This window comes from Panthera leo, chromosome C2, assembly GCF_018350215.1.
Source record: "Panthera leo isolate Ple1 chromosome C2, P.leo_Ple1_pat1.1, whole genome shotgun sequence".
NCBI classification, from domain to species: Eukaryota; Metazoa; Chordata; class Mammalia; order Carnivora; family Felidae; genus Panthera; species Panthera leo.
The window spans coordinates 50,391,867-50,536,045 of record NC_056687.1 but is presented as its reverse complement, the minus strand read 5'-3'; the positions used below and the strand labels follow the sequence as shown (position 1 = coordinate 50,536,045).

Genomic DNA, 144,179 nt, shown 5'->3' with positions numbered 1-144,179 from the left:
TGAACATCTAGCCTCCAGAACTGTGAGAGAATAAATTATTCTTTTAAGTCAGCCATATTTTGGTACTTTGTTATGGCATCCCTAGGAATCTGATACATACACTTTGGGGAAATTAACACTTTGTATTTTATGAAATACTTAATTTTGCATTTATCTGATTCTTACAAAAAACATCATAAGGAAGTATCATCATCATACAAAAGACAAAAACTATTGAGTTCAAATAATTTCAGTGATCTTCCTGAGAATCAAAACATGATTCTTCTGCCTTCAATTTCTAAATGGAATTAAAAAACAATATAAGCTCAGAGACATCCCCAGACATAGAAATTTTCCAGATAAACGCATGTGCATACTGGTTCCCCAGGTATGTATGATTGGTGAAGGGTGGCGTAAAAAGAAAAGAAAGTAGGTTCCATTAAAAAGAAAAAGTTGAGACAATTATCTCTATCATACTTCTTGTCCTTTTGTTAAGGAATAGCATGGACAATATTGCCACTATGTCTATAGTCAGCAAAATATAAAAGTATTTTTCATTAGGGATGCACTTTGGTGGCCTAAAATTTCATGTGTATGAGGTAGATTTTTTTAAATGTTTGTTTATTTTGAGAGAGAGAGAGAAAGAGCATGCATGTGGGGGAGGGGCAGAGAGAAAGGGAGAGAAAGAATCTCAAGGAGGCTCTATGCTGTCAGCGCACAGCCCAATGCAGAGTTCGAATGCATGAACCATGCGATTATGACGTGAGCCGAAACCAAGAGTCAGATGCTTAACTGACTGAGCCATCTAAGTACCCCTGAGGTAGATTATTATAGTTTCCATCAAAATTTCCCTAAAAATTATTCTGCTTATCTTAGAGATATTGACCTCCCAGTTTTCTTAGTGACATATCCTAAGATTTGTAAAGCCCATAGAGAATGTGTGGAGGAGGCTGAAGATAAAGAGAAATAAAAGGAGATGAAGGACTATAGGAATTCTATTATAGTGAAAATTTTGCTCTTTATTTTTATATACAATGTTGTCTTAAATCCAAACATGCCAAAACACTTAAGAAAACTCAACTTATAAAATTTCTGTTATTGAGGGAAAAGATAGTTCAGTGATTTATCTGAATTATTAAAACCCAAAACAGCAATAAACAGGTATAAAAATTCATATTCTGAAACTCATAGTCAGCTAGAAATCATTGAACCTTTCTACCAATGATAGATTTTTTTGCCAAGAAGCAGTAGAGCAGACAACTTTTTTGACAAGAACTACAAAGGTCTGAAATTTTATTCTACTTATAATCTAAGTTATCCTATTACTGTTTCGTGGATCCTGGCAGAAGCCACAACAGTACTGGCTGGAACACAAAGAATTTTATTACTCCTATCAAGAGCAATAGCCAGAAATTCTTTTGGTCTGTAGTGGCTCCAATGCCCCCTGTGACCCTCAGGGTAATGTAAACAGCCTGCACACTAGTCAACGCATTACTTGAAGGAACCCCTGAATCGGGAGAACTTACTTTTATAGTGAGAAAAGCAAGCCTGCTCTTTGGGGCATGTCTCCTACTCAGAGTCTCAAATTGAGAAATGATGAAGGTAAAGGGCAGTCAGGGCCTTGCATTCTTGACATACCCAGCAGGAACTGGTGAGGGCATTCAAGGCTCATAGGAGGTCAACTCTCTCAGCAATCCACCCCTCTGCCCTGTAAGTTCTCTGCAGAACTCAAATTTTCAACATGAGTAAAGCGCTCTGTCAATCACTGGTTAATCTAACCAACAGAAACTGGTGCAAAATTTGTTGTATTTGTCTCATGTAGTATCTCAGCTATAATCAACAGGACTTCAAGCATCAGGTCAAACTTTAGTATGGAATGACCTCAGTCATGCCCCTTAGGATACAAAATTAGCCACCTATGCATAAGTACAGTATTATTAGATACAGTATTATTATAGTCACAATGCTGTATGTTATATCCCTATGATTTATTTATTTTATAACTGGAAGTCTATACCTTTTGATCTCCTTTACTTGTTTCACCCCACCCCTACCCCCTGATTCTGGCAACCACCAATGAGTTCTCTGAATCTATTCATAGCAGATCAGATTCTATCTATCTGTCTATCTATCTATCTATCTATTTATTTATATTCCACATATATGTGAGTCTATATAATATTTGTCTTTGTCTTATTTCATTTAGCTTAATGCCCTCAGGTTCTGTCAATGTTGTCACAAATGTCAAGATTTCATTTAATTTTATGGCTGAGTAATATCTCATTGTATATATATACCACATTTTCATTATCCATTCATCTGTCCATGTACAGTTAGGTTATTTCATGTCTTGGCTATTGTGAATAAAGCTGCAATGAACGTGGGGTACATATATCTTTTTGAGTTAGTGATTTTTTTTTTTGGTAAATACCCAGAAATGTTATTACTGGATTATTATATGGTAGATCTATTTTTTAATTTTCTGAGAAACCTCCATACTGTTTTCCAAAATCATTTCACCAATTTACCTTTCTGCCAAGTGTTATCTTTTGTATGTGTGCAGTGTTTTTTTTATTATATAATTGCTATCCTAACAGATATGAGGTAATATCTCGCTGTGGTTTTGATTTCTTTGGTGATTGGTGATTTTGAGTGTTTTTTTTTTTTTTTTGTCCTATATACTTTGTCCATCTGTATGTTTTCTTTGGAAATTGTCTGTTCATTTTCTTTATCTTTTTTAAAATAAGGTTATTTGGGATGTTTTTGCATTAAAAATCTTCTATATTTTGGATAATAACCGCTAATCAAATGCATGGTTTGCAAATATTTCCTTCTATTCCATGTGTTGTCTTTTCATTTTGTTGTTTTTTTCTTTACTATGCAGAAAATTTTATTTTTATTTAGTCCCACTTGCCTAGTTTTGCTTTTATTATTTTGTGCTTTTGGTGTCATGTTCAAAAAAATCACTGCTAAGGCCACAGTCAAGCAGATTTTTCTTATTTTCTTCCCCTTATTTTCTTCTAGGAGTTTTACAGTTTAGTGTCTTATATTTAAGTTTTTAATAAATTTTTAGTTGATAAAATTTATATATATATATATATATATATATATATATATATATATATATATATATATATGTATGTACGGTATAAGGGTTCAAGTTCATTAATTTGCATGAGGGCATCCAGTTTTTCAATATCATTTTATTGAAGTGAGTATTCTTCCCCAATTTTATATTCTTCATACCCTTGTCAAAGATTAGCAGATTATAAATGTGTGGATTTATTTTAGTCTCTCTATTCTGCTCCATTGATCTAAATATCTTTTTTTATGCCAGTATTATACTAGTTTGTTTACTATAGCTTTATAGTATATTCTGAAATTAGGAAATGTGTTGCCTCCACTTCTGTTTTTGCTCAAAATGCTTTGGCTAGTTAGGGTCTTTCATGATTCCTTAATAATTTTAAGATTATTTTATTATTTCTATAAAAAATGCCATTTGGATTTTTATAGGGATTACATCAAATCTATAGATCAATTTGGGTTCTATGGGTTACTTTTAACAGTATTAAATCCGTAAAGTCAGGATATCTTTTCACTTATGTGTATATGCCCTAATTTCTTTCATAAATGCTTTATGGCTTTCACTGTAGAAGTCTTTCATCTCTTTGGTTAAGGTTATTCCTAAGTATTTTATCATATTTTAAGTATTTATTTTATGATGCCATTGTAACTGTGATTGTTTTATTAATTTCCTTTTCATATACTTCAGTGTTAGTATATAAAAATGCAACTTATTTATGTATTTAATTTTGTATCCTGAAAGTTTGCTAAGTTCATTTATTAGCCCTAACTGTGTGTGTGTGTGTGTGTGTGTGTGTGTGTGTGGTATTTAGGATTTTCTATATATTATCTTCTTTTTTTCTTCCTTTTAGACTGTCTGTAATCATTTATTACCTATGGTGGTGAGTCTGACTATGGGATTTTTCACCTATGTATTTTTCTAAGAATTGGTCTTAGTCTCTACCTTTATTCTCAGCTTTTACTGAACTCACCAAATTCTAATTCTTTGTTTTTTTAATTTTATTTATTTATTTTGAGAGAAACAGAGACAGAGTGAGTGGGGGAAGGGCAGAGAGAGAGGTAGAGAGAATCCCAAGCAGGATCCTTTGCACTGTCAGCACACAGCCCAAAGGGGCTCGAACTCACGAAACCATGAGACCATGACCTGACCCAAAACCAAGAGTTGGACACTTGACTGACTGAGCCACTCAGGTGCCCCTCCAAATTCTAATTCTAGTCTTGATTCTCAGTAAGTCTTTTAGCCCATGATTATATTCATGGCATTTCTCCATGGAATGCCACATCACCTCCAAATACAGGTTATCATTAACCATGCAAGTCAGCATTACCTCATTTAAGCATACTTCATAACTGCAACAGCCACCTAAATAACTATTGTAAAACTATTTTATTATGTTACCATCCTGTGCAAGAGTTTTTAATGACTCTCCATTATTTACATTGAGTCCAAGTTTTTGTATTGGTTTTGTTGAAACTTATTCCCATTAACAAATAGATACTTGGACTCAAGTTGAGCTGAATTGCTCATTTGTTCTGTGGGACAGGCTTTTTGCTTTAAAATTGAATTGGATAACACAAAATGACCTGCCAAGGTTTATTTTTCCTTATAGTTCTCATTTTATACAACATGTACACACACACACATTTATTTTTATTGTCTTTGTTAGGTAATTGTTAAAGGTATGACACATATAGGTCAGGAACAGATCTTATTCATGCACTTAGGCAGAAATATGCCTTTTACAGAAACTCCAGTTTGTCTAAAAAAACTATCTCTGACTTTTTCCAGCTGTGTATAATTTAGTGTCCTCCAGCAAGCCCTTGTGTACTATTCAACATACCACAAATGGGTTTAAATGTCACCTTTTTATATCAGAGATAATAAATTATTTGTATAGAGTTCTCATATAACATATCTGTAATTGTTTGAAATCTAAGTGATACAAATATATTTATTAACAAATGATATGCCATACCTATTACTGTTTTTAGTTATTCAATATATAGAACTTAGTAATAAAATTTATGTTAAAATTACATTTCAAACTTATTTCCCTTAGCTCTTAGTCATGCACAAACTTTTATTCTTTTTAGCTTTGTGGAATTGGAGAACTATGTTAGGAATATCATGGATTCAAGAAGGAAGGTAATATTTAACTTTACTTCCCTAGTCCCCAGTGCAGTTAACTTTAGCTGAGATTCTCATACAAGTACAATGAAGACCACATCTAATAACAGAAATTCCAAGCATCCCAGCCATATTGGCAGATATTTACATCTCATATTCAATTTTGGACATAAGTTCATATTCACCTGACTCACAACCAATGATCTGCTTCCAGTTTTAAGCATGTACTTGCCTGTCTGATTTTAATCTGGCATGAGCTTTCTGGATTTTATAATTGTCATCTCTCTTATGCTTGTAATCTAATCAGCCTGATTCAACATTCTTCTCTTCTACACCAAAATGAGGTATGGATCTGAATTGTATGGCTTGTTAATAAGAATATTGACTAAAAATAAATCGCTTTATGCTTTTTCTTTTGTTCAAAATTCCTATTTATAAAACCATTCCTGTAATAGTAACCGTAAGTTTTATTTTATCTTTTAAGTTTATTTATTTTGAGAGAGGGAGAGAAAGTGAAGGGGAGAGGGGCAGAGAGGGAGGGAGACCCAAGCAGGCTCTGCACTGTCAGCACGTAGCTTCATGTGGAGCTCAAACTTACAAACTGTGAGATGACGGCCTGAGCTGAAATCAAGAATCGGTTCTTAACTGACTAAGCCACACAGGCACCCCTTCAATTTCATTTTTAACCCATTTTTGCTTGATAAATGAGGATTAGTCATATTGCTAAATCTATTCACCTAACTAAAATGATCTTTCTCTCTGCCTATCCCATTCTTACAATCTCCAAAGCCGTTTTAAACCCATTAACTTCCCAAATAACTCCAGTTCCTACTGACCTCCCTATTGTAACCATCCAAAGCACTTATTAATTGTGCCATGAATCCTGGGCTTCTGTAGATGCCACATATTTCTTGGAAGTTTTGTGATGTTACACTCTGACTGAAATCTGTGTCTAGTCTCCTCTTCATACTTAAAGACAAGACACTGCTTTCACAAGGGGTGATATACCCACTTGAAAAAGAACATACCTAAGCTTCCTTACAGAAAAGGGTAGGCATATAACCAATATTGTGGCTCAGGTTATGTGATTAGAAGTTATTTAATGGGGCTTCCAACAAAGTTTCCTACTTTGGGCTGATTCAACCATCAATTTCCTTTTCCCTTTCATCTCCTTCTACTTGCAATGAGAGTGTGATGGCTTGAGTTTCATCTAATGCAAACATGAGGACACTGTGCAGAAAGACATATGCTATAGGTGGAGAAGCAGAGAGGTAGAAAGATTTGGGGACACCGTCATCATTGTAGGACCACTGCACCAGCCCTGATCTAACTACTTTTTGTCTTCATTTTGCATGAGAGAAAAATAAACACCAAAATTTTAATCAATTGCTAATATAGGTCTCTGTTACTAGCAAATAAATTCTTCACTGATTTCTACTCCATAAAAGAAAATATGGATTATAAATTCCACTACTTTATTCCATATTGCTTTATAAAGTTTGTTTAGAATTTATTGTCACCTAGGGAGTTAAGATGGTGGAGAAGCTTGGAGACCCTGAGCTTATCTTGTCCCTGAAATGCAACTAGATCAACACCAAACCATTTAACACCTAGGAAATTGATGAGGATTAATCCAACAATATGCATAACTTTAGCCACAGAAAGCTGGTACATGGTGTGGAGAGGTGTACTGGGAGAGAGAAAAGCCTTGAAGGGTGGGAGATGATTTTGTGGCAAGAGGACAGAGAAAGAGAAATGGGGAGAGTGTGGCACATTGGAATGATAAAAAAAAAAAAAAAAAAAAAAAAGCAGTCCTCCAAAAATAGCTGGAAAGAAAGAGAGACAAAGAGTGAAAATGCTGGCAGGGGACTGAACAAGAAATCTGTTCCCCCAAACCATTGACAGGAATAAAGGAGGGGGTTTCAATACCACCAGCATGCTATAAACTGTGGAGCACAGAATCTGAAGTTCCAGAGCTCAGTGCTTGGCAGTGCTCTGGTGAGGAAGCAGGAAAAATCCCTAAGATCAGGCAGCGGGGTCTGAGGGAGGATGAGACAGCGGGGTCTCCCTCCATTGCCACAGAGGGAGAAGTGGTTCCCCTTCTTGGGGTGCATTTGGTAGAGTCCATACAACCTTCCCCAGCCAAAGGTCCCAGAGGACAACATAGAGAAGCCATGTTTGCCGGTATTGGGATGAAGAAGCAAGAGTGCAGTAAAACCTGGCACCATCTGTGTGTTGTGATTTGACATAACCTGTGAACTTCTGGTGCTGCACAATTGCACGAAAGTTTTCTAGGACAAGCCAGCACCCAGGCATTGTTCAACAAGACCCTCCCCCAGAGAGTAGGTGTGGGTCCAAGCCACATGGGTCTCTGAAATGTGGGGTTTTAAAAACACAACCCCATCTGAGATTAAACTCTGGAGAGAGGTGCCATCTGGCGGGTGGACAGCTTGGACGTGGACAGGGTAGAGGAGGAGAGTGGACAGAGGCCTGAAACAAATGAGAGGTGCTTGATTGTGAGTCAAGGAGAGAGCAAAAGTTCCTGTGCCAGAGACTTGGGAGATGTGTGAAGGTGTTTCCACTTCTCCTGTGCATGCGAATGCCCACCGCACTGATCCACCCTACTAAGCTAAGCCATTACATCAAGCCCCGCCCAACTCAACCCTTCAAGCACATCTCCTAGAGGACCAGCAGAAGTGACTCCCCCTGCTTAGTGTACCAATGATACAGGGCTTCATAATTTCAGTTCTAGGGAAAAATGGATGTAACTTCATTTGGGTTTCAGTTTGCTGGATCATTTATTTGTCAAATTTCTTTGCTTCTGTTTTTGCTTAAATTTTTCTCTTTTTTCTTTCTTTTCTTTATCATTTTATTTTATTATATGTTTTTTTTTAATTTTTAAATTTTTTCCTTCCCTTTTTTTCTTTTCTTTCCCTTTCATTCTCTATTCTATCAAGCTTCTTTCAACAAGCAGACCAAAACATCTCTAGGATCTAGCTTCCTTTATTTGATTTTTGTTTTGTTTTTAATTTTTTAATTTTTCTTTATTATTGTATTAATTTTTTTCTTCCTCTGAAATGACAAAATGAAAGAATTCACCCCAAAATAAAGAACAGGCAGAAATAATTCCAGGGGCTTAATCAACACATATATAAGAAAGAGGTCTGAATTAGAATTTAAAACCACAATAATGAGAATACTACCTGGGGTTGAAAAAAGCATAGAACCCCTTGCTTTGGAGATAAAAGAAGTAAGACCTAGTCAGGACAAAACTAAAAATGCTATAGTTGAGATGCAATCTCAAAGATAAATTTATGGAGAATAATGAGGCAGGGGAAAAAAAGAGGGAAACAGGCAAAAGAACACAATAAAAAAAACTAAAAGAACTCAGTGACTTATTAAAAAGAAATAACATATGAATCATAGGAGTCCCAGCAGATGAAGAGAGAGGAAAAAGGAGCAGAAGGTTTATGTGAGCAAATTACAACAGAAAACTTTCCTAATCTGGGGAAGGACAGAGAGATCAAAATCCAAGAAGCACAGAGAACTTCCATCAGATTCAACAAAAACCAACCATCACCAAGGCATATCATAGTCAAATTCACAAAATACACAGACAATGAAAGAATTATGAAAGAAGCAAGGGGCAAAAAGTCCTTAACCTGTAAGGAAATAAAGATTAAAATCACAGCAAACCTATCCGCAGAAACTGGTCAGGCCAAAAAGGAGTGGCAGGATATATTCAACATGCTAAATCAGAAAGATATGCAGCCAAGAATTCTTTATCCATCAAGGATGTCATGCAAAATAGAAGGAGAGATAAAGAGTTTCCCAGAGAGACAAAGACTAAAAGACTTCATGACCACTAAACCAGCCCTGCAAGAAATTTTAAGGGGGACTCCGTGAGTGAAGCAAAGACAAAACAAAACAAAAAGACCAAAAGCAGTAAAGACTAGAAAGGACCAGAGAACACCACCAGAAGCACCAACTCTACAGGGAACACAATGGCAATATATTCATATCTTTCAGTACTCACTTCAAATGTCAATGGGCTAAACACCCCAATAAAAAATCATAGGGTATCAGAATGGATAAGAAAATAAAACCCATTTATATGCTGCTTACAAGAGACTCATTTTAGACCTTAATAGACCTGCAGATTGAAAGTAAGGGGAGGGAGAACCATCTATCATGCTAATGGTCATCAAAACAAAGCTGGAGTAACCATACATATGTCAGACAAACTAGATTTTGAAATAAAGACTGTAATGAGATGAAGAAGAGCTATAATGCATATATCATAATAAAGGGTTCTATCCACCAAGAAGATCTAACAATAGTAAATATTTATGCCTCCAACGTGAGAGCGCCCAAATATATAAATCAGTTAATCACAAATATAAAGAAACTCATTGATAATAATACCATAATAGTAGGAGACTTAAAAACCCCACTTACAATAATAGATCATGCAAGAACAAAATCATCAAGGAAACAATGGCTTTGGATGACACAATGGACTGAATGGACTTAACAGATCTATTCAGAACATTTCATCCTAAAGCAGTAGAATACACATTCTTTTTGAGTGGAACGTTCCGCAGAATAGATCGCATACTGGGCCACAAATCATCCCTCAACAAGTACAAAAAGATCAAGATCTCATACCTTGCATATTTTTGGACAACTGTATGAAACTCAAAATCAACCACAAGAAAAAAATTTCGAAAGACTGTGAATACTTGGAGTATAAGATCATCTACTGAAAAAGGAATGTATTAACCAAGAAATTAAAGAGGATATTAAAAAGTACATGTAAGCCAATGAAAATGAAAACACAACAGCCCAAATTTCTGAGATGCAGTATATATAGCAATCTAGGCCTTCCTAAAGAAGGAAGAAAGGTCTCAAATACACGACCTACCTTACACCTAAAAGAGCTTGAAAAAGAACAGCAAGTAAAGCCTAAAACCATCAGAAGAAGGGAAATAATAAAGATTAGAGCAGAAATCAATTATATATATATTATAATCCGAAATCAATTATATATATATATATATATATATGAACAGATCAGTGAAACCGGAAGCTGGTTCTTTGAAAGAATTAACAAAATTGATAAATCCCTAGCCAGACTGATCAAAAAGAAAAAGGAAAGGACTCAAATAAATAAAATCACGAATGAAAGAGGAGAGATCGGGGCACCTTGGTGGCTCAGTCGGTTGAGCGTCTGACTTCGGCTCAGGTCGTGATCTCACGGTCTGTGAGTTCGAACCCCATGTCAGGCTCTGTGCTGACAGCTCACAGCCTGGAGCCTACTTCGGATTCTGTGTCTCCCTCTCTCTCTGCCCCTCCCCTACTTATGCTCTATCTCTCTCTTTGTCAAAAATAAATAAGCATTTTAAAGAAATTTAAAAAAAAGAGGAGAGATCACAACCAATACCACAGAAATGCAAATAATAATAATATTATGAGCAATTATATGCCAACAAATTGGGCAATCTGGAAGAAATGAAAAAAGTCCTGAAATACATAGACTGCCAATGCTACCAAAGCTGAAACAGGAAGAAATAGAAAACTTGAACAGACCTGTAACCAGTAAAGAAATTGAATTAGTAATCAAAAACATCTCAACAAACAAGAGTCCAGGGCTGGGTGGCTTTCCAGGGGAATTCTAGCAAACATTTAAAGAAGAGTTAACACCTATTCTCTTGAAGATGTTCCAAACAACAGAAATGGAAGGAAAAATAGTACGTAGGTTCCTCAAAAAATTAAAAATAGAACTACTCTATAAACCAGCAATTGCACTACTGTGTATTTATCCAAAGGACACAGGAGTGCTGGTTTGAAGGGGCACATACACTCTAGTTTATAGCAGCACTATCGACAATAGCCAAATTATGGAAAGAGCCCAAATGTCCATTGACTGATGAAAGGATAAAGATGTGGTGTGTGTACACAAACACACACACACACACACACACACACACACACACACACACACACAATGGAATATTACTCACCAATCAAAAAGAATTAAATCTTGCCATTTGCAACAATGTGGATGGAAATGGAGGGTATTATGCTAAGTGAAATAAATCAGAGAAAGACAAATATCCTATGATTTAACTCGTGTGGAGTTTAAGACACAAAACAGATGAACATAAGGGAAGGAAAGCAAAAATAATATAAAAAACAGAGAAGGACACAAACCATGAGACTCTTAAATACAGAGAACAAACTGAGGGTTGCTGGTGGGGTGTTGGGGGGTGTTGGGCTGAATGGGTGAGAGGCATTAAGGAGGACACTTATTAGGATGAGTACTGGGTGTTATATGTAAATAATGAATCACTAAATTTTATTTCTGAAATCAATATTACACTATATATTAACTGGGATTTAAATTATAAATAAATAAATACATGCATACGTACGTACATACATACATACATACATCAATACATAAAGGAATTTATTGGTACGTAGCTTATAGTCTGACATTTACTTTGTGTATTCAATAATACTTGCATTGAAAATCAGAAAAGAAATATCTCTTCATTTTCAAATTCCAGAAATACATTAGAGAGACATATATTTCATTAGATGTATACCATTAGAAATATATCATTAGAGGGGCGCCTGGGTGGCGCAGTCGGTTAAGCGTCCGACTTCAGCCAGGTCACGATCTCGCGGTCCGTGAGTTCGAGCCCCGCGTCAGGCTCTGGGCTGATGGCTGGGAGCCTGGAGCCTGTTTCCGATTCTGTGTCTCCCTCTCTCTCTGCCCCTCCCCCGTTCATGCTCTGTCTCTCTCTGTCCCAAAAATAAATAAAAAACGTTGAAAAAAAAATTAAAAAAAAATATATCATTAGAGAGACAAAGATAGGAAGCAAAGGAGAATGGAAAAAGATTGAGTAAAAGAGGCTATGAAGCTTCATCAGCTGAAAATTCAACATGGGGAGATAAAAGTTACCAGTCTCAGGAGACCAGAATCTTTATATGGGATTAGAACAACTCATTTCCTCATTTTCCTGCTTTATAATGAGTTGGGGTACATTATCTCAGAGTAAATTTAGATCAAGAGAGTAGTGTTTTATAATTTATTATCTTAGATAATACACTATTTAGGTTTTTACCTAAAGTAAAAGTAAACTTTTACTAAAGTAAAAAAATGAACATTTTTTTCAGACAATGTCAGCAATATATCAAGCTGTTGGTGACATCCTCCATTTTCATATCCAAGAAATGAGAGAGTTAAGGCTATTCAGAAGACTTTTTTTTGTTGTTTGATTTGTTTTGTTTCTGAGATAAGGTACTATTTCCACCAGGCATATAAAATTTCCAGTAATTAAAAATTAAAAAAAAATTCTGTTTTTTAAGGTTATTTATTTATTTTTAGAGAAAGAGAATGAGAGCAGAGTAGGGGCAGAGATAAGCAGGGTCGTCATTGACAACAGAGCCTGATGCGGGGCTGGAGCTCACAAACCATGATTTCATGACCTGAGCCCAAATCAAAAGTCTGATGCTCAACCAACTGAGCCACCCAAGCTCCTCAAAATAAAAAACACTTTTTGAAGAAATTTCTCCAAATATTAAAAAGTCTCAGTAAGGAAACATGTATACATCACCTTGTTCATTTACTGCCCCCACCCCACACCGCCACCAGTGATTTCATGTTACATTTAAAGGGGAGGTTGGATTCAATTTGCCCTCTGTCAGCTATGACTCCTCTCAGTACAGTAGTTCCCTCTTATCCATAGTTTCGCTTTCCATGGTTTCAGTTACCTATGGTCAATTGCAGTCTGAAAATAGTAAATGGAGAATTCCAGACATCATTAACAAATTATGCACCATGCTGAGTAGTGTGATGAAATCTTGCACTCTCCTGCTCCATCCTGCCTGGGATGAGAACCAACCCTTTGTGCAGCATATCCATGTTGTGTGTGCTACCTGCCCATTAGTCACATTGTAGCCATCTCGATCATCAGATCGGCGATCTCAGTATCACAGTGCTTGTGTTACTTTATTTAATGGATTGAATAGGTGATGGGCATTAAGGAGTGCACTTGTGATGAACACCGGGGGATGTATGAAAGTGTTGAATCACTATATTATACACTTGAAACTATATTGTAATATTACACTGTATGTTAACTGACTGGAATTTAAATAAAAACTTTTTAAAAAGACAAAATAATCAAGCTCAATGCAAAATAAATAAATAAATAAATAAGCAAAGGCCCCATAGTACAGAAGTAGTGATGCTGGCCATTTGGATACACCTAAGAGAAGCAGTGAAATGCTTCCTTTAAGTGAAAAACTGAAAGATCTTGACTTAATACAGAAAAAAATTCCTATGCTGAGGTTGCTAAATTCTATGGTAAGAACAAATCTATCTGTGAAACTGTAATGAAAGAAAAAGAAATTTGTGCTAGTTTTATTGTGTTAATCTCTTATTGCACCTAATTTATAAATTAAACTTTATCATAGGTGTGTATATACAGTAAAAAACAGTGTATATGTAGGGTGCAGTACTGTCCACATTTTCAGGCATCCACTGGGAGTCTTGGAATATATCCTTCATGGACAAAGGATACTAGTGTAGTAACAGATTTCCTTTATGTATTATTATTATTATTATTATTATTATTATTATTATTATTTTAGAGAAAGTGCAAGTGGGGGAGAGGGGCAGTAGGGGCGTGGGCAGGGAAAGAATCCCAAGCAGCCTTCATGCTCAGCACAGAGCTAGATGAGGGGCTCAATCCCACAACCCTGGGATCCTGATCCAAGCCAAAATCGAAAGTCAGACGATCAACTGACTGAGCCACCCAGGTACCCCAGATTCCCTATTTTTAATTAGTCACGTTGCTATATGAAATAAAAGTCACTATTCTGCTTTCCTTCTGCTTTGTAACTAAGTGTGGCCATGAGATTAAATTCTTCCAGTAAAGCATAAACAGAAGTATAATGTGACAGTAAGGATTTTTTTTTCCCTGAAAAGAAAAACTCTCTCCTTTCTACTGCTTCATATAATGGCAGGTTCTAGCAACAGAGATGGAAGACACAGGCCAAAGAAGGCAGGACAGAGAGATGAAAGGAGGTTAGGTTAAAATATGTGAAGCCCACATCAATTGTGAGACACAGACCTCTGAATCTCTTTAATGCCAAGATTAAGTTGGAATCATGTTTAAGTCCTTTACCAAAGGTTTATATTTTGTATGTAGCCAAACTTAATTCCAATTGATACATTTCTTATATTCTTATATCTGTAGAGCACAGAATGTACATTTTCTGGATATCTGAGAGAGATTTTTACATCTAAAAGTGAACTTCTGTGATTATGTTAAACTCTAATTCATGGATTGATTTTATATTTGTAAAAGTACCTTCTTCCTTTTCTTTATAGTACTTATTTTTTATGAAGATGTTGCAAATTCATTTACATAACCACAGAAACATTTTACTAAATTAAGATATTAAACAGAGGTAGGAAATATTGTAAGTCCATCACTGAAACTATTATATTTAATCTATTCCTTTAAGCTTTTCAAAAGATTTAGAAATAGATTATTTGAGAGTATTGTCTCCCTTAAGACTTTATGAGCTTGGGATTTATGGAAACAGACGTTGCAAATAGTATCAAAAGAAATCTGGCACCGTTTGTCCAAGTCAGAGTAGAAAATGCAAGGCAGTAAAATAACTCCATTTCAGAACTTAAAGGCTATGACTTAAAAAGGCTATGGGAGACAGAAGAACGTTGCCAAATTGGTTGAAGCTTTATGCCCATCTAAAAATCCCTGGAAAATTTTTATTTCTAAATTACCCTTAGGGAGAAATTAGATCTGAAAATATACTGAATCTTTGAATGTGTGTCTGTATATGTTTGAAGGTATATGTTCCATTTACCAGATAGTGATATGAATTAATACTCATGATGAAAGCATCTAATTGTATGGATGTATTTTGGTGTATGTTTCTTTAAAATCTTATTGAAGATGTAGATCTTATAATAATTTAGGAGTGTTTAACTCATCATGTTTAATGTTTGTGAACTTTGCCACATAGACCATTAAAATAAGAAACTGATGTCTCCTAAGAACTATGTAACTAAAACTATATTTTAGATCATATAATTTAATTGTAACCATTTTATATAATTCTAAACACAGTATTTTGCTATTTGCTTAAGATCTCAGAATCAAAAATAGAAAGAACCAGAATTTAATCCATAGCCACATTCTTTCTATTCTATTGCAATAATTTTATAGTTTTAGTTTTTTGTTTTTTTTTTTTAGCAATTTAAAAGGATAATTTAATGATTGATTAACAGAGAATACTGATATCCCTTACTTGAATATCCCTACTGCTAAATAGCTATTGTGTTGGCTTCTAAGTCAAACAGACAAGTCAGCAACACTGATCTGGTAGAAACCTTGTACCCACTGCAGATGCAATTAACAATGGTTTAAAAAAAATCCGAAATCCTACAATCAACCTTTTAAGAGCTGAACTTGCAAACCTAAAAATATAAAGTGATGACAGTATTATCATAGACTGCTTAGAAACTTGAAAGAATTATTTTAAGTGTGAAGCCTAGTGTTTGTTTTGACAGAGCTGGAGAGCTGATAATTCCTTCTCACTAATCCATTTTTTCCCTAAACAAATCTATTTTTCTAAGAAATGATTCCCAATAAACCACAACGTTTAATTTAAAACATCAAAATAAGGTAACAACCAGAAAGAGAAATACATGGCCATATATTACTTATTATCCATTTACATTCCACAGTTCAGCCTTTAACAAACATTGGAGAACCCTGTCATTGCCTGAGGAGATTTTTTTTAAATGATAGATTCCTGCACCCTAATCTGAAAGATTCTGTTACAATAAGTTTGCTGTGTGACCCAAAGATATATGTACTTCACAGATACATCCAGAAAGTCTCATAAAAAATGATCTAGAGAACACGTTTTGAGAACTACTGAATCAGTCTGCATGTTCATTCAATTTGTGTCATAGTAGAGAAGCATGAAATTTTAGATCTAAATGAAATCAATGAGTATGAAAATCCTTAATTTAACAATGAAAAAACAACCTCCTTGAATGTTAGAAACTAAGTAGAATGTGTAGTTTCTGAGATTTTTCCCTACTTCAAGTAACAAATAAGTTTGTCATAATTTTATGAATGCTGGCAGAAGACATGATTTTTTTGGGTCAGACAGAAGATTTATTTACTCACTACCTAGCAAACAGCATGAGCTTCATGTTCATGCCAGTTGTTGTCCCCTCAGATCTCACAAGGATAACAAGGAGCACACAGGTAGATACTACACACTAGGAAACCCCAACGTTTTATAAAGAAGCTGCACAAGAACCTGCCCAGATCTTGCCCTGTAGGGAGATATTATTCTAAACATCAAATAAACCTGCCTTTTTCTGGAGGGAGACACTTTCCCTATCTTCCAAGGCCATTTACTCTACAAAAATCCTTGAGAAGTTGGTCTGGTCAAAAGCTTTCATTGTCTTAGCTTACAAGACATGCAGAAACCTGAGAGGCCCAATGGAGATATCTCTTAACAATGATTTTCCCCCCCATTTAAATTGTATATTATACAAGGTATAATCACAGGGATCCCACTACTCCATTTTATTCCCAGTGTGACTTATTCATTTCTGCCTCTACTAAAGTTGGATATGAAGATTTCTCACCATCCCCTCACTAGGTTCCCTGAACATTACAAGAGGTGTCCACACAGTGTAGCTCCACAACGAAAAGATAAACCACAATTATGCAGCAGCAGGCTGGGTAATTGTGACTTGCAATTCAATTTCTATGCAATCCTGGGCACTTCAATACGCAGCTCAACTTCTCTCCTTTTAGATAACTTCCCAAGATATGTTTGAAAGCTGTATTTAGTGAAATAAAGCCCTCTCTTCCTGACCTCCCCCACCCCCCCACCAAAGTTTTCATACCCATGGCAGCTTCTCTATCCCTTCATCAAAAGGAAAAGAAGATCCATTTACCTCACACACTATAGTTTCACCTTAGAAATGAAAGACTCTTAAACATAAGCTAGATTCTTAGAAAATTCTCTTCAACTTCTCTAAAACCAGGAGGCCTAAATCTCCTAACTACTACAGATCTATTTTCTTTTCTGACATCTACAACCACAAAGATATGGAAGAAAGCCCTTAATATTTACACCTTCCCATTAAAACTATCTAAATAGTGATATTCTGGCCCAGGTATTGTAACATTTTCATTTTTATTATTTGTTTGTTTTGGCTTGAGATGATAGGTCCAATCCAAACCCAAAATATTAGAAAGATGGTCTCAGAAAATGTTGGAAAGTTATTACCTAGTACTAAATATATTCTCACTTCTTACATCCATCATTCATCATCAAATCTTTTATTTCTTTACAGTTAGGATTATTACATATTGAGGACCTTCCTTCATCTGGGTCTGTTTGGTTGTGAGATTACATTTTATATTTAGAGCATACATGGTGAAAGGTACTATGTTAAGCAACATGGCGTTTATAAATATTTGACCTCAAAAAGGTTATCGCCTGTTGGACTAAAATTATTTTACACAAATAACTATAAGACAGAGTAAAAAGCGATGCCTCACTAGAGAGTGTATTAGGTTCCTGTTGTTGCTGTAACAAATCACTGCAATGTAAGGGCTTAAAACAACACACATTTATTCTCTAGTGGTTCTAGAAGTCAAAGATCTAAAACCAGCCTCACTGAGCTAAACTTAAGTTGCCTTCTCTCTGGAGGCTGTAGGGGAAAATTGCCTTTTTCAGTGTCTAGTGGGTGCCTCTAGTCTTTGTCTTGTGGTCTGTCCTAGCATTTGCATTATTCTAACTTCTGGCATTGTAATATCTCTTTTCTGCCTCTGGCTCTCCTGTTTCCATCCATTCCTTTATATGGATCCTTGTGATTCCATTGAGCTTCAACAGATAATCCAGAATACTTTACATTAATCACATCAGTCAAGTCTCTTTTGCCAGATGGAAAATATATTCACTGGTTATAAGGATTAGTATGTAGATCAATTTGGTGGACCATTATTGTACCTAACACAGAGAGAGAGAGAGATTTTTTAGTCACGAAGAATAAAAATCCTATAATTTTAAAAAGATGTGGTTTGATATCTGATAAAAATTTATTATTCTTATAAATGATGTAGCTAAATTATTTGTATGTCAGTTTTCCCCAAAAAATCCTATTCAAACTGAACCAGGCCATTCAGAAATACAAAGTGAGTAAGAGAGACATAGAGACAGAGAGAAACTCTGTATTTTCCTATATCCTCTCATGAAGATAAACTACTAATCCACTTAAAAATAGAGCTCTTTGAACATTTTTTAATACTCTAGAAATTTTCTGTTAATGAAACAGTAGTTGACCTTAAAGTTGTCCAATATAACAGCTTCTGAACTTGCTGACTGCTTATTGATTTCTTTAGCTCGTTTGCTAATATTCTGTTCACAAGTTCAATATCCAAAGCTTAAGTGTGATGACTACAGCCTATTCCAAAACTTGATAATAATTTCAAAGGGAGTAAGAAGCAGGTGAGCATTCTATCACAATATGGTAATGTTTTGACACTGCTGTCTGCCCTAAAGTCAAAAGACTGGAAAGAGCATACCCTTGAAGCTTCATTCTGATGTCACAATGTGATCCAAAGTAATCACAATGAATATTCATGTTTTCTGGTGTCTGAGATGCTGTCATGGTCCCATCAGTTATTAAACAATGACAACATGATGTTTTGATGATTGTGTTTTATTATCCCTACCAACTGTTATAGCATAGACTTGAGCATCTGAGGTCTATCTCCTAACTAAAGCTGATTTATTATTTTAACAACATTGTAAAATAATGTTTAATTAACAAAATAACAAGAAAATATAGCAAAAATGTAACAAGCATTAAAACCTTAAATGTTAATTTCTGCTCCCATAAAAACATAGTAATAGAGATGGGATTCCTCTATTGACCTGAATTAGCCAAAAAAACAGAAAAAAAATACGTAAACCAATTGTTTTTAAGAATCAGTCAATGAAGGACAGTAATCCCTGAGTAACATGAAAAAAAAATGAGTGACCACCAAGAGTATCTGAGCTTTACTCCACTGTGAGTAAACAGAGCACAATATAGAAGGAGCTATATAGATAAAGAACTGCAGAGATGTAGAAAAGGTCCTTTCTCAAGTATTCAACACAGTACTGAAAACATATCTGTGTGAGGAAACTACCTGAGGATGGGGGAAAAAAAAACACAAAGATTTAAAGTACATCCCTGATATGCTCTTACAAGGACAACAATAGTGCTTTCCTCCAAGGGGCACTGGAAAGCTTCATAATTCAAGGAAAATTGATTAGAGAAAACAGAAGGGTAATGTTTGAGTAGAGGGAAATAATTAGTCCCAATCTGAGAACTCACCCACTCCCTTTTAAGAAATATTAAAGCTGGAATAAAAGAATCAAACTATTTTCAAGAAACTGAACTTCAGCTCAAAATATTTATAGGAATATAAAATGTCCACTATTCTAAAAAGTAAAATTTATAATATATGGTATTCAATTTAAAAAATGTTACTAGATATGTGGAGACACAATCAATTGAAACAGACCCATAGGGTACAGAGTTGTTAGATTGAGCAAAGAAATTAAAATAGTTAAGGTAACTGTATCCCTTATGTTCAAAGATAAGTAGAGACATGAAAGATATAAAAAATTAAATTTCTAGAGATGAAACTAAAATATTATCCAAAAATATACTAGGTGGGATTAATAGCAGATTAGAAAGTACAGAAGAATTAGTGAAACTGAAGACATATTAATAAAATACCAAAGAAAGAAAAATGAGTAAGAGAAAAAGTAATAATGAGCAGAATATCAGTTACCAACAGGAAAACATTAAGTGAATGATTTTTTAAAGTTTTTAATGTTTATTTATTTTTGAGACAAAGAGAGACAGAGCATGAACAGGGGATGGGTAGTGAGAGAGGGAGACACAGAATCTGAAGCAGGGTCCAGGTTCTGAGCTGTCAGCACAGAGCACAACATGGGGCTAGAACCCACAAACCATGAGATCATGACCTGAGCTGAAGTTGGACACTTAATGGACTGAGCCACCCAGGTGCCCCATGCATAATCTACTTGTAATTGGAGTCTCCTAAGTAGAAAAGGGAAGGGGACAGAAAAAAAGGTATTTAAAGAAATAATTACTAATTTTTTTTCCAAATTTGACGAAAATCATAAATTCACAGACAGATGTTCATGTCAATATTCTCAAAACAAACATGAAGAAAACTCCACCAAAGCGTATCATAATCAAATTTTTTAAAACCAGAGGTGAAGAGAAAACCCATCTAGGCAGTTGGAAAAGGACACATTATGAACAAAGGAGCCCAAAACAAGAATAATACCAAGGGAGAAGAGAGTTGAACAACATCTTTAAAGTTCTGGATAAGCAAAAGCCTGTCAAAACAGAATTATTTACCAGGAAAAATTTCTTCAATAAAAAGGTAAATGAAAAATTTTCAACACCAACGATGAAAAAATTTATCACCATCAGACCCATAATACAAAGAAATTTAAGGAATATCCCTCAGGTAGAAAGAAAACAATGCCAGATGGAAATATGTATCTGTACAAAATAATGATGAGAACCAAAATTCATACCACACAAGTGAATATAATAAGATTTTTTGCTTATTTCTTTACATCTTATAAAATGCCCCTATATATTCAAATAACCCAGAGAAGTCAGGAAAAGGAATCAGAAAACAGAAAACAAAGATAACAAATAGAAAATAAAAGATGAAATGGCAAAGCCCTGATATATCAATATTATATTAAATGTAAATGTTTTAAATACATTAATTAAAGCAGAGATTGGCAGAGTCGATAAAATTAAAACATGATCCAACTATACTCAATTCAAATATACTGATATAGATAAGTTGAACATGAAAGAATGGAAAATTATATATCATGCAAATATGAACCAAATGAAAGCAAGGATAGCTACATGAATATCAGTTGAAATAGACTTTAGAGCAAAGCAATTATTAGAGACAAAAAGGGCTGTTTCAAAAAGATAAGTATCAATCAGCAAGAATACAGAGTAGGCCTAAATGTTTATACACCAAAGAACAGCTTCCAAATATGATAAAGGCTGATAGAAATGATAGAAGGGAGATAAATGTACAATTATAGAGACTTAAGCACTTTCTCTACAATTGATAAAACAACTAGACAGAAAATAAGGATATAGAAGGATTTAATAACACTATCAACAAACAGGATCTAATCTACATTTATAGAAAAGTTCACCCAACAACAGCAGAATATACATTATTTTCACATACCAAGATAGATCATATTCTAGTCATAAAACAACCTCCCCCACCAAATTCAAAAGAATCCAAATCACACTAAAAGTGGTGTCTGACCACAATGGAATCAAATTAGAAATTAGTAAGAGAAAATAACAGGAAAATCTCTAAGTACTTGGTAATTAAATATATTTGTAATAATAAATTATTAATAAATTAAAAAGGATTCAAGTCATGCCAAGTATATTCTCTGACACCTGATATTAAAATAGAAGTCAATAGGGGCACCTGGGTGGCTCAGTCCATTGAGCGTCCGACTTCGGCTCAGGTCATGATCTCACAGTCTGTGAGTTCGAGCCCCGCATTGGGTTCTGTGCTGGCAGCTCAGGGCCTGGAGCCTGCTTTCGATTCTGTGTCTCCCTCTCTCTCTGCCCCTCCCCTGCTCATGCTCTGTCTCTCTCTCTGTCAAAAATAAAGAAACATTAAAAAAAATTAAAAAAAAAAAAAAAAGAAGTCAATAGCATACAGAAAGAGAAAGAGATCTGGAACATAGCCAAATAAATGGAAATGAAATAGCACAATTCTAAATAACGTATGAGTCAAAGGAGACATCAAATGAGAATCAGGATATGTTTCTAATTACAAGAAAATAAAAACAAAATATATTAAAATTACTACCAAAGCAGTAGAGAATAATTTATTGTATTAAATGTCTGTGTTGGGATGGAAGAAATATCAGAAATCAGCTCTTCAATATCTTCATGGAGGAAAAAATGGCAAAAGGATGGAAGGGAGGAAGGAAGGATACAAGGAAGGATGGAAAGATACAAGGAAGGATGGAAGGATACAAGGAAGGATGGAAAGAAGGATGGAAGGAAGGATACAAGGAAGGATACAAGGAAGGATGGAAGGAAGGATACAAGGAAGGAAGGAAAGAAGGAAACTAGTACAGGAGCAAATAAAACTCAAAGTAGATAGACAAAAAAAAAGAAATGGAAACATCAGAGCAGAAATCAATGGCATAGAAAACAGAACACAGAGAAATCAATACAACTTTAGAAACATTTTCAAAGGATATAGAACTTTGAATTAAATACTTTTCCCAATAGTTTAAAAATGCCATCTCATGTCTTATAGCTTGCATTGTTTCTGAGGGGAATCTGTTACATTTCATTGTTGGTGTTGTTCCTCTTTATATATTTCTTTTTTTCTGTATGCTTTCCAGCATATATATGTATGTATGTATGTATATATGCATAATTTAATCAGCATTTTGGCTACTATGTATCAGCATTTTTTTTCTCCTGCTTAGTATTCTCTGGGTTTCTTGTGTCTACTGTTCATTTTTTATTAATTTGGAAAATTCTTGGTGATTATCTGATCAAATTTGTGTTGCATCTCATTGTCTTGGATATTCTAATTTTGATTAATTAATGTATATATTAATAATACATATTATATATATTATGTTTTAGCTTGCATAATTTCTCTCAACATACCTTCAAGTTCATTGTTGTTTTCATCACTTGTAACCAGTCTTCTCTTGAGTTCATCACAGGAATTCTTCATCTCGAATATTATATTTCTATATCTAGAATTTTCTTTTGACTTTTTGTATAGTTTCTACCTCCTTGCTGAAATCTTCAATCTTTTCATGTATGCTGTTCACCTTTTCCACTGGATTTTTGTCATATTAATCACAATCATTTTGTACTCCCTCTCTGATATATCTAGAATCTAGTTTTGCTGATTATTCTTTACCTTGAAAATATGTTTGTTTTTGCTTTTTTGTGTATCTACAACTTTGACCTAGTAACAGATGATGTGTGGGCAAGAATAGTAGAAAATGGGGTAAATAGTATGATACCTGGGTGCAATTTTTCCATTGGGCGTTAATGAGACCAGTTGCTGCTGGGCTGCTTATTTCCTTATGATTGTAATGGGGTGTGTGGGGAGACTTTTTCTTAAGGTTCCCATCTACTCTGAACTTTCAGCAGCTACTGCACATATGTGCCATGAAGGGAGTCTTATTGTTGTTTACTCCACTCAATGGGACCAGGAAGTGTTCTTTATTCTCCTGGATCATACTAGGTCTTAGGCAGGCCCTGTGTACCTGGGCCTAAGGTGTAGAGATTACTCAGCCTTCCTTCCCCACCTGTCCATTGCAGCTAAATTCTGTCTTCTACCTATGACTGGTCTTCCATGGGAGGAATTTTTTTCTTCCCCATCATTAGCAGGAGCACATCTCTTCTTGTTGTTGATACTTAATCTTGGGCCTAGGGAAAGAGATGTTTTCTCTTTTTTCTTCTTCTTCCTTTTACTCTATCTCATGAGCAATGAATCACCACTTAGTTTGTGTTTTGGGAAGTGTTTTCTACCCATCTCCAAAAGGCAAGCAATTTTACCCTTCCATTCCACAACAGGCAGTGGATTTTGTATGAGCCCTGTAGGTGAAACAATTTACTGTCCCTTCACCATCAGCTTGAAGCCTTTATTTCCTTTGAAGGAAGTGTCTAGGGAAGCAGGTAGCTTCAGGCCAGTCTTCCAGTGGCATTCAATCACATCCTACATATCTTTGCCACCAAACAGCATCTCTCCTCAGATCTATGTCCTATCCCCAGTCTTTCTTGGTGGGGGCTTATTAAAAATATCTTGAGGTTAATTGTGAACTTCTTTTCTTTCTGGAGCTCCCAGCTATGCAAAATTGATACGCTAGCCTACACTTGACCTTTAAAGATTCTATAAAAATATCAGCCAATTTTATCTTACATTTATGATAGTCACCTCTTTCTCCCCCCAACCATGCTTTAAAAAGGAGGTACTCCTCTCCATGGAAGGGATTTTTATCCCTTGGAATAAAGAATTTTGAATTTTTTCTATGATGAACTCAAGAAAAATTATGATTTTGTAGATTGTTTGGTTCTTCTGATTTTTTCATTTTAAGAATGACATTCTTTTATTGGTTTCTACATCCTAATTGGAAACAGAAATCTCTTTTTATATTTTATCTATTGTTTCCATTGATTTATAGCAGAGTCTGTGCATAGAAGCAAGACTTTTCCATATCATACAGACCAGAGATTACCCTGATATTAAATAAAATTAAGACACATGAGATATCTGGTGAAAAATTAAAGGGAATTAGATATTGTTTTAGAGTTAACATATGTTCCAATTGAAGATCATATTTTAGTGTATATATAGTCGAGTGTTGTAACCATGTTATGTTTCAGTGTTTTTCTCCCCATTGATTAAGTGGAAATGATTCATAAGAAAAATTAAGATCACATCAAACAAAGTCAAAACCTGGTCCAGCTCCTTCTGTAATTATATACAACTCCAACTGGCAATAATTTTGTAAGCAATACCTCTTGGCTGTCAAGCTTTATCTTACAATATCTAGTGGCAATGGTAAAAAGGTTGTCCATCTATTTAGAGAAACTATATACATTCAACTTTGGAATTCTCAGAGGATATTACAAATAGATGTTACCAAATGGCCTCAGTTATTATTTTGGTATCTAAACAATCTAAATAATTATTTAGGTATCATCCAGGAATCAAAGGATTTTCCTATCAATGAAATCCCTCTTTTAATATTCTTACCAATTTCATCTTAGTCTTACCACTATAGCAAATGATACCAACTATCATTTTCAGGGACATTTTGGGACATTTAATGTAATTCTCAGAGTATATCTTAAGGAAGGTATAGGTCAACATATTATTGTTACAATCAAAATATGTTTAGTATTTGTTGTCATTTTTCTAGTTCATGCAGTTTTCCAACTAATATCTATTCAGTACCTCTGCTGTGCTAGGATCTCTGTTAGGAACAAGGGTTAAAATAATGTGGACAAGTAGACATGGTCACTGTTTATGTGTGCTTGCAATCTAGTGGATAAAAAAAAAAGCATATGCAGGAAATCAAGCATGGTAATAAATGCTGCAGTAAGGAACATATCTGATCATGTGACTGTTACCTAGGTGGAGAAAGAGAGAAAATGTATTTCTTCTTGTGGATTATTTGGTGTGGACAAATGAACTAAGCACCACATGCATTATGGGTTATTGTGGCAATGTCCTTTTTAGATTCTGATGGCTACACAGTATGAGAAAAGAGCTCTGAATTTCATTACATGGAAGAAAGGTCCTATTTGAAATTTAATTTGTGCTTTGCATTTTTTTTCATAAAATAAGTGTGGTAACTATACTAATTTGTATGGAATAGAATTTTTTTTTCTGAATGGACAATATGGTTGGTAATATGTCGAAGGCCAATCTTATTCTCAAGAAGCAATCAATATGCAAGTAAGAATTACAGATGTGCAAGATAATTAGCTTGTCTGAAATGCAATCACATGGATCAGTACATTGTTTATTTTTATTTCTAGTATCTAAGAAATTGTGTCATAAATAAATCCATGTTAAGAAAGAAAAACTGAAAGGGAGTTTCTGTCTAGGTTGAAAACCAGAAGTTCCTCTGTTATCATCTGAAATAAGTAATACATGATGCGGATTAATATAACATCATGGGTTTTTTTTGTTTTTTTTTTTAGTTTATCAGCTTATTAAGTTGAATTTAATTCACACTGAATTATAAGGATGTAATACCCTGCATATTCAAATAATTTGTTCCCAAATACCAGCAAGATTATTTTTTTGTAGCACTGTTTATAGGCACTATTTTAGGCTCTAATGATAAGATGAATATCTCTCAAGGTACTCATGTTCTTTTTTTTTTTAATTTACATCCAAGTTAGTTATGATATAGTGCAACAATGATTTCAGGAGTAGATTCCTTAATGGCCCTAACCCATTTAGCCCATCCACCTCCCACAACCCCTCCAGCAACCCTCTTTGTTCTCCATAGTTAAGAGTCTCATATATTTTGTCCCCCTCCCTGTTTTTATATTATTTTTGCTTCCCTTCTCTTATGTTCATATGTTTTGTATCTTAACTTCCTCATATGAATGAAGTCATATGATATTTATCTTTCTCTAATTTCCCTTAGCATAATACCCTCTAGTTCCATCCACATAGTTGCAAATGTCAAGATTTCATTCTTTTTGATTCCCAATACCCCATTGTGTGTATGTATACGTGTGTGTGTGTGTGTGTGTGTGTGTATATATATATATATATATATATATATATATATATACACACATATATATGTATATATACATATATATGTATATATATGTGTGTGTGTGTGTTTATATTATATATATATATATATATATATATATATATATATATATATACCACATCTTCTTTATCCATTCATCCATCGATGGACATTTGGGCTCTTTCTATACTTTGGCTGTTGTTGACAGTGCTACTATATACATGGAGGTGCATGTGCCCCTTCGAAATAGCATACCTGTATCCCTTGAATAAATACCTAGTAGTGCAATTGCTGAGTCATAGGTTAGTTCTATTTTTAATTTTCTGAGGAACCTCCACATTGTTTTCCAGAGTGGGTACACCGTTTGCATTCCCATCAGCAGTGCAAAAGAGGTCATCTTTCTCCACATCCTCGCCAACATCTGTTGTTGCCTGAGTTGTTAATGTTAGCCATCCTGCCAGGTGTGAGGTGATATCTCATTGTGGTTTTGACTTATATTTCCCTGATGATGATGAGTGATGTGGAGCATTTTTTCGTGTGTTGGTTGGCCATGTGGATGTCTTCTTTGGAGAAGTGTCTATTCATGTCTTTTGCCCATTTCTTCACTAGATTATTTGCTTTTTGAGTGTTGAGTTTGATAAGTTCTTTATAGATTTTGGATACCTACCCTTTATCTGATATGTCATTTGCAAATATCTTCTCCCATTCTGCCAATTGCCTTTTAGTTTTGCTGATTGTTTCCTTAATAAAGATTAGAGTAGAAATCAATGCTATCAAAACCAAAAACAAAAAAAAAAAAAAAAAAAGAACAGTAGAAGAGATCAATGAAACCAGACGCTAGTTCTTTGAAAGAATTAACAAAATTGATAAACCCCTAGCCAGTTTGATGAAAAAGAAAAAGGAAAGGACCCAAATAAATAAAATCAAGAATGAAAGAGGAGAGATCACAACCAACACAGCAGAAATACAAACAATAATAAGAGAATATTATGACCAATTATATGCCAATAAAATGGGCAATCTGGAAGAAATGGACAAATTCCTGGAAACATATAAACTACAAAAACTGAAACAGGAAGAAATAGAAAAATTGAACAAACCCATAACCAGTAAAAATATTGAATTAGTAATCAAAAATCTCTCAAAAAACGAGAGTCCAGGGCCAGATGACTTTCCAGGGGAAGTCTACCAAACATTTAAAGAAAAACTAACACCTATTCTCTTGAAGCTGTTCCAAAAAATAGAAATGGAAGGAAAACTTCCAAACTCTTTCTATGAAGCCCACATTACCTTGACTCCAAAACCAGACTAAGACCCCACTAAAAAAGAACTGTTGACCAATTTCCCTGATGAACATGGATGCAAAAATCCTCAACAAGATATTAGCCAACCGGATCCAACAAACCATTAAAAAAATTGTTCAACAAAACCAAGTGGGATTTATACCTAGGATGCGGGGCTGGTTCAGTATCCACAAAACAATCAATGTGATTCATCACTTCAATAAAAGAAAGGACAAGAACCACATGATCTTCTCAATAGATACAGATAAAGCATTTGACAAAATACAGCATCCTTTCTTGATAAAAACCCTCAAGGTGCTCTTGTTCTTATAGTGGAAGAATAAATAAATTTCATTTAGTGGTAAGTGCTATAAAGAAAATAAAGCAGAATATTAGGACAAAGGAAAAATATATATTGGGCAGGAGCTGAGAAAGCATTTGAGATAACTTGGTCAGGGACAACATCTCGGAAGATACGACATTTGAATGGTATTTGAGTAGACCTGAATGATCAAACCACAGCCTGTTGAAGGAAGACCAGAGCAATTACAGACAATAAAATATATAGTCTCTGAAAAAGAATGTGTGCAACTCTTTTAATTCATTATAAGAAGCTTAATTCAGTCCAAATAAAGAAAACAAGAGAGAAAGTGTTAGGATATTAAGCTGCAGAAATAATTGAAGAACATGTCATATATGGCCTTTGGGCATTCTAATGAGTTTGGCTCCTTCTAATTGCTAAGGAAACCAATGAATATTTTTGATCAGAGGAATGAGGTGCTCTGAGTTATAATTCATTCAGTAGTTTTAGCAAACTGTTACTCAGATCCAGAAATTTTGGATGAAGTCAGAAATGTAAAACATATACATGGCTTGGAATGCTCTTGTCAAGTAGATGAGTCTATTGGCCATTTAATCTCCTTCTGGTAGCCTCAGTGACCCAAGGACCATATGTGAAACTACAGGACCACACAGTGATGCCCTGCCAATTTATTTAGTTTCCCAGGCAGGGTCTTGGTATCATGATCTTAAGGGTAATGTGTTTTAGACTGCTTAACAGCGATAATTTTCATCTATTACTGCCTCTGTTACCAAGGAAACTCGTAAAACTATTTGTTTCATGGAAAATTATTCATTATTACAGATTCAGAGAGACCAAAAGTTTTATCCTAATCTCTTTCAAACTATAATTTTAGTAGGCATTATTATTGATTACTGAGTAAGATAAATTCTAATATGTACTCTTTTAAACTCTAGTTTAAAGACAACTGAACTCTTTAAAAGAAAAATGGAGGTATTTTCTAATGGACTGGATAATTTTTTTCTACTGTGAGAGAATTCTGATGCTTCTACTTAAATGCTGTTAAATTATATCTCTTTCTCTGTTTTTAGTTTTAAAATGTTTACAAATGACAGCATCATGCATAAAAGTCTCAGCAACAAAGGACAAAGAAAACAAATTCTGTATTAGTATGCTTCGTTTTTGCTCTTTTTTTTCAAAGATTTGCTTTACCATAAGAATTTAGAATCTCCTGAAAAGTACAGATATAATTCAAATCATATTACTGCTTGTGTTTGTGTTTTAATAATCAAGGGAGAGAATGAAAAAGATGTGGAAAATTTTCTTGAAGATAATAACTGGATGTTTTCCCTGAAGCTATAGAATAACTAATATAGTGAGGTGAATAAATGATATTCGTTTTTCTCCATTTGTAATTTCACATCAAGCAGAATATTTATGGGACTTCAAAGGTAGCAGATATGAGGTTTAAGAAAATAAGATGTTAAATTTAGTTTTCCTTTCTTCTTCCTCATCACGTATCATTGCAAGTCTGTGTAATAATTTAGTACTCAGCAATAACTCTTCAGAAAAATATATTTGTTTTCTATGGGTTAAGCAAAAAGCAAAGGAAACACACCAAACACACTTCTAAAACTGTTATGCTAAAATGTGAGAAGCTGTCCTAAACCCATCAATACCAATCATTCAAATGTAACATGCTAACTTTGACCATAATTGTAAATATAAATGCTTGAGTACTATAGTGGTCATAGGAATGTACTTTTCAGACTTGCATATATAGACAGCCTAACTGGCCGTGGACTACAGCTGCTGAGTTCTGAGATCCATCCCTGTATTTACAGTAAGGCCACTTCCCATGAGCTTTTCCCCAGCCATTGATGGAGCATTGTGGAGATACCAAAGCAGATCGCTTTCCTGGAGACATGGTAGTCTTCTGAGGAGGGATTTTGACACAAGATTCCCCAGAGACCTCTAAACCTTTCTGAACCTACGTAGCAGTCTAGAAAACTTCCATCTGCCTTACTCCCTCAGTCTCACTCTTACCTTGCAGTCTGATGAATGTCCCAGTTTTCCCCAACCCCCTCCTCATTTTCTCTCACAGGAATTTCCTTTAGTAAAACCTTTGTATATTTAGTCCTGTCTTTATGTCCATGGAGAAGAGCACCCAGACTAAAATAAGTAGACAACATTTCAGTATAATCTAACATATATGATCAGTGTGATCATCATAGGGGCTCTGTGAGAAAGGCAGAGTAAGCATTATTATCTTTCAACAGAGGAAAATGAGACGATTCAATGGCATTCTGGCTTACATATGACCCAAAAGTGATAAGTCATTGCTAAAAAGCCAGTCTTAGCAAAAAGTGACATTTTCTTCAGTCATTGACTCTCATTTGGCACAAATCAAATACAAAATTTAACATTCAATTAAAAATGGACTAATACACTCATTGATCCCAGTTTTCTTTATATGAAAAGAAATTTAAAGGAACAGTCCACAGACACTAGATCTGTGGAGTAATAATGATACAAAGAAAAAATGCAAAAAGAAGAAATATAGTGCAATATTGTATCTAGACATTAAATCCATATTTTTCTTGTCAATTACATCCAGTGATTTCAGTTACTTTAACTTATGATTTGGATATCAGTAAACACAATAAATAATCTTTTTCAGTAAAACTTGATGGATTTGTCACTACTGGTAGTCCAGATTGTGGAATGCTGTGGCAGAGGCATTACAGGGTCAGTGACCTAAGACAGATTTTGGAAGGATTAGCAAGGATCCAAATGGTGGGCAAGGGGAAAATACCATACAAATAAATATGTATGTGCACACATATTTTATATATCAAAAATATACTTAGTTTTTATACTCTGCTTTTTTTTCAGATGTAATATATGGTGAGTATTTTCCTATAAGTGTAAATGTTCTTTGAAAATCTATTATTTTAATCCTCTGTCAGAGGACAGATGTTTAGAATTTAGATGACTTGATCAGATCACACTGTTAAATTAGTGGGGATATAAATTAATCCTCCCTCCTCACTCCTCCTCCTCCTCTTTGTCCTCCTCCTCCTCCCCCTCCCCCTCCCCCTCCCCTTCCCCCTCCTCCTTTGTGTTATTGTGATGATTAAATTAGTTAAGCCATGAACCACATTTAGAATGAAGGCAAACACATTGTAAGCATTCGACAATGGCAGCTGTTATCATTAGTATTATAATGGTTGAGCCTTCTGCTTCTATACTTTTTACAACCTAATATTGCTCTAGTTGTGTAGTTTATCAATTCCCAAGTAAAGTCTGTGTAGGTATTTTGATCAATGATGTATGGTTTTTCACAATGTCTTCTTAAAATAGTAACGTGGATGTAGTTGTTCTGAGATATATAGGAGAAATATATAATATATACAACATATACAACAATATATATTATTTTAATCTTTACTTTTGAGATGAGAGAGAGACCAGATTGCAAGCAGGAGAGGGGCAGGGAAAGAGAGAAACATAGAATCTCAAGTGGGCTTCAGGCTCTGAGCTCTCAGCACAGAGCCTGATGCAGGGCTTGAACTCATGAGCAAGGAGATCATGACCTGAGCCGAAGTCAGTCGCTTAACCGACTGAGCCACCCAGGCTCAGCCACAACAATATATATTATATAGAACATATATATAATGCATAATAGCATAATATATTATTTTCATATATTCCTCTTATCATTATTATCTTTGGAAACTACTGGTTTTATTTTGATCTTCCCAATGTTGATGACACCCCAACCTGAGCAAATAACGAATAAGGACATGTAATTAGGTTATTCGGCCACTTATTGGACAAGATTCCTAGATATGTACATGCTTATTGTAATCAGTTTGAGAAAAACACATTATGTTAACTAGTGTTTCTTCTCTACCATTATGCTTGTTTTAGAAAATGTTCCAATAAGTTCACTACTAAGAAATCATTCTCATTTTTATTTCACTGTTTTTTGGTTTTATCTTTTTTGGTTTTATCTTTTACTTCACTGTTGTTGTTGTTGTTGTTGTTGTTGTTTTCACTTATCTTTTTGGAAAATGTTATTTGACATATAAGGGTCATTGAGAATGTCTATATCAAATTAGCAATTGGAAGAAACTGGAAATTCCATATTTGTCTCCAACACGTCTTGAAGACTGTACTAAAAAAAAAAAAAAAGTATGATGGGAAAATGTGCATAGCTGTCCAAGTCTGCTTTACTTATATTGTTTAGTCTGAGTTTTATCTACAGGGTGACTGTCATCCTTCGATGTATAATTATGCTTCTTTGAGACAGAAACTGCATGAGTTTATCTTGTTCTTTCAAGAGCTACATTACTTATCAAGCTTCACGCCGTGCTTTCCAACCATCTCAATAGTGGGTATTGGGTGATGGCACTGTGAAGGTTACAGAAATGATTACTGTGATGTCTTTCTCAGTATTAGGTTAACTGCAGCTTGTGAGAAATGCACAAGACATGGGGATGTGGCTAGAAGGAAGAAGGACAGAGGAGGAAGGAGAAGTGTGAAGGAAAAGAGATGAAGGAAAAGGAGGAGAAAGGGAGGGTAACTGGCCCACATCCCACATCCCAGTGTTTACAAAGACATGCTTCAGTGACCTGTCTGCACTGTTTGAGTGCGGCATGAGTACAATTCTGTCCTTGAAACACAGATCAATTTACTATGCCAATCTGCTCTCTTTCCTGTCAAATGTTTCACTGATTCTAAATTCTGTTGATGGTTTAAAGATGTCCTGCGCTAGTTTAGTTTAAGCCTGTCTTCTGATTTAACGAAGAGGAAATGGTTAAAGTTTTCTTCTTTAGTGAATAGTTCCAGAAGGACTCTTGCTGTTATGACCGCTGCCACATAATGCCACAGTATATGCTCACTTTTCTCCACCCTTCTTTTTCAAGTTAGAATTTGTGCTATGACATGTTAACAATGCCTATAGTTGTAGATATTAATTACTCCATTGTGACCATAAGAACTGAACTAGCCACTTACGGATTTAGACAATGTCATAGCTTAGGATAACTTGATTTGAATAGTTTTATCTTAAAAAAAAATGCTATTTTATAGGTATCCTTTTGTTTACAAATTGTTTTTTTTTTTTCAGTAAGTACATTAATGAAATGTCTTAGTTTTGTCTCTAGTTTTCTATTATATCAGCTTTCAGAAAAATAAATCATTTGTCATAGAAGAAGGAGCCAGTAGCTAAAAAACTTGGGTCTGGTCACCAGTAATGGTAACTAATTGCATGCCTTTAGGCTGGTGCTTATTCTCTGAGCTATGACACTTTGGAGCTGGACTAATTCATCTCTAGGGTATTTCAGCTTTTAAATTCTAAGATTATAAAATGTTATTCTCTAAAACTGTGGGCTGTTTCTAGGTGTTTCTGTTTCTGTTTAAAAAGCAGACAGAGGGGCACCTGGGTGGCTTGGTTGGTTAAGCATCCGACTTCAGCCCAGGTCATGATCTCACGGTCCGTGAGTTCGAGCCCCGTGTCGGGCTCTGTGCTGACAGCACAGAGCCTGGAGCCTGTTTCAGATTCTGTGTCTCCCTCTCTCTCTGCCCCTCCCTTGTTCATGCTCTGTCTCTCTCTGTCTCAAAAATAAATAAATGTTAAAAAAAAATTAAAAAAAAAAAAGCAGACAGAAGCATAATGTATTGAACAGAGTATTGAACAAGTAACTCGACAAGTGTGATTTTCAGACCAACTCTGTTCCCAGCTGTTGGCAGGATGGCAAATGAGTAAATGTTTAAAGTGTTCAAAATGTTCATTTTTATCTATAAAGTATAGATAATACCAATTTTGGACTATTGTTGCTAGAGTTGAAATAAGATGCTTTAGAAATACACACACACACACACACACACACACACACACACACACACCATGAAACAAAGCCTTCTAGAACTAGAAACTATTGATTACTTAGTGAATAAAAGAATTTTAATGTACCTTAAAAGCCTCACATTCAATTTTATTATGTTTATCTTTTTCTACCTATGGAAAATTATAAAGCACATCTGCAAGTACACATTGTTCTCCAAAGGTTACATTTTTTTTTGTTTATTTTAATGTAAAGTAGCTTTTGCCTCTATATTTTTTATTTCCTAAAGATAGAATATTTTTTCCACTATCCTTTTGTATGTTCTGGCCTAAAAATTTTAGTTCCTGTTAACTAAATATGTCTTCTTACCCACCTCTAAATTGCTCTCATTGTTACTCCTTCTATCTCTAATGCCCTCTTTTCCTTAGTCTAATCCACTAGTTTCCACATTGTAGAATTATATTCAGTTTGGAATTGACACTTTTTCCATGATGCCATGAATCACTATCTCAGTTCGTTGTGATATATGCCTCTTTGGACACCAGTAACTTTTCAGGAGTACATTTCTTTACAACACAGCAATCCTACTTTTTGTGTACGTATTACATTTCTTAAATTATATCTAATACTTTAAAAAGGTAGGGGCATACTATCACACTCTTCTGAACTATGCTTTTTTAAACATTTTATTTTGAAACTATTTAAGAATTTCAGTAAAGTTACAAAAATGGAACAGATAGCTCCCATTTATCATTCACTGATTTCCTCCTAGTGTTCACATTTTACATATTCACAGAATAATTATCGAAACTAAGATATTGGATTGGTATTGTATTATTAACTAATCTACACAGTTTATTCAAATTTTACACCCCCCCCCCCCCCGCCTTTTATCATAAATGCATGTGTTGTGCTCCTGGACCCAATCCAGGATACTGCATTGCATTTAGTCATTATGTCTCTCTGTTTAATTATTTGCATCAATATAAAATCATGAATATTTATTTTATTCTATGAATTATTGTATAATTCCATTTTTGTTTTTATGATTAGCCATTGGGAAATCTTTCATGTTGGTTCCTATGACTTTGGACATGCCCCACTTTTGTTATGTTTTGTTTTAGTTCTTCCCTATTTTCTGAAATCACAAATGTTGCAGGCTCATCTTATATGTTCCCTGACACAGAACTGGATCACTCATTTCTCTAAGGAGCCCTAATTCTTATTATAAGATTATTATTTAGAGTGCTAAGTGTGCTCATTGCCACTGGGATATCATTGCTTCTATGCCCTCTCAGTGAACAGAGCTATAAAATACATGTATGTTACTAACATGTACATTTGCATCCATTTGTACGTATGCATGTATATATATTTAAATACATATATTTAGAAGTCACAAGCTCTTAATTACATCTGTGATTACAGTTCAGCACCATCAGAGAGTTTATTTTAGCCTTCCACCTTTCTTTATTTGTAACTTTTATCTGTGATAGCAAGGAATCTGGCTCACATCATTTACAATATATTTTATTTGCTCAATCCTAGCATATGCATAAAGCATTTTAGAATTGTTGTCCTTTAGCCCTGTGAGAAATAAACTCACTAACTAGAATACAGTATTTATATAGTTATTTTAATCTTTAGACTTATAGTAGAATACTGTTTTTTAAATTACTAGATACTATTATAATTTAATTAATAGCAGTGGTTTTGAGGAAACTGAAATATTTTCTTATGATTTGGAGCAGTTATGTCATTATATATCTTCTCCCTGTATGTCTTCCTTATGGCCTTTTTCTTATTCATTTGAGGAGAGCTTTTTATATATTAGAGAACTTAGTTCTTTGAGGCACGAGTGACAAATATTTCCACTATGATGTTTATAATTTGATTTTGATTATGGTGGGCTTTATACTTCTTTTTATTTTTTATACCATTGACTTTCTCAGTTATATACATATATAACTAATTTATATCTGGATTTAGGCTGTACTTAGAAAAACCTCTTCACTACAATATGTATATATGTATTTATGTATCTATGAATATATATGTGTATATTTCATAATTTTGTCTAAGAGTTTAATGTTTTTGGATTTTTTATATTTCAAGTTTAGATTCATTTCAAATTTATATTACATGTCATGAAATATATCGTCTTTAATTTTTTCAAGTTTCTGGTCCATTTCCCAAAACTATTTTACATGTTGATTTTAAATAAATATAATTTTGAATTCATTTCTCATATATTACATTCTCAAATATATTAAGGTGACTTTTGGGAATTTTTATTTACTCCTCAGTCTGTATCTTTATGCATTAGTATTGCACCAAATCAGTTACTCTTTATGTTATATGCAAAAACTTATGTGTATAATTTCTAAAGAAAAGTCTGACAAAGTTCATACAGCTTTTTGACACTTCTACCTCTCAGAATTTCATAGGTTTTTTTTTTTCTCTACATTAGATTTCGAGCTATTGAGTCAGGAACTGAGACTTAAAATGTTTATGTTTGACAAAATGCATAGCTCAGTACCTAAAATATTCTAAGGAATCATTGAATGTTGCTGACTTAAATTAGAATTACTTACTTCAAAATTGCAGCACCACAAAACTGATCTTTGAAATTTTCTGTCTAGATAACACAACTGACAGGCAAGAAAGGAATGAAGGCATGAAATAACAGAATCCTGCAAAACTGAATTGAATTTGATGATGAGAGGGCAGTTACAACATTTCTGGAGAAATAAGTTAGTTGAATTAATTCAGTGCTTTGAAACTCATACAATTCTTTTTTAGTAAACTAACCAGAAACATTTGAATCCTATTACATTGTCAGAAGCAAGAGATATCCATAGTTTTTGCTGAACATGCAACCATTTCCACTTGTACTGATACCAGGACTCCCGATTATCTTCAAGAATCCCCTTTCCTATTTTCAGATCCCATGGTTCTTTTGGACCTGATTGAACGGATTGAACCTTAGCTCTGGAGTTGGGCATAAATCCAGGCTTTGTTACCAAATTCCAACCTGTATCCACAGTAGGTGATTAGTCATTACTTGACTCAAATCAAGTACTTCTACTGAAACTAGAGAAGAGAGAAATATCTTTCTCTCTCATAATAGACCATGATAATGTAGGAGTGCAGAACTGAGGGCCCATAATATTGTAATAGGTTTCTAAAAATGAAAGCAAAGCACAAAGAAGAATAAATCAGCCTAGTGGGAAAGATTATTTCTCCAGATATCATTATTTAAGCCACTGGATCCATCTGTGAGTTTTCATTTAGGTGTGCCAATAATGAATGTCATTTAAAAAACAGAGATTCAGGTTAGTATGACTGGAATTTTTTGTTAATTACCACTGAACATCTTAATAAATATACACCATTCCTAGGAATATATTTGAAATGCTTCTCAAGCTATTTTGTTCATGCAGACTTGTGTGTTTGTGTGTGTGACTGTGTTTGTGTATGTGTTCTTTACAAAATAGAGTGTACTTTTTCCTAAATCCTTAATAGAGTACTCTGAACCCCCTGACCGTGTAACTTGCTTTTGATGGAGTCATATTAAATACTTTCCCTTATCAGTTCTTTCTAGGAGTATGTATAGGTTTTCCTTTTCTTTCAGAGGTTTGCATGAAACCTTTCTTATCTGCAACAGGGATTTGAAGAAACATAATGCTGATAATTCATACCGTAAAAATCAGCCCTGTGAAACTTATCCTTTTTTGGAATCAATTCTCCAGTTGGGCACAGAGAATAATCCTAAAATATGTAGGGTTTTTTTTTAAGTCCCTAGTAAACATATATAGCAACAGCATTTGTGAAACCATTCCTGCTAACGCTGGTCCTTTAGTAGATATTTTATGCATGGCAACATGAGGAAGGTCTAGAGTAATGAAAAAAAAAAAAAAGAAATCAAGGTGACACTGTACCAGAGATGCTGGTAAAAGAACAGTATTTGGTGTTCTTAACACATAATAGCAGTTTAGAATGGTACCTTATGACTTATGATAGTATAAGCTTTACATGTGTTGGTGGTCAGAGATTTTTTTCAAATTTGTGTTACTCTTTACTACTGAGCACTAATTATACCAGACTCCACTCCCACAATGTTCAGGAGACATGTAGTTTGCAGGCTGCATTTAAAAAAATGTCAAAGCAGAGACATGAAGTGCTTACTGATTTCCAAAAATTCATACAAGGTATGAAATTGGGAATATATGTTAACATCATACTTGTTCTTTCTGAATCATAAAATATTACTTTTCAGTAACTCGGCCTTGATACCCTTGCTCTAGGCAAACTGTCAGTCCCTGTGACAAAGGCACAGAAAACAAGTGCCATGTATTTTGAGCCAAGTTAAAGCAGCCATTAAAAAAAAAAAAAAGGAAATGAAAAATAATAAGCAATGGTGATTTACTTTTCTCCATTATCTTTTGTTTTAAATTTTATTTCCCTTTGGTCTCAGGTAGTTTGTTTGCACTAAGAAATAATTCTACTCTAGCTCATTAAATGGTAGGGTGCACCCGCCAGCTATCATTGTGAGAGAGTAGATCCATACACCACATCAACTTTTCTCTGACAAACGGAGCGTCAACTCATTATTGTATTTGTGATCTGCTCAGTCAAAGAAGCAGTGATTATGTGGTTCTGTGTTGTAGACTCTTGGTCTGGAGTTCTCTCTTGTCCAGCAAGAGAACGGACACAGGATTAAAATGTGAGAGAGGCTAATGTCCAGGAGGAGAAAAGAGCCCCTAGTAAGGGTCCTTGTTCTGTTTTTATTAGGATCAGAAGGCTTACAGGCGTGATGGACATGCAGAAAGAGACAATGAAACCTTGAGCGTTAACTCATGGGTGTGAGGGAAAGGGGGTTTTGAAGATATGCGGTATTAGGGTATTAACGGTTTGGGTCAATATAAAACAAAGTCCTGACACGGGGCAGATGGTTGTTTATGGCAGGCAGGAGGCACCACATCTGTTTACCTAAGCTTGCTTAGTGGACAAGAAAGACAAAACTTTCTACCTCAGGGTCAACAAGGCACCTTTCTTTTGGTAATTATGTCTGCTCCAGGCAAGTTCATTCTGCTTCTGTCTATAGCCCTGTTTACCTGTTACCTGTTTTGGTCCTTCCTTCCTGTAAAAGCAGCTTTCTGCTCTTGTACTAAGTCAGGGGGCATTTCTGTCCTGAATACCTAATCGTGTTTACCTAATTTTGGATGCTTTCATCCTGGGGTTTTCTGTTCCTATATGTCTTATTAACCCCTGGGTGCAAGCTCAGGGAATTCCTAAGCTTATTCCCCACAGTTCTGTTTGTGAAGAGTATGTGTTTATGTGCTTTAGGTGTTGGTATATGCCATTGTCCCTTGCAAACTTCCATAAAAACCTAATATTACAAGTTAAAGGTCCCTAAAAGGCAATATTTTCTCAGAATGTCCTATATACTACTGCATTAAGTTTTACTCTTTAATGTATTATATTGCCCTAGTGGAGATTTAAAAGAATAAAAGTATTGTGAGAAAATTGCAACATTATCATTATCAGGATATCAGTTTTTTTCTTTTAATTTCTTATGCTATTCAGGGTGGGAGTACTATAATAATGAAGGCATGTGGGAGCAAGTTGGAATTACATGGGGGAAAAAAAAAAGAAGAAGAGTGCCCATCTGTCTGAAGCATTAGAGCATCCTGTCCAATAGAAATTTTTGCCTCATCCATATCATTGTGGTCCTGAGAAATTGTCTCTTCAAAAAGGTGTGGCCACAAGAATAAGAGGCCCTCCTTGTTCGTTACATACTTTCCTGTCTCACTTTCTCAACTCACTGCATTTTAAGTTGCCACTCAAATCCAAAAGGAAGAAGTTCATATATTCCATCTATGGTAACAAAAAAGATCTTGACTAAACTATTAGACGATCTACTCTTTATAACTAATATCTTTAATAAGGTCTTTTCATTCTGCTGGAATAGAGACTAATACTGACTCTGCAGATTCGTCACTATATATACTAGGAATGCAAGGGATATAAGAAAAAGAGATATATTTTCCCCTGAGGAGATTCTTTCTCCAGTCTACTACCAGCAAGCAAAGGAGAGAATTAGTCATGATCACTTGGGGAGCTCCAAACAAAAGAAAACAAATAAACACCAAAGCAACTATAATGTGTTTTAGGGATGTATATAGTAATTTAGAGGTAATAAGAAAAGTTTCTCTTTATCCAAGACACAATGTGAAAAGCTGTTAAAAGATTATGTTTATCTTAGGTAATTATAGAAGAAAATGGGTACATGTTATTGCAGAGAAAGAGATTTTGACTCAGAAAGCATTGCCTGAAGATTTTTAGCAGGATTGCTCAGTATAAAGAGTAAGTCTCCTGATAGAAATTTTCAGATGCTAGATGTATCAGCCTTCAAAGAGGAAAGCTACATGGATTCTTATATAGAATAAGTGGTTTTCTCCAATAATAGAAATGAAAATTTCTGATGTTTACTGAGTAGTTACCATGTGCAGAAACATTATTTAATAATTTTTCCTAAGCTGTCCCATTTAAGCCTCACAACTCCTTTTTGTTGAAAGGAATGTACTGAAAGAGAAGAGAAGAAATAAAGAATGGGCAGAGAGATTTTGGGATCTGTACTTCACCACAAACCCTGACCAGTCCTGTGTAAACTCTGAAGCTGAGATGGCCCTTTAGAATTCTCCTGACTTGAGGCAATGAGGCTGGTGTTTATATCTCCATGTGTATCAGTCCCTAGAAGGTTGTCTCAAGAATGAAGCATAAGTTTTGTAAGGCGGGGCGGGGGGTGGAGGGGAGTTTCTTAAGCAAGGGCAGCTCCCGAAGGAGCTTGACAACTGGCACCTGGGGGAATATATCTTCATTCCTGACGGGGACATCAGGTCTTGGGCTCCCAGAATCCATGTCCATCAGTACAATAGCTTAATATTCTAGCAAAGTATTACTAGTCACATCCTTTCCACCGGCCATCCTAAAGTCTATTTCTTTGGGAAATAGTTAAAGGGAATCTGTTTAAATCAACACTATTTGTCATGTGTTAGAGTGACATTCTTTAGAGTGACATTTCAGGCTGTATATCATGATAGGCTGAGGAGACTTGGTTAAATTTCATCATTTAACCAACACCCCATTACTCATTCATTTAATAAGTAGCTATCAACTCTAAGTTCCAGGTGTTTTTCTAGGCATTGGAGATTTAAAAAAAAAAGGCATGCCATGTATGTTGATAGATATTTGTTAAGTGATGAGTGACAGGATAGGGAAGTAAATAACACTTTTACTTCTTTCATACTCACTATGAATCAGGACAGTTCTAAATTCTTTGCATATATTAATGCTTTAACCTCTTGCAACATTGCTATGAAACAGGCATGGCTAAAACTTAAGAAATTGGCACAAGGAAGTTATGCAACTTCCCATACCTCCCAGATACTGGTTTTTGCACTAGCATCCAAACCCTCAGTGATTGCCTCCAAAGTTGCTCTGATCCACATCCACTAATCATGACCATGATGCTTCACAGTACACCACATGAAGGCTTTTAGAAGATGTGGGAGGGGCTAGATTCCTTAATCTAGTGATGAAGAACAAGTGATTTATCAAGAACTTTTAACTGATTATTAAAATAAGAGTGCAGAATTTTGTTTGGTTTTGACAGAATCTAAATATTTGATGCAGTTTAACCCATTTATATTAATCCCTAAGGATACTTGGGTATGTTGCTTCTCAGAGTTTTCTGATGGCCTTATCTGACACATATCATCTTTTGGTGCTGAGATCTGGGACACAGCACGCACCCAGTCCTGAGGTCACCTTTAACATGGTATTGGGTTAAGCATAACAAATTCTTCCTAATTCATGGGGAAATGCCTAGGACTTCCTCAGTTTTAGCACTGAAGATCTGCATCCTGGGAACATCTTCAAACCTGAGCAAACTGAAATGGTTTTGTACTTTATGCTGTATCCTTATGCTTGTTGCTAATATCATTGCTCTATCATATCAGTATCTATGATATTGCTAATATCATCATGGGGAAAATATTTAAGAAAGCCCAGTTATTTGCAAGCAGAAATATAGAGAGAAAGGATACATTGAAAACTATCCATTTGGTCTTCTTTCAGAAAGACTGTTGAGAAGGGGGAGGAAGGGTAAGGGATCTCTAGGCCTTGTTCTCTAGGCTTTGTGCACTTCCTCAGGAGTGCTGTCTGAAGCCAAGCTGAATGTGCCATTTGCTACCAGGAATTTTCGGAATGTCCCATTGTACTTTCCTGTTGCCCTACACTTTCTCATCCTTCAATATTCTAAGTTAGAATATTTTTTTAAAAGACAACAAAGAAATTTTTTACATTTATCATTTCTACCTAATTACTAGCAATATTTAGGATTATGCCTGCCCTTAAATCTGGTCAGAAGCTTTCATAAAAGTAGTTCAAATCATGGGGTTTTATGAGCCCTGTTTCACCTTAGTATGCTGTATTCAAAATAAAGCAAAAAAAAAACACCTATTTTTTATTTAAGCTGTGTGATATCAGAATGATATTATGATTTTAACACCTTAGTATTAGGAAAAAATAAACTATTTATTAGGTAACAATCATGTCAACAAAATAGGAATTCTGGTTAAAGAATGTTGAAAGGAATGTTTTAAAGCAAAAGTCAATAAACGCATACAAAAACATGAAAGATGACTAATGAGAAAATCAAGCCCTTTACACGGTGATGAATGCCATAAAAGTGTGAAAACTCGCACTATATTACCAGATGAAAAACAGTGTGAAACATGAAAAAAAACTAATTAGGGAAAAAAATAACACAACAACAAAGACAACTTGAAAATACCTGATGAGAAAATTACATTTAATAGTCAAAGAATACCAAAGGTTGAAGTATATATACTTGTTTTATCAGTGATCTAAAGTGATATCGGGGACTCAGATACCAGAACTAGTGCACCAGTTAAGTATTCACTGGAATGACTTTAAGTTATGTTCTTTAAAAGAGTGACATAATCTTTGTGGTCCTGATAACCTCTCATGAACTGTTACCCGTGGTTATATGTGTTAGCTGTTGATTTAGAAAAGGATAAATGAATTCAATATATGCATTTAGCATTATATTTTCTGGATCCTTCATTATATTTACAAGACCAATTACAGTTGGACGCAAGGATTATAGAAAAGTTGAATGCCTTCTTTACACTAAAACATTGAAGAGAAACACTGCTTTTCCTTTTTTTTGTAGGTTGTTGTCTTTATTGATTTTTGTCCCGCATATAGACAGGAAGTTCTATCCTGGAACTTCTCTCTCTGACTACTTCTGAAAAGGCACAGACTTGGTCATGTATATACTATTCCAAACTGTCAGGGATGACTGTGATAGTACTCACAAGTTTGGATTCCTAGGAATCACCTGTGGGTCAGAGAAGCCTATTTTATGTTAGGTCAGAGGTTGTGTTCAAGTTCCTCTTACAAGTGAGGTTTCCGCCCCACTGATTTGCAAACAATCTATCGAGGGTGTGGTCTGATTTCTTATTGCTGTCTGTTGTAAAATACAGAGGGTAAGGAGATAAATTGAGGGAAAAACTTCTAAGCAAAAAAGAACAAGGACTTGATGATTTGGGAAATCCTCAGGCTATCTACATTGTAAAACCTATCAAAATTAATTTACTGCCAAGAGAGGATTCTCTGGAGAGAGAACAAAGGTGTGGCTAGCAATCATTTTGTAATGCTTCAGAAGGATTAAAAAGACAGTGTATTCATCACACAGAAAACTTTGTGAGATTAGATGTGTGACATGTAGGTCCCCTTAGCCATCTCAGTAGAAGCTAGAAATAGATATGGGATTATCAGGAAAGATCTATGGAAGAACCTTTTGTCTAACATAATGAATCCATGTGACATACATGGGATATGCACAAGGTATTTGCAAGTTTTGGACGAGCAGAAATACCGTCAATTTGTACTAAGAGGAACTAAGGGGGACACTGAAGATTGTGAGACTCCCAAAATTCTACAGGCATGAAGCAGGCATGAAGATTACTAAGCTGCAAGAGCATGCTATCCTTCATGAAAAGAATGAATGATTCCAAGAACAAAGCAATAAGCACAGTGGGTGTAACCTTAAAGCACAGAGTATTATTCCCAGGCCTTGAAACCTAATGTTTTCCCAGCTGGATTTTGAAATTGCTGGGACCGGGGCGCCTGGGTGGCGCAGTCGGTTGGGCGTCCGACTTCAGCCAGGTCACGATCTCGCGGTCCGTGAGTTCCAGCCCCGCGTCAGGCTCTGGGCTGATGGCTCGGAGCCTGGAGCCTGTTTCCGATTCTGTGTCTCCCTCTCTCTCTGCCCCTCCCCCGTTCATGCTCTGTCTCTCTCTGTCCCAAAAATAAATAAAAAACGTTGAAAAAAAAAATTTAAAAAAAAAAGAAATTGCTGGGACAGGTAACTCCTTTTTTTGTTTATTTGTTTGTTTATTTTCTGGCTTTTTGACTGGGAATCTCTAGAATTGTATTTCTGTGTTGAATGAGACTTTATACCTGTCCTGCATGAAAGTCCTCCTCCCTTGGCCCACATCATGAGGGCTCTCCTATTACTTTGATGCCAGCTTTTGTCATGATCACATCTCAAGGTCTGAGGAGAAATTTTACAAATGGACATAAATTATTTTAATGTATTTTTTTATCACTTAGGGGTTCATATACTCTTGCACTGGCCCATGTTCAATATTTAACAAATTATTTAAATATTAGCAGAACTCTTTTTTTCTTGATTGTCGGCTTATTGCATCCACCCCAGGTAAGTAAGTACTGTGTCCTCTCTCTCTTAGGAAGACCCTGTCTTTCTGTAGACTTTTGGTTATTTTGTTACCCTGAGTTCAAGAAGTTTTGGTTTGTACACCATCCAGCTTTTTATGTAGCTGTTGTACAGTTGGGAAACAATGATCTTTCCAGTATTGTATATTTTAAGTAAAAGCTTAAAATTACGTTTCCCTTGTCTGGAAGACTCTCAGTTTTGGTGTAGAGACGTATTTGATTCTTACAGAATGCTTACCATTATGTAGCTAAACTTAAAGCAAACTATATATATCATTCTGGGAAACCACTGTCTTAGTTCAGATAAACACAAAGCAATATAAAGTGGTATAATATTAAAGTGAGATGCTCGGTTCTGCAACATAGAGACTGAGTCTAAGCTGAGAGCAAAATGGTTCGTTATACTAGAAATCTACTCTGACTCACTCTGCCTCAGACTGAATTGGTAAAAATGTGCTTCTTTCTCCTTTGAGAAAGCCTCAATCTATGTAAATTTGTTTGCCTGCCTTCTCATTCATCTTTAGACAGAGAGAGAGACAGAGAGACAGAGAGAGATGGAGACAGAGAATGAGAGAGAATATGAATCTGACATCTAGAGACAGAGACAGAGAATTTTTTTTTTCTGGCAACAGAGAATTTAGCCCAAAGTGAGGCACCAAAGCCTTGACCTTGGGGAGCCTACATGCTGAAGGTATACTTTATAGTATAGTGGCTCAAATTAGACAGAATGAGTTGGCTTATTTGATGAACTCCCCTTAGCTTTGCAGAGTTGACAAGGAGATTTTTTCAGGACACTTGGGTTCTATTTTCATCAATATCTTATTATGAAGACATGTCTTACTATAACTTCCATAAGTGAAGAGACCGTCTACATTCATTCTTTTCCACCTTTATAGCTTTCACATTCTGTACACATATTGCATGTATTCATTAAATGTTACAGGTTCATTAGACCTGTGCAAAAGTACCATCCCTACCCAAACATGAGCGTCGTTCTTCATATACTGATATTATTAGTTTATGTGTAAGGTTGATTGCCAAAGTTGAATGCTTATGAATTGATATTAGTTGTGGCAATGTTTTCTTCATTTCCTTTTATATTTTTAAATTGTAGTCATTGAACATTGTACACATTTTGAATTTCTAATGGGTAGAAACTGAATTAATATGCTTTAACTCATTTATTTTCCAGTTCTATCTAGAACTGTTGTGCAAATTTGCAATTCATCCAGCCAGTATTGTTCAGATAGGGATGCAAACCCCGAAGTTTGCATCTGAAGCATTTCCTTTGACAGTGTGAAGCATAGATGACGAAGTTATTTTCCCTTGTCCAGTGCCTGATAGCTTTTTGTTATAAAATTTGCAGGGCATGTCACTGATGCTATTAGCTTGTGGAATTTCTTAATGACTAAAGTTCGGGAAACTCTATTAAAGAATATTCCTGATGGATTTGATAACAAGTCAAATTTGAGCATTTTTGAGATGCCTCAGATTTTACTTTTTTAAGAGAAGAACTTTTTAATCTAGTGATATCTTCATTATCCTACTAGGAAAAGAAATGAGTATAGACAATTCCATATTGTTAATGTTTTAAGTGGAAAGAAAATAAAATAATGGCAAAAGTTTGTTAGGAAAAAAATAGAAACCTGTCTAGCTTCTACTTCCTAAGTTTCTTCAATTTTTTTCCCATATCCTTCTCAGGGCTGAAAATGGTCTTTATCTATCTAAATGGGTAAGCCTGGCCCTTCTTCCTTTTATATGCCTATTGAATCTCACCTACCACAGGAAAGGTAGGCTGTTTTTATCTGCTTGTATTATTCTCATTGTTTGTTTGCTTTATTTAATAGTCTCTTTCAGCTCCTTGTGGTTTATAACACAGATCCTGTTCTTGTCAACAAAATATTAATTAATCTGATTTTTAATCTCAGTAGAAACATGGAGGTATAACAGGGCTGGTATGCAGAAACAAAATTGTGGTTAATGGAATTCTAATTAAGTTACCAAAGTCATCTTTAATATAATAGCAGTTATTGTCTAAAATATTCTGCAACTGAGAGTATTAATGTATAATCCTTGTATAAATTACAATCCTATTCTGCCAAAATAGTAGAATACTTAAAATGACAGATTCTAGATACAAAATGCCTGGGCTTTAAAACTGTCTATACTACTTACTAGTTGAGTAGACTCAGATTTTTTAAAAATTTATCTTTATTTTTGTGAGTTTGAGTGGTGTAGGGGCAGAGAGAGAGGGGGACAGAGGATCCGAAGTGGGCTCTGCACTGACAGTACCAGGCCCGATGTGGGGCTCGAACTCACAAATCATGAGATCATGACCTGAGCCCAAGTCAGATGCTCGACTGACTGAGCCACCCAGGCACCCCAAGTAGACTCAGATTTGAAAACACTATGTCTCCTCATCTGTAAAAGGGGGATATTACTAGTACCTTCCTCTGAAGGTTCTTGTGTGAATGAAATGAGGGAATATATGTAAATGTAGAACATAACTAATATTGGATATTTCTATTATTTTTATGCATTTAAAACAATGACATAGTTCACTCAAACTTCTACTCCTTTGCACCTAGGGGAGTAAAAGAAAAAGGGGAACACAGCTTCAGACCCTCTCCATATAATCCACAAGTAGAGCAAAATCTGCTATTATAGTTTGAGTTGTGAGTTTGGCATTTTCAATTCAATATCGGAATTTCCAGCTACTGGGTATGCAAGTAGGTGTCTTTTAACCATGTTGGTCAGGTTAGCTATTTAAGGTGAGGTGTCTGTCCACTGTTCAATATATTTCTGCTATGAGTTTGGTAGAATGATCATGAAAGTTTATCTTGCTCAAATAACCCAGAAATTATCTACCTGTGTAGTAGACATCTCACGGTTTAGCATCTAAGAGGCACACTAATGGGGTATTTATTTCCTTTGAACATCAATAAGAATTTATTTTATTTCCTCTCCTGATGGCTCTTCTAACTTCCCCTTTACCTTCTTGTGGATGGAATTACACATTGCCATAGAGATACAATAAAAAATCCTGGCAAATTCAGACTCAGACAAGCACATCTAATTTACCTTTCAATTTGGCTGGTGTTTCTGTCTCTACTATAGTGCTCAATTTGGTTTCCACCTAGCACAAGGTGTTTTAACTGTCAGCCATACAAATTAGTGTCAGGAAGGGCCAATTAGGTCATCAAGTCAATCTTTTCACCAGAGTAGGATAGATTGCTGATGTTACTTTTTTTCTTCTATTTTCCCCCTGGCTAGAATTGAACATGTTTCTTGTTATTTCTTGAGGGCAAGGAAGATAAAAATCAATAATAAAAATAGTTGTGGGTTTAGGAGAACTTGTATCTTAAATGGGGAGGAGGGATTTTACTTAAGCATTTGCTGAGCACTTTTCATTCCACGGGATGATAAATGACCTCCACTCCATTTTTCTTTTACTAGCAAAAAACAAATAGACATTTTATCACCATGCAAAGTCAGACCTAGAATTCTATCATTGGCATGTATATTTCCCCAGGGAGATAAATCTTCCACAGAATCCTCCTGATCTGATGACAAATCCTTTTAGATTTATCTTTTGTTTAATAAGAGTAAGACTATTGGAGTATTGGGTTTCCATATTTGGCTATGGAAGAGAGAGAGATTGAGAAAGGGTGTGTATCTATAAGTATACATATAAATGTACATGTAGAGTGTGTATGGTGTCCATGTATGTGTTATTAAAAATATTAATTAGATTAACATAACACATGGTGATGAATTTTTTTCCCCCAGAAACATTAACACTGGAGTGATGCTTAGAAATAGTTTAACCAAACTTTCTCATTTTACATACAGGCTAAGTTTTATTTGCTCATAATTACCAAGATAGATTGAACATGATTCAGGGCTAGACCAGACTTTCTGATTTCTAGTTGTGTTTCTTCTCCTAAACTACTCTTGCTTAAGATTATTTTTTCATTTTTTATAAAAAAGAGTGAGAATTAAAAATGTTCTAGCCTGGAGCCTAAACTTGAAGGCTTGAGACCAGAACAGAGGCAAGTTTTTGTGCCGTTAGCTCAGATATGCAGATATGCAGTCTCCTCTTCTACAGGGAATATTCTTCAAGTCAGAGATAGAAAGGACTGACATTTGTTATTTAAATGCTGACTCTTGTGTTGTCTAACTTGCAGTCAGACATCAGGCATTTTCATAAAGAAATGGAGGAAAACTGGATGTAAGTTCACAGTTTAAAGCTAGGTAATTTCTTGATATAACATTGTATCTTTCTAAGATCGTGTTGATTAAAATATTAATAAATTAAATTTTAGTCTAAATTAATTGCAGTGGTAAATAATACACAAATGAATGAAAATAATATATTGTAATAATATAGCAAAATGTGTTGTGGGCTTTGATTCATCTAACCCTATTTGTTAAAATTCCTCAGGAGTCATGAGTAGTACTGTTGAGTCTCTTCGCATATTCTGATTTCTTTAATAACTAAGCAAGTAAGAAAAGATTAAAGTGAAAAAGAAACATGTAGCTCTAATGACAGAATTGTCTCAAGATTTATCAAAGTTATGATTCATCTTAGTCTTTATAATTACTTTTTCTTGTATGTGCTATGTCCTAGGAATGATCTCCCAACAAGATGTTTGTGTGTGATTATGATTAGGAATAAACTTTTTGAATACAGAGGATAAACCATGGACACATATTAATATCACAGCGCGGTACCAACAATAACAATGATTGCAATATGAGCACTTTGCACTTATTGAGAATATGCATCGTGCCTTTCTTTGTTTTTTAAATGAAGATACCAAGATTTAGAGAAGTAACTTAGTTGAGGTTGCACGCTTTGTAAAGGATAGAGCTAGCTCTAAACCCAGGTGAGTCTGACATCAGAATCTACACCATCAAACCTCACACTCCAGTGTGTGTGTGTGTGTGTGTGTGTGTGTGTGTGTGTGTGTGTGTGTGTATACAGATGTGTACCTGTGTGGTGTCTGCATGGACATTGCATGTCAGTTAAGAGAAAGCAGATAATGTGAAGGAGAGGATGATGAGGTAATCAGATAACAATAGCAACATATCTCTGATCAGAGTTTTACTTTTGTTTTTTTGTTTTTTTTTTCCTTTTGTTTTGTTGTTACTGAATAAAAGAGTTACAGACTGTGTATTTAGCTGATCAGTTGAGCAGACTGATTTATATTAATAATACTATATTGTTACTGCCATTTAAAATAATAGTTTTCTACTTGCTAAGTGGCTTGATTCTTTTTTTGTTAAACTTATGTTTGGTTGAGTTAAAAAATATAAAGGGAAATAGATGTCTAAAATAACTTAATATAAAATGTTAAGTACATAACTACCATATGTAAAGCATTATGTCTACATTTCTGTAATTTTTGGTCTTCAGGACTGCATTTTCACCATCTTTGGCAAAGCTATCTGACAAAATAAGAAATAAAATACTAAAGTAACCTCATTCTGAAAAAGTAAAATGGAAATAGAACAGATGTCATTTTGTAAATGGAGAATAAAAAGGTCTGTGTTTGTCACCATATGAAAAGTTTAAAATAATTTCACCTCATGAAGAGTTAGACTTCAAGTGATTATAGAATTACTGATGGGTGGGAGTAGCACAATTAAATTTATTAAAGTTCTGTTGGTGTCACTTATAGATACAGTGAATTATGTATTATTTATTTGCTAAGATAATGTATTATGCAATTAGAGCTATTTTCTATTTTATATAATTTAAATTCCGTATTAAACTGAATTTAAGTAAAAATTCAAACAATTTAATATGCATCTATCACAACTGAGGATGGCAGGTGTCTGGGGCATAATATAGGAGGCTTGATTTATTTCCAGCTTCTTGCTTGATAAAAAAGATTCAGAATTAATTATCAATCCAGCCTAAAGAGAACTTATTAAAATTGTATGTTTTCAGATAAATTTATTCTTTAAAAAATGCTTCTTTTACTCATACCCCACCCCCACCCACACCAGTGACTCCATTTCCTGCTATATATATAGCATTGATGAGACTTTAATAAATAAGGAAATATTTGAGTTTCCTAATTCTTAGCTATGAAATTTTAAAGATTGTCAAAATATGAGAATAAACCTGTAACACACAGTTGGATTTGGGGGAGGGGATTATTTGTTAGCAGCATTCCTCCCTCCTAATCATGTACAAATTTCCTTTCTCTTCTATACAGTATGGTGAGACTCTTAACTATGTGCACTGTTCTGCCCATAGCAAGGTTTGAGCTCTTGATTCAACCAAGGTCAGTTAGAATCAGAAACTTGAGCATGCCACAAAAGGATATAAACACATTCAATTCCATTTCATTCTAGAAGAGGCTGTCAGACTTCATGCCTCCTACTATAAGACTAATGCCATTGCCATCCAGAATTTCCTGTCCAATTAAAATTGGATATTTAAGGATCCAGGATCTCCTACCTTAAATATCCAATTTTGCATTCTTAAAACCCATTGTGCATTCTACCAAAATCCTTTTTAAATACTTCTTTTGTTGTAGATAATTTATAGCCAGCTTCTGTGATTTGCAACTAAAAAAACACCAATATTACAAGATTCTAGCACATATCTGTATTGTTTTAACTCAAAAGTACTAAACTTTACAAGGCAATGTTTTATCCATGGTTTGTCAATATATGACTTTGAGTTGTCAAAATCTGCTCCCGGATACATATGTGTCCGAGAAACCCACCATATTCAGCCTAAATTTGGTATATAGCATTGTACTGTATGATTCCGTATGAAAAATGTTTTCATTTTGGGCCAGGGTCTTATCCTCTGTCATTTACCTGAAAAAAAAAAAAAAGGAGACTGTATTATAAGAATGAGTTTAATGTTGTCTGAAAAATCATTACCAAGATCTAGAAGTTCAGGGAGGTTATAATGCAATAAGTTCCTTAAAATAGATACATTGGAAAAAAATAGATAAATTGGTCACAAATTATGCTCTTAGGAGAATGTAACTTTTTGTTGCTATTATTGACATTTAAAATAGTTTTATCGTCTGAATTATTCAAATGATATTTAATAAATATCAAATAACTGTTAACGATTATGCATGGTAGTGATATAATTTTATCTTTTAAATAGATACAACAACATACATGCATTTATAAATTGAGAGTATTTGTTGGAAAAATAAGTGTACAAATTTATGTGAGCATTTGTCTTTGAATTTTACATAGCCAAAGACACATGTTGAAATATCTAGAATTCCCGAGTTTTCCCATTTTATGTGGTGATCTTAATATTTTGGTTTATTTTGTTATTTCTAATTCATGCTGTTCCATTAATTTCAAACAAAATAATAGTTTTAAACATAGATTCTTATAGGCCGTGTCTCCAGAAAGATAGAGAAAATACTAAATTAATCTGTGTAACTATGATGTTTATGTAGAGTGCTGGCTAATGGAGATCAGCAGGCATAGTCCAGCATCTTGCCTGGGTGAAGGTACCAGAAACCACTTTTTGTTTTGGTCCCTAAGAAGTATAACACTGAATGCAAAACAAATCAAAGCAACAAAATGTGCATATTAAATTTTTTTTAGATGGTAATGATGTTTTTCTTTCATTTTTTTTTACTGTGGATCATACATCTTTGAATGTTCCTCCTCTTATAGATGACATCTGAAAATGGTACCTGTTTAACCCATCATAGCATTATGAAGGTTGATTTTAGAGGAAAATTGCTACATGGATCATATTGTTATTATTGTTTTCTTGTCTGACACTTTATGTACAGTCCTGAGCTGTCACTTCATAATTCTAAAAAAATATGAGAGCTATTACCAGAAGAGGTGGTTTGTCACCAGGTATAAAACATAATTGTTGTTGGTTGTTTTGTTTTGCTTTTAACTAAGCAGTAGAACTGAAATGACTCCATATCTGACAATTTTGTGTGATGATGGATGGTTAGAGATTGTAACTTACCATATAGTGGAAAGAGTAACGGACGACAATCCAACACATAGCAAAATCAAATGCCTTTTATTTCTTCCAAAATAACATTTATTTTTCTAATTAACAGGAATTTTACGTATATAATTGGGTCAAAATTACACTACAGTTGAGATGCTTCCATAGTCAAGGGCAGATACACAATATACCATTTATCAAACTTGCTAGACTCAGAAGCAGGGTATTGAGAAGAAAGAAAAACATTTATGACATCCACAATTTTCCATCCTGCACTGCAGTAATTTCTACCTCTCTCTCATGATTGTGGATTCCAAAAAGCAGAGATTTGGTAAAATACATTTTGATACTTTCTCCATCAAATGGCCACGCCAGAGCACAAACTTAGATATTTTCATTTACATAATAAGTAAATGAGAATCATAACTTTAATAAAGACAATAATAAAATGATTCATGATGATTTGGATCTTATGAAAACTTTAAATTTATTAGCTCATTTAATCTAAAAAATCTTATGAGGTAGGCACTATTATTATTCCTCCTGTGCAAGCAAACATTCGCTAAAGTAACACATCTAGTAAGTGATAGAAAGGGGATTTAAATACAGGCATTCTGATTCCATAGACTAAACTCTTAACCATTGCTTACTTACATTTTTCTTCTTCAATAGAAATTAGGTTATGGCTGTATTTTATGACTGTTTTAGTTTTCTATTGTTGCTTTATCACACAACCACAAATATAGTGGCTTAAAGTGACCCCAATTCATTGTGCTACAGTTCTGGAACTCAGAAGCTCTAAAATCAAGGTGTTAACCAGGCTGCACTGCTTCTGAAGCTTCTAGGGGAGAATCCATTTCCTTGCTTTTTTTTAGCTTTTAGAGGCCGCTCAAATTCCTTGGTTTGTGACCCCACCCCCATCCCCCGCAGTGAGAAACTGAATTATTCCAATCTCTGCTTTTTCTTTTTGAGATAACATTGTGTAAGTTTAAGGTTTATAATACATTGATTTGATGCATTTACATATTACCAGTACCACTATAGCATTAGCAGCAATCTCCTTCCTGGGTATATATCTAGAAGAATTGAAATCAAGATCTTGATGTCTACACACCTGTGTCCATTGCAGGGTTATTCACAATATTTCATATATATTTACAATGTTTTTTACATATATAAGTGTATGTATATGGTCCCATACACACAGACACACACACACACACACACACACACACACACACACACCAATTATGGAATATTATTCAACAATAAGAAATAAAGAAATCTTGCCATTTGCAACAACATGGATAAACCTTGGGGGCATTATGCTAAGTGAGATGAGTCAGACATAGAAAGATAAATATTGTATGATATCACTTACATATGGAATCTGTAAAAGCTGAACTCTTAAAAAATCACAAATCTCCTCTTCTAACCCTGACTTTCCTACCTCTTTCTTATATGGACCTTGTGATTACATTGGCCTACCTGGATAACCAAGCACAATCTCTCCATCTCAAGATTTTAAATTAATCTGTAACATTCACAGATTCTGGAAAGTAGAGCATAGGAATCCTGTTGTCCTTTGGGGAGGTCATTTTTCAGTCTAACACGATGATCAATAAGTATATAAAAATGTTAGTAATAGCAGTTGTGGTCTTACTATATTAGTGAAAGTAGAGACAGGATCATGCTTATGTTATCAAAATTAGACTTTCAGGATTTTATAAAAACATTTGAATTCTGTAGCATTTAATTCTTGTTTTCTCCCTACTACTTAACAAATTAAATGATTTGAACTTAAAAGAGTGATCGGCACTTTTTCAGAGGTTTAAAAACAGGATTGGGACAAAGCCAGTTGCAAATAACCGTGAACAGGTGTGATTAACAAACCTTAAGTCTAATGTCTGATCCTTTTATTGTTTGGATCTTATATCACTTGTTCAGGCCACTGGTATGACTACTAGTATGACAAAACCTAGAAAATAGGTGAAAAAAGACTGAATGTCAAATTTGGATGCTACTCAAGGACTTTTCTTAAGAGCCCAAAGGAAACCTATGGCTGTAATGTTAATATTTGACATCGATTCTCTCTCTCTCTCTCTCTCTCTCTCTCTCTCTCTCTTTCTCTCTCTCTCTCTCTCTCACACACACACACACACACACACACACTTTTTTATTTATGCAAAATGTTTTCATACACATTGCTTCTTTCCAACTTCATAATAAGTCTGTGGATTCAGTTAGGCAACTAGTATGGTCATGGCCATAAACTTGTTCACCAAGATAAGCTCTTATAAGTAAATGGTAGATCTTAGACTATAAACTCATTTAATGATTTCTAGTCAATTCTTACTCAAAGATTCTGTGTGATGTTTTAAAAAATAACTTATTTAGTTCCAAATTCTTTAGTTTTACCTTGGTGTTTTGTAAACATTAATAAACTGTGAATGGCTTATACATAAATACTTAATTTATTTATAAAATGAAATACGTGCATGTTTTAAAAAGCCATCACTGCTTAAGCAATCATAAAATTTAATACAGAGGAAAAGCATGCAGTTATCAATAGCATACACACACATCATATGCTATTGTGCATACAGCATAATGCATATACATGTATATGCATGTGTACACACACACAAATTTTATGTATTTATTTAAAATAATGAGGTTCAGAGGCAGAAGCATATTTTTGAAAGAAGTACTGACTTCTGAAAGAATTGCAAAGCAACCTAAATGCATTCTCTCCTTTCTCCTATTTTCATCCTACCTTGGATTTCTTAGGTTTCTTTTTTGACATAGACTACCTTATTCTCCCAGTAGCTCAACCTTCCCCCCAAATTAACCCATGCTTTTGCTTTAATTCTTTTATAAAAGTTTTATTACTCAGACAATAAATTATCATGCATCAAGCAGTACAGCAAGCCCTGAAGCCTGGAGTTAGGAAGATCAATGAAGTGGTGCCCGCCCTTCAAGAATTTATTAGTCACTAGGTACGATCATACATGTACACATAGATGATTACAATAAAAGACAAATTGCAAGTATAATATTGGTAGAAATGTGTAACTGTGTTCTGTCTTAAGCATCACAACATTTGTTCTCTTGATGCTTTACTCTGTGCTATTTATGGGGAAAGATTTTTGATGAAAGCTTTTAGTAAAGGGTTAACATTATTTTAATCAAACTTATTGATATTGACTTACACTTAACAGAAGGCTTAGTAGATGAAGATGTATAAAGATGGCTTTATTTGATCTGAAGAAGTAAATCTTACAAAATGTAGTTTCAGGTTTTGTGGTAGATTTATAGTAGCCCTGTCTTTTGGAGAGGAATTATTTCAGTACTCTTCACATCACATGATAATGTTGCATGCTCATAGAATCACTGAGCTCTGTTTATAAATTTTTTAAAACAATGGTTCTGTAGAAAAGCCCCTGATTCAATGAGTTTAGAGCAGTGGTGCTAAAACATCACTGTGCATAGGAAGCATCTGGAATGCTTATCAATAAATACAAAGATACTTGTCAGTTAACTTTTTTCAAAGAAGCTCAGGAATATGCCAGTGATGCTAGCATGTGCTTCAAAGAGCTAATTTTAAGGAAAATTGTATTGAATAGTTACAGAAAATAAATACATACAAATTCTCAATTGCCCTAGCATTATAAATACATAAATCTCCCAGCAGTCTGTAAAACATTTGGCAGATTTGCCCATCTGTTTAGTCCCTTAAACTCCTTTTTATTTCAAAGCCAAGAATGAGAGCCTCAGGAACAGCCATATATTATTTGGCCCAACTTTAAATTCTAATCCCCTTATCGATACAAAATGACCCATAGACCCTAATGATAGATTCCTAATTTCCAGGAATTCAAGCTTAACAGTCGCATCGATACATACAGTTCTACATAGAAGGTCTAGTTAATACCCAAACAAGCACATTTTCTATCAGGAAGTTCACCTCAGTCCAGCATAATTCCTATCTTCTGGTTGATTATTGATGGACTGGCAATCTTTTTTTTTTTTTTTTAATTGGCAGAGCCACTTGGATTGGATTCTCCAGGACACCATCAGGTTTTTCAGTGAATGAGATTCCATAGTCTTCATATTACATATTATTTTGCCTGGTTTCATTCATTCGTTCTTTGTCAGTTAATGTTTTTCATTCTCTGTATACATTTCACATGTATCAGCTTTCTATTGATAGAAAGTACATTTTAACCTCAGGGGATTAACCTCATTTGCAAAGAGGACAAAAATTTCTTCACTATTATTTCCAAAAAACAAACCAATAAAACAAGTACTCTGTTAGGAGAAACAAGTGATACAGAGAGAGATGGTTAAATAGCCACTATTTTCCAATGCTATTTCCATTTTACTTTTGATTTCATGTGCATTTTAGGGAAACTAAATTCCCCTATTTTGTATTAATTGTCACTTACAAAAGGAACTTTTGTTATTAGAAGAACGTTTGAAGATAAAAATTTTGCTCCTAATATTTTACTAATGAGGCTAATATTTTATGTTTGATTTTAAGAAGTAGACAAATACAATTAATACTACATGATCCTTCAATAGATAATCTGAAATAAAATTTTAAAATGACATAGAAAAGAAAAAACCAATTAGTGTACAAACACAAAACTTGAGAAATTGTACCATTTTAAAAAACTTCTTTAGTGCAGGGAAAGAATCCAATCTAATTATCCTAAGACTATTATAATTAGAAACAGAAGACTTCGTTTCTAATACAGACCAAGTTATGAAACCCTGACATGGTTCAGGTTCTTTTTTGTAAATAGACCTCATAAGGTTGTACTGACCAAGCTATGAAGTTGTGGTGAGGATCACATCAAGTAGACCACTGTTTCATGAAGTTGATAAGGATAAGTGTCACTTTCAGGGATTGTGGAAGCTTTTACTGCTCAGATGCCTCCCGTGGAGATTCTGATTTAGAGGGGGCAGTAATGTGACTCTGGTATTTAAATATTAACATGAGGTCCAGGTGAGTTTTGCCATTAGGACAGTTTGGACAATAGTAACAAGATTATTTGAAAATTTTTCCTGGAAAGAAATAAGTAGTAAGGGGTTAAGGGCAGAATTAAGATTTAGCCAGCATTCATTAGCCTGACATTAGCAATTACAATATTGAAATAGTTCTGATAGGTTTGCAAATAATCACTTCTGGCAGCAGCCCATCCCTCAACTGGCTGTTGAGGTCCTTCTATTCCACATTTCCAACAAAACTACAACTGAAGAGTTAGTGGGTGTCATGGCAGGTAGCCTGCAGGACTCTGCTCTAGGCTTTAGCTACAGCCTTTTCTAGATTGGCTGGTTCCTATACCGTATTGGTTGCTAAACTTTATTATTATTATTTTTTAATACTATCAGTCCTGGGACAAGGCATGTGTTTAGTAAATCCACAAAGAGATTGTCTAATGTCTTTGAAGTAAATTGTGTATGGTTGCTGGAGAGTCTAAATCAAGCTGGGAAACAAATGAGCAGCACAAAGACAGAGTGCTTACATTATTTAAGAGGTTTTTGTTTGCTAGGAGCTAGGCATTTTCCTCCAATTTCAGAATATATTTCATGGGAGAATTAGTAATTATTATCATCCTGAGTAAATTCAGTCAGAAATAACAAATAGGAAAGAGTTGAAGAAACAGTAGGTAAGAGAATGTAGAACCTGGACAATAGATGACTTGGATGCTGGCAGCTGGCAGCTAAATAGTAGACCATCAGATCAGCAAAGAGGGATGGGGCAGAAGAGAGATTGATTGATTCAGATAAACCTCTTCATAGAAATACAGAAATACACATAGCACCAAAGAAACATGAAGATTGAAATGTATAGAATATGACAGATAGGCTGCAAAGATAAAATGTATTTTTGAGAATTTGTAGTCAAATCAACATAGCCTCCAAAGACTTGTTGAATAAATTAAAAGCTTTCGAAACTGTGCTACAATATTACTTCATAAATATGTACAATATGCACAGTCACTTGTCTCAGGATTTCAAAAGTTTAGAGATCTTAGAATATGGATCTAAACACATGTATACACAGGAAAAAATAGGGGGTACAACGAACAAGCAGTAGAGAAGTTATGATGGAAGACTTTCACTGGAAATGCTGAGTGATCTTGAATCCCACGAAAATGAGAGAAGTCATGGGATTGGAAGAGGTGTGGGTAAGAGAAACTATTGACGACAAAACATATGGTCTTGACACTATATGATAGGAAACTTAAGACAGGGAGACAGGGTCTGACATCTGAGAATACCGCTTATATGTTGGTAAGCTGGGAGCCCACACAGAGGGTATAGGGAGAATAATAGATATAGGAGCTCTTGTCTGCAGGAGGCTTTAATGGCTTTTATAGGTTTCCTCCACCATGATCTGTGGATACACTGACTGGTTAAGATGCCAAGAACAAGTGGAAATGGAACATTAATTCTCTCTTACTTACACTCTAGTGAGGAGACCACAATTGTTAAAGCTCACCTCATAATTGAATGTGTCAATAAATAGTTAGGAAGTTTAACTTAACTGCTTGATAAATCTGCCCTTAGGTTTACATGTAATGTGATTAAGTGGTTTCCAAATTATTCCCTTTGCTTGACTTTGTAAATTAAACAAAATAGGTAATAAATGAATTAAAAATGCTTCAATTCAGGGACCACACAGCCACCTAACTACTGGGACTAATGCCCAGGTGGGTCCACTTCAACTAATTTTACCTATATTCCCATAAATAAACCTAAACACAAATGATTGTCAAAATATAAAGATGTTAACAGTAAAATTCTGTTTTGTGGTCTCCCTGATTTTGAATTGTGCTATTCATGTACAAGTATCTTCTATTTGTGTGTGTGTGTGTGTGTGTGTGTGTGTGCGCGTGTGCTTGTGACTCAGTAACTAAACACATTTAACCACTTAGCTCTCCATTTTAAGTTATATTGGAACTACTGATAAAATCTGTGTTTATTTAGAAACCTGTCTGATGAAAGTAACATGCATTATTGTGTTTAAATTCAACCACAACAATACAAAGAGAATTTCTTGCAGTTGAGTTCACATGATGTCCACTAGTCTAATTTTCTGTTTGTGTCATAGTTTGTCAAATAATTTGGAGGTGTCATATATTCTAATTGAAACCATTATCTTTTTTCATATCTACTAACTCACAGAAAACTGCTTCAGTTCCTAATTTTTTGTAAATATTGACATGACTCTGAAAATCTTTTTTTTCCAGAATAAAATATCTCCAAATCTACCCATGTCTGGCAATGCCACTTTACTATCTGTTTGCTTGACTATACTCCAATGTATTTCCTCAAGTATTTTATTATTTCTCTCTCCTCTGTTATTAATAAATGCTCTCACTAGAGATTTTGTCTTTCTACTAACAAACATTCTACAGTTTCACATGTTAAAGTTTTATTTTCCAATCTAATTATAGGGAGACAATTCTCCAGGGACCTCTCCCATTTCGTCGTTTCTTGCAAGCTGAAGCATTGATTGACTTTGTTCTGGACTACCTTTTCAAGGATGTTTGTATAGAAAATAGCTTTTTGGAAGAAAGAGATAGTGTCTCCCTCTGGAGCAAAGAGAAAGTTTCCTTGCTGTGCAGTGTAATAACAGTACTACTGTCTCTTTCATGGCAAAGGTAAATAAGATAATGGACTGTTATATATAGGTTCTCTACACTCTGGCTTCTTTTCATATATTTAAACCCATTCCATGTGCAGACATCTCACCTGGCACCTCACCTGGCTGTCTGTGAGAATTGTGGCTCAGAGCACTCATGCACATGATACTCTGCTGATACTGATACTGCTGTGAATAATAATACTTTTGTCTCTGATCCAGGAGTCTGTGTCTTCTGCCAGCATCCATGAAACTGTGAAAAGTTAGGTTATTAGTTTGAAAATAGAGTAAATTTTCAAACCCTTCACAGTTCTTGACACAAACATACTTTCAAGGCATCATCTCATATCATTATCTTTTTCACCACCCCAGTCATCAAAGAATAAATAACCCGTGTGCACTGCTTCCATTTCCTCATGAACCACACACTCTTTGACACAATGAAGTCTAAATTCTTCTCTCATACAATTACTAAAATTTCTTTCTTCAATCACACAGAATTATCTTTTATTATTGAATCTCTTTTATTATTACTGAATACCACCTAACTTCCTTTTATTTTTGTAAGCCATTTGTTATCTTAATTCCCCCCTGAAACTCTTCAACTGTGGTTCCCTATAGACTTCTATCAGTTCCTTCTCAGTCACTATCAGAGACTCTCCTTCACTAACATCTCACAAGAGGTTGTACTTTATGTGTTTTAGAATAAGACCATAAAACTGTTTTGAGCAAAACAGCTTCATTAGTAGCTTAAACAATTTCATCTAAAAGCTATGTCTCTAAGTTTGCCTTTCCCAAAGCCTCATTTTACATCTCTGGTCACTTCTGTTTTTTTATTTAAGTTTACTTATTTATTTTGAGAGAGAGAGGGCATGCGCACACGCACATGAGTGAGAGAGGGTCAGAGAGAGAGGGAGAGAAAATTCCAAGCAGGCTCCATGCTGACACAGTGCAGAGTGTGACACAGGGTTTGAATTCATGAACCATAAGATCATGACCTGAGTTGAAATCAAGAGTTGCACTCTTAACTGACTGAACTACCCAGGCACCCCACATCTGTGATCACTTCTATCTGAACATCCTTGTCCAAACCCTCAAATTTAGCATATACAAAGTGAAACATCTGCAAAGGATGTTGTTATTCACCTAGGTTTCCTAATTTTAATATTGAGGAAAATCTTTTATTTCTCCATATATGTACTTGTCTTGCTGATACTTTTTTCTAGTTTTGTCAGTTTTATTTTTCCAGTTTTATTGATGAATAATAGATGCACATCACTATATATGCTTAAGGTGTACACTATGAAGGTTCAATTTATACATATTAGGAAATGATTACCACAACAGGTTCCACTCACAACTGTCTTTTCTTACAGTTACAATAAAAAGAAAGAAAGAAAGAAGAAATGAAAAAAGAAAAAAAAAAAAAACCCTTGTGATAAGAACTCTTATGATTTACTCTATTGGCAACTTTTCTGTATTTTATATAGCAGTGTTAGCTGTAGTGACCATATTGTACATTGGTCCTTCATTAATTTTGCATGTACTTGTTTTGTGTATATTCTTTATTTCATTATCCTAATTCAGGGCATATTAATCTCATTCTTGGTATATTACATGTATTTCCTAACTGAAGATTCATTTTCCTCTATTTGATGTATTATTAAACCAATGATAATTTATTTTCCCAAAATACAACTCCAGTTTTCTCAAGTTCCAGCTAAAAACAAACAGAAAAAAATTGCAAAAAGAAAATTGATTATTATCTAGTTTCAGGCACATTACTAGAACTCAGAAAGCACAGATGAATATAACATATTGCCTGTAGTCAAGTACAAAGGAAAAATAAATATTCAACAGGAAACATTACAGGGATGTGTCATAAAAACATAATGTCCAATGATAAATATCATTTCCCATATACTTTTTCATGCTGTTCTACTGGTACTTACTACCATATTTTTTTCTCCCCACTTACATGTTTTATTTTTTTTAACTTCAGTGCTTGCCTCTATTCTTATTTCTGTATGAGTTTTTGCTCCATGACTAGAACTCTATTAATCTCTGTAGCAATTAATATTAGTACCATTCAATTTAAACTCAGCATGAGCTATTTCATTGTATTATTAGTTTTTTTTTCCTGTGGCTTTGGTTCTAATATGTTTATAAGATTTTAAGTATCTTTAGACAAATACGTTACTTACGACTAATATTCAACTCCTAGTAACAAATTAAGAATCTATTTTTCTTGTTAAACAAGAAAAGTAGAAATAAGGAGTTCCTAGAGTAATCAGTTCAAGATTATAAAGGCAGAGATTACTGTGATTTTCTCATCCCTTCAGCTATGATCTCAAAATGGCTACTTCAACTATAGCAAAGATCCTTTCCTTTTTGATTAACTAAAGGAAGAAGGGTGGTGACAAAATTGGGAAAAGAAAAAGGTGGAGAGCAGAAGAATTTAGAAAATATAAATTTAAAAACTACAGAGATATAAACAAATCTCATGGGCCCAAAATATATCAGGTAGCTACCTTCAGCTGCAAGGGAATCCAAAAAATATATATTGTAGCCTGGACATATTGCTACTCATTCTAAAATTGCAGTTCTGTTAATAAGGAAAAGAGAGAAATGGGCATCTGGAATGTCATTAATAGGATGTGTCTCAGTAAAAGACTCTTTCTATCACCAGATACTGATATCCATTTGTTGATATTCAATGTAAGTCACTAGAAGTATTTCCTGTATTTTCTACCCTTTGCTGATCTGCTTCAGTAGATATGCCTGTAGTTCGCAAAAATGATAGATCTTTATGACAAATTAATCTTCAACAATTGAGAGAAAGAGAAAGAAATCTGTACTTATAAACAGACTACTGTTAAACTCTAACTTCTTTAGAGAGGAAGTGACATTATGTTCACACACACAGAATTACAAAAATACAGAAAGCTGACAACTTTGGTTTTAAAACTCCAGCTATAACTAAAGCATAACAGCACACAATTTGTCATGTCTTAGAAAAATTTCACTGATGGTTACAGCAGTTCTGGAGATAGACTAGTCAGAAAGACATAAATGATTTCAGAGGTACAATTGTGATGTTCTTTGATCCAAGGCCCTTTCTCCATTCAGAAAGACACATTTTTTTTTTCTCCAACTGATTTGAAAAATGTGAGCTCATAGTTGCAAGCAAACAGGATTAGCTACAACAGTGCTTACCAGGGGACATGAAACTCCTTAGATAAACAAAGACACAAACATTAGAAGACAATGAAATGTGCAAACGCATAGAGAATTTCAGTAAAATAATATCAGGAATGACCAATCTATTCAGCAGTTTAACAGAAGACTGGGCAAATCTTGGTACAAGTCAATGGAAATTATCAAACCACATCAACAAGAAGAAATGATTAAATGTACAAAGTGAACAGAAGTTCTGAGACTTGAAGTACAATATGATGTTCTAACAAAAGTGCAGCTGAAATCCTAGGGGAAAAAAGGAGAGAATTTTCCAAAGCTGATGAAAGATATCAACCCACAGATTGAGGTAGTTGAGGAGCCTTCCATTAATAATAGATGAAGGAAACAATATTGAGGAATGTCAGAGTCAAACTACTAAAACATATGTAGTGATAAAGAGAAAAATAAACAAAATATTGAAAACAACCAGAAAAAAGTAGCATTAATTTAGAACAGTAAGAATGATGGATGACTGCTTATAAAAAGCAATAGGTGCCAGATGACAATAAAATTACAATTTTAAGGTACTAAAGACTTTTGTAAAGTACATAAGAAATATTTTAAGCTGTCACATTAAAATTATCATTCAAAAACAAAGGCATAATAAAGACACTTGCAGACAAAAGGTAAGAAAATTTGTCTGGAATCATAAAAAATATTAAAAGAACTTGAAGATGCTATCTCTTAAAGGGTTTAAAGCTAAAATACTAGTTAAGTATTGTAAGGTTTATAAGTTGCAGAGGCAAACTGTATGGTAACAACATAAAAATTAAGAGACACAAATGGAATTGTGCTTTTATAGCCTATGTTATTAATGAGGTATTATAAAATTTATTTAAAATAGACTAAGATATAAATAAATAAATAAATAAATAAATAAATAAATAAATAAATAAAATACACTGACATACATACTGCAATCTTTAGAAAAACAACTAAAAAGTCAATAAAAACCAGCTAAAAAGTCAATAGAGAGAATAAAATGGAATACTAATATTCAATGTAAAAGAATTCAAGAAATCTTAAAACTATGTTGAATGAAAAATCAGACATAAATGAGTATATCCTGTATGATTTCATCCATATAAAACCCAAGAACAGTCATACTCAATCTAAGCTGGCAGATAATCAGACTATGCAAACAGTAGTTGCCTGGGAGGTAGGATGTATGTGTGTGGGGGGGGGTGGGGACCGGTTTGTAATCAGAAAGGACAAGATATAACCTTTTGGGGGAATGGAAATAATCCATTAGTCCATTAATCCAATAATCCATATCTTAATTTGCATGGTGATTATACAAGTATGAAACTGTCAAAAGTCATCAAATTATATACTTAATATCTGTGATTTCATTATACATAAAATTTATCTCAAAAATCTAAATAAAAAACAATATAATTCCTTCTTCTTCTATTAGAGACTGTATTAGTTTCCCATTGCTATTATAACAAATATAGTGACTTACAATTTTTCTCTTACTCTTCTGAATGTATTAAACCTAAAATGCTCCACAGGTTGTGTTTCTTTTGGAGACTCTAGGGGAGAACACATTTATTTGCCTTTCCCAGCTTCTAGAGGCTTTATTTATTTATTTATTTATTTATTGAAATGTTTATTTTAGTTTTGAGAGAGAGACAGAGCATAAGTGGGGAAGGGGCAGAGAAAAGGAGACACAATCTGAAGCAGGCTCTAGGCTCTGAGCTGTCAGTCAGCACAGAGCCCAACATGGGGCTCGAACTCATGAACTGTGAGATCATGACCTGAGCTGAAATCAGATGCTTAACCAACTGAGCCACCAGGCACCCCAAGAGGCCGTCTTTATTTTTGGCTCATGGCCCCTTTCCCCAACTTCAAAGCCATCACTCCGATGTCTGTTTTCATCTTCACATCTCCTTTTATGACTGTTTTCCTCTTGCCACCCTCTTATAAGGGCCATGAGAATTAATACATTGGGCCTCCCCTAACAATCCAGGATAATCTCTCCATCTCAACGTCTAGTTTAATCAATTCTGCAAAATCCCTTTTTTTTCATGCAAGGCTACATATTCACAGGTTCCAGTGATTAAGATGGTGACATTTTTGAGATAAGGGTAGAGTTGGAGGAGGGAAGGGGGATGTGTGGCATCATTCTGTCTCCCACAGAAGCCAAATGTTCAGACTAATTAAACAGAGATTCCAAGGTCACTGACATCAACTGGGAAATGAAAACAGCTGTGCGTAAATCAGAACCATAACCAGACTGGTCCAAATATTTGAAAAAGGAACTACCAGCAAAAATAAAATCTCAATCTTTGTATGAGATTCTCCCAAAGATGCTGAGAGAGGTATGCCTGGGTGCAAATTTCTCATAAAATGCAATTTATGAAAAGCCGTATAGTAATCTGCACTGCTATGCTATGCTATAATATAGTCACTATGTTGTGAAAGTAGTATAGTCAATATTGTGCAAGCAATGCAGTCATATTTAAAGGGTAATTCCTCCTATGCAAATCAGTGGAATTATAGCTGTGTACATTCTTGGTAGCATGCCCTGCATCAAGTTTGTGCTCAATAAGTATTTGACAATGGTGTCAACAGAAAGAATAACCATATTATGTTGATGCCAATGAAAAGGATTCTTAGTGATCAGCAGAAGACATGATGTTGTCCTAAGCACCTACTTTACTACTAGAGGCCTACCAGGTTGGAAAAAATGGAAAATTAGTAATACTTAGTCAAGTGCCCAGGTATTTTGCAAAAGCCAATGTTTAAGTTACTGTGTGCCTGAATTTATTATTTTAAAAACAGTGTGGTCCTTAATGGAAACCAACACTTTCTACCTACTTTTCTTGCTCCCAAATCTATTTTTGACTATGGATACTAATTCCAGAGAGAGTAAAGCCCAATTAATTATTAACTTCCAATGACTTTACAAGCCTCTTCTTAAAGTTTATACTTTGCAAATTCCATTCTATTAACACTTGGAGTCTGTTAAAACAAGCAGAAAGCTTTCATGGTCACCATTTCAATTAAGCTAACCTGACCAATTTAGGACTTACATATTAACTCCACAAATTAAGCTTTCTATTCCTATGGGTCTTTTTACCGAGCTTATTTATTCAGCTTAGGTTCGTGAGAAGAGTTGTCTGTCAGCTAGCTCTTCTTTAAACCCATACATCTCCTGAAGAATTTTATCTCAGAAGCCTTGATATACATAATTAGTTATTTTCTTTTCAGAAACACAAAGCATCTAGTCATTTATTTTTTACTTTTAATAAAATGTATCACTGCCCTAGTTTTTGCAGTGACAGATCTTTAAATCAGCTATTAACTGTATACATCTATGTGCGCCTTAGAATTAGTGACATAAATATCCCCAAATTACTAGAGAACAGCTGCTTTAAAGAATATGTTTTTCCTTCTCTGTTTCTCTCTTCTTGGCTAACCCAGGATAATGACCACAACAACTGTATCTTATATCATTAAACAGGTCACTACTGCATTTAAATTGAGGACAATATTGGACTTAAGGGGTCACTTCTCTAACAGTCAGTGAAAAAGTAGTTTCTTTTGTTGTTTCAGGCTCATTTTGATAGAGAAACCAATTATATTTGCCAGGATTTACATGGAAAATAATAGGAAGCTTAGAGTTTTCTCTCTTACTCTTGGAGAATATTTAGATCATTTTCCACTAAGAGGTAGTTTGCAGTTTAAAGTAGAGTTTTGCAAACAATCCTGAGAGCTTCTTCTGCATAAAAAGTGGCTTTCTTAGATTATACATGCAACTTTATGAAAATTTGTCAGTCTTTAAGAAGAATTAAAGAACTACAATATGGAATATGATTTTAAAAGCTCATTTAGATCAAGGGGCACCTGGGTGGTTCAGTTGGTTAAATGTTCAACTTTGGCTCAGGTGATGATCTCACGATTCATGGGTTCGAGCCCCTCATCATGCTCTGTGCTGACTGTTCAGAGCCTGGAGCCTGCTTCAGATTCTGTGTCTTCCTTTCTCTCTGCCCCTCCCCCACTTGCACTCTGTCTTTCTCTCTCTTTCTAAAAAATATACAAAATATTTAAAACTTGTTTTAAAATAAAAATAAAAGCTCACTTAGATCATGGTCTCTCATCTTATGGCTTCAACTTTTATTGCTTCTAGATCAAGTCAGATAGGAAGAAATTCTGTCTCCTATTTCAGAGATCTTCAGCAGACATTCTGGATTCTACTGGGATAGCCCAGTCTGATGTCTATAGCCTTCACACTCTTCCCAAAGAACTGATTTCTTCTGTTTTCTCCACAATGGACTTAGAGAACAGTATATCAACGTAACACTGTAATGAATCTCCACAACTCAAAGAGTGAAATTAGACCTTTGTTTGTGCCGCTGAAACTAAATAGCATCTTGTTTTTTGGCTTCTTCAAACTAGATCTTCTTTTAGAAACTTAATCCAAATAACGGCTTTCTTCTTTTTTTTTAAATTAATTTCTAGTTTATTTAGAAAAAGAGCGCACACCACGCGTGCGCACACACACACACAAGTGGGGGTGGGGTAGAGAGCAGGATAGAATCCCAAGCCGACTCCATGCCATCAGCACAGAGCCCGATGAGGGGCCTGAACTCACAAACTAAGATCATGACCTGAACCTAGTTCAAGAGTCAGAGGCTTAACTGATGAGCCACTCAGGTCCCCCAGATTAATGGCCTTCTTTAGGTTTTCCACAATCTTCTTGAATTTACTCATTTTATAATTTGCATATGCTACTTCACCCCCACCCCAGCTCAGCATGTCTGAAACTCAAATCAACACCTCTTCTTCCAAATTACCTCCTCCTACTGAATTTTCAATTAGCTTGTATTGTGCTGTTATCCTTTGTACACATAAGGTCAGTGTTTTAGGGATATGGAGACTGTTTTCTTTCTGGTCCCATTCTATAGTCCAATCAGTGTCTATTCTTATTAATTAAACCTTTAAATGTGACTTTACTTAGCATCCTCTATTCTCTCAGGCTTCATTTTTATGATCCTTGTTGCTTTGCCAGGTGGTGGTGGTAGGGAAGGAGAGAATACTACCATAGTCTCTTAACAAATATGCATTTTTTGTCTTTTTTTCCTTTATTGCTCATTAACCTCCATAAGATTAATTTTAATAGAGTATAGCTGTGAACATATGTAGGGAATACCTATAAAATTTATCCTTGGGCCCTTTTGAACATATTGCTTATGTTTGGGGATTTTTCTATCTCTCAGTAGCAGTCTCCCTACCTTTGAAAATTGTTTTCCCATTATTCTGTGCAGTTAGGGCATAGGCCTGTGAATCAGAATCCACCAATCACACTCACTGGTGGGAAATTTTGACTCATAAGTAAGAGAAGTAGGGCTCAGACACCAAGCATATTTCAGTTAAGAAAGTAGTGGAGACATTTGGCCCTGGAGGCATCAGTGACCAGGAGGGACCTTTCCTGAAGCAGAACTGACACATAGGCATGAAAAGCAGTGGTAGCAATTAGGTTGATTTCTCGGTCCAGAAAAGGTAACCATGCTAAAACTTTGGTGGTAGTTGCTTCCCCACAGACCTCTTCTACACCATGATTCTTGTTTGTTCTGGGAGGCCAACCCAGAGACAGGTTCATCATTTAGCCCCTAAACAATTTTCTGAGATACACAATATCTCTTTATAATCACTGTTTCAGGAAAATGAAACAGGGATTTCTTGCAATCTGTAAGTACAAATAAAGAGAGTAATAATACATGTAATTCCTTGCTTCAGAATCTTTTATATATCCATATATTTCTTTTTTTGAAGTTTATTTATTTTTGAAAGAGAGAGAGACGGAGACAGAGAATCCAAAGCGGGCAATGTGCTGATAGCAGACAGCCGGATACGGGGTTCCAACTCACAAACGATGAGATCATGACCTGAGCTGAAGTCGGACACTTAACTGGCTGAGCCATCCAGTCATCCCTATCTGTATATATTTCTAAACAAAGTTCAAACTGCTAATATTTCCCAAATTCTGACCTCAAGATCCTATTTAGGCTAATTGATCTCTCTGTTCCTCCATAGCAATCACACATGCCAACCAAACTGTTCTATTCATGGTTCTTTGAAATTACTCTCACCTATTTTTGAATCTTTGTTTGTTTGCCATTCTTCCTACATTCATTTCCTCAAAAATCCTGGCATGTCTCTTTCAAAGACTAACTGAAATTCCACATTTTCTGAGAAGGTGTATCTGCAAAATGCAAGTGGAAGGCTTATTTAGTATCTTCTTGGTAATGCTAACTTCTCACTGTATATTTTTGTATCAATGCTCCAACTGCTTTTATAATCTGAAAGTACTGGGAGATTATTTAGTCTATTCATTCTAACAGACTACTTCCCAACAGAACACAGCCATGTGCTCTGTAACTATTTCCCACAAGATAAATTAAGTAACACCTCACTCCTGGGGTGGTCCCATTGCAGGATTCTCTTGTGGAATATATTTGTACAACACACATTTGCTCAGCCCTCTGAAAAGGAGTTGCTCAAACAATAAATTATTACTTGAGTTAGATACTACTCAGTAATGCTAATTATGACCAGAAAATCGTCAGAATAACATAGAATTTGGTTTATAATTACTCTGAATCCCTTACCAATCAATTTATATTTGTTATGATTCAACATTATCATCTCAACCAATCTCAGTGGCTTAACATAGCAAATGTTTATTTCTCAATCATGTTATTCATTGCAGGTAGCCAGAGTTTTCCTCCATATAGTGAACAGATCTATAACTCCATTTTTTGTGATTTTTTTTTAAACATTTGGTCACCAAGGCAGGGATATACAGAAATGGAAGAGACATAGCAACATTAAACTGCTTTGGGCCCAAAGTGGCATATACCATTTATATGCACAGTCCATTGGCCATGGCCAATCAGATGGTTCTAAAATCTTAAGAGGTAAGAAATGTTCAGGAACACATGGAATTCTGATGGGCACTATTTCCTTCTGCCATGTTATCTGAAATTAATCTGCTAAAATTTAAATCTATTTATAATTTGAGTAACACTGCAAACTAATTTTCCATTAAATCCAGGAAAGATTAGTTTTCTTCCCTTTCTATCTCCTTACTTCTCCCATGAACATGCTTCTTTTTGTTTTATTTCACATTTTACTCTTACTTGCTATGAATTATCTGCCTCCCATTCATGGTTTATTTAAATCTGAAATATACTTAATCCCCAAGTCAATTTTCTTATATTTGGGAGGCACCCCAGATACTTTGGAACTCATTATAGAGTCCCTTTTTCAAAAGCAAAATTATCTTCCCATCACACATAAATACTATGTACACGACGTTCTGTTAGTCCTAAAAGATAAAAATACGGTCCTAAGCAATATCACGTAAATGGCCAAATCAAAAGAGAAATGGACAAAGGAGTCAGCCTTAAAGAGATCAAATTATTAATAGTTGTAAAGCTGATACTAGGAGGAGACTAGGTCTGCTAACAGAAGCAGGCTGATACTCCCTTACACTCTCTGACACTCCTCGCCCCCTTTACTCAACATTCCTGCTCAGGATCAGGCAGAGTTGAACAAATACAGATCTTTCTTCCATTTAGGGACAGGTTAGTTATTGTAAAGGAGAGAATAGGTAGACTAACTTGAGAGCAGCCTGCTCCAAGAGAGAGAAAAGTATAAAGGAATTGAGCCATACAGGTTCATTTCTTCTCTATATATACCAGTGAATCAGGTAAATCACTTTTCCTCTCACGGTGAAGATTCAGTAAAGAGCTGTGAAAAAAATAAAAGAAGGGCACCTTCAAAACCTGTTACCTGGAGGGAGATTGAGGGGGAGAGAAGACTTTTCCTCCCCTCTAGAGAAACATGAGGGTGAAGAGTGAACATTTCTTCTGTCAGTAGAAGGCATCACAAGAGGGCAGAACTGGAGTTGCTCTGTGAAGAAAATTTGGAGGAATGTGCATTGCCCATTCATTAGTATAGAAGCGGGAAATAAAGTCTGTGCTTAAGCAGCAAGACTTCGTTGGTATATTTTCTCTGGGATGGTAGGTTCTTTGTCTTATTTCTTCTATATATATCCTTAGCACCAAGAATTGTAAGTTGCATCTACTGAGCACTCAGTAAATAGATTTTGAATGAAAGGGGGAAGCAGCCAATTTGTGTGGTTTTTCAATGTGGGACTTAAGAATTAGAATTTTATAGAGATGTGTGCAAATTTTCAAGTAAGGTCTGACATGAACACAACACCATTTTAAGAAGATTAATCAGGCAATGCTTTATACGATGAATTGCATTACCAAGAGTCTTGAGGGAGGGAGTTCAATTAGCAGATAATTGCAATAGCCTTAGGATGATCTGATGGTAACTTTGATTAAAGTAGAAGAGGATGTAGAAGAGGGTGGGTCTGGGAGAGAGTAAAGGACAGTTTATGTAAAACCCCAAAGAGGAAAACTGGCAGGACTTGATAAATGACTAGAAAAGAGAGTGTGGGGGGGAAAAAGGACAAAAAGACAGATCAACTGACTCATAGGACCCTTGGAGGAATAAATATAAATGTATGACATAAGTATTGTTCTTTTAGTGGAATTACACTATTCATAAAGGAAAAACTCATGGAAAACAAATGAAGATGTCAGACATAGATTCTGGGGGTAACAGGTGCAGAGATAGTAGCTAGAAGTATAGTAACAAATGCAGGCCAAACACATTTTGCAACTGAGAGATCAAGAAAGCAAAATAAATCATTGGAGGCACTTCATTTATTAGGGGGGATGGACTCAGATTTTTGTATTGTTTTGAGTCTTATGATCTTTTATGAAAACATGTATCAACAAATATGTGTCAATTTTATTTTTGAAATTTATTTAAATCATTCAAATTCTTATATAAATGTGAATATAAAAAATTATATTAATAAATACATGACCCCTTAATAACATAACCATTATATGTATATTTTTTAAGTCAAGGATAACAACAACTAAGCAAGTATGAATATGTATATAGAACATATAATTTGCAAAAATTTAAAGAAAAATAATGCAGTAAAGGGGTGTTAAATTCAAGCTAGGTAGAATACACAGAGACGAGATATAATGACATCAGCAAGGAGATAGAGTTTTTAAAAAAATAGAAAAAAAGACGGAATGCTTGATAAAATTCACTTCCTTGCTCAAAAATCATAAAAGAACATAAAGAAGCATTTTATTCTCATTATTTAATTCTGTATATAATGATGCATAAAGAATCATTTTCTGATGCAATTTGATAGCACTCAATGTATCTAAAACTGGAAACTTCATAATGACAAGATCATGTTTTGTTTTCAGTTTAGAAACACAAGCCTTTGAATACAATCTGAGTATTTTCTTTTTCTTTTTCTTTTTTTTTTTTTACTTTAAAAACTGAATAAAGAGGTTATTACAGCTCAGTCTGCAACTTCAAAATGCATGACTTGGCCTTTAGGTTCATTCATACAATCCTATAATGATGGTTTTCTAAGGGAAAAACTGAACTTACAGAAGTTTTAGTATTTTGCACTATTAAATCTTTTTTCGGTAGAAAGCAATTTCTTGAGGTTAATACTTTTCAAAAATAATTAAAAATTATATTTATTGGGAGAATGACCTGGGCCTTTAGTTTCATCTTGTTTTATAATTATATATTGATGGAAATAAAATAAATAATGCTAGCCAGTAATCACTTACCTATACAGTGTAGCCATTATTTTCTTTTGTTAACCAACAATATCTTAAAATCTTTAGAAATATGAATAGATGCTCTTCCATTTTTTATTACTAAAAATTATCATCCACATTAAAAATACAATAGTCCTAGAAATCAATGGGCACTTACCCATATCATGGGAAGATATATGCAAAATAATAATAACAACAACAACAACAACAACAACAACAATGAACTTGACAGTTTTTTGGTAATTTTTTTAATGTTTATTTATTTTTGAGAGAGAGAGACACACACAGAATGTGAGTGGGGGAATGGCAGAGAGAGAGGGAGACACAGAATCTGAAGCAGGCTCCAGGCTCCGAGGTGTCAGCACAGAGCCCGAAGTGGGGCTTAAACCCACAAACCTGAACCTTGAGATCATGACCTGAGCCAAAGTCAGACGCTTAACCGACTGAGCCACCCAGGCGCCCTGACAGTTTTTTAATAAAAATAATAGAGACAATATAGGAAAACTGTTGCAACATTAATTAGTAATTTATTTGGGTACACTTTGAAAGCTTTTCTTTCGACTAAGCAAATTAATTTGGTCTACGAGCCTGCATTTCTTCTCTAGCAGAAGTCATTTCATGTATTAAACAAGATAGCAAAGAAAAAGGTTTTTCTACTCATTAAAGAGAATTTTCTGTCAGGACCATCTCAGTTGTTCTGAAAATGACAAGGGAGGGTGCTTTCCCATGAGGCTAACTGCAGTTTCCTATATGCTGTGATATCTGACATTAGACATGGCCACCAGGAAAGGAGGTACTCAGCATGTTTAGAATCATGCCGTTCTAAACAGTATTGGCTTGTTGCACACACCATACACACATGTAAATAGGCCAAGGGCGTTTTGACAGCTGCTTTCCAAAGCTGGAGAGCAGGAGTTCTTGCTTCAGGCAGTAGCCAACAGATCCCAACTACATCTGGGTTTCAGCCTATTTTTAGTGAAGAATTGGTTTTGGGAACAGAGTGAGTTGCAAGATGCATTCCTCTCTTCTGTGATCCAAAGGACACACATGCATACTATCTCCATGTGTAAAGTTTGAGAAATAGAATAAATTTTGTAATTTTAAAATTAAACTGAGGCAAATGCAAATGTTTTCAAATTTAAATAGTATGACTAGGTTTCCCTTTTTTTTCTATTTTTTGAATATTTATTTCTTTTTGAGAGAGGGAGAGAGAGACAGAGCATGAGCAGGGGAGGGGCAGAGAGAGGAGACACAGAATCCAAAACAGGCTTCAGGCTCTGAGCTGTCATCACGGAGCCTGATGTGGGACTTGAACCCACAAACCGTGAAATCATGACCTGAGCCAAAGTCGGATGCTTAAACAACTAAGCCATTCAGGTGCCCCTGGATTTCTAATCATTTGTACTAGGCAGTACTACCTTTTCATTATTGTTATTTTAATTATTTTGTGGTTACGTATATACAAAATATTGGTGGTGGGGGAGGGGAAAATGGGCAATGGGCATTGAGGAGGGCACTTGTTGGGATGAGCCTTTGGTGTTGTATATAAGTGATGAATCATGATAATCTACTCCCAAAGCCAAGAGCATACTGTACACACTACATATTAACTTGACAATAAATTATATTAACATCAACAACAAACTAACAACACATGCACTGACTAAAAACAAAACCTTGAACAGAACTATATCAGTTATAATCGCTGCCTTTGGATTGGCTTCCAGATTGTTTCAGGATACCCCAGGGCTGATCCTAGAAAAACTGTGAAAGACATCCTTTCTTGAGATGTTCTCCACCAGTGCTCAGAGTACAGGTAGGACTCTAAACCTTTACAACTCACAACTCTTCCCTTTTCCTTATATCTTTTCTGAAGGCCTTATTGTCTGTACATGATGATATAAAGTAGATCAGTAATTTTACTTCATGGGACTACTAAATTTCAAGAAACCCAGATGAGAAACATCAACATCATCTTTAACTTCTCCCATTCCCGTGTCCCCATATCATTATCCCTGCACTGTAATCTACCAGTGAGGTGCATCAGTATCTTCCACATCATTTGTTATTCCTGTTTCCCATTTCTAATGTTACCACACTCTGTTGGGCTGACATTACTTCTCACTTGGATGACTGCCATTACTTCCTAACCAGTTACGCAAGCACGATTTTTCTACACTTAGCTCCCAGAGCTCTTTCTCCAAAACACTGCTGTGATGCTAGGTTATGTTATTCCTTGCTTTAAACATTTTCTTATTGCCTAGCAAATTAAAAATACTCACAGAGAAGATAAAAAATTTCCCTCTCCTCCTGGAACTAACATGAGACAGTTTTATAAAAATAAGAGTCATAATAAACATATTTGAAATGTGCTATTATTTTTTGCCAGGAGAGTTAAAGGACACTGTTTGATAGAAAAGGTGATATTTGATCTTGGCCTTCATGAATGAACAGGAGTTGAGCAAGGGAAATTGGAAAATAAGGAGAGCAGAAAAATATTACAGACTTGGAGAAATACTGTGAACAAAGGCTATATTGTTTCAGAGTATAGTAGGTATTTGGAGAACAATATTTACAGTGGTGTCCTTAGAGTGTTTTTCAAAATATGTTTCAGGGAATATCAGTCTTGCAAAAGATCCCATGAGAGAAAATGGGAGGCTGATGAGATCCATGGCTAATTTAGTCTGAAATTTAGCACCTTATGTTTGTCTGTCTGTTTTTTGAAACTAATAGTGAGTTAACATATGAAAACCTCTGGGGGTTCTTTAATTTTCCTTAAAATTTATCCAGAGCTTTGCAGATATTTTACCATGGAATCATGCCTCCCCTTTTAAAACAAGACCACTTTTAATGTTGCTTTGAATTAATGTTATGTAAAAACTGCCTTGGAAAATTGGACCAGACAAACGAATAATTCCTGAGGTTCTTGCACTAAGAAAACTATCTCAGTGTCATAAAAAAATGATTCTAAATAACAAAGACAACTTTTACACAGCCTAAAACACTTGGTAAGAGTGTATATATAATTTAGCCTGATATTGACTGTTCTATATTAAGGACAAAGACTTTCTATAGACTCTTATTTTAATTTTTGTAGATGAAATTTAACAACATGAATTACAAACTATGACATTTTCTTTTCCAGCATAGAAGGGGATGGGTCTGGAGAAAGACATAGGCAGAGGTAGGAGGTATTATTGCTCACTGTAACTGACATTAACTGACATTATACATTAACTCTGTTGGTAAATTTTAAATTAAAAAGAGAATTATCAGCATCTTTATTGCGGATAGCAGAAAGTGGTTCATGACTGCATTGTGTCAGTTGCCCAGTTGGGTGCTATTTTGTACAGAGAAGTCAGAATTAAGTAATGGTATATTTTCCTGCATTCACACTGGTTAAAAGGATGTACGTGAACTTTATCCTCTTTGAACACTTAGTTACCTTCAAATAATTTTTTTTATTATCCTAAATTCCTTTCCATTACCAGAGACAGATACCACTTTGGAAAATTTTACTTGATTTACACATGTAGATATAATTTATGTTCTACTATAACTTATCTAACACTGTTAACAGTTCTTCAGCTGAGAAACATGGGTAATCATAACCACTCCTATGGAGTTTGGTGTACAATAAATAATATATGGAAAGTGTCTGGCATGGCCCCTGTAACTTAATCACTCAATATCTATAAATTATGGTGCTGATCACAATCATGACATTGATAATGCTACTAAAGTCTTATCAAATGAACAGCCCTTGTAAGTATTTATATTTCTAATTGTTTGACTTGTGAATAAATAAGGTGGGTAAATAAAGGTCTCACAGGAAAGGCACTTGATCTGGTTAATGCGCTTAATTTTAATATGTAGCAATTATACATATCAGAAATCTGAGGAAGCATTTTAAACATAATTCTCTCAATTATAGATGTGACTTATTTAGTAGTATCATTTGGTGTCATTTAACTTGTCTGGGTTATAGATCCTAAGTATATCTTGAGTCAAAATCCTTGCATTATGTGTACATCTTCCTTGGATTTTGCTAGACATATACCATCCAGAAAAGGTAGAGGAATACATAAGACAGAAACAAAGACAAGATGAAGATGAGAAATTGGCAAGGACAAACAAATGCCTGCCTCTACATTCGTGAGCAACAGAAGTTGATTTTCTTTTCTTCTCTCTAATTCAAATCTATGGTGGTTTATAAATCTTGGTGGTTTATAAAGATTTAGGTCAGGGACGAAGAAAAAGCCCTTATCTTTGAGATATATTTCCTCACTGCCAATATCCTTCTTGCAATGTTCTTGCAAGACACACCCAATTATTTGGCAAAGCCTTCCATTATCCATTTACTTTGAAATGTCGACGTGTTAAGTTCCTCCTAGAGCATGGTAAAGAAAACCTATAGAAATGATGACGGAGGCAGGCACACTACTGTGTGTGGAAGACGTGTTTCCTGGCCAAGGAAGAAAATCTGCACAAAATACACCTTAAATGAACATGAGATATCTAAGCAATATTCTTGCTTAATTCAGAGAAGACAGACCTGAACTCAGTGTTGATTTTCTGGAAAATTAGAGCATATACGTATCAGGCTGGGGGTCATAGCTGTCCTTTACATTATGAGTCTCCTAGCTTTCATGGCCATTCAATCCTTTGTTTCTATTCCTAAGCCATTTTTACCCTAGATAAAGAATTTAAGAATAGAGTACCATACCCAGGATGTTCCTAGAAGCATTTTTCCTCTCGCAGAAAAAATTACCCTTTGTCTCTAGTTTGAAAGTTGAAAAAGTAAAATCCTTGAGATGTGGATGATACATCCTGTTTTGTGAAGGATGGAAGTAGCACAGGATAAAGATAATTTTAAAAGACAATCAAAAATTAATAGAAGAGTCTCTTGATGTGTAGGACCATAGTTTAGTCATCCCTAGGACTAGTTGTTCTATCCCTCCTAGAAGTTTGGTTAAGTTGAACACATAACCTCTCCCCTTTATGTTTAAGTTAAATTGTCACATAAAACATTTTGAATAATAGAATGATGATAAAATGAGTAGCAATTTTATGGTACATGCTGGAACTTCTAGAGCTTTTTTTTTTAGTTTATAATCATGGCTTGATATCTTTATTTACTATAATATCATCATATTTAAGAGGACAACTCATTTCCCTTATTAAAAGGAAGAGTCCTTCCGTTGTCATTTGATTAATCTAGAATATTAAATTTTAATCTCCTTCAATTTATTTTCTCCTGTCTGGGTTTTCTTCATTGGTACTATTAAATATGTTGTTCAAATAACAATAAATTATTTATTGGAAAAACAGTTAAACAAAATACACTGAAGAGTTTTATGATATGGTACCTATAAAATATTTTCTCCTTGAATGTAATATTATACACATTCAAATAAATAGCACACATAATATTTCTCAAACAAGTATTTTAGGTCTGAGATAGTACACGTGATTCTCCAGTTGCCATGCTAACTAGTTTTTATTTTACAAAAGCACAGATGTATGAAACAAGAAAAAATAGACAAGGAGAGGCAATTTTTCCAGAAATGGCACATTTTGTTTAATCCAAACATTGAATTTCTCTTCTTTGCAACTGATAACTTTTGAATCTTTATTACAAATAAAGCATAAAAAGAGATTTTAAACTTCAGATTTTTCGATATATTTTTAAATAAAAATCTAAGTCTGTATGATGTACTAAATGACCTTGGCTGATGTGAGAAGGTCATTCTCTGCATTATCAGGTTTCATTTTAAGCACTAATGATTTACAAAATGCTTCTCAAATCTAGTGTTTAGAAAATTCCTGGCCATCCTGAAATGAGAGATATATTTTGACTTTATCTATATTGCCTAAAAATATTGTCTTGTTTAGTTGTCTTTAATAAGCTGCCACCAACATGCTCTAATCATCAGGAAGCATTGTACTTCTGTCTCTCACTCTTGTTACATTCCCTTATGCCTGCAGAATAATATTAAAAACAAAGTATTAAAATACATTTAAATATAGAAAAATTATAATCAAATTATGAGGTCAATTCTACAGAAGCATTGACTTTTGCTTCAAAAGCCAAGCCTCAGATCTGACTTGACTTTGCTTCAGAATATGTGCTTTTTATTCCTATAAGATATTTCTAATCCAAAAGAAAACAAGAGTTGAGTTATGTCTAATCTCTTGGTTGTACAACTGCATGTGGAGTATTTTTGAGCAAATACAATTTTATTCATTCTCAATCATTATTTGATATCTCTTTCTTAACTCCCTGGAAATTAAGAGTCCTCTGAATGCTCAATAGCAAAACATCCCATGGGAGTCAATGACAAAATACTTCTTTTTAAATGGATCCTAAGTTAAAGGTGGTTGAAAGGCATTTTCCTAAGAGTCTGTCCAATTGCTGACGGGGACAATTTTGCTCTTCAGAAAATATCTAGTGGGTCTTCCTATGTAAAATTCCATGCCACTGACCAAGTTTCTGGAAAGGTAGGAATGGAATGGAATACATTATTATCTCTTTTCCCAGTTGTGACCCCTAAATGTTCTCATCTTCAAATTTCACCTGATGCCCCTTCCTTCCAGGGAAGCCAGTGTCTAGTCTACACCCAAAGCCCCTGAGTGTGTGGGGATAGAGAACTTTGAAATGTTTAATTTGAGAATGTGATTAAAAAATAAAATAATCAGTGAATGTCTTCACTCACATCTTGAAATTAAATAGTCTGTAATGAAATCACATCTGAATGAATTAGTATCTGCTTTATATTTAAGGGGAAAAGATGAAAACCGTTGTGGGGAATAGAACCTGATCTACACACTGAGTCACAATAGCATTTCAGCATGTGAATTCTGTATCTCCTGCATTTGCTTTTTAAAATCTGACTCTTCACCTGCTAGGAACATGGACAAAATTACAAGCATTCCTTGTAATTCAAAAGGTGGTTCATGGACCAGAAGCATCAACATCACCTGGGAGCTTTTCAGAAATGCATAATCTTAGGTCCTATTCCAAACTTGCACATTCCGAATTTACACTCTAGCAAATCTGCATTTTACCAAAGTACTTGGGTGATTTTTATGCACATTAAAGTATGCAAATCATTGCCCTAGAGGAGATGTAGATATTTATCACTTGTCACCCTTTTCTGCTTAGATCCCCAAAATGATCACAAACAAAACATCCGACAGCTCAAAAATTCACCTCCATGTATTTATTCCACAGAAGCCAATGTGACTTGGAATGAAAAATGTGAACAAGCACATTCAACTCCTATATGGGCACAGAGCCTAATGCTTTCACCAACATTTTCTAATCTAATCTTTATTATCGGTCATTAGGAGGTAATATGGCCTACCCTGTTGTTATTAGTATTGTTATTGTCATTGTTGTTGCTGTTAGTATTTAACTTTACAAAATCCTAAGGAAACAGAGGCTTTAAAAAGTCAATTAAGACCAAATAACTTTCCCAGTATTATATAATTAGTAAACACTTTTTATTAAGTGTTATTAAATTTTATTAATTTTATTAAAATAATTGAATAGCTTCCTAACTGATCTCACTGAGTACAATCTAATCCTTCATACTGCTACCAAAATGAAAACTCCATATGCATTCTACCAGTTATCTACTTAAAATCCCGTGATAGGTTCCAAATATGATTTAGGAAAAACCCTTCCTGACTTTTCCTTGCATACCTTTCTTTCTATATGGATTACTACCAGAGTTTTAGACTTTTTCCAAACTAAATTATTTCTTGCTCTCATAACTTGTTTAAATATGCTCTTCCTGTTACTAAAACATTCTCCTTCCTTTTATTCATACACTCAACTTCTTTTCTTTTTTTAAAACCTGTTTCATCACATTCTCTAAGAAGCCTTCCCAGACATCTCAATCTAATATTAATGCATCCTGCATCTGACTTTATCAGCCATTATCTCACACTATTAGTATTATTTGATTCCTATCAGCCTTACCTTTCAAACTCCAAGCTTTTGAGAACAAGAAACATATTTTATTTCTTTTTTTTCTCACCAGTTTTTAACACAGAACTTGGCCTACATCAAGGCCTTAATGAATGTTTACTGAATGAACTAAGGTAATGCAAAAATTTATTAGAACTGGATGGATCTGAAAGATCAATATTTAAATCAAGTAATAATATTTCTAAAACATTCAATTTGGTCCTAATCCTGAAGTACTATACTTTGGTCTTGTGACTTCTCATCACCTTCCTGCTATCTATGGGTGTGATAATCACTGTCAGAAGAAGATTCAAAAGTAACGGTGGACCCTCCTCTTGACCATAGCTGGAATAGTGGTACTAGGTGATTCCAGTGAATGAACCACTGTTTGGTTTCCGTACATGTAAAATAACAACTAGGTTTCATTGAATGTTGATATGTGATAAGCACATTGTTGGTACTCTATAGTTATCTAGTTAATCCCAATTTTAAAAACTTCTGAGGTTCATATTATCAACCCATTTTATGGGTTAATAAATTGAAATTTAAAGTAGTTATCATGTTGCCCAAGATCACACAGGCTGAAAATAGCAGAACCCAAGGCTCAAACACAGCTTTCTCTGATTCAGATGTGACTTTGACAATACAGAAGCTCTCCACTCTTCTGCATTACCCCTTAAACCCAAAGTAAGCCCTAGGAGGATCAACAAGGTTCCTCTAGGAATGTATTCCTAGGAACATGCTGTAGAGAGGAGTTGGGTCTCTTCTGCAGGCTTTCTCAGTTGATAATCCAAACTGACTCTGATTGACGTGGCTGTTGGGGGAGAGAATCATGCTTTATATCACAAATGGAAAGATCTTCTTTATATGATCTTCACTGACTCTGTCAATTGGAAGGAGTCTCTAGTTCATATGTTCAGTTCTATTTAAACTCTGTTCAGGTTCTACTTAAGTGTTTTGGTACCCAATCTCTAAATACTCACTGATAGCACAGCACTTCCCATTTGGGCTACTTTTCAGACAACCTGGAACCTATCCTTGACTTTTAGAACTGAGGTCTTTGGAAGTTCAGGGAATGCTGCCTCACACTCCCAGTTTTTCAACCTGAGGTCATTTTTGCTCTTTCTAGCAAGTAGAGCGCCATGTTCATGAAGAGTGTGACTGGTATGCTGTCATACTGGCAGTTCATTATGACACTGAAGTTAGCCTCAACCAATAGTCCATGGGGCACGAATTTTTTTAATAAGTTAAATCTAACTGTACTGCTAATGTATTGAAGACTTATAAAATGTTGAAGCCTTTTAATTATTGTAACATATTCTGTTACTTAATATTCCCTTAGATTTCACATGTTAAGTTTTAGTCTACAATGAATTTTAGAGCCAAGCTGAAAACTCTGAAAATAGAATTTTAATGGAAATGCTAAGATATTCTCAACTATAGCTGCATAAAAGCTTCAGGTTTTTTTTAAACCATTTCCATCACGGCTTAAAACATATGGCAGGTCTTTTTTGGAAGTTTTCTGATGGTATGTAGAATTTGTAGTTACAAATATTCTACCATTTAAATAAGCTCACTCAACTTCACCTTTCTGAATTAGCAGAACTTAACTATTCATTGTCAACTGATTCATGAATATAGAACCAAGCTTCATTTGGAACATATGGCCTAAAGATAATAAATTTAAATGCCTGATGTAAAGTAAATTAGAACTGGGATTGTAATGCTGATAGCTTTTTCTACAAGACTCTTATAACATCTGTCCAGAAACTTTAATTTTTTTCAGATGTTTTTCACACATGCTGCTTCAAATCTCTATGTGTGTATTGTAACTTTCCTTCAAGAGAATAATTAGAAAAGTTGGTTATTATTTAAAAATAAAATAGCATATATGTGACACAATAAAAGTGTATAATCTTATCACTTTTAGGAGAACCTTAAATTTTACCAATAGACCAAAAAAAAAAAAAACAACATTAGGAGGAAAAATGAAATTGTGGGTAGAGGTTTGAGGGTTTGAGGAGATAAATGACTCTAAATAGATTTGTATATCAAAAGCAATCACGATATCACATGTAACACCCTTTCTGTCTAAGCTTTCCATGCATGATAGGAACTAGAATTTGGAAAGTGGATTTGTCATTATCTCCTGCCAGTATGGTTATTTCTACCAATGAGAGGTACTCTTAAAATATTTGGGAAATGGAAGAAAAGTAGAAGTAACTATTCTTCAGCCAATAGCTATGAGCTGGCATATGGCTTTGGCAGATGCCACTTGTAAATGTTTGCCAGCCACTTCCATGTGCCCTCCTGAGAGTCATCCACTTTGTTGCTGTAGGCCACTGAGAACGTAAATGGCAATTTTCTACAATTTCTACACTCTCCAGTTTTGTGAAATCTACCAGGAGCTTTCTTATCTTCACTGTCCTGGCTCTTCCAACAATTAGGCAAACCTCTGATTTCCAGGGTTAAATCCATTCCTATTTGAAATACCTGTATAGTTTCTATATTCATGACTCAGCTAACTGGTACATCTACTATAAAAACTTGTGATTTGCTTGAAGAAATCTAACTATAGTTTTGTCGTTTGTGAATATTAGTATAGATATACAAATGTAACCAGCTAAGAGGGCTGTAAGGGACATTTCTAAAGAATTTGAGAGGAAGCTCTTATTTCTGTGTAACTTCTACCTGTTTTTATCTGTGGTCACTGTTAGTTATCAGGTTGTCAACAGTTGGATAGAAAAGCTGGTTACAGAGTGGAGGAGAGCAAGAACAAGCTGGAATCCACCAGGCACCTCTGAGTCCTTCTGCCATCTATGTGCACTCAAAAAGACAGGTGGATGGGAATGCTGTTAGCTCACTTTCACTTCTCTAATCTCTTATATGTTGCTCCTGGGCCAGCTCTAACTAGGAACCCAATGGGAAAAGCGATCTTAGGGAATGGAGGTCCCTATTTAACCAAGTGGCCTATAGAAAAATATGGTATGCATGAGTAGGAGTGAACCAGATGAGGATTTCAGGAATAGGGGAAACAGAAGCTAGAGGAGGAGAGATCAGTATGCTGTATTCAAAATCTTAATTATTTAATACGAAATAAACTCTTGATCATATGCAACTTTTGATCAAAACTATTTCCTGATTTTGCTTTTATGAGAAGTAGATTAAGAATTAAAAGTGGTTGGGGAGCCTGGCGGGCTCAGTTTAAGTGTCCAACTTCAGCTCAGGTCATGATCTCACAGTCCTCAGGTTCAAGCCCCACGTCCAGCTCTTTGCTGACAGCTCAGAGCCTGAAGCCTGTTTCAGATTCTGTCTCCCTCTTTCTCTGCCCCTTCCCCGCTCATGCTCACTCTTTCTCTCTCTCTGAAAAATAAATAAACATTAAAAAAATTTTAAAGAGAATAAAAAGTGGTATATAAGCTCCTCACATAAAATCTAAAAATGAAAAAGAAAAAGAAAATCTAGAACAAAAAAAGCAAAAGTAAAAAGAAACAAATCAGTATCACAAAGATAATAGAGGAAAATCTAGACTTGTTGCTTTTTGTTATTGTTTTGTTTTGTTTTAATGATCACAACATATTAAGTAAAGGAACAACCTGAAAGATAAGAAATGATAACAGAGCTGGTAATTCATATCTGAACTGGGCATATTTCATGAAAGTTTAAATTTAGAGATTCCTGTATTAATTCTCAGAATCTCTGACAGACACCCATTCGCCTTCATCTGGACAATTTTGTTGTTGTTTGGGGCCGTAAAAAAATTCACATATTCATATCCTGGTATAGGATTCTTATGCATGGTGGAGTAAATTCTTATGTTACATAAGAATAGTTTGACTCTTCAGAAAGTCCCATAGATAAAAGGGAATGTTAAGTATTTATTTGATACTAAGACCAATTGATAAATGATCAAATTTTTTCTTTTTAATTATTTTTTTCACCTTTCCCTCTCTCTCCTTTCTTTTTCTCTCTTGTTCAAATACCATTTAGCTACTATGGACCTATAATGACTTTGGCAATTTTTAATTAAAATATTTATTTTGATTACTTATTATTTATGAGGAGGTGAGACTGTAAATGCATCACTTTTTGTACTTAAATATTAAGCAAGTGAAAGCAACCAGCCCTTGAAAGCAAGAAAGCAAGAAAACAAGCAAGAAAGAGGTAACTCTCCTATAAAATAGGGCTTTTGTTCAGGCTGGAAGATACTGTACTGTTTAGATTTGATCCAATCTTGATGAAAACATTAATGAGACACACCTCAATACCTTGTTTTGTCTCATTTAATCAATGAAGTTGAACCAAAAGAAAATCAATAAAACATCATGGAAAAGTAGTAACTATATAATTTTAAGGTTAAATTGTTCACACAACAGTAGCAGGATCAGATCTCCTTTTTATTTTTCTCTTTTTTCAGGAAATATAAAAATGAAGTAATTACAATTATAGATCTCATAAATATTTCCCAAATCAGAGGTGGATTATTATGAGAAAGAGCAAGAAAATACCATTTGCTCGTATTTATTTTTTTGATGAAGTGAAATTATCCCTTTTTCATCCTGCTTTTGTTCCACAGATCTGCATGTAACTACTATGAGTAGATACTCTCAGGCCACCTTTTTCCAGTAATATGCTGAAAGCTAGAAGGATCTAATACATTCAATGAACTATTTTCTATTTAATAATAGTGAGAAGAGAAGCTCTCCATGTAATTCCTCAGGCTCTTTGTGTTTAATTGATCTCTATTCTTCGCTTATATTATGCTTCTAATGAAAAGACATACAACAAAGGGAACCCTGAACAGATACCAAAATATTTTTAAACTAGAATGAATGGAATAGTTACACACACAACAGGTCACAACCTCCCAGTAAACTGTGAGTCAGAAACTCCTTCTCTTTCATTTAAATCTGTGGAGTGTCTTTCAATATGGGTTTGTGGTGATCTCAATCTCTGCTCAAATATTTTCAAGAATATTTAATAAGATAATCCAATAAGATCATAGTAGATTCTGAGAATAAATCATATTTTCAATAAATGTACACTATTAAAATGGTATTGCTATATTATTTTAGGTTCACTTCAGAAGAATGCTTTCAATATTATTTTATGTAGATAATGTACATAATTACCACCAGACATAAAGTCTATTGTGAACTTCAGTCAAGTCATACCCGCCTAACCATTTCAATTTAATATAAGACATATATATTGAGTGCCTACTATGTGCCATGTACTTTTTTATGTGCTTGAAGTAAATCTGGATGAAACAAACAAACAAAATCTCTGCCTTGTAATCTTGCTTTCTAAATATATTTTCATCTGGATTTTTTTCAGCTCAAATTCAATGTAATTAATACCAAATCAGTCATCTTCAGTAAAGGTGTTACTGTTCTTGCCTGTCATATTTTTGCAAACACTGTAACCATCTGAACTGAATCGCTAATCTTTTTTACACCTTCTTTTGCAATTAGTTTCCAATTTTGTCAATTCATCATTGGTAATTATTTTCACATTCATCTTATTAAGTGGTGTTCCTTTTTCCTCTTGTCCATTGCTTTGTTATGTCATTCATTAATTTATTGGATGAACACGTACTAACATTTTTATCCTGTGTTAGTTATCATGCCTGAACTATCAAAATAGTTTCCTAATGGACTCCCTTATCTCTGCAACCTTATCGAATCTGTTGGACACATTATCACAAGATAGGTTTTTTTTTCTTTTAAAACTAGTTTCATCAATGTCAATTTTATTTGTATCAATTACTAATAACACCCATGTGCCAGCAGGATAAAGTTCATAGTTGTTTAATGATAGCAACATCTTGACATTTTCTTGTCTTAATGTCTGTTTTAACTTTCTTACCTTCTTTACTTACAGGAACCTTTATTCCAGTAGGATGGCCTCCTTAACCAGTCCTCACATAGGCCTTTCTGTTTTTTATCTTTGTATATTTTTCTAACGTAAAAATACTTTTCCTACTTTTCTTAAAACCAAGCTTAAACTCTACATCTTCCCTGAAGTCTTTTCTAACCACTTCAACAGTCTGAATTTTCCTCTTATTACATTTCAATATCACTTAGAACCTTTAGTTTTATACTTAATCTTACACTGCTTAAGATTTTGATCTGTCAGCTTGCCCCCCAGTGTGATGCACAACTAATAGATGCTCTAGATTACTATTAACTTATACTGTACCTTATTCCTAAATGAGATTGATTGACAAAGAATATACATCGGATGATAATAAAAATGAATAAAAATAATTAGATGAGAAATTTGACACTCATGCAAATACATATTGAATAAAGGAGAGAGATAAAAATGTATATTTGGATAAGAGTGTGTCAATCAATTGCCATAAATTTGTCTGTGAAATCCAAGTAGCCAAGAGAAAGGGAGTTTCATGATTAGTTACATGATTCCTAGTCTATAAATGTAATAACTGAAATGCTCATAATGTAGTAAGTGTGTGGTGAATAATACCCTCAATCATGTAAAATACAGAAATTAGTCACTTAGAAGCTTTTTTTTTCCACAATAGTTTTTCAAACTAAGATAATGAGACCTGGTTAAAACATATCTCAGTAGGGGTGCCTAGGTGGCTCAGTCAGTTAAGCGTCTGACTTCGGCTCAGGTCATGATCTTGAGGTTCACGAATTTGAGCCCCGCTCAGGTTCAGTGCTGACAGCCCAGAGCCGGGAGAGAGCTTTGGATTCTGCGTCTCCCTCTTTCTCTGCTCTTCCCCTGCTCATACTCTGTCTCTCTCTCAAAAATAAATAAACAGTAAAATTAATTTAAAAAAAAAAGAAAAAATACGTATCTCAGTAAATAATAGTATAATATTTGACTTGGATTACACTGAATCTCTTTCACATATGCAGGTCTTACATAGCATGTGTAGTCCTAATAAGAACTTTGGACCCTCTATAGGAGATAATGGAATACATATTACTCATAATTCTGTAATTTAAGGGATTTTCAATAGCAATTTGATTGAGGTCAATTTACATCCTACTTGCTGTCAGTAGAATATAACCATATATAAAATGTAACAGCACTTTATCTAAAAAAAGGAATTCTTAATTGGAGAGGAAATTGTGTGAATAAAATCCCATTGTACAATGACTACATTTTAAAATCGAGATAAATAGAAATATACTTTAAATGACATTTAAAACTTTATTAAAGTTTATAATTTTTGAAATAATGTTTCAAAAATTATTGCTTAGATTCTTCATGGGTCCCATCTCTGTTTACCTGGTCATGATATGGGTCTTTTTGTACTATAAAAGAGTACTTGAATGCCAATAACAACAATACTTTAGATCTAAAAGACGGAGTAAACACTTGAGCATACAAACCTGAGAATGCGAAAAAAAAATAAGAAATTTAAGTACAATGTATGTTGTTTTGCTTGTAAAGTTGAGAAATACAGTGGCTATAAGACTTTCAGAGTTTAGATGGATAAAAGAAAGAAGAAGAAGAGGAGGAGGTAGAGGAGGGAGGAGGAGGAAAAACAACAAAACAAAACTAATAGCAATTATTCTTCTCCAGCTGCAGGGTTGAGTGAGGAAGATGTGATTTAAAAAAGTTGACCGGTAGGGAAAATTAGAAAAGAAATAAAACAGGAAACAAACTTTAAAAGAAAAAAATGTCAAAAATAGAAAGCTTACAGAAACGCAGGAGATAAAAGATTTAATAAAAAGTATACCTGTTAAAAGAAAGCATTTGGAATGTGTTTTTAAAATATATAAGATTGTAAGAGACTTGCCAAAAACAAATTGTCTTAAGGAGGCTGAATGTAAATACTGTTCAAAGATACAATAAATACAAAAGGTAAAATAAAATCCTGGGTCAAGAGGGGCGCCTGGGTGGCTCAGTCGGTTAAGTGTCCGACTTTGGCTCAGGTCATGATCTCACGGTCCGTGAGTTCGAGCCCCGTGTCGGGCTCTGTGCTGACAGCTCAGAGCCTGGAGCCTGTTTCTGTGTCTCCCTCTCTCTGCCCCTCCCCCGTTCATGCTCTGTCTCTCTCTGTCTCAAAAAAAAAATAAACGTTTAAAAAAAAAATTTAATAAAAAAAAAAATCCTGGGTCAAGATATTAAATCATACAAATTTGAATTCATTATAAAAAGCATCAAATTAGACAAAGTAACTTTTTAATTGTCAAAAGGAACAATACAATAAAAATATATAAATACAACGAATTTTATGCAACAAGGAAGCAACAAAATACATAAAGAAAACCTAGGGAAAATGTCAAGACAAACTAAAAACAAAATTATAATGAAATGTTAGCAAACCACTGACATTTTTGACATCAAAGAGAAAATTAGACAATCTTAATGATACACACATAAAGCAGAGTCAGGGATGGGATGCTTATTTAAGATGGAAAAGGTGTTTGTTCTACCCATTAGGCAATTTAAAAAATAAATAACACTAACCTATTTTTTTTGTAAGCTAATTCAGAATGTCCCTCTGTCAAAAGAGGACTGTGGACAGGGCTGTGTCAAAATCACCTCATCAAAATGGTGTATGCCTAGAGATGTCTGAGGTGAGCCTGATATTTTGCCATAGTATTTACAGGTAATCTCTATGTTTTTCACTTGTATTTGTGTCCATTTTTTTTTGTTTATTCCTGAAATTTAATATTTTTATCACCATGTCTGGTATGAGATTATTTAATAATGTTTTGTCAATAATAATTTTATTTTGATTGTCCTTCATTTTAATGAAGTATTCTTTCATATCTTCAAATACGTTCTCTGATTTACTTGTTAGTTCATTTCTGCAATTACATCTGTTACGAATTTGATGGATTAGCCTCATCTGTCCTCCATGCACATTATCTTATTTTTCATTAATTTGTTTCTTCTACAGTGCCTTCAATTCCAGCAGTTTCCCACTTGTTTTTCTACATTATTTGTTGTAAATTTTGCTGCCAGCAGTGTTGATGTATTTGTCTTTTAAGTGAATTCTGAAACTCTTCCAATTCCCCTTTTATCTATTTTATAGAATTCATTAAAAATTTCCTTGAGAATTCAAAATTATACAAATACGTCTTCTTTTCCTAGGGTGTCTCCTTCAAAATTGCATTTTCCATCATTTGCATATTATAAATATTTGCATAGTGATACACACACACACACACACATATGTATATTTTTTTCTCCTGTTAACATTTGTAATTTTCACCAAAAATTATTGTTTAATAGAATCTTCATGGTTCCCCTCCTGCTTACCTGGGCGTGATATGAGTCTTCTTGGTACTATAAAGGAGTACTTGAATGCCAATAATTTCTCTAGACCTGTTCAGCCACTCAATTGCTTGCAGCAAGCATTAAAGGACTGGGTTTGGGGGTAGCAACATATGGGAAAATTTGTCTCTTTATGTACTTTTTTTCTCTGCCTTAAAATCTCTATATTATGAGATACCTTTGATAAAATTGATTATATTTCTCAGCTGTAGAGAAGTAGCTATCTTTTACATTTATGTTTGTTCATCGCTTTAGGGTGTGTCAACCTCTAATGCGAGGTTGAGTTTGGAAAGGCTTCATAATTTGTCGGATTTGCGTTTGGTTTCCCACACTGACATAGAAATATAATATATAAGAAATATAGAGATACAAGGTTGTAACCTGGCACCAATTTTATCAATAAGAATGAATTAAATTTGGAAAGCAATCCATTAAAACCAATTAGCATTAATCACAAAAATGCAACCTTGTAAAACAATGGCAAAAGGCTGGATTTTGCAATAGGTGTATCTATAATAAAATAAAACAGTTAAAAACATGGAGTCAAGGTGTATTGATGATACTGGGACTCAGGGAAGAGTAAAGAAATCCATTTTTAGGAGACCAGACTTATCAGTTCATAGTAAAAATCGAGGGGGAACAGGTGTCCCGGTCTAGCAGAGGGGTACTAACCAAGTGCCACGGGAATAAAAGTTCTTCACTAGATTTAAGGCCTTCAAGCTTTGCCTTTTCAGGCTAAAATTTTAACATGTTCCTGCCCTCTACAAGTCATAGCAGACTGAAACAATCAAAGTGCTAATGCTGTTTACCTCAAGTATTATCCATAGCTATTTGTTCAATAACTATTGATCATGGATTGTTCAATATATATATATATATATATATATATATATATATATATATATACTGGCAATAATTCTGTCATCTGCACAACGTCAATTATTTTGATCTGAAGTGGCTTAGTCATAACTTTTCGTGGTCATAGGGGAGATTTTCTTTTGTTTGAAGATATTCCTATTATCAATTTTTAAGGTAGTTAATTACAACTGTCATTTTTTTATTATATGTGACAAAATATTGTCCCTGCATGTATGTTGAATAATGTATGAGTGGATCAGTGGATGGCAATATAGTTGTCTTTTCCTACTTACAATATAAGAGTATCCAATTAAACAATAGAAATATAACTATATAGAAACAATAAAAAGTTAATTCTAATTCATCTATGTAAAATCTTGTTGAGGAAAACCAAACCCATATCCTGTCTTATGGAGTTAATAAATTTCCACTATATTATACGCTATATATGCTGATTCTAGCTTGCTTACTCTCTAACCTGTGAGTGGATGACAAATGGATATTGAGCCAGGAAGCCTGCAAAGTAGGATTTTTTCCCATAGATAGGAAAATGGACACAAGGAGAGAGCAGTGCAGATATAAAACATAAACCTCAAGGACTGTAAGATGGGCAAATAGTAGTAATGCATATTTTTAATTCATTCCTGAATGCAATTATCAAAACTGACTCCAGAAGAGAAAACCTAAACAAACCAATAACAATGGAAGAGATTGGGAAGTTATTAAGAAGGAAGGAAGGAAGGAAGGAAGGAAGGAAGGAAGGAAGGAAGGAAGACCAGGGAACAGTTTTTATTGTTTTTTTTGTTTGTTTTTTTTTTATTATCCACGATCCATGATGGTGCTAAAGAGCCTTCCAATATTAGTCACACACATTCCAGAGGGCTGATAAGGCTCACTGGGTCAGTATTAGAAGAGTTTGTATTCTGCCGAGTCCTATATGGGTACTTCCAGGTGGCTCCTCAGGTGGGGAGAAAAGTGACCCCTTTTATTATTTCCCTTAGGGAAGACTTATGGGACAGCAACGCCATCTGTTCATTAATCTTTTCAACTAAGGGCAAGTTTATCTTCTCTACCAGAATTTTCGAAGGCAAGTCAGCCTGATCTCCAAACAAGGAGACTTTGCACAGAGATGCTATAGACTGTACATTTTCTATTTTCTCGGCAAAGTTTATCTTTCAGAAGAGGGTCACAGAGTTCTTAATGGAACATCCTAAGAAAAACAGACATTTTTAAACTCATCTGCTTCTCAAAAGGAAGCAAAAAAATATATAATGCAGTTGTATAAGAGGGCTTTGGGTTTTCCTGAAGGTCTTCCAGACACTGACCCTAGCCTCCTTCTCAGTCCCTATTGCCCATTTCTCCATTCCCTGTTTATATTATGCTCCTGTGGGAAATATGCTCACTATTCCTCCAAATGTAAAAGCATTTTACATGGCTTTCTCTGTGTCTTGACCTTGGGCTAGCAATTGCTGCCTCCTTATCCATCTGGTTAAACTTCTAAACCCACCTCAAAAGTCGTATCTTCTGGGAAGACTGCTCTGTCATTCTTCAAGACGGTTAGTTAAGCAGACCCTCCTCTGTGGTATCATTGTGACTTGTATCTATTTCTATATTATACTTTTCAGTGAATTATACTTATTTGCCTCTCTTATAGTGCCCAAAGAATCTCTGTAGTACTCACCTCTGTTATCTCCAACACCTAGCAAAATGCAGAATAAATTACAGGTAGTCAATAATTTAATTGAATTTAATTAAATATCTTAGCACCTACTGGGCTATATAGGTAGGCAAAATAGAAAAAAATTCCCTAACAGAAGTCAACAATAATTTTTTGATTTGTTATTATTTTTACTATATCATACACTAATCTGAATGAAGCTAATATAGTAGTGCTTGTTTTTTATTAAACAAGCATTATAAAAGAAAAGAATGGGGGGCACCTGGGTGGCTCAGTCAGTTAAGCATCTGACTTCGGCTCAGGTCTTGATCTTGTGGCTTGTGAGTTCAAGCTCTGCATTGGGCTCTGTACTGACAGCTCAGATCCTGGAGCCTGCTTCGGATTCTGGGATTCCCTCTCTCTCTGCCCCTCCCCCATTCACACTCTGTCACTCTCTGTCTCTCAAAAAATAAATAAACGTTAAAAAATTTTAAAAGAAAAAAAATGTAAGATGACCATTTGTTGAGCCTACTGTGATTATGGTACTTACCATATTCCAAACATAGTATGACATAGTTGACATGCTGATAATTCAATTTTCACTGTAATCTTGCAAAGACAAAGAATGGGGTTTAATTTATAAATGTAGAAACTGAGAAGTAGAGAGATATTTTTGTTCATAGTCACTTTGGAATTTTGTCTAATCTGTCACTTATTTGTCTTTTATCATCCCTGTTGTGTTCATGTCATAATTTTGAAAACAAAAATGTGTAGAGTTTGGGACAAGTTTAACTTGGAATATGTATTTTTTAAAAAGGAAAAATTCTGTGATTATGAATTTTAAAATCCCATCATCATTCCCCTTTTGCTGAACCTTTAATTTTTATTCAGAATTTGCCATTAAAAACATTGTTATAGCAACTCTAATCATTCTTTGTATACATCTTGTGCAAATAAGCATATCTTTGGACTACATTCCTAAAAGAAGAATTTTCATTTTCTGTGTGCTCTAAAGTTTTCATAGTTCTGTATTATATATCTGTGGCTACTATAGATTATATCTAGTATTCCTCAAGGAATGACTCTTTTATATATGTATATTTTGAATATGCATTGTACTTTGCCTTGAAATGATTACATTTCTCTTCAACAACTTTTATCCTAAATATATAGGAAAATGTATGGGTAGGGGAAAAATTAAGGAGCTATGTTTTACTCCAAAAACTGTATTAACTATATATAGTTGTTTTTTGTCATAGTCTGTTCATCTGGCCTACCTTTGTTCTGTTTTTATTGTTTTTTGTTTTGTTTTGTTTTCACTGAAATCTTTAAATGTGACCATTGCTGTTGAGGAACAAATTTCAGTTTAAGAAAACAAACAAACAAACAAAACGAAGAGAAGAACAAAACACAGCAAACACTTTTCACCTACCTAATGAGTTGTGTAACCATAGTAGATGGTTATGGTTATGATCGATAAGTAGAGTGATAGATCAGTGAATGGAAGAAAGAAGCAGGAAGAAAGCTTTTCATATCCTTCCATTCAACAGATACTTTCTGTTGTCCTTCTGCTGTGTTAGAAGGAGTCACAGGCCATGTGCTGGATGGAAGGTGGGTTAAATCCCAGGGGAGGAAGAGTCTGGGAACCTCCTAGGGCTTGACTGGTGATATTTTTACTGTTAGAAACTTCCTGGTTCTTGAGGAAGTGGAGACTCTCTGAAGCTGTCTTTATCAACCACATCTTTTGAAAAGTAATATTAAGTTTCAGCAGTTAAGTTTTAAAACGCTCGACTTCTTCTCTGTTTGAACTTCTCGCCCCCTCCCCATCATATCTTTTAAAACAAATTTCCTGTCAAGTTACAGTTTACTTGATATTCGCTTTTAACAAGTATATAGGCCTGTGACTAATCCAGAGATAATTATAGTGCCAATCCTATTGACAAAATCGAAATACTGAAATGGAAAAGTGTACATTTCCACTTTTTCCCCAATAATATTAACCTGTCATTTCAGCGCTCTATCAAAAATTCCTTGGCTTCTTTCCTTAAATCAAATTTGCCCAAAGCCCTGAGAAATCACATTTTCATAAGCAACTTAGCCAGGCTACATCCATAAGCCCCAGGAGTGAGATTACTACATTGCCCCCATCAAAAACTTCACTTATGTGATACTAAGAACTTTGAAAACTGACTTATATTTCCCTACTAAACTCATCCTCAGGATTTAGGAGGATTCTTAATTAGCTTCTTATGCTCTAGTTAACGTGCTAACCAGTTGAGTTTCCATTTCAAAGGCAACATGACGGAAATGTGCATGTTTCTCATTTAAGAACTACCATATTCATATCTGCGCGATAATTTCGTATGAAAATTCAGCATCATGGAAAGTATAGCAACTGTGAGAGCTATAAACATGAAGAAGAATTTGCAAAAGAGGAAAAAAAAACATTCATGAGGCAATTTGCACCTTGTTACCTAATTTGAATTTTAATAGGCAGATTCCTACAATAGTCATATGCTGGAAGGAAACATTGATTGAAAAGAGCCCAAGAAGATATTACCAGATAATTACCATACAATTTAAAATGCACATTCCATTGTTCATACACAGTGCTTTTTTTTTGAAATCAGTACATCATAGAACGTTCAGAGGTTAGAGCAGAAATGTAATATCAAATGCAAAGTAAAATTATAAATCTCTGGATAATGAACTTTTTCTTTTCCATTATATAGCAAAAAGGCTAGGGAAATAGCCCTCAATGATCAAGGCAAATTCTGTGCCACTAAATATTACATCGAATGCAAAAATACAAATGTTTTATATAAAGTCATACCTCATGGAGCTGTGCACTCCTCATGAAAAAACACTGAGAGTCGGAGAAATAGTGAAGGCGGTGGAGAGAAGCCACTGAGCGCCACACAGTGAAAGTGCTTTAAAGCTTGTGATTGACAAGGGCATTAACAAATACCCTAAAGTCAATGTAAGGCCATTTGAAAATCTTTTAAATGCTCCTGGCAATTGGTAGGCCTATAACCAGCAACAAGTCTTCTGAATACACAGGAAGAATACTGTTGTCTAAACAAACCTAAAAGGAAAGTAAAAATAAATTTCCTTGGTTTCCTGTGGTGAGTCCTGCCTAATGTATCAAGAGAAATGTGGAGCTACCTGCCATGTTATCATGAACAATGCGTACACAACATGCACATACCCTCCATGTATTACTTTTAATCAGAATGGAATCCTAGATGCCTAAACCTGGATCTTCAAAGAAGCTGTGGATAAAAAACAACTTTCCTTTTACCAGAAAGGCCTTAGCAGATAAATCATATGAGAATTTTGATTAAAAACACCTGTTGAAAGCAGAATGGATTTGTAACTGTTATTTTAGGAAGCCAGCAGCCGATAGCACATAGGAGAATATTTTAGTCTTAGCTTCAACATTTATCTCTTAATACTTCTTCATATTAAAAGTGTGTGCTATATATATATTTGTGTACATGTATAATTGTATTTGCTTTGTATTGTTGATAATGCTTTTCTATTTCTGGGCTTCCAGAGGCTTAATCCGAATTGACTCCATAAACCGAGAAGTGAAGAGGCAGTTTATGTCATAGAGAGGAAGCCCCTCTGACCCACACTGCAGGGGAAAGAGATGCAAAGTTAGCCTGAAGGCACAGATTTGTCATCTTTTCAAACCTCCATTGCCTCCTTTTCTTGTGTCCTACTTCCCCATATCCCTCTTTCTTTGGCACAAACAAACAAACAAAAACAAATTTTACTTACACATATGGAACTGCTTCTGTTGATTTAAACAATTGAAGGGCTTCCAATCCTTTTCAGAACCATAGTGTAATATATAAATACATTCTACCCACTTCTGCCAGCTGCTAATTGAAAAGTATGCACATAAAAAGTACTTGCTGATTCATTAAAATTTTACTTGGAAATTGGAACTTCTAAATAGTTGACCACATCACATCCAGTGAATTGGTGATTCCAGACCAAATTTACTAGGAGATGTTCAGATTACCGAATTCACCTGGATCTACCCAATGATTGCCTCAACTCTCTCAGAAAAATATATAAATCCAATATTTGGAATGATTTGTCATTTTACAGTAAGATTTAAGTATTATAATTAATGTAATAATTTAAATAGTTCTATACAGTAATAGGAAAAAAAACAAAAAAATCATATTAAAGATAATCTTTCCTTCATCAACTCAACAAAAAATATTTTTATTATTGAACAACAAAAAGTAGATTGCCCAAATCATGCACATGTTTAGTTATGTATGGGAGAAAAAGAAAAAAAATAAGAATACAAGTATCAAATAACCTAAAGGAACTTGTAGAATGTTTAGGATCAGTGTTAAATTTATTTTTTCTCTATTTTCTGGAGATTTCATATAGTTTTTGTGGTGCTTGGCCAATAAATAGTATTCATTGTACTTATAAAGTCAAATTATCTTGGCAGCTACATGTAAGGGGGAAAGAAAAATATATACTTCAAAAACATGCTTTGAATGAAAAGACAAATTGGAACACATGTGTGCAGCAGTTTGTATCGTTGTTGATGTTTTCATTCCTGTGTTTTGTAAAAGTTGTATTTTTGAGGGTTTTTTTTTTTCTGCTTTTGCTCAGCTTTGCTAAGAGGTTATCAAATATAAATAAGTGCTGTCATCTTTTCTACAGGCTTTATTTGGTTTTCTTTTTCTCAACCATTTTACCTGTGAGTACATAACATTCTTACACTGGCTGAGTCATATGAAATCAGTGTTTGCTCAGAGTTCCGCACCATGCAAGAGTAGCCGCTGGTGACCTGCTTCTCTCTGAGTAGCGTAAAGGATGTCATGTACCGTCCTCTTTGCATGTTTGTGAAAGCTTCTGAAACCCAAGTGCTTATATTTTCTACTCTGGTTAGATTGTTGTGTCAGGCTTGTGAAAGATGTGTCTTCAAAGATATGCTTTTTAAAAGGAGAGTGCATAGTTACCAAGGGTATGTTTGAACAGAAACAGTAGCTTTGGCATATCCGGTTCAGTTCTGTTCCAGAATAAAGGTTAAAGCTGAAGTGAAAGGATGTGTAACTGTTCAAGTTTATTGTTTTACTATATTAAACACGGACTCATCTTTAGGCAGTACCCTCTCCTTCTGTAAGATAGATTAATATCAGGCTGTTTTACCTGTTTCTCTAGTCTCCTGACAGAAACATTTAGTTATAATCATATTTTCACCTACTTAACAAACATTTGTTGATGGATTACTATGTGCAGGACACTCAGCTTCATACCAGAAAATAAAAAAATAGAGAGTAAAAAAATATCAATAATCAGTGTCGTAATCTTTTCCCAAAAGACTAATGTAAAAGCCAAGATTTGGCAAAGGATTTTCATAAAGAATCAGGTTTTGTTTAAATAGAATATTATTTCTACAGATAAGAATCATGTGGGAAGAGAAAGAAATGGTATCTGTCAGTCATGGTAGGGAAGTCTTCCTGAAAGCGATAGCCTTTGTTTCTAGGCCTTTGTTTTGTAAAGTTTGTACAACAGCAGAGCTGTAAGTACACAGGGTGTACTTTTCTCTTTATTTATGCCCAAAAGTTTTCCCATGAATCACCAGATAGGTAGTTATGATGGTTAATGTATGTGTCAACTTGACTTCGTTACAGGTGCCCTCATACTTGGTCAAACATTACTCTGGGAGTTTCTGTGCTGATGTTTTGGGATGAGGTTGGCATTTAAATTGGCAGACTGAGTAAAGATTGCTTTCCCTAATGTGAATGTGGATCATCTGATCAGTTGAAGGCCTGCATAAAACAAGAATGTTGACTCCTTCTCTGTCCGGGCCCTGGATAAGAGAGGATCTTTCCTGCATGTCTGACTTCAGACTGGGACAAGGGCTCTTCACTACTTTTAGACTCTGAGTAAAATATCAGCTATTTCTGGGTCATGAGTCTGCAGCCTTTGGACTGGAACCACAACATCAGTTCTCCTGGTTGTCAGGTTTCCAGACTCAGACTGGAGCTATACCATCAGCTTTCCTGTATCTCCAGTTTACTGAGTCACTATGCAGATCTCAGGATGTAGCAGCTTTGTAATCATGTGACCTAATTCCTTATAGTAAATATCTTTATATATGTATATATCCCATTGGTCCCGTTTTATCTGGAGAGCCCTAATATAGTAGCTGAGCAATTTCACTTCATCATTATCACTCACACCCAAAGACATTGCATAGGCCAATTGACCCTTGACATAAGTGAGGAAGGTAGTTATAGCTGGATGCTAAATTCTTGCCATTCCAAATCTCTGATTTGACTATCTAGGACTGTGTCCTTTTTTCAAGGATCTATGTGAAAAAAGATAAGATTCTGTTCATATATTTTTGACACTCTTCTTTGTGTTAAAGTTTCTTAGCTGCAGAATGAGTCTATATAATACATTTTTTCATGCATTTATTTAACAATGTTCTGAACCTAGTATGTTCTGGGCATCCCTCTATGTCATCAGAATACAGAGCTAAATAAAACCAGTGTGGCTGTTGCTAGGAACAATATGTTTACTGAGAAAAGATAATGAAAGACTTAATGTGATTAATAAACAATTGAAAGCTAAAATGAAAGCTAGAGACCCCCTTTAATATCAAGAACTGTGAGGAATCTGAGGTTTCACCCTACTTGTAAGATAATAAATCGTCTGCCATAGTTCATGGAAGTTTATGGGAGCTATGAGGCACCTGGGTCAAAAACAAAACATGCTGTCAACAATAGAATGAATGAGATGTGGTGATGGAAGCAAGGTTGGAGTGATGTGCTAGGTGAAGGACTCAACCTTCCATTTTGACTTTGAAAATGGAGGAAGGAAGCCAAGTAGTGTAGGCTGCCTCCAGAGGCTGGAAAAGATGAGGAAACTGATGGAGTGGCATTCAGGAAGGTGTAAGGGGAATACTACTCTATTTTCCCACAAGAGTCAGAGCCTCACTCTGGCAGGAACTTCCTGTTGAGGTAGGCCTGAGGTGAGCTACAAGGATGGGGAAGGAGTAGCATAAAATGAGAAAGCAACCCTTAATTTGTGACAGTACTAAAGAGTCTTAGAAGTAACAAACGTGCCAGTTAGCAACTTTGTCATGAATTCAGAGGTTTCTCAAAATCTGCGGTTGGTGCATCTTCAACTAATCTTCATTTATCTACATTGTAACAATGACTGAAGTTTACTTAAGAACTTCAGTGTCAAGGGGCACCTGGTGGCTCAGTTGTTTAAGCATTCAACTCTTGGTTTTAGCTCAGGTCATGATCTCATGGCTCGTGCGTTCGATCTCTGAATCACGCTCTGCACTAACAGCATGGAGCCTGCTTAAGATTTCTCTTTCCCTCTCTCTCTCTGCCTCTCCCCTGACTGTGCTCTCTCTCTCTCAAAAACAAACAAACAAACAAACAAACAAACAAACAACCTTCAGTGTCAAGCATATGACAATTTAAGGAGACCCTTTGCAGTAATAATATGGCTGCATTAAAAAATATATGTAATATTTCCAGTCAGACAGTGAGGTATAGATATTACTTTGAAGACATATGAAGAAAAAAAAAGACATATGAAGCATGTGTAAACAAAGGTTTAAGTCATCTCAAAGTTACATACTCTCAACTCTCAACATGATCAATAAGTAAAACCATCTAGCCATGGTGATTTCTTTCAATTCCTTTAATAGACATGGGCCTACTTAGATTATCTATATCTTTGTGTGTGAGTTTTGATAATCTTAATCTTTCCAAAAATTGGTCCATTTCATCTAAGTTATTAACTATTTGGGCAAAAAGTTGCTCATAAAATTCCTTTACTATCCATTTAAAGTTTATGAAATCATTAGTGACAACTTTTCTTTCATTTATTTATTTTTTTTAACGTTTATTTATTTTTGAGACAGAGAGAGACAGAGGACAAATAGGGGAGGGACATAAAGAGAGGAAGACACAGAATCCAAAGCAAACTCCAGGCTCTGAGGTGTCAGCACAGAGCCCAACATGGGGCTCAAACTCGTGGACCACAAGATCATAACCTGAGCTGAAGTTGGACACTCAACTGACTGAACCACCCACGCACCCCTCTTTCATTTCTAATATTGATAATTTGTATCTTTGCTTTCTTAGTTAATGTGGCTAAAGTTTATCAGTTGTACTTTTCAAGGAACTAACTTTTGACTTCATTGATTTTTTTCCTATTTCCTTGTTTTTACTTTTATTTATTTTGCTATAATTTTATTATTTCTTCTGCTTTCTTTGAATTTAAATTGTTCTCCTTTCTCTAGTTTTCTAAGATAGACACTTAGACTATTGACTTGTAGATCTTCCTTTTTTAATATATGAATTTAATACTATAATTTTATCTCTAAGCACTGTTTTCACTAAATTCCACAAATCTTGATGTTTCATTATCATTTTTATTGTAGATATTTAAAATTCTCCCTTGAAACTTTTTTTATTTTATTTATTTATTTTTAAAAATTTTTGTTGATGTTTAGTTATTTTTTGAAGGAGAGAGAGGCAGAGCATGAGTGGGGGAAGTGCACAGAGAGAGGGAGACACAGAATCTGAAGCAGGCTTCAGGCCCTGAGAGCTGTAGCCCGACGCGGGACTCAAACCCACGAACCATGAGATCATGACCTGAGCTGAGGTCGGGTGCTCAACCAACTGAGCCACCCAGGCATCCTGAAACTTCTTTTTAATCCATTACTTAGAAATGTGTTGTTTAATCTCCAAATATTTTGGAATTTCTAACTTTCTGGTATAGATCTCTAATTTGTGATCTGGAAAATATTTGTATGATTTCTCTTCTTTGAAATTTGTTCAAATGTGTTTTATGGTCCAAAATTTGTCTGAGTTGATGAATCCTTCATGTAAACTTGAGAAAGTATTCTGTTTTTAGGTGGAGTATTTTATAAATGTCAATTAGATTTTATTGATTAATAACTCTCTTCCTTACTATACTACTTAGCTATATCCTTACTCATTTTCTACATTATCAGTACACTAATTACTGAAGAAACATATTGAATTGCCCAAATATTATACTAGGTTTGTCTCTTTCTCCTTGTAGTCCTATCAATTTTTTCCCAGTATATTTTGAGCTCTTTTGTTATATATATGCATACATGTTAATAATTACACATTCTTGGAGAATTGATTCCTATATTATTATGTGATGCCCCTCTTTTAGTGCAGGTACCTTATAATAGTATTCCCAATTCTTTCCTCCTATTCCTTATGATATTGCTGTCTTTAACTTCACTTGTCCATATGCTATAATCACTCAGTTACCCATTACAGTGATAATGTTATTTGTTTAAACAAAGAGTCAGTGTTGAGATCAATTAGGACAAAGAAAAATATAATTCATTTTACCTTCATTTATTCCTTCTCTGATAATTCCTGTTTATCCAGGTTTCTGACCTATGTAATTGTCTTCCTTTCTGAATAACAGCTTCAAACATTTCTTCTAAGAATCCTCTATCTCTCCTTCCTTCTCCCCCTCCCTCCCCCTCTCTTTTTCTTTATGTGGGAAAGTCTTTATTTCACCTTCATTTTGAAGGATAATTTTTCTCAATGAAGAATTCTAGGTTGGTGTTTTGTTTTGTTTTGTTTTGTTTTAAAAGTTTATTTATTTATTTTGAGAAAGAGAGAAAGAGGGAGAGAGAAAGACACAGAGAGTGGGGAAGGGGCAGAGAAAAGGAAAGAGAGAATCCCAGGCAGGCTCCATGCTATCAGTGCAGAGCCTGATGCAGGGCTCAATCTCATGAACAATGAGATCGTGACCTGAGCCAAGATCAAGAGTTGGATCCTTAACCAACTGAGCCATCCAGGCACCCCCTTATTCTTTTTAATTAAATGCTTTAAATATTTCTTTTCTTGCTTACATGATTTTTGATGAGAAGTAAGTTTTAGTTATTATTTTCATTCCTTTATGTGAAAGATATTTTTATTTTTGTCCTTCTGCAAAATGTTTTATTTTTTTCTTGTTTTTTTTTTTTTGCTTTACTGTTCTTTGAATATGATATGCCTAGATGTGTGTGTGTATATGTATGTATGTATAGACATATACATACATATGTATATGTGTGTATATATGTATGTATATGTATATACATATATATGTGTGTATATATATATATGTATATATGTGTGTGTGTATATATATACACATATATATGTACTTTTAGGAATATGTATATATGTACATATATATATGTAGATAGATAAATAGATAGATCCTTTCCTAAAATGTGTCACTCTTTGCTTATATTACCCATCAGTTCTTGGATGTTGTCTACTTTTTCATGAGGCCCTTAACATATTAACCACAATTATTTTAAATTCCTGTCCATTATACATATATAATATATGCACATTTGTAAGATTTTATTTAAATTTCAGTTAGTCAACATATAGTATAATATTACTTTCAGGAATAAAGCCCAGTGATTCATTACCTACATACAATACCCAGTGTTCATCACAAGTACCCTCCTTAATACCCATCAACCCTTCAAACCATCTCCCCCCACTTCCCCTCCAGCAACCTTCAGTTTGTTCTCTATATGTAACGGTTGTTTGGGGTGCTTGGGTGGCTCAATTGGTTAAGCGTCTGACTTTGGCTTGGATCACCATCTCCCGGTTTGTGGGTTCAAGCCCCGTGGAGGGCTCTGTGCTGATGGCTCAGAGCCTGGAGCCTGCTTCAGATTCTTTGTTTCCCTCTCTCTCTTCCCCTTACCTACTTGTGCTCTCTCTCTCTCTCTCTCTCTCAAAAATAAATAAACATAAAACAAATTTAAAAAGGAAAAGAGTCTTTTATCATTTGCCTCTCTCTCTTTTTCCCCCATGTTCATCTGTTTCATTTCTTAAATTCTACATATGAGCGAAATCATATGGTATTCGTCTTTCTCGGACTGACTTATTTTGCTTGGTATAATACACTCTAGCTCCATCCACATTGTTGTAAATGACAAGATTTCACTCTTTTTTTATGGCTGAGTAATATTCCACTGTGTGTGTGTGTGTGTGTGTGTGTGTGTACACATCGGTCAGTCAATGGACATTTGGGCTCTTTCCATAGTTTGGCTATTGTTGGTATATTGCTATAAATATCAGGGTGTATGCATGTATCTCTTCAAGTCAGCAATTTTGTATCCTTGGGTAAATACCTAGTAGTGCAGTTTGCTGGATCATAGAGTAGTTCTATGTTTCACTCTTTGAGGAAACTCCGTATCGTTTTCAGAGTAACTGCACCAGTTTGTATCTCCACCAACAGTGTAAGAGGGTTCGCCTTTCTCAGCATCCTTGTGAATACCAGTTGTTTCTTGTGTGCTGATTTTAGCCATTATGACAGGTGTGAGGAGATATCTCATTGCAATTTGACTTGTATTTCATTTCCCTGATGATGAGTAATGTTCAGCATCTTTTCATGGGTCTGTTAGCCATCAGTATGTCTTCTTTGGAAAAATGTCTATTCACGTCTTCTGCCCATTTCTTTACTATGCTGTTTTTTGGTGTTGAGTTTGATAAATCCTTCATAAATTTTAGATACTAACCCTTTATCAGATATGTCATTTGCAAATGTGTTCTCCCATTCTGAAGGTTACCTTTTAGTTTTATTGATTGTTTCCTTCATTGTGCAGAAGATTTTTATCTTGATGAAGTGCCAATAGTTCATTTTTGCTTTGGTTTCCCTTGCCTCTGGAGATGTGTCTGGTAAGAAGTTGCGATGACCGATCCTAGGTTTCTATTTTTTTAATATTTATCAGTTTTGGTGTTTCCTAAGTTTTTTGGATTCCTGTCCATTAATTCTAAAATCACTGTCATAAATTATGTTAATTTTTGTTTGCCTAGGTCTTCCTTCCTTTTTCCTTTTATTCCATCTTCATTCCTTTTATCCTTCTTCCTTCCTTTTTGTTCTTTATTTCTTCCTTCTATTGTTTTTATAATTATGTTTCAAAAGCTTTGATTCTCTAAAATTAGCCAGGTTTATCAATACAGAAATGTAATTTGAAATTAAATATTTTAGCAATGTAGGCATAGACATAGAGTGGACATTAGATATGGATAACAAAATAATTCTTTTTGTATTCCATTATATTATTTTCTAGGCTGTTTAAATAAGTCATATCACATATGTGAAAACAAAGAAATAAAAATATTAAGTTGTTGGGCAACAGGATGGCATAAAATAAATATTAAACTTTTAAATGCTGAAAGAGTTGCATATACTATTTCCAGTGTGAGGGCAAAAGAGAAACAAACTCCAGTAAGCTATTTTTATTAAGTAATAGTATTGTGGACAAAGTAAATGTAAAATAAGAAAAACCAATGAGATATTCTGAAAATATACTAAATGTAAGAATTCAGATAAATGTATAGCCAAGGCTAGCTTAAACTTGACAGCGATGATAAGATCTAGTAAAAAAAAAAAAAAAAAAAAGATAAAACAAATAGAGTATCATAGAATAACACTAAAAATCCTGGGTCCCAATTTCCAAAATATGACAGTTCAACCCCTACACCACCAAGCAGTGCTCTAATTCCAGCTGAGTGTCCTACAATTCAACTCAATTCTGACACTATCTACCTGAAGACAGCATCAGATCTCACAAGGACTTAATTCTATAAGAGTGCCCAGCTTCAGATGACATTTACAAGTCTAGGGTATCACTGTACTTCTGACCAACTGGCTCTAGGTCAGAGTTTCTAACAAGCCCCTCCTCACATTTGATTACATCGCTTGAGTGGCTCACAGAATTCAGGAAACCAGTTTACTCACTAGATTATCAACTTATTATGAAAGGAGATAACTCAGGAATATCCAGATGGAAGAGATGCATAGGACAGATATGAGGAAAGGGATTGAAGATTGAAGTTGCCATGTCCTTTCTGAGTGTGTCACTCTTTGCAAATCGTCATGTGTTCATAACCCAGATGTTCTCCAAACCCTATTGTTTTGGGTGTATGTGGAGGCTTTATAACATAGACATGATTGATTAAATAATTGGGCATTGGTGATTGATTCAACTTCAAGCTCTTCTACCCTCTCCAGAAATCAGGGCATAGGACTGAAAGTGCCAGATCTCTATTCATACTTGGTTCCTCTGGCAACCAGCCCCATCCTTTCCAAAAGTCAACTCATTAGGTAAACCCAGTTTTGGTGGAAAAGGGCTTTCTATGAATAACAAGACACCCATGTCACCTTTATGGTTCTGAAGCATTTTCAGAAACTGAGAACAAAAGATCAAATATTAAGACAAAAGATTATCCCACTGCTCTTATTACTTGGGAAATTCCAATAGTTTTGGGAGCTTCGAGCCAGGACCTGTAAATGCAGACTGAATATACACAAGATCTATATTCATCTAAATAACCAAATGTATATTTCTTATAAATCACAATATTACAATCGCACAGAAATAAAATAAAACCAATTTTTCTATAGGGCCAAATCTACACGGTTTGGTGGTTTTAACTCTGGCAATGATTCATGCAAATGTAACCTCTCTACTTGGTGCTGGAAACACTCAGCCTAAGCACTTGTTTCCTGGAGTTGTTTCAAATTCTTTTCTTACTCTCCCTGGAAGATCAGTAGAACAACTGTGTAACCTCCACATCTGTTGAGCATTTAACTCCACAGTCACGGATTTCTATTTTCTTTCCGGCTGTGTGCCCTATGAATCTGGGTTGAACTGGAGAAAGAAATAACAGAACAAGATACAATGAAATACAAATAGCTGGATATGTAACTTCTTAGCACTATCAAATTTAAAAACAATCATGAAGCTATATTTTTGCCTTTACAAATGTTTATTTTCCCTTCTCCAATAAAGGTTCTGTGTTCATTATCAGAATTGTAATGTCCCTCTTTCTATTGTTTTCTCCTCTATTGATTCCAGGGACAGAGCCGTGTTTTGTCATGGTACCAAAGAAAGACCATCATCCATTTGTTTTAAATAGAGTGCTGCTTCAAAGTATAAAATATTTATCTTATAGCAAGAGAGGAGATGCAGAACAAGACTGATTAAAATAGAAGCTTTTTTTTTTTTTAATTGAGTAACCTAGCACCCTTGCTAGGAGTTTAAGAAGTTAAAGAGGCTAAGAATATTCTATTTTTGTTAAAGAATATATTGTTGTAGACATTTGAGAAACAAAATAGTATAACCTAATTCCTGTAACATCTCAAGTTATAACAAATGGTTACTATTCTCCTGGCTGCTCCATTGTTCATGTTGATGTTTTCTTCTCATTGTGATAACAACCAGGAACTACTTAGGGTGCACTGAGCCACAGTAAGTGCACACAGAGTTGAAGTATTAAGGTATTAAGAAATAAATAACTACGTTTTAAATAAGAACTCCAAATAAAATTTCTACCAGTCCAATGAATCTTTGTACCTAGTTTCTGTTTTCTAAGTCTTATCTATCATCTGGTAAGCAGACCTCCCAAACTTTTCTATCTATGCTAACATGTTGTATTAACTCTGGTCACTAGAGTGGAAGCATGAGACATTTCAGATAAATTCTATCCTAGTGGTGTTTTTAACATACTGTCATTGACTTGAGAGACTCAGAGGGGTATAAGAATTCTCAATTTTAACTTTCAAAAACCTTTTAAAAATCATCTTTTTAAAGAGGTATGCTGAAACGATGCTTTAAAGACAATAAAGAGCTAGAGAATTTCATTAAATAGAATACAGGAATATATCACTGGATTCTTGCTGTCCTTTCCTATTAATGTAAATACAATTATATATAAAATTATTATAATATTATTTCAATTTCATGGTTTTCTATAAGAGGCAATTAACAGATATTAGAATATAGAAACATATACGTCAAGATTCAAAATGAAAATACTTGTTGAGATCTTTGAAATCTCACCACCTTGATGTTATTCTGAGTTTCTTTCATGCTTAAATACTATAGCACTATTGTAAGAGAGGGTGAGGAAAGTATGATAGATTTCCTTGGTATATAACCTAAGGACAGAAGTATATCATATTAATGTCATGCTTTATATAAAAATGGACTGATCTGTTTTTATTAAAAATGATATTTGTGTATAATTCCATATAAAAAATTTGATAAATGTAAATTCTTCTGGTTTTTATGTAATATCACCAAATTCCTCCTACTTCATAATAAAAATCAGAAGCTTATGACTTACATGAACTTAGCAATAACTAGAAACCAGAGGATTTACATTTCTTCACTCTTCACAAAGAATATATTTGCAGCTTCAATCCAACCAAGATATAAAAATTTCTTAATTGTAGAGATCCATATGAACACAGGATAGAGAACTCTCAATATTAAGTCATGTTCCTCAAATTATTGAGCATGTCCAATTGCATCAAAGTCAGTTTAAGATTCTATTACATCAGAATTTTATGAGTGGACCTATGAACATGTATTTTGACAACATTGAAGAGAAACATTGAAGAGTCAGTGAAGTTGTAAACATTGTTGTTTCTAGTTTGAAATTCAAATTACACAACCATCGTTTCACAGAGCTTATCGAAAGGAGCCTAAATGTCCCCCAACTGATGAATGGATAAATTGTGGTTTATATACACAATTGTACTACAATTATATACTCATTGTACTATGTGGCAATGAGAAATAATGAAATATGGCCCTTTGTAGCAACGTGGATGGAACTGGAGAGTGTTATGCTAAGTGAAATAAGCCATACAGAAAAGACAGATACCATATGTTTTCACTCTTATGTGGATCCTGAGAAACTTAACAGAAACCCATGGGGGAGGGGAAGGAAAAAAAAAAAGAGGTAAGAGTGGGAGAGAGCCAAAGCATAAGAGACTCTTAAAAACTGAGAGCAAACTGAGGGTTGATGGGGGGTGGGAGGGAGGGGTGGGTGGGTGATGGGTATTGAGGAGGGCACCTTTTGGGATGCGCAGTGGGTGTTGTATGGAAACCAGTCTGACAATAAATTTCATATATTGAAAAAAAAAAAAAAAGAAGCCAAACTCAATAGTTATTAATAGTTGAAAGTTGTACCTAAAATTTGAAGCAATTGTATGAGACTGGGCAAATTCTGTAGTTACTAATTAATACTAAAATAACAACAAAAAGATATAGTAATATAGACGATTTTCACAAACTTAACTAGTGCACACAAATGAGAATCAATCTTAAAAAATAAGTAAAGAGGAAAAGACTAGAGTAGATACTATCACTTACATGTATTAGGAAGTTGTTAATGTAATACATTTTACTTCCTCCTTTGTTTTGCCTGTCACCACAAAAGTCCTGTTTTATAACCCATTTATTCTTGATTTTATGAGTCTTGATAGATGACAGATTGCATTACCTCTTTTAGGTGCTGAAGATACCAGATATTTTTTTAAGCTCTCTTGCAGCTAGGAATCAGGTGGTGAGGTTCCTCCAACCAGATAGACCAATCCTCGATAATGAATTGGAAGCTAATTAAAATAGCAGCAGGAATTAAGATAATCCTTTTTCTTGATTTTTTAGTTACAGAAAACTTAATTTCCTGCAGCAGCAGGGAGAGCCAAGGTGATGGTTGATGATGACTGGGCAGGTCGGAGCATTATAGTGCCTTATCATGGTTGGTATTCCTGCTACACTGGTTCTACAGCTTGTTTGGCCTTGGCTTCTGGTCCTGGAGCCTCTGATCATGGTTGGAAGATCTCTCAGTGATTCTGGGAGCCAACCAGTGTCCATTCAATAAATTCATTCTGCTGTAAGAAATCAGAAGCTCTTCTAGCTGCTAGGATTCCTGCCAGATGGATTACTTTGAGAAATTTTATGTAAATATTTTATTTATATGAAATTTTGAAATATGAATATTATACATTATTAAGTTACTGCTTATGTTAATGTTTGTTAAATATATATTACTTATAAATTGTTCTTATTTAGTAGTGCAGTGTTAAGTAATGTTTACTATACAAAATGCTGACTACACGATTACTCATTATAATTGCCTTCACATTAATTTGTTTTAATCTTATAAGTATCTTGATCCTCAATTTAGAGAAAATAAAAAAAAACAAATAAATAGAAAATTTAAGTGATTTATCCGAGGTCACAAAGTCAGGAAATGACAATATAACCAATTTCTTCTGTCTATAATCCTGACATTTTCAACCTCTACTATGTTGCTTTAAAATGAGTTTTAAGGAAGAGGAAAACAAATATCTATATAAAGGGACCTCTAATTTTTGACCATGGAAAAGAGTAAGATTAGGCAATGTAGTTTCTTGAAATTATATATCCACATATCTACATATTTATCTATAGCTTCGAAGTCTAACAGATTCTCAATAGCCTGCATCTGCATATTTTCTTTGACATCACCTTGACTACCTGTGCCCAACCTTCCCTTGGAGAAAGCTTAGAGAAATCAGCTCCACTCATGCTTAAAAAAAAAAAAATTAAAATCCACATTGCTGTCTTAGTTGAATTTCAATAAAATTCTGAGGGAGGAAGAGAGAATGAGAAAAAAAAGTATTCAGTTTACCTTAGGTCAGTTTCTAATTTTCCTCCATTGTGTCATGATGATAGAGTTTTAGGGGTTGATATGTGAAAGAATAAGCAAACATCAACTGCCACATGATTTTTGAAGTTTCCTTCAGCATGCGGCCTGAGGCAGCACTAAGAGTTGTGAGGCTGTGAATAGGAAGCAATGTTTCTTAAGGGCAAACAGCCACCACTCTTTTCTAGTTGTTTCTTTCCTTTCCTGAGTACACGTCCTTAGACTCCCATGCTTGTACCAGTCCACAGCAGTTTTACTGTCACTACCAACGGTGGAGTCTGCATTGCTATCACATTAACAATAATTTACTTCATTTGGTTTCTGACTCTCAAATTAACAGCATTTAATGCTTCTAGTGTTTGCTAGACTCTCAACAACCAATGTCATGGATCTGTATCTAGTACAGTGCCCTAAAGCTTCTATTTTCTGTCACTCATGGAAATTTACTGGAATACTGCAAAGGAACCATTCCTGGTTTCCAACTCATAAAACCACCAGATAACTGAAGCTGCTGCCACATTTGCGCTTGTTCAGATCTTCCAGGGTGTCAACTTATACTCATCATGTTACAGCTGCTGTCTGTCCCCACCTCACTCCCGACTACTTGAGCCAACACACACACACACACACACACACACACACACACAAACACACACACACACACACACACACACACACACACACATACACACACACCTGTGCTATTCCATCTTCTAAATATTCTCTCATGTATGTTAGTTAAAAATATAAAAATCTACTTGGCTATATATTATTCAGAAGAGACTGACCTCAGGCTAAGATGGAACTTTTGAATTTCATCAAAATGTATCAGCCTATAACATCACCAACCAGGAAGCTTTCAGCTAGAACCCATAGCTTTTTATCACACTCTGGGCACAAGACCAAAAGGACCCTCTTGAGACCCAACAGCTATAAACCACCTTTACCTGACATACTTCAGCTCTCAGACGTTCTCCTGGCAGCTTCTACTTTGACATCTAATCCCACTTCTGTGAGAGTTTGTCAGAGGCACTGGAAGATCTTCACGGGCAACTGTTAAAAAAAGAAAAGAAATTAACAGAGAGAGGGGTCATAATTCTACCTATTTCACTTCTTGTTCTCTCAGCCTAAAGGAGAAAAAAGACAAAACCATCTTTAACCTTTATAATTCATTTAGAGTATGTAGCTGGCTGACAAGGAGAGATAGAGTGTTCTGAGAAGTGGAAATGTACCTAGAGCTTAAAGTTTTAGCAACCGTGACATAATAGCATAAGGTTCTTAGAAGAGTGGGAGTGTTCAGGGAAATTGCAGATTACAACAATTTATTAAAATGTCTGGTAGAAAGTCATATTCTCTTTAATTGCATGAGATCTAGTTAAGACTGTAAAGGAGGAGAAGCATTTTCTCTCTTCTAGCCTCATCCCGTCACTACTTTTTAACTTTATAGATTAGAATTACAAATCCTTATTGGTCAAATGCCAGGATAATTTAAGGCACCATAACTATGGGGCAATGGGGCCTGTGCTCCCTAAGGACTTAATGATCACAGCCCAAGAAGATAAATCAAAGCTTGGGGAGGGATAGGTCTGTTCCATTTCTTTACAGAAATTTTTCTTTCTTTAGCCTTTCCCTTTTTGATTCCTTTAAATCCTAAATGCTGGCATTGAGGCAAGCTTGAGGGTAATACTTGGTTTTCTAGTCTAGAAGCCTTGCTTGCAGTGATTGGAGCTTTATAAAGAGTTGATAGCAGAAGAGCATGTGAGCGTGTTCTTCATGAACTTTCTTTGTGTTCATGATACTAGCCAATATGCCCAAGGAAGAAATCTCAAATCTGTCTGCTCTAAGCACTGGGATTAGCTTTCCTTTTCCTCTTTCACAAATTTGCTCCAGATGGGAAATAAGAATTGGATTCAGGTTTGGATTTTTATTTAGGACAAGCAAAGCAGGTCTATTTTGCATCTTGGCCTTCATGCCTATGTTGTTAGGGAGAAAGATCTCAATCCCTTCTGCTTAATTTACTTGCATCTTATATTAAAGGATGGAGTTGCACCTAATAATAAAGTACTAATTTGCCCTGATTTATTCCTCGGGGATATTGAAGGGAGAAATCGTCAGTCAAGGAAAGGACTTAGAAATTCCTGTATGTCATGATATTCCTGAATGCATGAATTGCAACCCTTTTCATAGGCACCAACTCTGTTAGTGGTATTTTACAGAGATATCAGCTAAAGGAAACAATCTTACTCATTCCAACTTCATAACAAACCTCCATGTGTAGCTCCTTCAAAGTATGTTCTATCTGTAGAGAGCCTCTGCATCCCAGATAATGCCATTTGTAGGGGACAAAACAATTTACCCTCTATTCTTCTAGGTTCTTGACTGAGACACCCGCCATCCCCGTAATAAGGACAGATTAACAACAGAAAATCTAACAGAAATTTAATAACATGAATAACTCCTATATACATGGGAGATACCTAGGAAAACTGAGTAACTCCTCAAAATGGCCCAAGCCATTTTGTGTTTTAAATAACCGTCATCAACCAAATACAAAAGATGATATTGAGGGGAGGGAAGCCAATTATGGAAGATTAAGCAAAACGCAGTAAATAAGGGTATGGCTGTTATGCAGATTTAAGTCACTGTCTTCTCCATTGGTAAGAGTTTCTAGAGATTTGGCCACCCTCCACTTCTTGATATAGAGAGGGAGACATCCTTACAAATGGAGATTTCCTTTATAAATAGAATCGTCTCTTTCAAAAGATTAACTTCTACTTGGTTGGAGCTCTTCCTATACCTTCTGTTTCTTAAAAATGAACAGCTCAAAATAATCCTTATGCCAAAGGGGCATATTTTGGGGTAGTATATTCTGCTCTTCTTCACCTTCTTTGGGCTGTCTACAACCAGTCACTGAGCAAGGTGGGTGCAGAAAAATCCAGACATTTCTACCTGACATGGGGCACTCTGACTGGCAGTAGTCACTCTAGAGCCACCTGCATGTTGGTTGAAGCTTTGTCAGTTCTGCATCACAGTTCATGTTTCTCCTCATGAGGAGAGGGTCCTGGGTCCTCTCCTTTCCTTTTATAGGTTTTTATTTCTGGGGCACCTGGATGGCTCAGTCAGTTAAGCTTCTGACTCTTGGTTTTGGCTCAGGTCATGATTTCATGGTTTCATGAGTTCAAACCCTGCATCAGGCTCTGTGCTGACGGTGCAGAGACTGCTTGGGATTCTCTCTCTCCCTATCTGCCCCTCTCCCACTCATGTTGTCTCTGTCTCTCTCAAAAATAAATAAATAAACTTTAAAAATTAAACAATAAATGTATTTATCTGTAATAAACATCTTGAACCCTAAACTCTGTGTCAGCCTCCATTTTGAAAAAGTCAACCTATGATGTAAAAATATGCATAAAAATGAAATATTGCATATGTATATGAATGTGCATGTGCGCACATGTGTGTATGTGGCTTTTACTTGAAAACAGAGTGGCTCCTTGGTGGGTCAGTCATTTAAGCATACAACTTCAGCTCAGGTCATGATCTCACAGTTCATGGGTTTGAGCCCCACGTCGGGCTCTGTGCTGACAGCTCAGAGCCTGGAGCATGCTTTGAATTCTGTGTCTCCTTCTCTGGTTCTGCCCCTTCCCCTTTTGTGCTCTCTGTCTCTCTCTGTCTCTCTCTCTCTCTCTCTCTCTCTCAAAAATAAATAAACTTAAAAAAAAAAAAAGCAGAAAAAACTGACTTCTTGCCCTGTGTCTTCTTGATCAGGGTCCTAGTTTAGGAATTGTAAGACATAAACAATAAACCAATGAAGCATTTCTGTTTCCTCAAGTTTTAAAAACCTTTTCTCTGTGTGGTTTCAAAGGAATTTTAGCCACTTAAAGATTCTGTCATATGCTAATGTTGAATTTATATTTGAATTAGCCACTACAGCCAATAATCAGAACAACAAAAAGTTTAAGAACCACCATATTCAATACACATTGAATACAAATTTAGTTTTGGTGTGTGTGTGTGTGTGTGTGTGTGTGTGTGTGTGTGTAATTAGTCCTGTTATGAGAAGGCTTACTATCCTGAAGCCACTTGGGGAAGGGGAGAATAGTTAAAGAGGATGAACTTATGATCATGTGATTAGTAAGAATTGGGACAAGAAAACTAGCATGCTTAGTCCCTGTCTACTTATTAAACTATCTATTCTACTGGATCTGGTTTAAGAATTGGTAAATAAAAAAAAAACAAAAGTGCTGCTGACAATAGCTATTTATAGCTATTCCTAAATGGGGGTCAACAAGGAGGGGATTGGGACACACACACACACACACACAGCAGGGGAGGGGAAGAGGAAGAAAGAGAAAGAAGATGGATGTTGATACTTTGAGAGTTGATTATATGTCTGCAAGGGTCAGCAGGACCTTAACTGATAGATCACAACTACACAATCCTATGACAGCTATGTCAATGTTCATTTATGAACATTTATAAACAACTGTAGAATCTGTGGTTATATTTCATCTTCATTGACCATATAATTATCACAAAAATTAGCTAAAGCCTTAAAAATTTGATCCTGTTCTTTGTTTTGATACCTTACCATCTCTTGCCTTGAAGCCTAGAGTCTTCTCTCTCTTCCCTGTGATGTCTCAATACATGAACAATTAGGATCATGTGACCCTATTGCTCTACACATAACTGAGGATATCAGTACCAATTCACTAATATCTAATTGGCATTAGAACTTCCTTTGATGATTAGTTAAATATGTACAATAAGTAGCACAGTCCATATTAGACCCTCAATAATTGGCAGCTATTCATATTATATTATACTTACCTTTTTCCTGATTTTTTTTCCTCTCCTCCTCTCTCCCTTCCCCTTATCTCCCCTTTTCCTTCTTCCCTTCTTCTTTCCTCTTATATCTTTTCTCCCAACCCTCTCCGTTTCATCCACTTTCTGTAAGCAAATATTTCCCAGTCTTGGCTTATAACTGGTTCTCCAGTTCTGCAATCAGATTCTCATTGAATATCTCTAAAAGCTGAAATTCTGAAATTGACTCTCTGATGGTTATACGGAATATAATACGGAAACAAGGGCTGAGGTGCTGGACAGATCTCATCAATTCTGTTCTCCTTCCCCTTTTTATTTAAAAATAAGAGTTTCCCTGAGCAGAGGAGAGGGGAAGGCAGAGGAGGAGACATAGCTCTCCTCAAAGGAAGAAAAGTAGATAAAAATAAAGCAATATCTCCTAAAATTATAGTAACTGTTAGAATGATAGTGTGCAGTTTGCAATAAAATTTTCATGTGCCTTAGTGCCTTCCTTACCTCAATGTTAATGATGAGGAAACTGGTACTCAGAGAGACTGAGTTCCTTCTGTAAGAGATTCCCTATATTCACTGAATCAGGAAAGAACCCAGGTCTTCAGATGGAGCGTGATGTGGTGTTCATTCAGTTTGACACCAAGATAGAGCTGTGTGAAGACATAAAACATAATATCACTTAAAGACGCTACTGTTTCTGCCAACTATAAATCAGGGTCTGGTGTTAGGGCTTGAGGTAAAAGACAAAGAAAAGTTAAATGGATTCTGTAAAACACTCTGCTTACCACAATTCATTGGGCCGGTCCAGTACTGCACTTTGATGCACAGGAGGTCTGACCATGGTGTCTTCTTCTAGAGCAAAGAGAGCATGAGACTTTTTGGTCTTGTCAGTGGAAGTCTTGAAGAGTACTTCTCCCAAATACTGCCTTGTGTCGGGCAGATAAATTAAATCTGGCTCTGTCTCACCTAAAACCAGATTCTAAGTTACTTTATGAGAGTCAATCTGCTGTTTAATGCCCCATGCTTGGCTTCAAACTGGGCTTTATTTGTGGTTCTGGGGCACACTGGCAATGATGCACTGGACGCTTTATTTGATCTCTCTAAACCTCAATTTCCTTATGTGTAAATGAGAGAATAAGATCTATAATTCTTTTGATAATTAATTGAGATGTCACATATACAAGCAATTGATTCTGTAACTAAACACAGTGTCATAGTAGCTATGATCATCATCATCATCAACATCAGGTTATTACTACATTTGGGGGTTAAACTGATATGGGTTCAAATCCCTTTCCCATCAGTTACCCACTGTATGAAAATAAGCAGATTATTTACCTTTCCTGAACCACATATTCCCTGTGTATTGGGTATATTACTTCACTATGAATTTGGAGTGAAGATTAAATAGGTCATGTTTGTCTAGTTCATGGATAACAGAATGCCTGAAAGATGACTAGAGATCAACAAAAGCTCTTTTCTTGCCCTTTGCCTGAATGCCTAATGATATGAAATTCTTAGCAAAATGTATTTTTCTTCAAGCTGTTCATCAGCCATATAAGGGAGAAAAACAATGCTTTCAATCTGTGACACTGCTACTCCCCTACCTTGCTTAACAACTTTTGTAGGCACGTCATTGGTTTATGCTTATCTATTCCTATCCACATTCTATTTTGCATATTTATCTTTTAAATAAAATTTTAAACTCACAAATTACAGGAAAGCAAAACATATTTTTATGTACCTGTTGAATAAGAAGAAAAATCCTTTCTAACTTTCTACATTCTTTGGCCAGTCTATTAATAATCACATTAACATAAAACAGATTAGCAGGAGAAAAAAAAATAGTATGTGGGGCTCCATAAGAATATGAAACCCAAGAACAAGCTAGACAATTCAGGCCTTTTTGCCATTTTGAGCTGAGGAATGGGATAGAGACCTAGGGCCTCAAAAACAGGAGTGTGATTCATAAGACAAAAAAAGAAGAGAAAATGGTAGATGTTCATCCTTCCATACAGATAGATAGTTCATTCAGATAAAAAAGATTATCTCTTAGTTAACAGCTCTTGTTCTGGGCCAGGCCCTTATCTAAATGATGTTAGGTAGTCTAGGAAGAGGTGAAATTTTTTCTTCAGTTTGCTGGGTCTTAATTGCTCTCAGCTCAAAATAGTTCACATGTCTAAGTGGCACGTTTTGGGGAAATTTGTTCTGAGCTTCATCTTATGCAACTCAAAGATGAAAGATACATTAACATTTTCTTATTTTTTTCAAATGTCTATTTTCTCTTTTTAGGCAATTAAACATTAAAGATATAGCTGAAGTTTTATTCTCCATCTGTTTGTGCTTCTTTCGTTGGAAGAATAATGGCAGGTAACTATTAATGACATTCATGTCTTTATACTTTGTTACATATATCTGTATTCATAAAATACACTACTGTTTGGTATGATCCTCAGGTTGGATAAAACTCATCTGATAAACAACTACATTTGTGTGGCTAGACTTTAATTGCCAATTTGATATTTTTAATATTTAGAAGTTGATTTTATTTAAAATTTCGAAAAATATTTTGAGATACATTTGTCTAATAGATGTTTGTTTAACTTTTTACTACTATGGACACAAAGGTTTTTATATGATTTTCTTTTTTCCATTTTATATATAGCTACATTCTTCCTTTCAATTCCATTGTTACTTACCTATATTTTCTTCCTTTCTTAGTCAAAATTATGGACTATTTTTTTTTTTTTTTGTAGATTATGGTCTTGACAATTCTGTCTTTGATTAACTTTTTTTTTAAATTTTTTAATGTTTATTTATTTTTGAGAGAGAGAAGCATGAGCATGAACAGGGGAGGGGCAGAGAGAGAGAGAGAGACACATAATCTGAAGCAGGTTCCAGGCTCTCAGCTGTAAATACAAAGCCCAACACAGGGCTTGAACTCACAAACTGCGAGATCATGACCTGAGCTGCAGGCAGACGCTTAACACACTTAGCCACCCAGGTGCCCTGTGTTTGATTATTTTGTTTCTATTTTGTAAGTTCCAACTTTCATTTTTCTTAAATCAATCATTTTTTTGAATTTGTGATTTTACTGTTTTTTGATTATGTAAGCAAAATGCTTATGTCATACTTTATATTTTTTAATATATAAATGTGCACTGATGGTATAATGTTCCTCAAAGTTGAGCTTTGTTTGATCTTCTCTGTGATAATGTGTAAAGCTTTTGCTTTCCTTTATTATTGGTTACTTTATTTCAATTACAATTTCCATTACCAGTTGGTTATTTAGAAATATGTTTTGATATTTCCAAATGAAAAGAGTTTAGATATAATTTTTTGCTGTCACATTGGGATCACAGAGTGTCACCTCTGTGATATTGTCATTTTTAATCTCCCATTGTGTCTTAGTACATTAGCAATTTTTTTAAATGTTCTGTGTGTGCATGAAAAAAATATACAGATATACCTCATTTTATTATCCTTTGCTTTACTGTGTTTCATAGATACTGTATTTTTTATAAATAGATGATTTGTAGCAACCCTGTGTCAAGCAAGTCTGTAGGCACCATTTTTTCCAACAGTATTTACTCACTCTATGACTCTGTGCCACATTTTGGTAATTCTCAAAGTATTTTAAGCTTTTAAATTATTATATTTGTTATGATAATCTGTGATCAGTGATCTCTGATGTTTCCTTTTTTTTAATATAATTTATTGTCAAATTGGCTAACATACAGGGTATACAGTGTGCTCTTCATTTTGGGGGTAGATTTCTGTGATTCATCACTTACATACAACACCCAGTGCTCATCCCAAGTGCCCTCCTTAATTCCCATCACCCATTTTCCACTCTACCCCCTCACCCCCATCAACCCTCAGTTTTTTCTCTTTATTTAAGAGTCTTTTACAGTTTGCCTCCTTCCCTCTTTGTTTGTAACCATTTTTTCCCCTTCCCTTCCCCCATGGTCTTCTGTTAAGTTTCTCAAGTTCTACATATGAGTGAAACATATGATATCTGTCTGTCTCTGACTGACTTATTTCACTTAGCATAATACCCTCCAGTCCCATCCACATTGCTGCAAATGGCATGATTTCATTCTTTCTCGTTGGCAAGTAATATCCCATTGTATATATAAACCACATCTTTTTTATCCATTCATCCATTGATGGACATTTAGGCTCTTTCCATAATTTGGCTATTGTTGATAGTGCTGCTATAAACATCAGGGTGCATGTGATCCTTTGAATCAGTATTTTTGTATTCTTTGGGTAAATACCTAGTAGTGTTATTGCTAGGTCATAGGGTAGGTCTATTTTTAATTTTTTGAGGAACCTCCACACTGTTTTCCAGAGCAGCTGCACCAGTTTGCATTCCTACCGTTAGTTCAAGAGGGTTCCCATTTATCCACATCTGCACCAGCATCTGTTTTGCCTAAGTTGTTAATTTTAACCACACTAAACACTGTGAGGTGGTACCTCACTGTGGTTTTGATTTGTATTTCCCTGATGATGAGTGATGTTGAGCATCTTTTCGTTTGTCTGTTGGCCATCTGGATGTCTTCTTTGGAAAAGTGTCTATATCTTCTGCCCATTTCTTCACTGGGTTATTTGTGTTTCAGGTGCTGAGTTTGGTAACTTGTTTTTTTTATTTTGTATTTAAAAATTTTTTTTACATTTATTTATTTTTGAGAAACAGTGAGAAAAAGTGTGAGCGGGGGAGGGGAAGAGAGAGAAGGAGACAGAATCTGAGGCAGGCTTCAGGCTCTGAGCAAGCGGTCAGCACAGAGCCTGATGTGGGGCTCGAACCCACAAAATGTGAGATCATGACCTGAGCCTAAGTCGGACACTCAACCAACTAAGCCACCCAGGCACCCCAAGTTTGGTAACTTCTTTACAGATTTTGGACACTAACCTTTTATCTGTTATGTCATTTGCAAATATCTTTTCCCATTCCATCAGTTGCCTTTTAGTTTTGTTGATTGTTTCCTTTGTAGTGCAGAAGCTTTTAATCTTGATGAGGTGCCAATAGTTAATTTTTGCTTTTAATTTCCTTGCCTTTGGAGACATGTCGAGCAAGACATAGATATGGCTGAGGTCAAAGAGGTTGTTGCCTGTTTTCTCCTCTAAGGTTTCGATGGTTTCCTGTCTCACATTTAGGTCTTTCAACCATTTTGAGCTTATTTTTGTGAACGGGGTGAGAAAGTTGTCCAGTTTCATTATTCTGCATGTTGCAGTCCAGTTCTCACAGCACCATTTGCTAAAGAGACTGTCTTTTTTTCCATTGGATAGTCTTTCCTGCTTTGTCAAAGATTAGTTGGCCATATATTTGTGGGTCCCATTCTGGGTTCTCTATTCTATTCCGTTGGTCTATGTGTCTGTTTTTGTGCCAATACCATACTGTTTTGATGATTACAGCTCTGTAGTAGAGGCTAAAGTCTGGGATTGTGATGCCTCCCATTTTGGTTTTCTTCTTCATTATTATGTTGGCTATTCAGGGTCTTTTGTGGTTCAATACAAATTTTAGGATTGTTTGTTCTAGCTTTGAGAAGAATGCCAGTGCAATTTTGATTGGGATTGTATTGAATGTGTAGATAGCTTTGGGTAGTATTGACATTTTAACAATATTTATTCTTCTAATACTTGAGCATGGAATGTTTTTCCTTTTCTTTGTATCTTCTGCAATTTCCTTCATTAGTTTCCTATAGTTTTCGGCATACAGATCTTTTACATCTTTGGTTACGTTTATTCCTAGGTATTTTATGGTTCTTGGTGCAATTGTAAATGGGACTGACTTCTTTATTTCTCTTTCTGTTGCTTCATTATTGGTATATAGAAATGCAACTGGTTTTTGTATACTGATTTTGTATCCTGAGACTGCTGAATTCATTATCAGTTCTAGCAGCTTTTTGGTGGGGTCTTCTGGGTTTTCCATGTAGAGTATCATGTCGTCTGTGAAAAGTGAAAGTTTGGCTTCTTTGCCAATTTTGATGCCTTTGATTTCATTTTGTTGTCTGATTCCAGACGCTAGGACTCACAACATTATGTTAAACGGCAGTGGTGAGAGTAGACATCCCTGTCATGTTCCTGATCTCAGGGAGAAAGCTCTCAGTTTTTCCCCATTGAGGATGATACTAGCTGTGGGCTTTTCATATATGGCTTTTATATGTTTAGGTATGTTCTTTCTGTCCCGACTTTCTTGAGGGTTAAGAAAGAATGCTGTATTTTGTCAAATTATCTTTCTGCATCTATTGACAGGATCATATGGTTCTTATCCTTTCTTTTATTAATGCGATGTATCACATTGATTGATTTGCAAATATTGAACCAGGCCTGCAGCCTAGGAATGAATCCCACATGATCATCAGGAATAATTATTTTTATATGCTGTTGAATTCGATTGGCTAGTATTTTCTTGAGAATTTTGCATCCATATTCATCAGGGATATTGGCCTGTAATTTTCCTTTTTGTAGGGTCTCTGTATGGTTTGCAACCAAGGTAATGCTGGCTTCATAGAATGAGTCGAAAGCTTTCCTTCCATTTCTATTTTTTTGGACCAGCTTGAGAAGGATGGGGATTAACTGTGCTTTAAATGTCTGGTAGAATTCCCTGGGAAGTCATCTGGCCCAGAACTCTTATTTGTTGGGAGATTTTTGATAAATGACTTCAATTTCTTCACTAGTTATGGGTCTGTTCAAATTTTCTATTTATTCCCGTTTGACTTTTGCTAGTGTGTGGGTGTCTAGGAATTTGTCCATTTCTTCCAGGTTGTCCAGTTGACATATAATTTTTCATAGTATTTTCTGAAAATTGTTTGTATTTCTGAGGGGTTGGTTGTGATAACTCTAATTTCATTCATGATTTTTTCTATTTAGATCCTCTCTCTTTTCTTTTTGAGAAGTCTGGCTAGGGGTTTATTAATTTTGTTTATTTTTTCAAAAAAAAACAGCTCTTAGTTTCATTGATGTATTCTACTGTTTTTTTGGGGGGGTATTCCTTATTGTTTATTTCTGCTCTAATCTTTATTATTTCTCTTCTTCTGCTGGGCTTGGGGTTTCTTTGCTATTCTGCTTCTACTTCCTTAGGTATGCTGTTAGATTTTGTATTTGGGATTTTTCTTGTTTCTTGAGATAGGCCTGGATTGCAATGTATTTTCCTCTTAGGACTCTCTTTGCTGCATCCCAAAAGGGACGTGGTTTCTTTTTCATTTGTTTGCATATATTTTTTAATTTCTTCTTGAATTGCCTGGTTGACCCATTCATTCTTTAGTAGGATGTTCTTTACCCTCCATGCATTTGGAGGTTTTCCAAACTTTTTCCTGTGGTTGATTTCAAGTTTCATAGCATTGTGATCTGAAAATGTGCATGGTATGATCTCAATTCTTTTATATTTATTGAGGGCTGTTTTGTGATTCTGTATGTGATCTATCTTGGAGAATGTTCCATGTACACTCGAGAATAATGTGTATTCTGCTGCTTTTGGATGAAAAGTTCTGAATATATCAGTCCAGTCCATTTGGCCCAGTGTATCATTCAGGGTCATTTTTTCTTTATTGATTTTCTGTCTAGATAATCTGTCCATTATTGTAAGTGGAGTATTAAAGTCCCCTGTAATTATCACAATCTTATCAATAAGATTGCTTATGTTCGTGATTAATTGTTTTATATATTTGGATGCTTCCATTTTCAGTGCATAAACATTTATAATTGTTAGCTCTTCTTGATGGATAGACCCTGTAATTGTGATATTATGATATTATGATGCCCTTCTTCATCTCTTGTTACAGCCTTTAGAGTAAAATCTAGTTTGTCTGATATAAGTGTGGCTACGCCAGCTTTCTTTTGACTTCCCCATCCCCTCACTTTCAGTCTGCAGGTATCCTGAGATCTAAAATGGGTCTCTTATACACAGCAAATAGATAGGTCTTGGTTTTTTTGTTTTTGTTTTGTTTTTTGTTTTTTTTAATTCATTCTGATACCCTGTGTCTTTTGATTGGAGCATTTAGTCCATTTACATTCAGTGTTATTATTGAAAGATATGGACTTAGTGTCATTGTGTTATCTATGGGTTTCATGCTTATCTGTCATGTGTTATCTATGGGTTTCATGTCGCTGGTCCTTTGTAGTCTTTGCAACATTCTACTCATAGAGTCCTCCTTAGGATTTCTTGTAGGGCTGGTTTAGTGGTGATAAATTCCTTCAGTTATTATTTTTCTGGGAAAACCTTTATCTCTCCTTCTATTGTGAATGACAGCCTTGGTGGATAAAGGATTCTTGGCTGCATATTTTTCCTATTCAGCACATTGAATATTTTCTCCCACTCTCTTCTGGCCTGCCAAGTTTCAGTAGATAGGTCTGCTACTACCTTTATGTGTCAACCCTTGTAGGTCAAGGCCCATTTGTCCCTAGATGCTTTCAGAATTCTCTCTTTATCTTTGTATTTTGCCAGTTTCACTATATGTCATACAGAAGATTGATTCCTGTTATGTCTGAAGGGAGTTCTCTGTTCCTCCTGGATTCCAATGTCTGTTTCCCTCCCTAGATTGGGGACGTTCTCAGCTATGATTTGTTCAAGTACACCTTCTGCCCCTTTCTTTCTTTCTCTCTTCTTCTTCTGGAACTCCTATGATATGGATATTATTACATTTCATTGAATCAGTTAGTTCTCTAATTCTCTCCTCATGGTCTAGAATTTTTTTTATCTCTCTTTTTCTCAGCTTTATCTTTTTCCATAATTGTATCTTGTATTTCACTTATTCTCTCCTCTGCCACTTCTATCCTCCCTGTCACCGCATCTAGTTTATTTTGCACCTCATGTGCATCATTTTTTAATTTGTCATGACTATTTTATAGTTCCTTGATCTCTGCGGCAATAGATTCTCTGCTGTCTTCTACGCTTTTTTCAAAACCAGCAATTAATCTTATGACTATTGTTCTAAATTCTTGATCAGATATATTGTTTATATCTGTTTGGAGCAATTCTAGAGCTATCACTTCTTTCTGGAATTTCTTTTAATAATTCTTCTGTTTCATCATTTTGGCTAGTTTTCTGTCCCTTATGTGTTTTAAGAGCTTTTTATGTGCCTTGCACCTGCGAGCACTACTATATTAAAGAGGGGTCATACACTGTCCATGGCCTGGCCCTTCAGGAGGTGTATTTTGGAGTGTGTTACATGCTCTCTGTTGTTGTGACTCTGGTTGCTTTATCTCCCTACTCTTAATGAGGTTTTGGACCCTCCACCAGGTGTGCTTTGATTTGTTCATTGAAGCAGCTCTGGAAAACAAAAATTAAAACAAGAAAAAAAGACAATGAGAGGGAAGTGGTGGTGGTGGTGGAACAGGACTTATCTCATACAAAGAGAGAAATGACAAGGGTGGAGAAAAAGGAAAGAAAAGAAAATTGACCAGACAGAGAATCTATATGGCTTAATCCAGAGAGAGAGAAGAAAATAAAGGAGATATACAACAGGTATAAAGAGAATAGATTAAATATGTCTGCTTAAACAAGCCAACAACCAGAATAACCAGACTAGAGAAGGGAAGAAACAAGAAGGAGAAAAGGAAGAATTTTTTATATATAAAGAATTGTTGAAGAATTACATCAGAAAATGAAAACCACTGGGTGCCTTGGAATGGGTGGCAGTGCTGGTCTGGAGGAGGGGCTGTCTGGTTGGTCAGGGTCACTCTCCATAGATAGGCAGTTACCAGGCATGGAGGGGCATGGTTTTATGTAGGCAAGTCCCGTCTCCACTGTGAACCCACTGTCCTTTCACTGAGGCCCCACCTTGTTGGCGATGGGGAGAAAAATGGTGACATCCCAAGTCTCTCCTCCCCAGACAGGGTGTCCCAAACCATTCTCTTCAGACAGTCCTCATAGTGCTGCGTGGGCGCAAGTGGGCCGTTTTTTGTTTGTCTGTTTGTTTTCCCACTCCACAGTGTCCTGCGACTCCCCGGGGCTTGTCTGGGATTCAAACCCAGATATCCTAAAGGGTCCTGCTCCATGTGCCCTGATTCCAGGGAAGTGCCACTCTGCTCCACTGAAGGTTCTCCTTACAGTGCCATGCAGGCAGGAATGAGTCAGTTTGTCCCACTCTGCTGACTCCCTCGCCTCCCTGGGGCTTGGCTGGGATTTAAACCCCACTGTCTTAGAGGGTCCTGCTCTGTGCGCCCTGGTTCCAGGGAAGTGCTGCTGTGCTCCACCAGTAAATGGCCTCTGGCTGGTGGGCGCAGGGTGGGTCCTTTGTCATTTGAACAGCTATGTGCCTTTTTTCCACAGCACTCAAGGGAGGGGATTGCTTTCTCCCACTGTGGACTGCTCCTCTGAACTAGTTACCAAGCATGGGGCTGGCGCCCCTCCTCCCCAGGTGCGAGAACAGGGCAGCCAACCCCAGTCTGGAGAAAGCCCCGTGGTTAGTAATTGCATCTTTCTGTTTTTGTTTTTGTTTTTGTTTTTGTTTTTGTTTTTGTTTTTGTTTTTTTAATGATCCCTGGTTCATGTTTTTCTCTTGTCCAAATATAGTCATACACTTCCTCAGCCTCTCTCTCTTCCCTTTGTCTCTCCGCAAAAGGGGATCCCTTCCCTCCATACCTACGCTGACCATTTTATCTCTCCCAGTTTGCAATCACACACCTATGGCCTGCCAGGTTGTCCCCATGGACCTCTGGAGAAGTCTCTGTCATTCTGCAACCTGGACTCCTGGAATTCAAAGTCCTCTAGCCTCTAGACTGCTGTGTTTGAGGGATGAGGGAACTTCAAGTCCCCCTACTTCTCAGCCATGTTAGATCTCCTCTCTCTGATGTTTCTGTTGTAATTGTTTTCAGGTGCCATAAACTACACCCAAATAATGCTGCAAACTTAATCACTAAAATTTCTGTGTGTCTGACTGCTCCACTTACTGGCTGTTCTCCTATTTCTCTCCCTGACCTTAGGCCTCTCTATTCGCTGAGACACAATAATATCAAAGTTAGGCCAAATGGCCTCTAAGTGTTCAACTAAAAGGAAGGAGTTGTACATCTCTCACTTTAAATTAAAAGTTAGAATTAATTAATCTTAGTAAGGAAGGCATGTTAAAAGCTGAGATCAGCCAAAATGTAGGTGTCTTACAGCAAACAGCCAAGTTGGAAAAGCAAAGGAAAAGTTATTGAAGGAAATCAGAAGTGTTACTTCAGTGAACAAATGAATGACAAGAAAGCAAAACAACCTTATTGCTGATATGGAGAAAATTTGAGTGGTCTGGATAAAGGATCGAATCAGCCACAACATCCCCTTAAGCCAAAGCCTAATCCAGAGCAAGGCCCTAACACTCTTCAACTCTATGAAGTCTGAGAGAGGTGAAAAAGCTACAGAAGAAAAGTTTGAAAGTAGCAGAGGTTGGTCAGAAAAGAGAGCCGTATATGGGAAAAAAAAAATGCCATCTAGGAATTTCAGAGATGGAGAGCAGAAGTCAGTGCCTGGCTTCAAAGATACTCTTATGAAGGGCTAATACAGCTGGTGACTTTAAGTTGAAGCCAATGCTCATTTACCATTCTGAAAGCTCTAGGGCCTAAGAATTATGCTAAAGCTACTATGCCTGTGCTCTAGAAATGGAAAAACAAAGCCTGGATGACAACACATCCCTTTACAACATGATTTACTGAATATTTTAAGCCCATTGTTGGAACCTACTGCTAAAAACAAAAATAATCTATTTCAAAATATTTCTACTCAATGACAATGTACCTGGTTACCCAAGAGCTCTGATGGATATGCACAATGACATGTATGTATTGTTTTCATGCCTAACACAACATTCAATCTGTAGCTCATGGATCAAGGAGTAACTTTCAAGTCTTATTATTTAAGAAAGACATTTTGTAAGGCTGTGGCTTCAATAGATAGTGATTCTGCTGATAGATCTGGGCAAAATAAATTGAAAATATTTTGGAAAGGATCTACCATTCTAGATGCCATTAAAAGCACTTGTGATTCATGGAAAGAGGCCAAATATCAACATTAACAGGAGTCTGGAGGAAGGTGATTCTAATCCTCATGGAGGACTCTGAGGGGCTCAAGACTTCCATGGAGGAAATAACTCCACTGTGGTGGAAATAGCAAAAGAACTAGAATTCGAAGTGGAGCCTGAAGATTGTGACTGAATTGCTATAATCTCATGATAAAATTTTCATGTATGAGAAGTTACTTCTTATGGATAAACAAAGGAAATGGTTTCTTGAGATGGAAAGTATTCTTGGTAAAGATACTGTGAATATTGTTGAAATGATAACAAAAGATTTCTAAATCTTATTAGTTGATAAAGGAGTGGCAGGGTTTGAGACAATTGACTCCAATTTTGTAAGAAGTTCTACTGTGGGTAAAATGCTATCAACAGCATGTCCTGCTACAGAGAAACTATTTGTGAGGAGAAAAACTAGAGTCCACTCCACGATCTGCCATGTTGGGTTCTGTAGGTTGTGTTGCCTCTACCTTGGCCTCCAGGGCCCTGTGGGGACTTGGCCCCTCCACACTGCTATGCCAAACCTAGGTCTTACTGCAGGCCACCCTGGTAGCACTCCAGCTTGCCAGAGACTATGCTGCCTAAACATCTCCTTCCCTGAAGGCAGGAACTGCCACTGGGGATATGCTGATGGTCATCAGTGCAGTGGTAGGTTTTCAGTTTGATGAGAGACTACCACCCATCCTAAATGTACTGGAAGTGAAAGGCAGAGAGACAGGGTTGGTTTTGGAGGTGGTTCAGCATTTGGGTGAGAGCACTGTAAGGACTATTGCCATGGAGGGTACAGAAGGCTTAGTTAGAGGCCAGAAAGTCCTGTATTGTGGTGCACCAGTCAAAATTCCTGTTGGTTTTGAGACCTTGGGCAGAATCATGAATGTCATCGGAGAAACCATTGATGAGGGAGGCCCCATCAAGTTTGCACCTATTCATGCTGAGACTCCTGAGTTCATGGAGATGAGTTTTGAACAAGAAATTCTGGTTACTGCTATCAGGGTTGTGGATTTGCTGGATCCCTATGCCAAAGGAGGAAAAACGGGGTTCTTTATTGGTGCTGGAATGTGCCAGACAGTACTGATCATGGAGTTAATTGACAATGTCGTCAAAGCCCATGGTAGTTACTCTGTGTTTGTCACAAATACTCTGGTATTTGTGAGAGGACATATGAAGGCAATGACAAACTATGAGTGATTGAGTCTGGTGTTATCACCTTAAAAGATGCTACCCCCAAGGTAGCGCTGGTGTATGGTCAAATGAAGAAACCACCTAGTGCTCATTACAAGGTAACTCTGGATGGGCTGACTATTGTTGAATACTCAGAGACCAAGAGGTCAAGATGTACTGCTATTTATAGGTAACATCTTCACTTCACCCAGGCTGGGTCTGAGGTGTCTGTTTTATTGGGCAGAATTTCTCCTGCTGTGGGCTGTCAGCCTACCCTGGCTACTGATATGGGTACCATGGAGGAAAGAATCACCACCACCAGGAAGGGATCTATTACCTCTGTACCTGCTGATGATTTTACTGACCCTTCCCCCTGCCCATTTGGATGCTACCACTGTATTGTCCCATGCTATTGTTGAGTTGGGTGTCTATCCAGCTGTGGATCCTTTGGATTCCACCTCTGGAATCCTGGATCCCAACATTGTTGGAAATGAGTATCATGATGTTGCCTATGGGGTACCAAAGATCTTATAGGACTAAAAATCCCTCTAGGACATCATTGCCACCCTGGGTATGGATGAACTTTCTGAGGAAGACAAGTTGACTGTATCCCATGCACAGAAAAATACAGCCTTTCTTGTGTCAGCCATTCCAGATTGCTGAGGTTTTCATAGATCACATGGGGAAGGTGATACCTATGAAGGAGAGTATGAAGGAGACCATCAAAGGATTCTAACAGATTTTAGCAGGTGAATATGACCATCTCCCAGAACAGCCCTTCTATATGGTAGGTCACGTTGAAGAAGCTATGGAAAAATCTGATAAGCTAGCTGAAGAGCATTCATGAGGGGATCTTTTTGGCAAACTAAGCACTCGTTTTTCATGCTATCCCTCTCCTTGCCCCTAATCCAAAAATGTCAGTTTACACTAGAGAGCACATGAGAGCCTTTCCTGAAGACATTGTATTATGTCTGAAGAGTATTTAAGGTTTCTAATAAAATGTACACCCTTCAAAAAAAGGGAGTTAATTCATGCTACAAACTTTACTGTTGTCTTATTTTCAGAAATCGCCACAGCCACTGTAGCCAACATCAAGGCAAGATACTTCACCAGAAAAAAGATTGTGACTCACTAAAAGCTCAGATGATATACATATATATGTATATGTATATGTATATGTATATGTATATGTATATGTATATGTATATATCTTTTTATTTTTTTATTTATTTTTAAAAAACTTTTTAAATTTTTATTTATTTTTGAGAGAGGCAGACAGAGTGCGAGTGGGGGAAGGGTAGAGAGAGAGGGAGACACAGAATCTGAAGCAGCCTCCAGGCTCTGAGCTGTCAGCACAGAGCCCGATGTAGGGCTCGAACCCACGAACCGTGAGATCATGACCTGAGCCGAAGTCGGACGCTCAACCGACGGAGCCAGCCAGGCACCCCTGTATATATCTTTTTAGACATAGTAGTATTGTACACTTAATAGACTACAGCATAGTCTAAACATAACTCTTATATGCATTGAGGAACCAAAAATAATATGATTTGCTTTATTGTGGTATTTACTTTATTGTGATCTTCACTTTATTATAATCATCTGTAACCAAACCTGCAATATCTATGAGGTATGCCTGTAGAATATTTTATAAGCTAGAGACTATGTAGATCCCATATAATAATTTCCCACTTTTAATTATTTTTTAAACTGTGTGTATAATAGCTTTTATAAATCAATAAAACTATTTATTGTGAGGATATTGAATTTTATTGAAATAGCACTAATTTTTAACTGTAGAATAGTTTCTTAATATAGTGTTTATACAAGTTGCATACTAATTGTGAAATCATTGTAACTGTGTAAAGATATAAAGAAGAATGTAAAGGCCAATTGAAATCCCAATACTTTGAGAAAACAGCCATAAGCATTTTAGGGCTGTACTGCAATGCCTCTCTCTTTGCACACACACATGTTCTTTTTACAGTGAGATAATCCTTTCCATTATGCTTTGCCTGGTGGACACTTGTTCAGGGCCAGACACTTGGAAATGTAGTCTCCATCCATGCTATCTCACTCACTTTATTTGTCCCTGGGAAAGTCTCTTACTTCTAACATCTGTAATGTTGAATAAATATTTATTTAATGCAGATCTGTTTTGAAATACCCACAAGTCTTCTGTTTAAAGTAACAAAAACAGATTTACATATTAGCCTGAAGGTTTACACAGGGTTCTCTCTGGAAGCACAAGTGGCAGGAAGTTCTGACACTGGGAACATTCCATTGAAAATGCCCTGCTCCTGGGTATATAACTTGAAATTCATGAACTATCAACAGGAGCTTATCTTCATTTGCCCCATGGGAGGAAAATGAAGGGAAAGTAATGGAAGGGTAATGAGCAAAGCAGAGCTTCAGTAATAGAAAAAGTAAAAACAAATTGTACTACATTTTCTTTCCCACTGCCTAATTAAGGTGCGTGTTTGTGTATATCTGTAAGTATGACCATTCTACATTCTCTCATTTAAAATTAAAAAAAATAAAGACTGATATAAAAACCTATAATAATTATGGTAATAATAGTAACTACATTTGCATTTGTAAACTGCTTTACATATTTTAAATTGTGTTGTCTTATTTAATCCACACATGAGCCATTTGAGTGGCAGGGGATATATTATTCATTTAAGGAATTAGGAATCTGAGACCAAAAAAAAGTTTTGTGACTTGTTGAATGTTACAAAGCTGCTCTATGACAGACCTAGAACTAAAACTATCATATCAAGTTAGCTAATATGTAGTTCATGGTTCTTTCATGCTAAGGAACATAACCATTTCCTTTAAATTAAATCTGCAAGGAAAGCAACATGTTATGCACTAAAATATATTTAAATACAGGGCCATTTCAGGTTTCTCTGATGTACCCAAAATTTTAAGTTATAAACTGAATAGGTGTTGCATTTTAAATATTTTACAAACAGCTTATATAAACATTATATGCTTTGCAAACATAGCTTTTGAGTGATGAGAAGAACTTTAGATATGTCAGTATAATTAGGTTCTTTTAAAACTAAGAAACAATGGGGCACCTGGGTGACTCAGTTAAGCATCCAACTCTTGACTTCGGCTCAGGTCGTGATCTCACAGTTCATGGGCTAGACCAGTGTGAATTTCTGCATTGACAGTACAGAACCTGCGTGTTACTCTCTCTCTCCCTCTGCCCCTGCCCCACTCGTGCAAATGCTCCCTCTCTCTCACTCTCTCTCTCTCTAAAAATAAATAAATAAACTTTAAAAAGTAAGAAAATTTTAGACAGTTTAACTTATCCATAGTCATAGAGTTTTGGGGATACAGGGCAATGTGCAATGTGCAGGGCCATTTAGATTGTAAAATGAAGTGCGTGCGTGTGTGTGTGTGTGTGTGTATAACTTGAGTTATATAATATTAAGAAACTCAGTGATTTATCTAGTGATGCCTATTTGATAATTATTTTAATTATTGAATTACATAGTCATGAAGGTTTTGTACTGAAACTTTTTTTGTTAAAGTAATAATATATTGACAAAAATGCACTCATTACGTGAGTGCAACTTCCCCAACAGATCACGTTGAGTAAATATAACCACATTGGGAATAAAATTTGAACCATTATCATAACTCCAGAAACCCCTTCCTGTTCCTCTGACATCACTAAGCACCCCATATTCTGAATTCTAGTAATACAGATGAATTTCATCTCTTTTTGAACTTTATATATATGAAACATACAATGTACACTTTTGGATTCTCAGTTTTTGCTCAGCACTGTGTTTGTGAAATTCATTTAGTTGCATGGAATTATATGTGATTGAACCACAATTATTTAAATCCATTTGACTATTGATAAACATTTGGGTTGTTTCTAATGTTGGTAATTGTCAATAATGCTAGTACAAAACTTTTCGTATAAGGCTTTTGATGAACAACATGACACATTTCTGTTGAATTTAACGCTGAGAAAGAAAGGTATTGATCATTGGCCTTCCTTTAGATCATCTTTAGTGAATGCTGATATATAGATATCCAAAGCATTGTCTGAAAGAATTCATTGATCTAAATCTCTGAAAAATATATTCGTTACTGCATTGAATCAGTAGACAAATTTGGAAAAAAAAATATTTATTTAAAATATTGAGTCTCTAGGGGTACCTGGTTGGCTCAGTCAGTTGAGCGTCTGACTTCTGCTCAGGTAGTAATCTCACCATTCGTGACTTCAAGCCCCGCGTCAGGCTTTATGCTGACAGCTCAGACCCTGGACCCTGCTTCAGATTCTGTGTCTCCCGTTCTCTCTGCCCCTCCCCTACTTGCGCTCTGTCTGTCTCTCTCTCTCCCTCAAAAATAAACATTAAAAAAAGTTTTTTAATAAAGTATTGAGTCTCCAATCCACAAACGTGGCATATACCTTCATTTATTGGAGTTTTTGTACATTTTCTGTATGGTGTTTTATAGTTTTCACTGTAGATAATTTAAGAAAGTTTTATATGATATTTTAAGCATTAAATATAATGGATATTATAACTAACATAATTTTAGAATGTAAGTTTCTATTTGTTGCTTGAATATGGTGAATACAACCAGTTATTAGGTAAACCTTTTATTTAGAGATAATTTTAGATCAACTCCATTTGTAAGAAATAATACAAAGATATCTAATGTGCTTTTTACCCAATTTCCCTCAAGGAAACCTTGCAAAACTATAGTACAATATCACAACCAAAGTATTGACATTTTTACAGTCAAGACACATAAGAGTTATGGCAAACAAAGATCCCTCCTTACAGCCAAATCTACCTCTCTTCTTCTTCCCATCTTTTACTCCTGGCAACAAATAATCTGTTCTACACTAATATCATTTTTATTTTTAAAATGTCATATAAATAGAATCAGGCAGTGTATTATCTTCTGTTATTTGACATTTGATTTAGCATAATTTCTTGCAGGTTCATCCAAGTCATTGCATCTATCAATAATTTGTTGTTATAATTGTTATTTTTTATTGTTACTTGACCAGTATTACATGGTATGGATGTTCTGTAATTGTTTAGCCTTTCCACTGAAAGACATCTGAGTTATTTCCCATTTAGGGTTATTACAAAAACCAAAAAACTGCTATTGAACATTCATATACAGGTTTTCATGTGATTGTAAATTTTCATTTTGTTGAGATAAATTTCCAAGAGTGCAATTGCTGGGTCATATATGTGTATATTTACTTTTATAAAACTTGCCAAATCTCTTCTGCAGGATGGCTGTATTATTTTACATTTCCACCAGTAATGTATGAGTAATCCAGTTTCTCTGTATCCTTGTAAGCATTTGATTTGTCACTATTTTTATTTTATTTTATTTTATTTTATTTTTAATTTTTAAAAATATTTACTTATTTTTCAGAGAGAGAGAGACACACACAGAGCATGAGTTGGGGGAGGGGAGAGAGAGAGAAGGAGATTCTGAATCTGAATTTGTTTTTTTTTTTTTTTAATTTATTTTTTTATTTTATTTTATTTATTTTTTTTTTATTTATTTTTTTTATTTTTTAATATATGAAATTTACTGTCAAATTGGTTTCCATACAACACCCAGTGCTCATCCCAAAAGGTGCCCTCCTCAATACCCATCACCCACCCTGCCCTCCCTCCCACCCCCCATCAACCCTCAGTTTGTTCTCAGTTTTTAACAGTCTCTTATGCTTTGGTTCTCTCTCCCACTCTAACCTCTTTCTTTTCTTTTTTTTTCCTTCCCCTCCCCCATGGGTTTCTGTTAAGTTTCTCAGGATCCACATAAGAGTGAAACCATATGGTATCTGTCTTCCTCTGTATGGCTTATTTCACTTAGCATCACACTCTCCAGTTCCATCCACGTTGCTACAAAAGGCCATATTTCATTCTTTCTCATTGCCACTGTAGTATTCCATTGTGTATATAAACCACAATTTCTTTATCCATTCATCAGTTGATGTACATTTAGGCTCTTTCCATAATTTGGCTATTGTTGAGAGTGCTGCTATAAACATTGGGGTACAAGTGCCCCTATGCATCAGTACTCCTGTATCCCTTGGGTAAATTCCTAGCAGTGCTATTGCTGGGTCATAGGGTAGGTCTATTTTTAATTTTCTGAGGAACTTCCACACTGCTTTCCAGAGCGGCTGCACCAATTTGCATTCCCACCAACAGTGCAAGAGGGTTCCCATTTCTCCACATCCTCTCCAGCATCTATAGTCTCCTGATTTGTTCATTTTGGCCACTCTGACTGGCGTGAGGTGATATCTGAGCGTGGTTTTGATTTGTATTTCCCTGATAAGGAGCGACGTTGAACATCTTTTCATGTGCCTGTTGGCCATCCGGATGTCTTCTTTAGAGAAGTGTCTATTCATGTTTTCTGCCCATTTCTTCACTGGGTTATTTGTTTTTCGGGTGTGGAGTTTGGTGAGCTCTTTATAGATTTTGGATACTAGCCCTTTGTCCGATATGTCATTTGCAAATATCTTTTCCCATTCCGTTGGTTGCCTTTTAGTTTTGTTGGTTGTTTCCTTTGCTGTGCAGAAGCTTTTTATCTTCATAAGGTCCCAGTAATTCACTTTTGCTTTTAATTCCCTTGCCTTTGGGGATGTGTCGAGTAAGAGATTGCTACGGCTGAGGTCAGAGAGGTCTTTTCCTGCTTTCTCCTCTAAGGTTTTGATGGTTTCCTGTCTCACATTCAGGTCCTTTATCCATTTTGAGTTTATTTTTGTGAATGGTGTGAGAAAGTGGTCTAGTTTCAACCTTCTGCATGTTGCTGTCCAGTTCTCCCAGCACCATTTGTTAAAGAGACTGTCTTTTTTCCATTGGATGTTCTTTCCTGCTTTGTCAAAGATGAGTTGGCCATACGTTTGTGGGTCTAGTTCTGGGGTTTCTATTCTATTCCATTGGTCTATGTGTCTGTTTTTGTGCCAATACCATGCTGTCTTGATGATGACAGCTTTGTAGTAGAGGCTAAAGTCTGGGATTGTGATGCCTCCTGCTTTGGTCTTCTTCTTCAAAATTACTTTGGCTATTCGGGGCCTTTTGTGGTTCCATATGAATTTTAGGATTGCTTGTTCTAGTTTCGAAAAGAATGCTGGTGCAATTTTGATTGGGATTGCATTGAATGTGTAGATAGCTTTGGGTAGTATTGACATTTTGACAATATTTATTCTTCCAATCCATGAGCAGGGAATGTCTTTCCATTTCTTTATATCTTCTTCAATTACCTTCATAAGCTTTCTATAGTTTTCAGCATACAGATCTTTTATATCTTTGGTTAGATTTATTCCTAGGTATTTTATGCTTCTTGGTGCAATTGTGAATGGGATCAGTTTCTTTATTTGTCTTTCTGTTGCTTCATTGTTAGTGTATAAGAATGCAACTGATTTCTGTACATTGATTTTGTATCCTGCAACTTTGCTGAATTCATGTATCAGCTCTAGCAGACTTTTAGTGGAGTCTATCGGATTTTCCATGTATAATATCATGTCATCTGCAAAAAGCGAAAGCTTGAGTTCATCTGCCAATTTTGATGCCTTTGATTTCCTTTTGTTGTCTGATTGCTGATGCTAGAACTTCCAGCACTATGTTAAACAACAGCGGTGAGAGTGGGCATCCCTGTCGTGTTCCTGATCTCAGGGAAAAAGCTCTAGTTTTTCCCCATTGAGGATGATGTTAGCTGTGGGCTTTTCATAAATGGCTTTTATGATCTTTAAGTATGTTCCTTCTATCCCGACTTTCTCAAGGGTTTTTATTAAGAAAGGGTGCTGGATTTTGTCAAAGGCCTTTTCTGCATCGATTGACAGGATCATATGGTTCTTCTCTTTTTTTTTGTTAATGTGATGTATCACGTTGATCGATTTGCGAATGTTGAACCAGCCCTGCATCCCAGGAATGAATCCCACTTGATCATGGTGAATAATTCTTTTTATATGCCATTGAATTCGATTTGCTAGTATCTAATTGAGAATTTTTGCATTCATCAGGGATATTGGCCTGTAGTTCTCTTTTTTTACTGGGTCTCTGTCTGGTTTAGGAATCAAAGTAATACTGGCTTCAAAGAATGAGTCTGGAAGTTTTCCTTCCATTTCTATTTCTTGGAATAGCTTGAGAAGGATAGGTATTATCTCTGCTTTAAACGTCTGGTAGAACTCCCCTGGGAAGCCATCTGGTCTTGGACTCTTATTTGTTGGGAGATTTTTGATAACCGATTCAATTTCTTCGCTGGTTATGGGTCTGTTCAAGCTTTCTATTTCCTCCTGATTGAGTTTGGGAAGAGTGTGGGTGTTTAGGAATTTTTCCATTTCTTCCAGGTTGTCCAATTTGTTGGCATATAATTTTTCATAGTATTCCCTGATAATTGTTTGTATCTCTGAGGGATTGGTTGTAATAATTCCATTTTCATTCATGATTTTATCTATTTGGGTCCTCTCCCTTTTCTTTTTGAGAAGCCTGGCGAGAGGTTTGTCAATTTTGTTTATTTTTTCAAAAAACCAACTCTTGGTTTCGTTGATCTGCTCTACAGTTTTTTGGGTTCTATATTGTTTATTTCTGCTCTGATCTTTATTATTTCTCTTCTTCTGCTGGGTTTAGGCTGCCTTTGCTGTTCTGCTTCTATTTCCTTTAGGTGTGCTGTTAGATTTTGTATTTGGGATTTTTCTTGTTTCTTGAGATAGGCCTGGATTGCAATGTATTTTCCTCTCAGGACTGCCTTCACTGCGTCCCAAAGCGTTTGGATTGTTGTATTTTCATTTTCGTTTGTTTCCATATATTTTTTAATTTCTTCTCTAACTGCCTGGTTGACCCACTCATTCGTTAGTAGGGTGTTCATTAACCTCCATGCTTTTGGAGGTTTTCAAGACTTTTTCCTGTGGTTGATTTCAAGCTTCATAGCATTGTGGTCTGAAAGTATGCATGGCATAATTTCAATTCTTGTAAACTTATGAAGGGCTGTTTTGTGACCCAGTATATGATCTATCTTGGAGAATGTTCCATGTGCACTCGAGAAGAAAGTATATTCTGTTGCTTTGGGATGCAGAGTTCTAAATATATCTGTCAAGTCCATCTGATCCAATGTATCATTCAGGGCCCTTGTTTCTTTATTGACTGTGTGTCTAGATGATCTCTCCATTTCTGTAAGTGGGGTGTTAAAGTCCCCCGCAATGACCACATTCTTATCAATAAGGTTGCTTCTGTTTATGAGTAATTGTTTTATATATCTGGGGGCTCCGGTATTCGGCGCATAGACATTTATAATTGTTAGCTCTTCCTGATGGATAGACCCTGTAATTATTATATAATGCCCTTCTTCATCTCTTGTTACAGCCTTTAATTTAAAGTCTAGTTTGTCTGATATAAGTATGGCTACTCCAGCTTTCTTTTGGCTTCCAGTAGCATGATAAATAGTTCTCCATCCCCTCACTCTCAATCTAAAGGTGTCCTCAGATCTAAAATGAGTCTCTTGTAGACAGCAAATAGATGGGTCTTGTTTTTTTATCCATTCTGATACCCTATGTCTTTTGGTTGGCGCATTTAATCCATTTACATTCAGTGCTATTATAGAAAGATACGGGTTTAGAGTCATTGTGATGTCTGTATGTTTTATGCTTGTAGCGATGTCTCTGGTACTTTGTCTCACAGGGTCCCCCTTAGGATCTCTTGTAGGGCTGGTTTAGTGGTGATGAATTCCTTCAGTTTTTGTTTGTTTGGGAAGACCTTTATCTCTCCTTCTAGTCTAAATGACAGACTTGCTGGATAAAGGATTCTCGGCTGCATATTTTTTCTGTTTAGCACACTGAAGATATCGTGCCAAGCCTTTCTGGCCTGCCAAGTTTCAAAGGAGAGATCAGTCACGAGTCTTATTGGTCTCCCTTTATATGTGAGGGCACGTTTATCCCTTGCTGCTTTCAGAATTTTCTCTTTATCCTTGTATTTTGCCAGTTTCACTATGATATGTCATGCAGAAGATCGATTCAAGTTACGTCTGAAGGGAGTTCTCTGTGCCTCTTGGATTTCAATGCCTTTTTCCTTCCCCAGTTCAGGGAAGTTCTCAGCTATAATGTCTTCAAGTACCCCTTCAGCACCTTTCCCTCTCTCTTCCTCCTCTGGGATACCAATTATGCGTATATTATTTCTTTTTAGTGTATCACTTAGTTCTCTAATTTTTCCCTCATACTCCTGGATTTTTTTATCTCTCTTTCTCTCAGCTTCCTCTTTTTCCATAACTTTATCTTCTAGTTCACCTATTCTCTCCTCTGCCTCTTCAATCCGAGCCGTCGTCGTTTCCATTTTGTTTTGCATTTCGTTTAAAGCGCTTTTCAGCTCGTGACTGTTCCTTAGTCCCTTGATCTCTGTGGCAAGAGATTCTCTGCTGTCCTGTATACTGTTTTCAAGCCCAGCGATTAATTTTATGACTATTATTCTAAATTCACTTTCTGTTATATTATTTAAATCCTTTTTGATCAGTTCATTAGCTGTTGTTGTTTCCTGGAGATTCTTCTGAGGGGAATTCTTCCGTTTGGTCATTTTGGATAGTCCCTGGAGTGGTGAGGACCTGCAGGGCACTTCCCCTGTGCTGTGGTGTATAACTGGAGTTGGTGGGCGGGGCCGCAGTCCAACCTGATGTCTGCCCCCAGCCCACTGCTGGGGCCACAGTCAGACTGGTGTGTGCCTTCTCTTCCCCTCTCCTAGGGGCGGAATTCACTGTGGGGTGGAGTGGCCCATCTGGGCTACTTGCACACTGCCAGGCTTGTGGTGCTGGGGATCTGGCGTATTAGCTGGGGTGGGTAGGCAAGGTGCACGGGGGCAGGAGGGGCAGGCTTAGCTCACTTCTCCTTAGGTGATCCACTTCAGGAGGGGCCCTGTGGCAGCGGGAGGGAGTCAGATCCGCTGCCGGAGGTTTGGCTTCACAGAAGCACAGAGTTAGGTGTTGGCGCGAGCGAGCAAGTTCCCTGGCAGGAACTGGTTCCCTTTGGGATTTTGGCTGGGGGATGGGCAGGGGAGATGGCGCTGGCGAGCACCTTTGTTCCCCACCAAACTGAGCTCTGTCGTCCAGGGGCTCAGCAGCTCTCCCTCCCTTTGTCCTCCAGCCTTCCCGCTTTCTGAGCAGAGCTGTTAACTTATGACCTCCCAGACGCTAAGTCGCGCTTGCTGTCGGAACACAGTCCATCCGGCCCCTCCGCTTGCTTGGCCAGCGAGCCGCCCCTCCGCCCCGGCTCCCTCCCGCCAGTCCGTGGAGCGCGCACCGCCTCGCTGCCCTTCCTACCCTCTTCCGTGGGCCTCTCGTCTGCACTTGGCTCCGGAGACTCCGTTCTGCTAGACTTCTGGTGGTCTGGGTTAGTTAGGCAGGTGTAGATGGAACCTAAGTGATCAGCAGGACACGCGGTGAGCCCAGCGTCCTCCTATGCCGCCATCTTCCCTCTCTCCTGAATCTGAATTTGAATCCGAAGTAGGCACCAGGCTGTGAGCTGCCAGCACAGAGCCTGACACGGGCTCAAACTCACAAATTGTAAGATCATGACCTGAGCCAAAGTCAGGCACTTAACCCACTGAGCCACCCAGGCGCCCCTATTTTGGCCGGTCTAATAGTTGTCTAGTAATATGTCATTGTGATTTATTTTGCATTTCCCAAGTAGATAATCATGTTTAACAACTTTTTGTGTGCTTGTTTGCTATCTGTCTATCCTCTTCAGTGGAAGTTCCATTTATGTCTTTTGCCCATGTTGTAATTGGATTGTTTTTTTCACTTTGGAGTTCTGAGAGTTTTCTATGTAATCAAGTTACTAGCCCTTTGTCAGATATGTTTTTTACATATATTATCATCCAGTCTATGTCTTTTTTATTATTATTCTATAAACAGGGTCTTTTACTTAACATAATTTTATTTTTTTAATTTTTATGAGGTTCAGTTTATTATTTTTTTAACAGAACAAGGTTTTAGTGTCAGAAATAAGCATTCTTTGCCTTAACCCCATATTCCAAAGATTTACTCCTACTTTTTTTTTTCTGAAAATTTTATAGTTTTTTAATAGAGTCAATATTCCCTTTTCAGTTAATGTGTAAGATGTAAATTTTAGATCAAATTTGTTTATTTGTTCATTCATTCATTCATTCATTCATTCATTCTATATTTCTGCCTGCCAATACTGGTTGCTCCAGCACCGTTTGTTAAAACGCCTATCTTTTCTCCACTGATTTGCTTTTACACCTTTGTCAAAATTCGTTGGGCACCTCTGGGCTCTCTATAGTTCCATTCATCTGTATGTCTAGTTTTCCACTACTAATACATTGTCTTGATCAATATAGTTATATTATATCACTAAATATAAGAGTAATTTATCCTCAATTTTCTAAAAAAAAAAATTATTTATCCTACCGCCTAGAGCTTATTCCTTTCCATATAAATTTTACAGTTAGCCAGTCTATGTGTACTAAAAACATTTTTGCAATTTTCATATGAATAGTGTAAAATCTGTAGACCAATTTCAGGGATAGGTATCTTTATTATGTTAAGTCTTCTCACCCATGAACACATTATGCCTCACCACTTTTTTAGGGCTTCTCTGACTTCATCAGCATTTTCAATTTTTTGGCACACAAGTCTTGTACATGTTAAATGTGCACCTGAGTATTTCATTTCATTTCATTTCATTTCATTTCATTATTTTATTTTATTTTATTTTATTTTATTTTATTTTATTTTATTTTATCTTGAGTGATTGCACATCACATTATGATTTAAATTTCTTTCCCCAGGTGCATTTTCAATATATAAAAGTATAATCTTGTCTCCTGTGAAGTTGCTAGACTAATTTACTTGTTGTACTAGATTTTTGTTGTTTGTTCATTTTAAATATTCCTTCAGATTTTCTATGTAAAAATAATGTCATCTGCAAATAGGGAGACTTTTATGTATTCCTTTACAATATGAATGCCTTTTATTTCTTTTATTTCTCTTATGCAATGGCTAGAATCTCAAATATTATACTGAAAAAGAGTGGTGACAGGGGACATTTTGGCCTTTTTCCTGATCTTAGAGAGAAAACATTCAGTCTTACTCCTTAAGTTTAATGCCAGCAGTATGTTTTTTGTACATGATCTTTATCGATATCAAGCTGAGGAAGTTCACTGTATTCATCCTTTCCTGAGTTTATAATAAGTGGGTCTTGGATTCTGACAAATACTTGTTATGTATCAGTTATTATATTTATATGATTTTTCCTTGTACACCTGTTGATATGGTGGATTATATTAATTTTGAATGATGACCAATCTCATGTACTTGGATTAAATCTCCTTTGGCCATGTTGTATAATTCTTTCTATAAATAGTGATATTTGATTTGTTTAATATTTTATTTTTTTTCCATCTAAATCAGTGGTTTTCTTTTTCTTTCTTCATTTTTTGATTTTTGTTTTTTGTTTTTTTTCTGGTACTGTCTATTTAGTTTAGAACCAGAGAAATATTACTCTCATAAAATAGTAAGTATTCCCTCCTCCTCTGTTCTGAAAGAGAATTTGTAAAAATTGATATTTATTCATCTTTAGATGTCTGGTAGAATTTTCCACTGAAATCTTGTATCTGGAGATTTCTTTTGAAGAGCTTTTGAATTATTCAATTTTAATATTTAATTTCTTAATATTATAGGAGAACTATTCAGATGATTTATTCCATCTTGGTTGAGTTTTCATAGTTTGTAGTTTTCTAAGAATTGGTCCAAATTCTAAGTTTTCAAATGTATGAGAATAAATTTGTTATTGTATTTTTTTATTTTTAAAAGCTGCAGGGTATATACTGATATTCCCTGTTTCATTCCTGGTGTTGGTATTTGTGTCTTCTTTTGGATTCTAGTTGACAGAATTACTAGAGCTTTTATAAATTTTCTTACCTTTTTTTTGATAGAATCAGCTCTTTTTTTTATTGGGTTTTTAAAGTTATTTGCCTCTTTTCAATATCATTAATTTCTGTTCTTTTTTATTTCTTTTATTCTCCCAACTCTAGGTTTATTCTCCTCTTATTTGTCTGGTTTCTTACAGTAAGAACTTTAAGTCATTGATTTAGGAATTTTCCAGTGTGTTTATTGCTATAAATATTCCTCTCTGCACTGTTTTAGCTGCATCCCATTATGTTTGATATGTTGTGTTTTCATTTTCATTTTCATTTAGTTCTCTGTAGTTTTGAAATTTCCTTTTGAGATCACGTCATTGATGCATGCATTACTTAGAGGTATATTGTATAATTTTCAAGTGTTTTGAGATTTCTGTTGCTTTTTATTATTGATTTCCAGTTTGACTCCATTCCACTCATATTACATATTTGGCATCACATCAATTTTTAAAAATTTATTGAGATTGGTTTTATGACCCAGAATATGGTATGTAATTATATATGTTTCACAGATGCTTGAAAAGAATGTGTATTCTGCTATTGGGTGGAATATTCGATATATGTTGATTGAGATCTCTTGGTTGATGGTGCTGATTTCTATATCTCTGCTGATTTGCTGTCTGTAATCAGGTGCTGATAGGTGGACATTGAAATATCGAACTTTAATTTTTCATTTTCCCTTTATGCTTTATCAGTTTTGCTTCATGTATTTTGAGGGTTTGCTGTTTTGTACTTATGCATCTAAAATTGTTATTCCTGGTAGACCCATCCTTTTATCTTATATAATGGTCCTCTTTATCTCTCTTAATTTTCTGTCCTTTAAAGTCTACCCTTTCTATTAATAAGGTTACCCCTGTTTATTTTTCATTAAGGTTTGCATGTTATATATTGTTTTGATATTTTTACCTTCAAACTAACAAGTTTAATTTGAAATGAGTTTTTAAAATTTTTTTAAATGTTTATTTATTACTGAGAGACAGAGAGAGACAGGGCATGAACATGGGAGGGGCAGAAAAAGGAGGAGACACAGAATCTAAAGCAGGCTCCAGGCTCTAAGTTGTCAGCACAGAGCCCAATGCAGGGCTCGAACTCATCAACTGTGAGATCATGATCTGAGCTGAAGTCAGATGCTTAACCAACTGAGCCACCCAGGTGCCCCTGAAATGAGTTTTGAAGTGAGTTTCTTGCAGACAGAATATTGTTGAATAATATTTTCTTATCTACTCTGCCAGTCTCCTTAAATTGGTGTATTTAGAGGGGCGCCTGGGTGGCTTAGTCAGTTAAGCATCTGACTCTGGCTCAGGTAATGATCTCACAGTTTGAGGGTTTGAACCCCTCGTCAGACTCTGCACTGACAGTGTGGACCTTGCTTCAAGTTCTCTCTCTCTCTCTCTCTCTCTCTCTCTCTCCCTCCCTCCCCCTACCCCATTTGCATGTTCTCTCTCTCTCTTTCTCAAAAATAAATAAATAAACTTTAAAAAAATGGTGTATTTAGA

General features: G+C 35.4%; 1 pseudogene; it reads left to right on the top strand.

Annotated features, from left to right (window-relative positions):
- Window positions 1-128,038: 128,038 nt before the first annotated feature.
- LOC122198672 lies at window positions 128,039-129,608 on the top strand (annotated as a pseudogene).
- Window positions 129,609-144,179: the final 14,571 nt, after the last annotated feature.